Source organism: Phoca vitulina, unplaced genomic scaffold, assembly GCF_004348235.1.
Source record: "Phoca vitulina isolate PV1807 unplaced genomic scaffold, GSC_HSeal_1.0 scaffold16, whole genome shotgun sequence".
Taxonomy (NCBI): Eukaryota; Metazoa; Chordata; class Mammalia; order Carnivora; family Phocidae; genus Phoca; species Phoca vitulina.
This window is the reverse complement of record NW_022589719.1, coordinates 28,743,815-28,869,832: the sequence shown is the minus strand read 5'-3', so window position 1 is coordinate 28,869,832 and position 126,018 is coordinate 28,743,815. Positions and strand designations below refer to the sequence as shown.

The window sequence follows — 126,018 nt, the reverse complement described above, 5'->3', positions numbered from 1 at the left end:
GAGAGGGTAGCAGGCTTCTGAATCTTAGCTTCTCGGGCCAAACCTCAGAAGACACCCCCCATTTCCTCCCCTGCCCCCCCACCTTCAGCAAGAGTAGCACCCACGCCTGGTGAAGGGACACTCGCACTGAGGACTTTACGGTGTTACCTCATCTAACCCCGGCAGGTGTCCCACCGAGGACACACTACTGTGTGCATTTTGCAGAGGAGGACCCGGGCTCAGGCTCAGTGATGAGCAGTCCTGTCGGAGGGAGCGCTGTCCCGTAGAACTTTCCCTGGTGACCAGAATGTTCTCTGGGTGACTGGGAGATCCAGTAGGGCGCCCACTAGCCACACGTGGCTATCGAGCACCGGAAATGTGGCCGGTGAGGCTGAGGAACTGACTTTTCAATTTTATTTAATTTTCAGTAGCTCAAGCGCAAATAGCCATGTGCCGCTGCGGTATTGGACGGCCCAGGTCTGAGGCTTTCAAGGTAATTGGGGTCCAAGCCACATTCAGAGCCAGATCCCGGCTGACCTGGAAAGGCAGCCTCTCGGTTACTGTCTCCCTGTGTGGTAGTGTGCGGCCCACAGGTTCTACCTGCCGTCCTAGTGTGCCCAGGAGAAACCCACCATCCCCGTCCCTCTGTCTCCATCTTGGCAGCGCCTCCTCGTCTCTGTTTTGCTCAACGGCACTGCGTCTGTCCTCAGTGATGGCCTCTAGAACCTCCCAAATCACTCTTTTTTTTTTTTTTTTTAAGATTTTATTTATTTGAGAGAGAGAGAGCACGAGCTGAAGGGGAGGGGCAGAGAGAAAGGGAGAAGCAGACTCCCCGCTGAGCAGGGAGCCCGATGCGGGACTCGATCCCAGGACCCTGAGATCATGACCTGAGCCGAAGGCAGATGCTTAACCAGCTGAACCACCCAGGCGCCCCTCAAATCACTCTTTTTAAATGTCAATCAGATCATGTCATTCCTTTTCGAAAACCAGTAGTTTCCCATCGTGTTCAAAACAATATCTAATCCTCTTGTCCTGGTTTCTGAGGCCTTCTGTGATCTGCCCCTGCCCGTACCACTGACCTCAGCTCCTCCTTTTCTCTTCATTGCTCACGAAGTCACAGCCCCCAAGGCCTCCTTGCCCTCCCTCAAACATGCCAGGCGCCACATGTCTGCCACATGCGGTTCCATCTGTCTACAATGCTTGACCCCCGCGTGACTGGTTCCTTCTCACTCATCACCTCTCCAACCACCCTACCTGAAGCAAGTCCCCCTACCTGCCCTTCTTTCTCACCACATAAAAGATTTTTACTTAGTCTTTGTGATTATCCTTCTCGCTCTAGATTGGAAGCTCTGTGAGGGTAAGAGATTTTTCCGGCTTGGTCATTGCCGCAGCTTCAACACCAAGAACACTAGCTGGGACGCAGTACGTTCTCAGTAAATAGACATGGAATGGATGGACAATAGCATCTTCACACCGCAGAATCCTAGATCTCTGAAACTTTGGAAGCAGAGCATTCTGGAATCTGGGACCCAGCAAATCATCTCACTACAGAGTGGTGCTGCTCACAGCCGCTTGGGATCCTCCGATACAGCAAGTCAGAGCTGGAAAACTGATCCCACCCGGCCACTGTTTGACAGATGATGGAACTGGGACTGAGACCGCGAGGCCCGGAGGGGCGGGAGGACCACCGGCCGACCGAGATTGCAGCCCTGCCAGCCAAGAGCGTGCCACGCTGCCCACCAGTGGCCCCCCAGAGGAGCGTGGGGGGCGAGCCGGGCTGCTCAGTGGGCCTGGGGGTGAGAGCCGGCGAGGCTGCTCCCACCCAGGCAGCCCTCCCCTTCCTGAGCGGCCAGCTGTGGGGGAGGGGCGGCCGGTGCCTGAGCCCCAGATGTGGCCCAGTCAGCAGGCCCATGGTGGCCCACCGAGGAGGGTCAATGCCACGACAGTTCTGGGGCTGGGGGAGGGGGCGCCCAGGCCGGCGGGCGCCTCACAATGAGGTTCTGTCCCTCCGGGGGCTGCTCTCCGAGCCGTTGCTCCCAGATATATAGAATGGGATTTTGCTGGAGGCCCCAGCTGTGTGTGCTGCCGGTGCTCCCCCCGCAGGGGCCGGGCTGAGAAGGGGGGAGAGGGCCACACTGAGACGCCTATTCTTTTCCAGCTGATACACCCCAGAGGTTTTTTTCACCCTCCGCAGCCTCCCTTAAGACAATTGTTATTCTCTGCTCTGTCCCCTCCCCCACCCGGTCAGGCTGGCCGGCGGACAAAGTAGACACCCGCCTACGCCATGTGATTTTTTTTTAAATGAATTTATTTTAGGAGTTGCCCGGGACCAGCTGGAAAACTAGCTCCTTCCTAAGCCTCCACCTACCCACAGGTCTTTCCACCATATTCCACATGGTGCTGAAATGTCCACCGTCTGAGGGCCATCGTGATGAGCTAAGCATTGTCCTTGTATGGGTCATCAAAGGAGTGGGATGTGCATATTTTGTCCCCAACACCCCAACTCCTCAAGTTGGATCATTAAGCCTCGGGGGTGGCCTTGAACTTGGATGGGGTGGGATGGGGCTTCCGGTTCATCCTGTGGGAGCTGGCCTGCTAAGGGGGTTCTGGCCCTACCATCTGCCCTGATTCCCCTAGGCCACTGAGCAAAGGAGCAACTGGCCCGGGGCTTCCCATCTGTGGGCTGGAGGAGAGGAGTGGCTACCGTCCCAGACTCCGGGGCTCAGCCAGAAGCTGATGCTGCCACCCCTAAAGCCCATAATGAAGTTGGGGCCCAAGCCTGTCTGGGACAGGGCGATGACAGCGAGGGCTGGTGAGGGAGCCCAAGGGAACCCTGCATAACCAGGACTATGAGGGAGCCATCCACAGAGAGGGGCCCCATCTGTGCCCCGTCCCCACCAAGCCCTAATGAGTGAGCAACCGACATGTCATTCCTGGTCCTGCAGACACAGCTGTTCCTGTGGTCATCTCAGCCATCCCCCAGGGCCTGCCCTCGGGTCCTTGGAGGACTCATCTGTAAATCAGCCTATTATTCCCGCCTCTCTGAGCAGGTAGAATGTCAGGGAAGTGATCGATAAATCCTGCTTTCTTCTATTCCAGGACAGTTCCTGGTGCTCAGCTCTGGCCGGTGAGTGACAGCAGGGCCAGCGGGAGGCAGCGCTGGGGAGAGGGAGGAAGGGACTGAGGGTGACTGGAGGAACAGAGTACCGGGCTGGTGGCCAGGCCAGGAGAGGGTGGGGCTCATCAGCTAGCCAGAGGGCCAGGCCTCCCTGCTGCGGGACTGCCGACCCCCCATGGGCTCATACAGCCCTGGCACCTGCCCCCCTTTGCAGAGGAAGGGAGGAAGGCCCAAGGGGTGGTGAGTGGGAGCCCAGCGTCAGTGAGGCTGGGGGTGCGGGCTTCCCCGGACTGGGGTGAGAGGGGCAGGGGGAGCCCTGCAGAACGACCTCCCTCCCACCTCCCTCCCAGCTGAGGTGGACAGGGCCGTCCACAGGGCCTGCGTGGGGATGGGAGGCACAGCGCTGCTCCAGCCCTTCCCGGAACTGCCCCTCGTGAGAGCCCTTCCCCACACAGTCTGACTGTGTGACCTTGGGCAAGTCACAGCGCCTCTCTGGCCCCAGGTTTCTTCTGCTTCTGCTCCACTAATCGGACAGGACAGTTTGCAAACTCAGTGAGACTGAGTTTCTGAGGAAGAACCTCGGAAAACCATAAAATGAGGGTGGAGGCCAGAGTCCTCAGCTAGGAGGCCCGGATTCTGTTCTTACATCTGTCCCCACAGCCTGAGTCACCTTAAGCAGGTCTTTGCCCTCATGGAGCCTCTTCTGTTCAAAGAGGCTGGGGGTGAAGCCAGGCACTGGTCTGTCACCTTCCCCCAGACTCCAAGTAGGGTCCCTCCGGACTTGGGGGTGGTGAGAGGGTGGGCAGTGTGGGGAAGGGGAAGGTCAAGGTCAGGTCAAAGCTTGGCTGGCTCAGTGCCTGGGCCCACTCTGCAGGCACCCTGGGACTGGCTGGAGGAACAGCGCCACCTGCTGCGCGGGGAGGGGGCAGGCCGGGCCTGGGGCTCCAGGAGGCCCAACAAACTGCTGGCTCACCCAAGGCCTGCAGCCAGCCGCCTCCCAGGCCTCACGGTCCTGGAGCCTGCATGCGCTGGGGACCCTGGGGTGGCCTGGCTGGGCCTGGCCAGCTATTCTGCACCCTCCTAAAGAAGCACTCAGCAAAGGTTTCCAGTGGCCCTCACATTTCAGTGCTACCCTGCTGGAGGGTTTTAGTGGAGTCCTTCCCCCTCTGCTCTAGTTCTCAGTATTGGGTATTGGGAAGGAGTGGGAACTGTCAGACCAGCCTGGTACCCCACATGCTGGCTCTGTGGTCTTGGGCAGCTTACTTACCCTCTCTGCGCCCCAGACCCTTCAGGGAGGAGAAAAGCGGCTGACAAGTCCCGTCTTTCAAGGCCCTGAGGAGGTCATGAACGTGGATTCCACCCCCCCCCAACCCCGTACCTCTTTCACAGGGGCAGGGCTCAACAAGGGACTGCCCCCATTCGTGTGGGGCTCTGAGGGTCTTCTGGTCCCTCACTGTGACTCTTTAAGTGTGGTCCTAGATCAGGGCATCGACAGCAGCACGAGCCAGGCTCAGAGGACCCCCCGCACTGACCTCAGCCGCGGGGGGCCCCCCAGCCCATCACCCCCTGCTGGGAAGAGAGGTCACTCAAGGCAGTGTGCTTCTACATCCAGTTTATACACAGCTCTATACAATATACAGAAACCTTTATATACAGATATATTTATAGAATAAGCTATATTAATTTGTCTCTCCTTTTTACAGCAATATTAGTTTGGATCTTTCATACAGTAAGTACAAAAAGTCGTGGGCGAATGGCACGGACAGTGCATGAGTGTCTCTGGGGCCCAGCTGCTCGCTACCGATTGCATATGGGGGTCACCCGGGCCCCTGGGGGAACAGGCCAGCTCACGGCTGGGAGAGTTTGTGCTGCGGTCTGGGGGAGCGAGTGGGGGTGGGTCTGAGCCTAGCTGGGCTGAGGGGGGTGGCTCAGACCCCCCAAAGTGTGGTGTGGGGAGGAAGGGAGAGATGCGCAGCAGGCCCATTCCTTCAGGGATATGGGGGGCAGGGGCGGATTTGGGGCGGGCTGACCCTGGGGCATCCAGGGCTGAGTCCGAGCCTGCCCCAGCCCCAAGTCTGTAACCCTGCGCAGCTGCAGCCTTGGGGGTGGGGAGTCTGTCCCTGATGGCTCAGTCCTGGGCATGGGTGGGTACCACGCCCCCTTAGAGGTCCCAGGGCCCACCCTGGCAGAGGAAGAATTAAAAGGCCAGACACCAAGTCTCGCCCAGCAATTGGCTGAGGTGCTTGTTGGAACTTTACTCTGATTTACGATTTGTTTTTTTTAAACTCTAAGAGCCGCTGATTCCATCTTGCTTCTGCTGGGCCCAGGCTCTGCCAGCAGTGGGCCCCTCAGCAGGGGCATCCTGGAGTCTTGTTGGGGGGGGTGGGTGTCAGAGAGGGAGGGAGGCCCAGCTCCCCGCTCTCTGTCTCCATCTGTCAGGGTGGGCAGGGGTCCCAGAGCAGCATCCGGGCCAGTCCCTGCGTGGGCCGGAGGTCAGGACACAGGCCCCAGATACCAGTGATCATGAGATTGGCGGGGGATTTCTTGGTCAGGGGAGTCTAGCAGGCCCGGAGAGGCCGTGGAAGGGCCAGCATGGGGGGGTCTGCCTCCAAGACGAAGGCACAAGCGGGCGATCAGCGCCTGGGCACACACCAGTTTTCCAGACCCGGGGTCAGAGCAACAGGAAGGACACGGGGGATGGCGACATCTGAAACTGAGCTCGTCCTATGCGCCCCCGCTGCACAGGCCCCCATCCTAGTCTAGTTTCTCGGCGGGCTGGGAGGGGCAGCAAGCAGGCAGGGCAGGTCGGGTGGGGTGCGAGCCCCAGCAGCCCCTTCCTCAGGAGCGGCACACACTCATGCACATGCACAGACTCGCCCCACGCCAGCATGCACAACCTTCCCCAGCCAGCTTCCCCGGGGCGGGGGCGGAGGGGGCGTTCTCCGACTCCCCCTTGCTTCCCCAACCCAGCAGGGAAGGAACCCCTCAAGCGTGGGCTCTGGAGGCCTCCAGCTAAACGGGGAAGGCCCCAGAGCCCCTGGCCCTCCTGCTCCCCTTGTAGCCAGGTCCCACAATACACCACTCCTGGCTCCACTAACTGCCAACAGGACATTGAGGATGGGGGGTGGGAGGAAGAAAGCCCTGCTGCTAGGACAGAGCTCAGGCCAGTGAGGAGGGGGAGCTGAGAGGAGCGGAGGCGTGTTTGGTTTCAGATCCCAGGGCCTGAGGCTGCCTAGGCGTGGGGGCGAGGTGATATAAAGGGGTTACATGGGGCCCTCAAAGGAAGGGGGATTTGGGTGTCCTCCTTCTTCCCAGGGCACTGACCCTGCAGCCAGGGGTGGTCACACCTGTGACTTCTGCCCTTTGAGTGGCCAGGATCCCTGGGGGTAGAAGGCAAGCCGGGAAGTAATGGGCAGATGGGGCAGGCCAAGGTGCCTCGGACCGGTTGCCAGAGGGATCATCATGAGGGGCACCAAGCAGAGAAGGGGTAGTCTCGACCCCACTCTCCTCCAGGCCCCTCCAGGCCCCCTCCAGGCCCCGTGGCTGCCTTGGGCTCTGTGGAGATGGGCCCCCTCCCCTCCCTGCTCGGAACCCATGATAGGGCAGGGTGTGTGTGCGGGTGCTTGCAAGCCCAGGAAACATCCTGAGCCCAGCCCAGCAGCATCTGTAAACATACACAGCACTGCGGGCCATCTTGGTGTGGGGTCACCCCAGGGGGCTGGCCAGCAGGCACCAGATCTGGGGGGTGGCCAGGGCAGATGCCAGCCTGGACCACAGATGTGAGTATGTAGGGAGAGAGCTGCTCTCCATCTCGGCCCCGGGAGAGCAGCCGGAGGGCAGTGATGGGGAGTCGCCAGGCCCACGGCCCGTCCTGTGGAGCACAGTGAGGCTGAGAAGGCGGAGTGCTGCCCTGCCCACCTGACAGGCTGCCCCAGGCTCCTCCCTGCTCCACACTCCTCCCCCATCTAGAGGACCTGGATCCCGGCCCGCCCGGTGGCCCTAAGCTGAGGTAGGGCTGCGGACCCCCAGCTCAGCAGCAGTGCCCCATGCCTGAGGCTAAACTGGCCCCTGGGGGGGGCTCTCCTCAAAGCGGCCTGGCCCTGGGGGCAGCCACCAGGAGCCCGAGGGGCCACCTGCTCCCCCCTCCCCCCCCCCGCCCGGGCCTCAGCCGGCAGTCACTCCTGGGGTGCTAGCGCGCCGAGATGACCAGGTCGTCCTGCTTGGTGGGGCTGGCCCCGTGGCCGGTGGGGGTAGAAGTCCGGATCTTGTCCACTGCCAGGCACTCCTGGCTGCTGAGACCCGTGGGTGTCAGGTCCATGAGCTCGCCCGAGGAGCTGAGCGGGAAGGAGGGCGAGAGCGAGATGCCCGAGGAGGGGTCCGCTGAGCCGGCGAAGAGCCTCGGGGGCTTGGGCACCAGGTTGGGCTCAAACTGGGCGCGGAGCAGGATCTCTTGCTGGCTGGGGGACTTGGGGCCCTCGGCATAGTCGCTGGTGGGGCTCTCGGGCACCACCATGCAGTAGAGGTCCTGGAAGGAGCTGCTCTTACTGTCGAGGTTGAAGAGGCTGTCGATGAACTCTGCGAACTCCAGCACCTGAGGGCTGGGCGAGTCCCCCAGGCGCCCGTTGTGCAGGGCCAGCTCCCCCCCGGGGGCCGCCCCGCCTCCGCCGCCACCCTCCTCCTCGTCCTCGGTGGCCGCCGCACTGGGGGGCCGCTCGGGGGTGACACCCCCGCTGCCCAGGGCCGCCTCCAGGGGCTGCGTGTCCTGGGAGTGCTTGGACAGGCTGTCGGCCCCCAGCAGCTCGGTGCGCGAGCTCAGGGACGGGTTCTCCTCGGGGATGGCGGGGTCGATGTAGAAGAGGTGGCCCTCGTCCCGCTCCAGCACGGCGTGGAGGCTGGGCGAGCCGCGGATGCTGCGGAAGCCCGACGAGCGGCGGGAGTCGAAGCTGTACAGGGACTCAGTGTCGGACAGGCTCTCCATGGTGGCCAGGGGCGCCCGCCGGGCCTGCAGCTCGGCCGCCAACCGCTCCTGGGTGGACAGCAGCAGCAGCTCCACGGGGTCCGGGCGGGCCGCCGCCGCTGGCGTCAGCAGCCGCCCCTCCGAAAAGCCCTCCAGGCTCATCTCAGACTGGCACTTGCTCCTACAGAGGGCAGGGCAGGGGGGCGCGAGACTCAGGAGGGGCAGGGACACCGGGGTGGGGGGGACTCCCCCTCCTGGGCTGCAGGGAACTTGGGGAAGGGAGGAGGGAAGAGTTAATTTAGCGGTTGCTCAACAGTGTGGGGCAGGGAGGCTTATTTGAAAAAACAACTCACAAGAACCCAAGACAGAAGACAAAAGGGGCTGATGCTGTGGGTGGGGGCACTGAAGGCCTAAGGCCCTGCTGGGAGCCCTGGGGTGCCCAGAGCGCTGCCCCAGTCACTCATGAGGCAAGGGTGGGAGGGGAGAGCGGGGAGGGGGAGGGAGAAAGGGAGAGAGCACTGCCCAGAGCTGCCCCCACTGGTTCTCTCGCACCCTCAGGGCCAGTGCCCCTTCTGCATGGGGGGCGGCGGCGGCCGGGATCACACACTGGGGTTCCTCCCCTCTCTGCCATGGGTTAGACCCTCTGCTGGACGGACAGGAGAGAGGCGGGGGTGGGGGGGAGAGGGGGCCCAGCAGCTCCTCCGAGCAGACGTGGTCAATGCAGCGGCCACGGGAAATGCACAAATGGTGGGGAGAGGTGTCCAGGTGTCCCCACCAAGGGCCTGGAAGTGGCGACCACCCTTCGGAGCAGCCTCCTGGCCAAATCTGTGACCTGCCCCAGAAGGGTCCCAGAGAGGCAGGAAGATTCCCCCCGCCACCAAAGGAGCCACCCTTTCAGAGCCAACCCCTGTAAGAGTGTGTGTGAATACTGAGTGTATGCGGGACCGGGGGCAGGCACGCGAGGCCCTGTGACGTGTGCAGCGTGCACACCAGGTGTCTGCACGCGTCCGTGTGTCTGGGCACACGTGCATTCATACACTCACGTGCATGGGGGCCCATTCTTGCAGCCCTTCTGTGCGTGTGGCTCGGCCTCTGTCTTGTCCATCCTGTACGTGAGTATGTCTGTGTGGGGCTCTCCGTGCACCCAGAGCTACTGCTTGTGAGCACGTACGTGCATGCGCGTGTAAGCGGCACCACGAGTACACTTGTGTGCATGTATGTAAGCGCACGGTACCCATCTGTGTGGGCTAAACGGCTCTGAGTGAATCTATGTGCTTGTGGCCCCGGGTCCGTGCATCCCTACGTGACCACCATGCCACGTGGGCTTCGGTGATGGCAGGCTAGGGGGCCCGGGGAGCAGGCCAGGAGATCCTGGGCACAGGGGCAAGTTCAAGCCCTCTGCGCCGCTGTGCAGAGCTTCGTGAACACCCGGAGGCCCAGCGCGTGCACGGGATACGCACGCGCACAGGCATTCATGCTCGGAACGCACCTGTGGTGCCGCTCGCACCCCCTTCCCCCTCCCCGCGGCGGGATGGGGCTGCGCGGGCAGGACTCACCTGACGCTATTTCGGTGGTCCGCGGCGGGCAGCTCCAGGGCAAGGCCAGCGGGCACGGGTGGCCCCGTTGGCAGCGGCTGCTGTTGGAAGATGAGCTCGGGAGTCAGGTCCACCTCAGTGGGGCTCACCATGACCTTAGCAGCAGAGAGCAGGGCCGTCTTCCCCTTGTTGTAGTTCTCCAGCACCTGGGGACAGGTCGGGCAAGCTGGTGGCGGTGGTGGAGGGGTGACAATCACATGTGGGGGCGGGGCAGCAGGCCAAGCCTCTCAGGCCAGAGCCTCATGGGGTCGGCCGGGCCCCACTCCTGCCCCCCACCTCCAGCCCAGGTCCCTGCTCCACCAGGACGGCCTGGGACTGGCCCTGCAATCATGCCTTGCCCTGCAGATGGACCAAGCTGGTGTTCTCCTTCCCTATGGTCAGCCTTTCCGTGGCCAGGTGATGGCTGAGGGTGCCCCTGCTCGGCTGTGCATCTGTCACGGGCCAGGTCCCTGGGAGACTCCCAGACCCCTCCCCGCCATGGGGCCCACATAGCGATGTGGACAGCAGAGGTGTGGGGACCAAAAGGCGAGTTCTGGCTCACTTCTCTGAGCGTCCGCACCCTTGCCTGTCCTACGGGGACGGAGACCCGGCCAACAGGGCACTGCAGGGCTCTGATGAGGCGTCACTGCCCAGGCTGCCCCGGGGGCTCACCTTGTTGAGCCCCTCCATGACCACGTAGGGGAGGTGCTCATGCAGCATGGCCGGCGAGATGATCACTTCGTTGAAGGCCTTGTTGTCGCCCCAGATGGCAAAGTACGTGGGCTCCTCCTGCTCACAGCAGCTGGGGGGGCATAGGGGCCGGAGGGAAGCTGAGGGTGGGTGGCAGCCTGGCTCCGGCCCCCAGGGCCCTGGGCTCCCTGCTCCGGCCTCACCCGAAGCCCTTACCCTCCCCCTCCCCCGGCCAGGAACGTTGATGCCAAATGGGCCTAAGCCACAGTCCCTACATAGCCTACTACCTGCTCGTGGCCTGGGCAAGGCCCGGCTCACAAGCCTTTTGTCACTGGGACAGAGGGTTCAGGCCCCACCCTCTGAAAGAGCCCGAAGTGGGAGAAGTCTATGTACTGCGGGCCCACTCATCTCTCCCAGCCCCGCCCCACCCCTGCTCACAACTGCTGCCCACTAATTCCAGAGAGGATGCCACACAACTGAGGTGGGAGCTGGCCAGGGCCTCAGGGTGACCCCCCAGGGCATCCACTTTTAAATGCACCGTAAGTGGGCAGAGCTACCCTGGGGGACACCAGGGAAGGCCTGGCACTGGGAACAAAGGCTGGGACTGTCCAGAGAGGAGCCTGGGGTCCTGCTCTGGTCTTTTGTTCTACTTCCACGACCCGAGGATAGGGCAACCCTGCCATGAGTGTCCTGGGCAATCCTCTCCCCGCCTCTGCCCACAGTCCCAGGGGGCGGCTAAGCAAGGCCAGCCCCGTCCCCCACGCCCCTGGCCACTGCTGCCTCCCAGCTGACCCAGGGCCGCAGGCGGCACCTACCAGCACTGCTCTGCTGGGTGGTTGTGGACCACGTGGATGATGCGGCCGGGTGGGTAGAGAGGGGTGCTGGCAGACAGGGCGATGGTCAGGTCACTGGGGTGGGTCCAGAGCCGTGTGTTGGCGAGGGTGGCCACCTCGACCTCCTCAGGCAGCTCCGACTTGGGGATACATTTGGTGGCCCCCACGATAATTCGCCACTGTGCAGGGTCGGGGGGGGGAGATGGGGACAGAGCTGACCAGGGCTGGCTGGTGGGCAGCGGCAGGAGAGGCCTCAGAAGGGGGCTCAGGGGTGACAGGTGGGAGCTGGGATGGCCATGGGGCAGAGGGAAAAATAGTGCCCACCTGAAGAAGCAGTGGCTGAGGCATATGGTGGCCACAATGGCCAAAAAGATGCCAAGGACAGATGACATGACAGTGCTGAATTTCAGGGCTAAAAAGGGGCTGGAAGACCAGTCAACTCCTTATCTAGAGGATGGGGAAACAGCCCAGCAAAGGAAGGGACTTGTTCTGGGTCATGTCCCACATCAGAGACAGAGCAGACCCCGAAGTTCAGTCCAGCTGCGTCTACGAGGCCTGGCCACGTCTGGGTTGGCCCCCAGCCACCCACCTCCCGGGCCTGACGAGCGCGCAGGCCTGGGTCTGATAGGAGCAGTTCTGCCTCCCAGAACGGGGCTCCTGCAGGCAGACATGGCCCCCTAAGGCTTTGCTGCCCTGCCCACCCCTGCCACCTGGTGCCTGGCCCAGGGCCCTGCCTGCCAGAAGGTCATGGGCACCAAGGCTGGGAACAGTCCAAACTGGGCGGAGATGATGAGTGGGGTGGGGCCGGGGGTCAGAGAAGACATGCTGGTCCAGGTTGGCCCCTTCCTGCCTGCCTCGGGGTACCTGGCCACGGCACCCACGCCCGCCTGGCACGCTGAGGCCAGCTCGGCACAGGAAGAGCCCCCCGCGTGCTCGGAGACCTGATAAGGGATGAGGCAGGGCTGAGCCTCTCCTTAGCCCCAGCGGAGCATCAGAACAAACTGCACCCAGACCCCCTCCGGCGGTGGCATCAGGACTCATGGAGTCTGGGGAACCGCAGCGGGCTCGGCAGAGGCCTTCCTGTCACGAACTCGAAGCACTTCGAGTTTGAGCCTTGGGCCTGCTTTTTCCTGACTTTAGGCAGCTCTGGGTGACAGGGCTGGCACTCAGGAGCCCTTGGTCCCAGTCCTGACAGCTTGTGTGAGCAAAAGCAAGTCCCTTACCCACTCTGGGCCTCGGTTTCCCCCTCTGTACAAGGACAGGCCATAGGGGAGACAAGATGAGTGTGGAGGTACTGAGAGTTTGATGGCCCGGGGTTCCCGTGACATCAGCCACATCGAGCCTGGCCTCACATGGCTGGGCTCTCTTGTGCTTTGTGCAAGCCCAGCATGCCCAAGTGGGTTGAGGGGCGGGGGACTCACTTTGGGCTTGGTGCTTCGCTGTAGGACGTCTAGGAGCTGTCTGCGGAAGCCTTCCAGCTGGGAGAGGCCGATTCTGGGGAAGGAAGCAAGCCGGGTGTCAGCCTGGCCGGGCCAGGGACTGGGAGGGGTGTGGCGTGTGGGGGCAGAGGGGCAGGCCCACGGCAGCCACAGAAAGGAGAAGACCACGCCGTCGGTATCATGGAGTGGGATGGGTGGGCAGGGGTGAGTCCGCAGCTCAGGCAGGGTGGGGCCACCTGTCCTCTCGCTCTGGGGACTCTGGGGGCTCTGGGATTCCCTGGGGAGATGGGAATCTGAGGGAGAGGCCCCAAGGAGGCAGGAATGGCTGGCCAGGATGGTGGTGAGAGGGAGCGACTTGTGACTTGCAACTCGCCTGGGGACAAGATCTTTGCCCAGAACCACGGCCGTCACAAATTCCTTGGAGTACTCCATGGCGTCCTCGCTGCAAAGGAAGCCAGGGGTTGCTAAGGCAGGGGTGGTGAGGGGGCCCTGCTCCAGCATTCCTGGGGTTCGTGTTTTGGTTCAAGGCCCTCTGGGGAGCTCACAGGTGCCAGGCTGGGCTGCCTGCTCCTGGTCGCACCTTTCCTGCCCGTGAGGCTTTGCGGGGCGCAGATCCTGGGGTCTGCCTGGCATTTGACAGAGCACCCCTCCCTCCACTTACCAGGCCATTCCCAGGCCCCCATGTGACCAGAAGGCAGCCTGCCCAGGCCAGCTCCCAGGCCTTTAGCCCCCATCAACCCCAGGCAGCTCAGGCCCGGGCTGCTCACCTCAGCAGGCCTCCTGGTGGGGAGTAGGCAAAGCACTTGAGGGTGGGGTACTGGGGGCGCAGCAGGAAGGAGAGGATGGCCGCGGTGCCTGCACCCAGGGAGTGGCCCACCACAATCAGGCCGTAGTGTTTCGTTCCTCGGCCCTGAAAACCAGGAGAAGTCTGAGAGCCCTGCCCCACGGATTGTCTGGACTATAGCTGATACCGGGCAGGCAGAGGGGTCTTCCCCGAGTCCTGACACGGGGTCTGTGCTGCGTGGTCACTGGGGCAGCGGAAGAGCCAAGCTAGACTCGCACAGAGCAACTTCCTGGGGAGACTCTCCTAATAAACTCCTACTCACCTTTCAAAACCTTGTTCAGAGTACCTCCTTGGAGAAGCCCCTCCTGATTTTCCGGGAGAGGCTTACTCCCTCCTAGACGCTGTATCTATACGCATGGAAGACCTTTCTATATGGTGATTATACTCTACTGTAATAGTGTACATTCTACGGAGACTATCTTCTAGAATAATCATTGGTTCAGCTGCCCCTGTTTCTGTGCCCCAGCTACTAGACTGGGGTCTCCTGAGGCCAGGGACTGCTTGGCTTTGGGAAGGGTGGTTGGAGCACCTTGGGGGCTGCCTGCCCGGGGAGCAGGGGCTGGGTAGGATCCAGATTGCCCCAACCAGAGCAACACCCTTCCCATGGGCTCTGTAATTATTTTTCTTTGTGGCCTGCTCTGTATTTTGAAGCCCCTGACCAGAACCATCTTCGTGCCCCCAGTGCCTGGCATGGAGCAGGTGCTCATAACTGGGGGCGCTGGGCAGGGAGGCCCAAGAAATGCTGGTACGAGAGAGGAAGGGGTCAGAGGTGGGGGAGGGACTGAGCAAGTGAGGAGGGGACTGCGAGTCAGGCATCAAAGGGGAGTGTAGGAGCCTGGCTTGTGTGGTGGGGGGGGGGGCTCCACCATGCACGCACCCTGCCCCCAGGGCTGTTTTGGGGGAGGCAGAGCCGGCATGGCCAGGGCTCAGTGCCAGGGAAAATGCCTCACCAGGTCTCGCCCAAAGGCCTGGGACAGGACCATCTCCTGCTCCAGCTTCTTCTTGATGTACTCAGCAGAGAGGACCATTCCCTGGGCAAGGAGGGACAGAGGTGGGTGTCACGGGGAGGGAGGTCTTTTATCATTTTTTTTTTCTTTTAAAGATTATTTATTTTGAGAGAGAGAGAGAGCACGCAGGGAGCAGGGGCAGAAGGAAAGGGAGAGAGAGTCTTAAGCAGACTCTGTGCTGAGTGTGGAGCTGGACACAGGACTTGGTCTCACGACCAAGCTGAAACTAAGGATCACGACCAAGCTGAAACTAAGGATCAGACGCTTGGGGGCACCTGGGTGGCTCAGTCAGTTAAGCGTCTGCCCCTGGCTCAGGTCATGATCCCGGGGTCCTGGGATCGAGCCCCGCATCGGGCTCCCTACTCAGTGGGGAGTCTGCTTCTCCCTCTCCCTCTGCCCCTCCCCCTGCTCATGTGCGTGCTCTCTCTCTCTCTGAAATAAATAAAATCTTTAAAAAAGAGAAACAAAAAATATTTAAAAAAACCCAAAAGAATCGGACGCTTAACCGGCTGTAGCCTAGGCGCCCCGGGAGGGAGGTCTTTCAGAGACCAGCAAAACCATGACTGGAATCTCACCAATCCTGTCCCAACCATTTCCCCTTTGGCCCTCCTAACAACCTGGCTGTGGGGGCTGGTGGACACTTTCTCACATCATTTCCATTTCACAGATGACAAAACTGAGGCTCAGAAGAGTTGTGTGTCTCACGGAAACCAGTCTCTTCCCAGCTGCCTCTTCAGGCTCTTCTGGGGCAGGATCTGGGCCAGGCAGGACTGTGGGGGTCCCGATGGGTGGGCCACAGTGGATCTTCTAGATGAATCCATGCTCCTCTGACCCATCTCTCCCTGGGGGCCCAGCAAGCAGGGAGGACCCCCCACCCCGACAGCAGGACAGGTGTGTGTGCTGGCAAGGGAGGAGAGGAGGCAAGGGGCCTCGGGGGCCGGGAAGGAGCAGTACCTTGTGCCCCAGCCAGGTGCCGTGGTGCCCCTCCACGGGGAGGCGCTCGGCGTCACCGGTCAGGTCTGTCAGGGCATCCTTGTGGAGAGAGAGGACAGGTGAGGGCTGGGGTGAGGACAGGAAGGGGGAGGCGGGCACCCCTCAGGGGCCGTGAGGGGTGGGCTGGGAGCCACACGCGGCATACCTTGGGGGAAAGGGTTCCCCGGATACTGATCACCACCTTCTTCTTGTCGTGGTCCACTGCCACATAGAAGGGGGTCTCGTAGACCTAGGATAAGGGGGGCTCATGAGCCAAGTGGCCCTGGGACGGGGCCAGACTCGGGGAGTGACCTACACAGGTCTCCTGGCCAAGGAACCAGCTCCCTGGGTCCCCGCAAGGCTGCCGGGGCTCCCTGTAGGCTCCCCTCCAGCTCAGGCCACCTGAGAGCTGCTGTCCTGCCTGCGGAGTCTGCAGGGACCGCTGTCCCCTCCCCAGGGCCTCGCTGTTGAGTCCCCCGCCCCCTCCCCCACGGTGCAGGGTCGGGGACCACTCCCTAGCCCCAGGGGGGTGCAGGCCCGGCTGGGGGGAGGGGACGGGTCCCGCGGCCCACCGAGGACAAAGGCTGGGGGCTGGGGGGCGCTCACACGGGCCAGCGTGGCCCCTCACCGCGTCATGGCAGGAGGTGTACACGATGTCCACCGCGGTCATGTTCTCGTCCAGGAAGTGGCGCCGGATGGCGATGGCATTGCAGCCACAGCAGTTGTCCTCCTCGATGGTGACTCCTGGGGCAAAGCGGGGCCGCGCGGGGCACAGGCAGCACCTGGAGGGGGCGTCAGGGGCTCAGAGACCCCAGAGCACCTGTCCGTGCCAGCCTCTCTGGAGCCCCCACCCAGAGGTCCCACAGTCCTCGCCCTACTCGGCCTCCTGGCGGCAGGGGACCCGGTGGGCCTCTCCCTCTCCCCGCACCGCTCTCCCCGCCTCACCCCTCCATCGCTCCCCCCTCACCGGCGGCCTCCCTGGGCCCGTCCTCTGCCATAGCTGCGCCCTTCTCTTCTCCCTAGCTCCTCACCCGTCTCCGGCCTCTGAGCTACCAAGCCGCCTGACCTGCTCCGGGCCCCCAGATGCCCCCCTCCCACCTCCTCAGGCCCCAGGCCCCGCCGGCCCGCCCCCGTGTGCTCCCTGAGTCCCCCTGCTCATTGCCCAGGGCCGTCCTTGGAGCTGGCTTCACGTCCCCTCCCCACCTCATGTCCCACAGCCCATCGGTCGCTCGGCACATCGGCTCACCCTGCCTCCAACTTCGGAACGGACTCCAACCACTTTCCCTCGCGCCCACCCCTTCCACCATCACCTCTGCCTCGGAGCGTCACGGTGGCCTCCTGACGGGCCTCCCTCGTCTACTCTTGCCCTCGACGTTCTCCATTGGCAGCCAGAGAGACCCCCTAAGACCTAAGTCGAGCCATGTCGCTTCACTCGAAACCCGACAGCGATGCCCTTCCCGTCCAGTGTAAGAGCCAGAGTCCTTGCGAGGGTCACCGGCGCTGCCCCATCTGGCCCGGTTCCCTGGCTCGCGGCCTCCGACCTCCCTCGGGCCCTGCTGGCCCTCCTGCCCACCCTCGGATGCACTGGCCAGGCTGCCCAGCCGGACTCCTCACTTCCTTCGGGCCTCTGCTCGAATGTCTGTCATGGTGAGGTCCACCTTGGACAGCCCCTCTAGCCCAGCCAGCCCCCTGCCAGTGTTCCCCGGCCGGACATCACCCCCCTTTATTTCTCTCCCAAGCGTGCCTCTGGTCCTAGAGGCTCCGCGTCCTTGTCTGTGTGCTGTCTGCGTCTCTCCCCCGCAACGGCTCCCCAGGGCCGGGGCTGCTCGGCCCCGTGTGCAGCACGTGCCCAGCACCAGACACACAGAGGCGGCTCCCAAATGAACAGCTGAGCGTCTGAGGGGGGCACGCTGCTCGGGGTGCAGCGGCTCCTCAGGCCGCCAGAGGGAGCCAGCAGCCAACAGATGGGGCCCTGGAGCCGTGAGCCAGAACACCAGGCCCCTGGGGCTCCCTGTCTGGAGAGGACAGCTGAGATTTTGTGAAGAGTCCTGAATTTCGGGGATGCCGAGAGCTTTGTCCTCACCCAAGCAGCGCCTAAGGGACTGTTACCTACTTCAGGGTCCAGCCGAGTCTGGGAAGCCACGGGGCCTGCGGTGGGCGACCACCTCAAGGCACATGGGGGGAGCCCTCCCCCGACTGCAAGGCCAAGTGGGGGCCGGCCCGGGTCTGGGGGCCAGACTCCTGTTCCCAGGGAGCTGCCTCCTCTCTGCAGCCTCAGCCGGCATGTGGACACCACAGTGTGGCCTTCAGGGACAGACACCTGGGCTTTCTCCTCGCAGCCCCGAGAAGCTGACAAAGCATCCCTCCTGTCTGCACATCCCCCCGAGGGCCCAGCCTGCCAGCGACTCCCTGGCTTCTCAAATACCCCATGGGCAGGCGGGACAGGCACCAGGTGGCGATGTCCCCACCCTGCCAATGAGTAATGGAGCAGAGCCTGTCAGAGCCCAGGGCTCGAGGCTCCTGGTCTGGTGCTCATTTGGAGAAGTTTCTCAGCAGTGGCAGGGACTGCCAAGGACGCTGGAAGGAACGCCAGCTGTGGGAGGGGGCATGGGGTGCCGGGTCCACTCACTCGGTGAGTCACTGGGGATGGGAGAACAGGGTCCCAAGGGCCACCCAGCCTTCTGCAGAAAGGAAGGGCAGCGCAGGAGGGGTGTGGCTACCCCAAGGGCAGGGGTGTCACAGACAGAAGGTCAGCCTTTCCAGACGAGGGAGCCAGGGACCTGTCCTCCTTCTGTCTGGGCCAGGCTGAGGGTGCAGACACCAACGGGGAAGGGCCCCTCCTGGAGCTGTGCCCTTCTCTGGCCCAGTTGGGAAAGCAGAGTCCACTGGTGCCCAGGGGTGGCTTGTGAGCAGGTCTGGGGCAGGTGCTTGCCCAATCCCTGTGAAGAGGGTCAAAGTCTTTCACTAAAGGGCCTTCTTGACGCCCTTCCAGAGGCCTCCATGGACTGGGCCTCTACTAGGAAAGTCCCTTCTTTCAGAAAGGCAGAGCACAGGACAGGAGCAGGAGAAGAAAGACGTAGGCAGAGGGGAGCGAGGCAGAGAGGGGCGGGAGGAGAAGGGAGCCAGCAGGGTCCGATGCTGGGCAACCCTCATTCGATCCTCTCAAACCAACTCCAGGAGGTACGTATGGCCATCCCCACTTTACAGATAAGGAAACTGAGCCTTGCGGAGGTAGGCCGACTCGCCCATGGCTGCCAGCAACAACATCTGGATTCAAACCAAATACTGTGTGATTCCAGAGCCCATGCTCTTCCCCGCCTAAGGATAATGCAGACCTAGAGAGGCCGAAGCCCAGAGGCGGTGTGGAAGAGAAGCCACGCAGGCCACAGACCACGGAGGCGGGGGAGAGCCTCCCCCAGGCTGGCCCAGCCTCAGGACCGCTGCTCGCCCGCACACGCCGGCCGGCCGGAAGGACGGGACAGGGGTACTCACGAGCAGGACCGCGCCAGGCGGCAGAGGCCACAGGCTGGCTTCCGCATCAGGTACATGGGCCACCCATAGGCGGCCAGGGCGAAGAGCATGTAGTAACAGACCTCTTTGTAGCGGAGCATCTCTTGCTGGAAGAAAGCAGGGGGAGGTGGTCACCTCTCACCCTTCCAGCCTATAGCCTCTAGGCCCAAGGGCTCCCCTGGATGGAGGAGGGAGCGGCCCTCCTGGCCTCCCCAGGGACTGCAAGCCCACCGTGCTCCCGCCTTGGAGGAAGGACCGCTCCTCCAGATGATAATTCCATTTCCCTAATTATCTCCATGCAACCAGGGCACGAAGCCTCCTGGGGCCTGTCCTGATGCTCCAACCTCCGAATTAATGATTTGGGGACAGAAAACCACTCGGAGCACTGGATCGATTTCCTTGCCTGTTTTCCAGAGAAGGGAAGTGAGGGGGAGGCGTGAGTGGCCATCACCCGCCTCAGCAATCAGGCCTGGGAAGGGAAGTTTAATCCTCAGAGGCCCTGGGCCCTGCCCTCCAGCTGGGGGTGTCCGGGCCTTGAGCAGTAGGGCTGGCCCTGTAGACACTGGGTGACCTGACAAATCAGCAACACTCTCTCAGCCCGCAAGTTCTTTGTCTGCAAATATGGGGAGACTCCAGTTTGACTGGGCAAGTCACAGGCTCCCCATGGATGTCTGGAGCAGATTGGGATCTCTGCAGAGAAAGGCGCCAGTTTGAAACCCAGCGTCTGAGGCCGGTGGCTATTGTTATTATCAGCCCAATGGGCTGGAAGGAGACAGGAGACACAGGTGTCCCAGCAAAGCGGCTTCCAGTGTCCCGGGAGTGCCAGGCGCCAGAGGGCTCCTGCACTTAGGGGGAATTAGTCACCTTGTAAAAGTTAAAGAGGGTGATTAGTCATCTTCTGAAGTGAAATAGGTAGCACCTTAATAAGAGCCCAGAGGGGTGGAACCATCCCCGGGCCAGCTCTGTCTGCTCTTTAGGAATGAGCTGGAGAAGGTAATTATCCTCTCCGTGTGTCGGAGCTCGGCTCTGGCTGGAGGGCGGGGCGCTGGCAGGCTCTACCAAGTGGCAGGCAGGGACCCCAGCACCTCAAGGCTCTGCGGCCTGCCTCTGCCCCCCCCTCACATGGCGAGAGAGCCCGGGGCGACCCGGGTAAGCGAGGCCAGGCGGGGCACCTGCTGCGGGCGGGCCATTTTCAGAGGGGATACACGCAGCTACTTTGGGCAGTGGGGACAGACGGGGACTGGAGGCTTTTCTAGGGGATCTAGATACAAGGGAGGAATCCTTTCGAGTCGGTCCCGACTGCGGAACTGGACTCAGAATGGCTCATTTCCTCCCCACTAGAGCTCTGGGGGGAAGGTATGCCCAGCATCATTACCCACTCAGGAACGGGCTCAGAGGGGACGGAGGACTTGCTCAAGGTCACAGCGACAGTGGCAGAGCTGAAGCACCCCCAAATCAGTTTGCTCCTGAGGCCGCCAGCTGCAGTGTCGGCCCGGGCAGCCCAGGGCCCTTGTGGTGGTGCAGGGGCTCCCCTGGCCACAGGACCGGCCCCACCTTTACCTGTGAAACACTGGGGTTCTAGTACAGAGGCCTAGAAGAGGTTCCGTAAGCAGTACGGTACGTCGTGCTGCCTCTTAGGAGAACAGAGTAGCAGCCGTGTAAGCCACGCACGCCTGGGAAGCACTTTAGGATCTCAAGAGGCCAGGACCGAACATTCTGAGTGTGGTGAAGCCGATTCCAGGGTTTTGACCATGGGACCAGCGTGATGGGGGCAGTCCTCAGGAGGAGGGGGGTGTGAACTGAGGAGGGAGGCTACGTGGAGAGCTGCAGGGGGACCCACAGAGGAGGAGGTGCTGCCCATGCCGTCGGGGCAGTGGGCAGGTGGCCCGCTCAGGCCGCCCCAGCAGAGGGCGAGGGACCTGGGGCAGAGGGTCTGACTCACCGAGTTCTTGAGGTCGAGATACTTGGTGTTTCTGGTCACTGGCATCCCAGACAGGAAGGTCAAAATGTCATTGTTCGCCTGCAAAACCGGGGTGTGAAGGTGGCTGTCCCAGATCTGGGGGGCATGGCTGAGAAAGGGGGTCCAGCCCCCTAGGCTCTGACTCTGCCTGCTTCCCAAGGGCCTGAACGCCCAAACGAGGGTGTGGTTTCTAGCTCTTCCACGACCCAGCCAGTTTCCCCAAATCTGAGGTCTCCTCACATGTCCACTGCTCCCTTCCCACCAAAAGCATCAAACACCCCCCCGCTGCCCCAGGGACATTCCTGCCCAGGCTGAGGGTAACGCGCTTTGTAGGGGATGCTGGGAGGTCCCAGCTGGGATCGGGGTGTTGGGGGGGGTGGGATGGAGGCAAGTGCGAAGGGCCGAGGCGCTGAGCATCATTATTCACGAGGGCCACGTGGTTAGAAGCGGCTGGCCCAGCAGAGGGACGTCACTCAAGCCAGAGCCAGGAGGGGAGCTGGCACCAGGGGGTGACCGGAGGGACCCCGGGAGCAGGGCAGCGGGGGGAGGCCCGGAGGAGGGTGGTGCCCACCTCGTCCAGCACGGCGTTGCGCTTGGCCCGCTGCCGCTGCCGGAGCAGTACCAGGCCAGCAATGATGTCGGACGGCACGATGTCGAGGTCTCGGAAAAACTCGGCAAAGAGGTAGGCGATTTCTGAGTAGGCGTCCTGTGAGGTCCGGGGGTGGGCGGGAGGCGGGGCAGGGGAGCGGGAGAGAGGGTGAGAGACCAGGCGTGAATCCCCCGGGGCTGGGGCCCTGCTCCAGGCCCAGGGCCAGCTCGCCCACCCCCGCCTGGCCCTCTGCAGCCGTGACCCCGAGGGCCCTAGTCTGGGCTCTGGAACCTCGCAGACGTGGCCAGAGCTGTCTGCGACAGCCACCGAACCTTGTCCGGCCTCCACCTCCCGGCCCTCTTCTGTCCTCGGAGCTCCTACGGCACTCACCGTCACTGCCTACCACGCACAGATGCCAACGTGAGCCATTTCCCGTTCTTTCCCCAGCCACTAGGAATCAAGGCCTGCTCAGCCCGGCTTGTTTCTCCTCCGCCTTTCTCTCTAGCAGAGAAGCCCAAACTGAGCTCCTGACTGCTGCCTCCCCACACTGAGTTGCTTCCCACCTCCCAGCAGCTGTGACCTGGAAAGGCCTCCTAAGGGCCGAGCCTCCAGGGGGGGTGGGGGGGTGGCAGGCCCCCTCCCCCACCTGCCCACAGCTGCCGGCTCAGGGACCCTCACGATGTGCCTGGATAAGGGTGCGGACGCTGGGCCGGTGGCCCCTCTGGCTTCCCCGCAAGCCTGGTCCTCGGGCCAGCCCGAACCCAGGGCAGGAGGCAGGAGGTGCACAGCCAAAGGCAGCCCCGCCCGTCCCTGCGCTCGGCATCCTCCCCGCCTCAGTCCACGTGGGAGTCGGGAACCTCTTCCCTAACCTGTTGGGGGGTGCTGTGATGGGAGCAAACTCATGGCAAGTGGTTCTCGCTGGGTTTCACCCTTGAGTGCCCGGCATTTGTAAGAGAACAAAAATCGGGGGTTGCAAACTCAAAGGCCTATGAGGCCAAACGACGCTAGCTACTACTCGGCTCCGGCTGACTGCCCTGCGAGGGGCCCACACTGCCAGATCTAGAAATACGAACCTGTACACGAATGCCCTGCTTCTTCACGTTGACACTCAATTCAGATTTGAAGCCACCACAGCACAGAGGGATCAAAACGTGCTCTGGGCTGGACCTGATCCCCAGTGTTTGACGGGACGCAGATCCTGGGCCACCCCTCCCCGCAGCGCCCTAACATCAGCCCCAACTCTGCCATGTGCCCAGGAGGGCTGGGTGCGTCCCCCTCGACCCCCCAGAGAGGCCCATGGGGGTGATCCCCGCCCACCAGGGAACCTCCGGGGAGAGGGGGGCTTTCTTATACCTGATTACTCACTCTACAGCTCACCATGGGCTGCTGGAGGGAAGGAGCCACTCAGGCTTCCGGTGGCTTCCATGGAGGGCACTTGCTGTCTGGCTCAGGGAGGAGTGGTCTCCTGACCTCACTGGTTCTGCCACTAACTAGCTGTGGGACGCTGAGCAAGTCACACCACCTCTCTGGGCCTCAGCTGTCTGATCTGAAAAACGAGGGGCGGGGGGTGGGGGGACACTAGATGGTCTCTAAGGGCCCTGCTGGCATGGGGGGTCTGTCTCGAGGACCCCAGGGGCCCTGCCTCCCCCCCAGGGGCTGCCCTCCACTGAGCCGGCCTTGCTTCGGCAGCACCGGGCCCCTCAGGCTGCTCTTCCGAGCACCAGGCCCGGAGGCTGGCTGCGCGCGTCTGGGCTCGGCACCTGACAGCTGCGATGGATCTTCCAGAGGCCTTTGCAGCTGGTGACACGCCGCTTTTCTGTGCTTTCAGGTCACCCTGATTTTTTAGTGTCTCCTCTCCTAAACTACTCTAAGTTCCAAGGGGGTGGATGAAAGGTCTTGAAACCTTTCCGTCCCCTCGACAAAGCCAGGGATCGGCCATCTCACCTGCCGGAGGGAGTCGGTCGGTCAGTGGATAGCAGGTCCTCACCTTGCTCCTGCTCAAAACCCAGCGCCCTTCTGGCAGCCCTGCCCCATCGGCCGTGCCGAGGAGTGGCGGCCCCTCAGTGGCTGGCGGCCGGGTGTGCGCCGGAGGGAAGCGACGTCCCGGTACTTACTGACTGGGAGTCCTTCGTCCGAGTGCAGCACAGGAACACCTTGAGCCGGCGCGACCAGCTGGTGGCCTGACCCTCCTCCAAGCGATGCCTGCAAGGGGACAGAGTTGGTATGTGTGAGGTCAGGGGGCGGGACCAGATGCGAGGGGAACCAGATGTTCCCAGGATCCCACCAGAGGGCTCTCCAGCAGGGTGTCTAGGAGAGAACAGGCCTGGGCCTGGCCGGGGTCCCCTGGGGGGACCCTGCTGGCCTAAGATGGCCTACGGTTGGCCATGCTCCCAGCTTCTGGCAGACTGAACACCAGCATGCCCAGCGGGCTTCAGAGGTGGGAGCCCAAACTGGGGGCCGCTCTGTGGCTCAGGTGTCCAATGGCTCAAACTAAGAGCCCCGGGACACTGCAGCAGGGTGCTGGGCCTCTGAGCCAACTCACCGGAGCAGACCTGTAGGACAGACTTGCTTCCCCTTCGAAAGGATTTCAGATACCCAGCACTTTCTGTACTTGGGGGAAATTTAAGGGGCACGTGAGGCTCTGCATCTCCCAACTCCTTGGGTCTGTTACTTTAGAGGGGACAAGGGCCCCCGCCTTTCATCTGCATGGCTGGCGCCTGTCCATTCCCGCCCCCAGACCCAGCCCCAACGTGTCTAGCTGCTCTGATGGGGAGTCAGGGTATCCAGCAGTCCACACCCAAGGGCAGAGCCGATTATCCACAGAGGCCCTTCCAATGCTGGGTGCCCAGAATTCGGTGTGGTTTTTTGTTTGTTCTGTTTTTAAAGATTTTATTTATTTTTATTTGCGAGAGAGAGTGAGTGAGAGAGCACGTGAGCAGGGGCAGAGGGAGAGGAAGAGGGAGAAGCAGACTCCCCTGCTGAACAGGGAGCTCAATGTGGGACTTGATCCCAGGACCTTGAGATCATGACCTGAGCTGAAGGCAGACGCTTAACCAATTGAGCCACCCAGGTGCCCCGAAATCGGTGTGTTTTGAGCATAAATTTAAGAGACGCAACATTAAATATGTAAGCTTCCAGACTGAGCAAGAAGAGGCTGGTTTGCTTTCGTGACATGTGCCCTCCCCTCCCTCTGGTCCCTGCAGATGCTGATGCTTAGTGGTCAGTAGGGGAAGGCATGGGTGACCCCGAATGCTTGCAAGGCACTTAGTATCCATCAGGAGTGACAGGCCAGGCCCTCCTTCCTGAGCCCTCTGGCTTCGCTCTGCAGCGAAGCGCTGCTTCCTACAGCCCTAGTTCCATAAGGCAGTGGGCCACAAGGACAGGGAAGGCCACAGGGCTTTCCAGGACTAGAGGAGGAGTTAGGAGAGCGTAAGAAGGATACAAGGGAACTGCTGCTTCTGGAATCTACGAGCTCTAAGGGACTTGGGCAGCCTTACATCATAAAGCAACATCCCCCTGCCAGGGGCTTGATAGAGGGACAGCATGCTGGCAAGCCGGGATCCCAGAGCATCACATTCTTTAACCCTTTCTAATCTAATGGGCTTTTAAACATTCAAAGCATATTTCCTGCCGGGCCTCTGGCTGATCAAGCGCTGACTGTACGCTTTACTGCACTACCCCTTATGCCCACCAGGAGGCAGATGGAGCCAGGGAAAGGTTTGGCCTAATGCATCAGTTAGGCTGCAGAGACCAGCACAGGCAGATAGTGAAGCTGGACAGCAAGTACATGGACCCAGCACCCCTCTGGGAGTGCAGACGCCCCTGCAAAGATCCAAGGTCGAGGCTCCCAGGGAGCAGTGCTGGGAAGAACCCATCTCTCCACCCCTACCAGATTTCATCGGCAGGAGAGAGGGCCCGGGACTTAAACAGCTTCCTGACTTCCAGAGATGCTAAAACAACCTATCAGTGTGGCACGGGGGGGTCTGTGTGCGTCCCCAAACCTGGAAGTGGATGAAGGGCAGGCAGGCTTGAAAATGTCCTTGTTAGAAAAACTGATGGTTTCAGAGCTGAGGGAGGGCCAGTGGAGACGAGCCCGAGAGGTGGTCACATTAACCAAGCCGCAGCCTAGGCTGCCCTCCTGACCCCTGCAGAGAGCTGGAGAAGATGCAACAGGTCAGAGCCTGTGAGCTCTGAGGCCTCTCACTCACCCCCACAGGGCCCGAAACTGCAGGAAAACTTTCTAATTAAAACGACAGCCCCCAGCTGCAAAGGCGCTGGCTTCCCTGGGCCCCAAAGGCAATTACCCAGAGTCAGGGAGGGGAGATTTTTTCCCAGGGCCCCAGAAGCCTAGAAACCAGGTCAGGTGGGGGCGTATGCTCAGAATGAGCAAAATGGGACGGGTGGTGGTGGCTTGCTACGCCAGGAGGGAGAACAGGCTCCAGGGCCCTGGATCCAAGACCTGGTATTTTGGGCTGGGAGGTGGCCAGCCCAGGCGCGGGTGTGGCTCTGGCCGATCTGCCGAGCTGACGTGGAGGGCCGGAGAGGAGCTGAAAGCAGAGGCGCAGGAGGGTGGGGTGAGGAGAATTCCCACTGGGCCTGGGGGCCTGGGCAACCCGCTGGCCTGGCCGGGGGCTTCTGACTCCCCTGCCCCGGGGATGGAGTGCCAGGTCTGCTCCCTGTCAGCGTGACCTGCAGCAAGTGACCTGCCCTCTCCAGAACTTGGACTCCTCATCCGTAGAATGGGTCTCCTAAGGATACCAGGGTCGGCAAAAGGACTGAATGGGCTGATGGTGGGAAAGGGCTCATGGCAGGGCCTAAGTCATAGTAGAAGCTCCATGCCCCCCCCCCCGGAAGCCCCCACCCCCACCCCGCCCATCTTGTTCTTTCACTAAACAGGAATTCCTGTGACCCTGGATTCTCTCATTTTCTTTACCATGGCACAGCATTCCCCTTCCCTCATAACATCATGCAAAACTTACCTCCTCCAGGAAGCCTTCCTTGATTAACCTTCTCCAGCCCCCTTAATCCTAGAGGCAGCCCAGCCTAGTGGTTAAGAGCAAGGGCCCTAGGGGCGCCTGGGTAGCTCAGTCGGTTAGGCGCCTGCCTTCAGCTCAGGTCATGATCCCAGGGTCCTGGGGTCAAGCCCTGCATCGGGGAGTCTGCTTCTCCCTCTCCTCCCCACTTGTGCTCTCTGTTGCTATCTCTGTCTCTCTCTCTCAAATAAATAAATAAAATCTTGGGGCGCCTGTGTGGCTCAGTCGTTAAGCGTCTGCCTTCGGCTCAGGTCATGATCCCAGGGTCCTGGGATCGAGCCCCGCATCGGGCTCCCTGCTCAGTGAGAAGCCTGCTTCTCCCTCTCCCACTCCCCCTGCTTGTGTTCCCTCTCTTGCTGTGTCTCTCTCTGTCAAATAAATAAATAAAATCTTTAAAAATAAATAAATAAATAAATAAAATCTTTAAAAAAAAAAAAAGAGCAAGGGTCCTAAAGCCAGACCGCCTGGGCTGGAGCCGAGCCCCACCATATCCCAGCTGTGTCACTTGGGCAAGTCCCAGCTCTGTCTGTGTTGCAGGGATGATGCTAACAGCCTCCTCAAGCAGCCCCACGTGCTTGGCTTGGCTCGGGCGTGCGTCCTGCTGTGATGACCGCATGGTTAACAGCACTGAAGATGGTGCCAATGGTCACGATGGCCGCACTGACTGAGCACGTACCAAATGTGCGAGCAGAGCATCAACCGCTCTGCACTTGTTTTATTTAAATCTCACAGCTGCAGTCTGAGCAGTCACGATTCCCACCTTACAGACCAGGAAACTGAGGCCGGGGGAGGCTAAGACTGTCACCAATGCCCATGGCTCCCACAAGCTGATACGTGGTTCGGGAGGCACGGGGGCCAGCTCTGCCCACCTGCCCGCAAATCTCCTAGGGGGCTGCCCGCCCGCCTGGCCCACTCACCGGAGGTTGTAGGTCCGGAGGTTGCGCTGCCGCCTCTTGGTGGCTCTCAGCTTGACAAAGGTGCGGCCCGTGGGGTCGAAGACGCAGAGGACGGTGATGCAGACACTGAGGATGACCACCCAGTTGCAGACGACCATCCCTGCAGGGCAGCAGTGGGAAGCAAGAGGTGGAGGCGCTGGTGGGGACCTCCCTGGCTCACCTGCTCTGCAGAAAGGGGCCCTGGCGCCTCCCTATCATCATCCGCTTCTGGGGCCCAAGAGCAAGGCTCAGAAGCCCCTGACCCCAGCCTCTGGCCACCTGGTTGCCCCGTGCTGAGCCATGACCCCAAGGCCCAGCCTGGGTACAGAGCAGGCAGCTCTGGGGGTTTCCAGTGAGGAGCTGAGGGGACCTCCACTGTTGCCCACCCCTCCACAGCAGGTTCCCCTGAGGGCGGGTGGCCGAGCTCGGGAGGAAGCCCACAGCCTCAGCCACCATCCTGCCCGGAGTCCTCACAGCAACCGTCCCCTTTGGGAGGCGCCTGAGCTTCGTCCTCTCTGAACTGACCCCGTCCCGGCCACCACTGGGGCTGGCTGACATACCGAGGGTGACATTCTTGGCAGTGAGGTCATTGCAGGAGGTGTAGTACTGAGTGAGCCAGACGATACCCACGATGGCATAGATGAACTCGATCACCAGGATGGCTGCAAGGAGAGCAGGGGCCAGGCTGAAGGACGGCCACGGTCGGCCTGCCCGGGAAGGGCCCCGGAGCCTCCGCCTGGCCCCTCGGCAGCAGGGGCACCAGACCCCCGCCCGCCCCCCACCCCCGGCACAGGCCTCGTGGCAGGTAGGGCCCAGGGAGCGCGGCTGTCCCACCACCGCTCCGTCCTGCTCCGACGCACCCACCACCTGTTCTAGCTAAGTGTCCTCAGGCCCCCCGACACCTCCCCGAGAGGGTGAGCACAGGGGCGGATGATGAAGAGGCATTTCTCTTTTCTTTCAGGATTTTAGACTTATGTCCATGAACTCTGCTATCAGACGTATCTTAGGCAAGTTACCTAATCTCCCTGGGCCTCCGCTTCCTCATCTGTAAAATGGGGTGACAACGTCTGCGTTACAGGACTGCGGAGAATTAGATGAGAGAGGGTTCATCTCACGGAGACTGCTATTTCCCAGAAGGAGGCTCCAGCACTCGGGGCAGGAGGAGGGAGGGGCCCCCGCAGGCAGCAGCTGCTGCTCAGGCCAGGGGGCTGGGGGCACGGGGCAGCCTTAGAGGACCCAGCTCCAGAGGCAGTGCCCGAGGCAGCTGAGAGGCCGGGCTTTGGAGACAGACAACCTGGGTTCAAATCTCAGCTCTGACACACACACACACACACACACACACACACACACACACACACTAGCCATGTGACCCTGAGGGAGCTAATTAACCTCCCCGGGGAGGGGGGCCCCCAGATTCCTCATCTGTAAAGGGAGCCCAATAATGGCTCCTCCCTCAGCTAACAAGGGGAAGGGCTTAGCACAGCTCCTGGAAGCACGCGTAGGAAAGATGGGGAGGAGTGGTTGGAACCCGAGCCCAGAAAGAAGACACAGGCGGGCCCTCCAGGGAGCTGATCCGGACCCCTGAGGGGCTTCTGGGGGAGAGGGGCTCTCTTTGGGGGAGGATTTCAAAGTAGGAGAAGCTAGAGGTGCTTGGCCTAGAACAGGGGCCAACAAACTTCCCCTGTAAGGGCCAGAGTAAATATTTTAGACTTTGCGGGTCCTCTTCTCTGTCCTGACTACTCAGCTATGCCGCACTGTGCACGAGCAGCCAGAGACAGTGAGTACATCAGTGAATGAGTGTGGCTGGGTTCCAATAAAACTTTATTTACAAAAACAGACGGCAGGCTGGATGTGGCCCTGGGGCTGCAGTCTGCCCACCCCTGGTCTAGAACACAAGCCCAGTAAGTTTGCTGGTTCGCGGCTGGACCCTGGTGCTGGCCCAGGGCCTGGCCCATTGCATGTGCCCCACAAATGCTGGCCGACTCAGTGGTGGAGCACAAGGAGGAGGGTGGAGGTGGGGGTGGTCTGGAGCAGCCCCCACCCACGGCGGGTGGCCCTTACCCAGGCGCACGTAGAGCACGTACTGCATGGATTCGCGGGGCTCCGTGTAGAGGATGCCCCCGCGCATGCTCAGCCAGATGATGGCCATCTCAGCGATCATGCAGCTCAGCAGGATGCCTAGGTAGCCGCGGCCGTGGTCCACCAGGTTGAGGGAGCAGGCCTCGTTTGGGTTGTAGACCAGGCCGAAGAGCACCACAGACAGGATCACAAACCTGCAGAGACGCACACGTGAGAGGGGGCCGGGCAGTCTGGGCACCTCCCATGGACCCTGGCCAGCCGGGATTCGGCAGCTAGAGGGCTTCACTGCTTTGGGCTCAGGACCGCTGTCCACCTGGCAGCTAATGCCTCTGAGGACACGGGCGGCCGGGGACAGGGAAGCGAGAGCAGGGAGCCCAGCTGCTGGCCGTGGGTGGGGAGCGGTGGCAGCCCTGCCCGGTGATGGCGCTGGGTCCAGTGGTGGCCAGGCAGGGTCTCTGGGCTCCACGTGGGCATCTCCCTAAGCGGTGGGTGCTCCAGACACCAACTGCTAGGAGCTGGGAGCATGACAGGGTCGGGAGGGACGGCCAGAAAGCCTTCTTCCAGGCCTGTGGCACGGCCCTAAGACTCACCAGGTGGTGTGCAGGAGGAAGAGGAAGATGGCTGGCAGGACGAGGTCATCACTGCCCACAGACCAGCGCCGCCGGAAAACCACAATCCCGGGCATGGCTGGCAGCTCTGCAGAGGCTCAGCGGGCCTGGTGCTCACCTCCTGAAAGGCAGCAGAGGATGCTGTGGGCTGCCTGGGCTGCTGCGGCATCCGGGGCCACCACACTCCTGGCCAGGTGTGCAGAGCACACCAGCATCTCTCCCAGGCCCCACGGCCCGGGTACTTTCAGGCCACTGGAAATGCTGATCCATGCCTGGGCAGGACCCACCTCCAACCCTATCCACCCTCCGCAGCCAGAGACGGGCTGCAGCCTTACCCCTAAGGATTCTCTTGTCCCCAAGACTGGCACCAGCCCTTTGGAATCGGCTCTCCCTAGGGTTACTGCAATAGTAACTGATCACTTCCCTTAAAGACCTGGGCTCACCCCTGCCTCCCCCTACATGGGATGAGGGGAGCCCCAGCTTTCCTGCTGCCTTTTCTTGAGGAGACCTGGCCCAGTGCATGTAGTCCTTGGGGGTGGGGTGAGGGCTTCCCAGACCAAGCACGAGCCTGTTCCTCAGCACAAACCAAACAAGACAGGTAGAAGGCTGAAGACCTTGGGGAGGGGGGGAAGGGCATGCATGGATCTAGCAAGTATGGAGGCAGGAGAGCACCCAGCACATAGCAGGTGCTCAGTAAAGATGTGCTGAATGAGGTCTTCAGTTTCTTGCTTTGCTGGACCCCCAGGAGTATGCTCTATGCCTCGATTTCACACTCATCACAGTGCCCAACCACAGCTATGCCTCTTGGTAGGGAGGGACAGAGCTGGGATCCGGGGTCAGGGGCGTGACTGGGGCCCCCCAGCCCCTCTGCTGGAAGGGCAGTGAGTGAGTCCTGCAGGGCATCCCATCCTCCTGGCAGCCACAGCTCCCATGCCCACCCTGAGCCATGCAGCCTCTGTTGCCCGGTTCAAAACTCTCTGAAGCTGAATTCAGATCAGCCACAGGCAAGCTCAAGGAGAAGGGCCCAGGAATCCAGGGCCCCCACGCCCTAGAGCCCTAGGAGCAAGGGGAGCGCTGCGGGCCAGGAGGCTCCCCACACGGCAGGGGGGGGGTTGGTCTGGGAGATACTGGTGAGGGGCTCCAGGGTAGCCCTGCGCTGAACTGTGCAGAGGAACCCCTGCTGTGGGGGTGGGTGCCCTGCTGCTGGGCAACTGCCCCCAGGCTCAGAGGCTTACATGGCACCTGGTCCAGAGGCGGGCGGCAAGTCCTCCTCTCCCCGGTGACGGCTCCGGGGAAAGCAAGTGTCCTCGGAGACCAGCATCACTCGGGAAGCAAGTGACCAAGTATCCCCCGGCCGGTGGGCACGGCGCTCAGGTTGGACGAGGGACCATGGGGCCGGGTGGCCAGCCGGCATGTCCAGGCCGGCCCGTCTCGGTGCCTCTCTCTCTGGTGCAGCCACTTCAGCAGCCAGGCTGCTCCCTGCGAGCTGGAGGCCTGGCGGGCTAGCCTGGCGGGGTCGTGCCTACTCCTCCCCCCCTCAGGAAGTGATGTCATCCCACTCTCTCCAAGGAGGAGTCAGAGCGCGGATTGTGGGAAGTGGGGAGAAGGATGAAGAGCGCGGGAGCCGCGTGGAGGGGTGGCCGGGCGGGGGCGGGGGTCTGGGGCTCCAGCAGGGTGCGCGTCCCCGACCAGCGGCTGACGGCCCGGGACGGGAGGGGACGGGAGGGGCTGGGACACTGTGGGTTGGGAGCCAGGCTGGGGCAGGACAGAGCTGCCAAGAGTGGTGTTTCAGCCCCCGTTTCTCTACGGCCCCTCCCTGTCTCCAGGTGGCTCACCTTAAAAATACTGGGCTCAGGGGGCCTCCTCACACTAACGGGATGACTGAGAGGTCAGGCTGGGGCGGGGGGGCGGTGCCAGCAGGTGCGGCAGCTCCCAATCCCCTCTAAGCACAATCCGAGGGACCCCCGCGGGGGCGGCTGAAGGGGAGTGCCGTCCCAGAGGGGCTGGAGGGGTGAGGGTCCCGCCCAGAACACCTTGTTCTCAGGTGCGCCCCGCGGAAGGCCCTCTCCCCAATCACCTCGAGGGGCACCCGCCTCTCATCCCCACCCTTCACTTCTGGGAGTCTAGACTGGCTAACGCTCCTTCAGCTCACACGAGCCATTCACCTCACACCTGCAAACGCGCACACACAGCCCCGCCTGTGCACACGGCCCTGCCCTCCCCGCTCTCTGGTGGGAAGTGGGGAGAGCCTGGCTCCCGGCCGTGCGGACGTAGCCCGAGATGTGTCAAGACGCCGCAGAGATACGGCCAGTGGCGGCCTCTGCCCAGGCTCAGGGGGCGACCAGCCTGAGGCCAGCAGCCATGCTCAGGGCCAGTGCCCACCTAGATCACGTGGCAGGGCTCCTTCGGGCTGACCGCACTGGGTGCCCTGGTACAGGCCTGGGCACCACACCGTGCTCCTCCAGCCTGTCCCTGCGGCCAGCTCACCACTGCAGAATCCTGGGCACAGGGCTGGGTGCCCGGGCTGCCTGGCTTCAAAGCTGGGCCCCACCACCCACTGGTCGTGTGACTCACTAGCTGTGCCTCAGTTTCCTCATCTGTAAAATGTCGCTCGACCCCACCTGCTAAAGTTCTGGTGAAGACCGCAGGGGAGAACGTCTGCAGAGGCCCCAGACGTGCTGGATAATGCCAGGGACGGGCCCAGCGAGCGGGTGAGGCAGAGGACGAGCTTGAGAGCCCCGGTGGACCAGCCGCCCCTCCCCCGCCTGGGCTAGTGGATACTCCAGCTGGTCAACGACAGGTCACGGGGGTGTGGGATGGGAGTGACAGGGCCCGTGCTGCTGGGAGAGGCTGGGCCACTCCATTCCATGCGGACTCATCAATCTCAGGGCTGCTATTTTTAAGGGCCTGAAAGGCACCCTTTCTCTGAGACCCCAGCCCTTCACAATGGGGGCCTGTTCCCCTGCTGGGATGTGATTTCATCCGGAGGAAATGTCTCAGGAGGGGGAGGGCAGAGGCTCCTTCCTGGTCTGGAGCTGCCACAAAGCACCTCCTCTGGCTCTCCTCCCTTGGGGCACAGGGTCGACGCCCTCCAACAACGGCATTTGTAGGACACACAGCCTCCCCTCCTTAGCCCAGACCGGTGGCACCTCCGGGGCAGGAGTGGGGCCCCCTCCAGCAGGGGAGAACAGAGGCACTGCTGGGGGCCCCCCATGTCCCCTGGTTGGGCCCCCAGCTCAGGCAGGTCTGAATGGGGTGCCAAGAACCTCCTCACGTGGATAGTTTGACTTGAGTGGCCCTTGGGGGTCCCTTTCTGCCCCCATCCACAAAACCCCGTTTCCCTGCTGCTGATTCAGGCCCCCAAGTTAAGTATTAACCATTTTGGGAGTTCCTTTCTAAAGATACAAAACTCTTTTTAAAAAATGCGCATGCTATCTCCTATTTTAAAAACCTTCGGTGGCTCCCCATGCCGGCAGGATAAAGTCCAAGCCCCCTCAGGCAGTGGCTAAGGATCTTCGTCTCTGGCTGGCAGGCTGTGCAACCCTGTGCGGGTGCCTTGCCCTCTCTGAGTCCTGTGCCAGAAAGATACTCTCCAACCCCTGGGGATTCAGGACGTAGTCAGCTCCAGGCACAGGACCTGCCTTCAGCCAGCCAGTTCCTTCCGGCTGGGGAGGCACTCCATCCCCTTCTCACACTGCCCCCACCTTTCTTTCCCAACTCCCCCCAAAACTTGTTGTCTCCCTAAAAACACCTCACTGGACGATTCCATGCTTTGCTTACTCCAGGTCCTCTGCCAGGCAAAATCCTACTCATCTTTCCAGGCCAGCCAGAAGTCATGGCTTCTTTGAAACCGTCCCTGACAGCACCCACCCCCCAACCCCACTCTTCTCAGGCAGAGCAGGCTGCTCCCTTACGGGATCCCCAGACCTCTCATCCCAGTGTAGCCCTGGGCACAGCATCTTACAGCCAACTTGCCAATTCCTGGCTGCCTAGCCCCACCCCAGCTCAATCAGAGTCCCTAAGGGCCTGGGTCTTGCAGCATTGTCCATCCGTGCCCCTGGGGTGTGAACACATCAAACCAGCCCCTCTCCTCCTGAGCAGCCTCAGAGCCCCAAACCACCACTCCAGCCCCCCGAAGCTGCTGCAACATTTCCCCTCCAGCCACAAGGACCAGAGACATGGCTCCTTTCCCTCTTTGCGCACATCCTTGGCTTTTTGGGAAATGTCCCACCCCAGTGCCTCCCCTGACCACTGAGGGAGAACCATCTTCCCCCTCCTCTGGCTCTCTTGACAGTCTGGGGCTTTAGTTTCTTGGTCTGCAAATCGGGGATAACCCCACCCCTCAGAGGGCTGTAGCAGGAACTGGCTGGGACACTGTCACCAAGGCCTGCCCAGGCCCCAGTAGACGCCAAGGGTCTATTCGTGGGGCTGTCGTAATCGAGCTCCTGGGGGGCTCTCTGGGGACTTGTAGGCAGGGTGATCTGTGACTGGGTTCTGGGGTCTGGGCAGGTGCTGCTGATGCCCGTGGCTGGCTCCAGCTGGGAGGAAATGGCTGGACCGAACAGGTTATAAGCCCAGACAGGCTAACCTGCCCTCACCATGGGCCTTGGGGGGTGGCTGGCTAAAGCACCCCAGGCTGGGCCTCATCCTCTGATCCTAAGGTCCTCTTGGGGGTGGCCCTGGCAGCAGGTTTGGGGGAGAAGGGCCCTTTCACAGTGGGTGCCAACCAGCAGGGTGCCGAGAGCCCCCAGGTGAGGGAGGAGGAGGGCATGGCTGTCGTGTCTATCCTCCAGATGCCCCAGAGCTGGTGGGAGATGGGAGCGGGGCCCGGTCCCTGGAGCCGGGCTGAGCCCAGCCCCCACAGGAAACAGGATGACATGCTGTGGGAGGCCCATTGAAGGCCACCTCCAGCTTCCAGGTCAGCCCATGAGATCTCCCACCTGGCCTGAGCTGGCCCCAGGCCTCCAGGACAGGCTGAAGGTTGAGCTGGAAGAAAGGGATAACCATCAGGTCCAGGCTATGGGTCCTGCCATCAGGTGAGCACCCCCTGTGCCCCAAGTTCTGGACTAATTACCTTCCACCCTCATGGCAGGCATGCTCTAAAAGCAGACCGTGCCCAAGCACTGGCTCTGTACTGACTGGCTGTGTGACCTTGGACAAGTTACTGACCTCTCTGTGCCTCAGCTCATTTCTAAAATGGGCTAAGAACAGTACCTACCTCAGAACTGTCACAGGGTTAGATGAGCCATACGCTGAGGACAGCGGCTGTCACACGGGAGGTGGCCAGCCAACGCACCCCCCGCAGCACTACTCCCGAAGGAGGCCCTGCAGCTCAGAGGACCCCCCGCCCCGACTCCCCACGAGAGAGCACTCTCTCACGCTCCTGACACGTGACCCTCTTGGAAGCTGGCCGGTCCACATGAGATCCGTCCCCAAGAAGCCATCAACCACATGTTCCGTCTCAAACAGAGTCATCCGTGGCTGGCCCTCCACCTCCCATGGCAGGGTCCCCACTACGGCTGGCAACAGGGCCGGGCCTAGCCACATCTAGAGCTGCCAGTCCCGGACCAAGAGCAGCGTCCCCAGGCCAGAGTCTCACTGCCCCTCCAAACCTCAGTTTCCTCTTCTGGACAGCAAGGAGCCTGGGCTACCAATAGGAGGCTTGTGGTTTTGTACTTAGATTAGTATTTACGCGCTTTCACAACAAATGGCTGTGTGTGCCTTATAGGAACCAGAAACAATGAAGAGGGGGAGTATGAATTTAAGAACGAACACACTTCAGCACAAAAACTAAGGAAATTAAAATAGAAGGGGGGGGGAATCGGTTGCACACGTGTAAGAAGACATAAAGGCTCTCATAGGAACCATGTGTAAAACTATTATTAGACTCCGTGCTTCCCGGTGGCCAAAGTGAAAAAGGAAACTGGGTAGTCTGTAAGGTCTCTTTGAGCTCTGCAGGTTGTTTTGATCCTCGGTTCCCTGAGGGGAGGGCCCAGGACTCCCTCCCTACCCCACAATGAATGGGATGCCCCATTTGGAAGGGCTTTGAGATGGGAAGGTGTGCCAAACAAGGTGAGAGGGACAGATGCCTGCTGCCTGCTAGCTTGGTCGGATTCAGATTGTTCCCGTGTTGGATGCTGGAGCTCATCTAGTCTCAGTGCGGAAGGGCGTCTGACCTGGGGGGATGACTGCAGTGCGGCTGGGCCCCGGGGAGCCTGCAGGGTGACTGGTGGCCCCCAGAAACTCCATCCTAGCTGGAACGGGCTTACCAATGGGCCACCCCCTTGCCAAACTGTGCTGGCAGATGGTTCTTGCCGTCTTTAGCAGTGTCCAGAGCATGGGCTTCGGTGGTGGGCAGACCCCAACCCCACCACCTTTGCAGCTCCATGGCTAGTTAGAGAGCTAGGTTAACCTCCCTGCTCACTCACGTGGCGTCCACAAGAGCACCTGCAGAGGGAGGGGATCAACACAGAGTAACCTGGTTCTGATTTCCTGAAACTGCAGGGCGGTCCCAGGGTGTCAGGCTGATGGGGAGGAGACAGCCCACCTGTAAGGTGGGGGACCCAGTCGTTTCGCTTCCTCTAGCATTTGTCAGTTGCCTACCACGTCTTGGGCCTGGTCTAAGCCCTTGGCACACATGACTCAGTCCTCAGAACAACTCTGGGAGGCGGGTACTGCTACTACCTGTATTTTACAGATGAGGAGAAGTGACTTGCCCAGGGTCACACAGCCTAATTCCAGAGCCCACGTCTTAACCGTGACACGCTGCCTCTGAGGAGCAGGCCTTGATCAAATGCCTGCTCTGAACGCAGAAGTTGGCTTCAAAACTCCCTCCCAGCGTGAGGGGCAGGGCCCTGGAAACCATAAAGAAGTCTCCGGGTCTCCGTGTGGCTGCAGACTCATGGTCGCACCGCCACGTGGGAGAGAGTGGGGATCGGCCTATTGTGCAGAAGAGGAAGACTGAGCCCAGGAGGGCCCCACGGCCTGTCTGCAGGCGAGCAGGCTGCGGGGCCAGGAGAGAGCACAGAGCGAACGCTGTAAATGTGGTCTCATTCCAGCCTCATCAGGCTGTTACCCCAGCTTCACAGATGAAGAAACCACGGCTCAGGGAGGTGCAGCATTTGCCCAAAGATCCCACGACAAGGAGCTGGGATTTCAAGCAGTCTCCTTGAGTTACTTGCAAGGAAAAAAAGAATCTCTGCCTCCTTCCGTCCGACTCCTTATTCCCACACACAGACACCGAGACCCACACATGTTCCTTCCACCCCGAATGCCCCTTCTCCTTCCCAGGTCTGTGGCCCCACACGGAGGCTGGGCTCTGGAAGGCACGGGAAGGGGGAGGGAGCCGAAGGAGGTGGCAGAGAGAAAGCACGCGTGGGCTGGGGGCCGCGTGCGCCACCAGCCTGGGCCCGGGTGTGTGCTACCCAAGTTAGGGGCTCAAAAGCTGTTGCTTTTCACGCCTCAGCTGTGCCCGAGCAGAAGGCAGAGCCAAGCCTGCCCAGGGCTGGGGCTGGGTTTCAGCACGAGATGGGTCCTGGGACTAACACAGCATGCCTGGTGCGGCGGGGAGCAGGAGGGGCACGCCACTGCCTCTGTCCCCTCTGTCCCCAGAGCACCTTCCCTTCCCTCCGGACCAGGCCAGCCTTGACGGGGAGACGCCTCCTCTGCCCCTCACTGCAGCCCTGGGGGGTGGGTATGGCTGTTCTCTCGTCACCTGAGGGGAGACTGAGGCTCAGGAGGTTAAATAATCTAATGAGTGAGGGGCCAAGTCAGGCTTTGAGGCCACGTCTCCCTGCTTGCTGATCAGAGCCCTTCCCACAGAGAAGCAATCGGGGGCCGGGCACAGAGTTCAGAGAAGAGAATGAAAACAAGGAGCCCCAACTGCTGGGGGCCTTGACTGCTAGCCCAGAAGTAGCCCCAACAATTACTTTAACACCTGGTTTGTTTGGGTTTTTTTTTTTAAAGATTTATTTATTTATTTGCGAGAGCGTGCCAGTGTGGGTGGGGGCGGGAGCAGAGAGAGAGAGTCGGCAGCAGACTCCCCGCTGAGCAAGGAGCCTCAGGTCATGACCTGAGCCGAAACTGAGAGTCGGACGCTTAAATGACTGAGTCACCCAGGCGCCCCAACACCTGTTTATTTTAAAAAACCTTAGATGGCACTTAGTACCCGCCAGGTACTTCAGCAAGGAGCTCACAAATACTGCCTCCTTTAATGTAGTCTTTTTAACAACCCTAACAAACCTAGTGCTGGTCTTAGCCCATTTTAAGGATGAGGGAACTCAGGCCCAGAGAAGTTAAGCAACTTGCCCAAGGTCAGTTAGGAAGTGGCAGAGCCAGGCCGGAAGCCACAGGCTGTGCTCCCAGGCCTCTTGAGAAGCCCTCCTCAGGGCTCCGTTTATCACAGAGGCTCCAGCTTCTCATTCTGACGCTAATTATTTTCCACTCCTCCACAACAAACAGGATTTGCCATCTGCCACGGCCCTGTCACTGACACCAGCCAGCTCCCCGGGAATCAACTTGGGTCTCCTGCTAGTTGCTCTGGGAGGGCAACTGGCTGCTGAGGAATGAGGAGGCAGGGCCCGGGCCCTCCCCTGCTCCTCCCTCCCGGAGGTTAACGCCAGGGCCCAAAGGACCTGTTTCCGATAGTGAAAGGGGTCCCCCAGGTTCTGGCCAGGCCAGGTTTTGTTTCTGAATTCTTCCTCAGGCTGTTTATTTTCCTGAAATTAGGAAAGGGCCCTTGTCCCACACTCATTCTTGTGCCTGGGGCGAAGGTACCCTGGAGTGGCCCGGGGAGGCGGGCGCTCTGGCCTTCTGATGGTGCTGCTTGGCTGTCTCCAAGCCCCAGGCCAGTTCCTCCTGCCTGTCTGTGGGGGGGGCGAGGGGCAGGCTGGCAGGCTTCGGCCAGCCCCAGGGCTTGTCTCCATCCAGGGGGAGCCCCTTCCCTACGGCCCCTGTGGCCCTCCCACATGCTCTAACATATGTGCCTTTCCCCAGCTCTCCCCTGGAACCCCCCCCTCCCTCCAGTGCACCGACCTGGAGGGTGGCAGCCAACCAGTGAGCCCATGGCTGCCTTCCCTCCAGCCCCGGAGTGAATCTTGATTCCATCCTTTCTAGTTGTCTGTGACCCTCACTTCTCCGAGCCTCAGACTCCTCATCTGCACAATGGGATAGTGAAGGTACCTGCTTCAAAGGGACTCACGAGGAGTAAGTGAAATAATACATACAAAGCACTCCGCTCATAGAAAGTACTAGCTGCCGTTACTGATCTTTATTAATCATGTCTCCTGAGAGCTTAGACCTTTTCCTCCCCGCAGCGAGCCCCTACCCCCGGAGGCGTGGCAGGGGTGCTAATTTCTCTGCCCTCTAAGACAACCCTCCTGAACAGAAAGGCCCAGCTCTCTATCCCTGACTACCACGCCTGCCCTCACCCTTGCCAACCTACGTGATGCCTGACCGACCTCTCCTGGGAGCCCCACCTGCTCATGCTGAGGCTCCACTGGCCCTTCCTCCTTTACCCCATAAGGAGCCGGTGAGGTGGGAATCACCATCCCGCGGGGCCGCGGGTCAGCGTGTACCACAGAGCTCCATCCAAGGCCATGTTTGTGCTCTTGCTAGAATTCCCTGCGTCTGTCTGTGTCTGTAGCCTCAGGACGTCCCACTGCTCAAACTCCGGACACCCCAAGGGGCAGAGGCCCACTATTCATGCCCATCTGCCCTCCAGCATCCTATTCACCCGCCCCCCTGCTGCTCCCTGTCCAGCCTCCCGCAGGGCCTGTGTGAAAGCCCCTTGCTGGGAGCTCCCCACCCTCCCCACGGCCCCCTCTGCCAGGCAGTTCAGTGCAACGCCCTGGTCTGGCTTCTCAGAGCTTCCTGGAGAAGAGATTCCCTGTCCCGGGGGCTGGCAACACCTCCGAGAGGAATTAGCACCTTCCACTTCATTAGAGGTCCCCTAGTGAGGCTGTTAACAAGAATGCTAAGTGGGCCACACCCAGCCTGACACCTCGCCCCACGCCCAGCATACCCTGTGCCGGCGTGGTCCTGCTGCGCGCCTCGGGCTGTGGGCTGGGTTTCGGGGTCTGGCCCGCCCTGGGGAAAATGCCTCCCAGGGTCTGCATGGGCCCCGGATCCATGGAGGGGCCACCTCCGTGGGTGGCGTGGCCATCTAGGACACGGGCCAGCCGCCTGGGCGATTGGGTTTCACTTCTACCATTCCCTGGGCATCAAGGAAGCAGGCAGGCATCGAGTGACAACGTAACCCTAGCTCCTTCCCAAGGGGGGAGATCTGCAGAGTTCCCGTATGTAACAGCAAGAGCCAACATCCTCTGCCCCACAGAACATGGATGGAGGGAGCATGGGGGGCTTTCAACTGCACACAGGCCTGGGCCCGGGCCCCACCCCTATGTGGGCCTCCTCTTGTGTCCAATGAAGGGAAGTCAATACTCTTCAAAGTGGGCTTCTGGAAACCTTCAGGGACCCCCAGATAAGGGGAAGTGGCCAGAGCAGGCAGGGCTGGGGCTTCCCGGGGCTTGCATGCTATGTCAGTCAGAGTTGATGTTAGTTGCTTTACATATGGGGGTTCCTTGTAACATTTTACTGGAACGAAACAGTCTCAGTGCTTAAAAACATTTGGGAGGCACTGGACAGGATGACCTCTCAGGTCCACTCTGGCCTTGACTTTTTGAATTCTACCTGGTTTTGGGGTAGAACTGCCAAGGAGAGGGCCTTGGGGCTCCAGGCAGGACCCCAAACTAGTTCTACAGTCACAGAGTCTGCCTGGCCTGAGCCCCAAGGGCAAGAAGGGGTCACAGGAAACACTGCGGCAGGGGCTCCGACGGGGGCCTGTAGCTGACTCGGCTCCCCTTCAGACACCCCTCCCCTGCAACCACTCCCTCCCACCTCCCGGGGCACTACAGAGCCGGAGCCAAGCCCCAGCTACCCCGCGGCCTCCAGGAAGGGGTAGGGGCTCAGAAGGTCCTCTGCTCCTGGATGGAGGGCAGGGCTAGCCCTGCTTTTGTCTTCTGCTCACTCAGACGTCCACTGAGCTGCGACCTTCAGAGCGCAGCGCAGGGACCATTCCCAGGACAAATCAACTACAGAACCCTGCGCTTCCTCCTTTGTAAGCCGGGATGGTGATGACAGTGCCTCCCTCGTGGGGCTGCTGTGAGGACAAAGTGAGTTCAAAGCTGTAAAGTGCTGAGAGCAGGGACCGCGCAGGGGAGGTGCTCGCCAGCATTAGCTACATGTACACACAGTTTACGGCTTTAATTAAATCAACCCCCTCCTCAAAAGCATATTATGGCTCTGAAATGCCCTTTAAATAAGATTAAAGCTGCCAACCACTGTCTGTAAAGCTCTCCACCAACTGCCCCCCCTTCCGTCCCTGCCCATCGGACTAGCCCATTTCCTGCTCCTGACTATGTCTCTCATCCGCTCAGAACTGAGCAAGCCCAGGGGTTTCCTCCTCTCCAGATGGCCCACTCACTTCAGGGGCCCCTCCCTAGTGACGCTCAGGGCCTGTCCCCGGTTGGCCGTAAGCCCTTGTCCTGCCTGATCAGCCTACGACGGGCCAGGGGAGCCAGGGCCCACGTTCCTGCGGGCTCCTGGCCTGCCTGCTGCACCTTCTCCTGCTTGTGGGTGCTCCCAGGGAGAAATCTCGGCTCCCCCTGCCTCTCTTCCAGCCTGGGGGGATGGGCCTGGAGGCTGTGGGCAGTCTGGAAATGGGGTAAGCCTGGGAGAGGAGCCCAGGCATCCACTCTGGGGGTAACCGCATCAGGCAGCTGACAAATGTCAGCCTTCTTCTGTCTGCTCACGCCGGGGCAGGACCAAAGGACCCGCTTTGTATCTGGGTAGGGAAAGGCTCCAAGAGCGCGGGGCCTGGCCAGCTTGCCCTCGGACTCCAGGGCTTGGCGTCACTTTCCTTCCCAGAGGACTCACCCTCAGGGCCTGGGCCCTGACCCTGCCACACTGTCCCTTCCGTGGCCTCTGTCTCCCTGCCTGCTCCCTGGGTGTGGCAGGAGGTGGAGCTAGGTAGGGCTGCATGCCCAGCCCAGTGCTGGTGACCACAGGCTGCGACTGCCACCCTTCTAGCCCACTTAACAAGGACACAGCAGGGAGGTAACAGGCATTTGGTAGGGCCTCTTCCCAGTCACCGTGGGGCAGGTGTCCATGGCCCCATCAACTGCCTGCTACAGGAGGAATGAGGCAGGCCTTTCACAGACCCCTGCTGGCCCCAGGAAGGTCAGCAAAGCTGCTGGGGACTCCAAGGATGAACCTTTCAACAGAGAGCTGATGGCACCAGGAGACAGCAGCAGGCCCAGGCACTGAGTGCTAACAGGATGCCCACCCGGGACCAGGGAGACAGACAAGGTCCTGGCCAGACAGGCAGAGGCCGAGGCTCCTGCCAGGCAGAAAGTGGCACCTCCTCTCCTCCAGGGCTTGGGGAGGCAGAGTGACGATGCCTGCTCTCACAGCAGGCCCAGCCCTTCACCGCTCGTCCCAGAAAGGCTCCGGAGTGCGGGGTGGCGGTGAGCTAGGGGACCTGGCGGGGGGTGGCCTGCGTCACAGTTCCTGCTGACTTCCCCGCCCTTGGTGGCTACTGGCTGCTATAAATACCACTCCTGCCTCTGGATGTTGCAGGAGGTGACCTAGAATCGTGGGCTCTGGGGCCTCCTGGGCGCCTCCTCCCTGCCGGTGTTAGACCGAGCCTGTCTGACTAGAACATCCTGGCAGCCTGGGAGCCCACCGACACCAAGCGGGGCCCTGGCCGGGAACGGGAAAGCCCCAACACCGAGGGGGACAGCTATGGCTTCCAGCCCCAAGCCTCCTAAGACCAGCATTTCTACCATTTTATGGCAAGTGTTGAGGACACCAGGTCCCTGCAGAACAAAGGCTTGGCCAGCCTGCAAAGGAGATGCCGTGCCCAAGGCTCCCAGCTGGGCCCCGACACCACCCACCTCTGGCCTCAAGCTCAGGGGAGAAGGTTCCCAAACCACCTGATCCTGGGCCCCCTCCCCCACTTCCTTGGGCCCACTGTGATGCCAAGATTCTACCTGGTTTCCCAACTTCTCGTCACCCTGGAAGCCTCCCGGAGTGGCCCTGATAGTGCTCTACCAGAACGTGTGGCCCTTGTTCATTCTTCCAGCCGCTAGCATGCTTCTGAGAGGGCCCTTTTCCCCATGATAGACCCCTGACAGGCCCAGGCCCCAAGCCCCCCGCTTGCCCAGCCCAGGAGCACAAGACAGGAGGTGGCCCCGGGCCCAGCAGCTATGAGGACCCCCAACCCTCCCACAGGGCCAGGGTTTGGTTCCAGGCTCCCTGGCTTGGGGCAGGGGAGGATGTGAAAGGAAGAAAGACTAGGAAGAGCTCCAGGGGTGGGCTCCAGGTGGTGCAAATACAGGCGACATCTAGTTAAAATGAAATGCGTGCCTGCGGCCATTCTCCATCCATCCAGCAAGTCATCAGAGTACCTGCCACACACCAGGGGCTGATGTGGGGCCAGCCTTCTCAGAGCCCACAGGCCAGAAAAAAATAAAGACCTGAAGCTAATCTTCACATATGGCCAGGGAAAATTCCATGACGCGTGCTCCGAGGGGGCGACCCGTCAGAGCCTGAGTGAGGAGGTGAGGACCGGCTGCCTTAAGAACTGGGAGCAGTCTGTAGGACAAGCCAGAGGAAAGAGGCCACAAGGGGAGGGCAACACAGAGGACGCCCCTCAGCAGGAAGGCCCATGAAGGAGGAGGAGGAAGGACCGAGCAGAGACCAGATGAACGGGATAGAAGCAAGAAGGAGGCCCGAGGTGGAAAGGCCAGTGGGCCCAGGGGGTCTGCGCTTCATCCGGAGAACAGTGGGCAACCATGGGCCACAGCAGGCGTGAGGCTGGAGAGAAGTGGGGGCCCACACTGAGCTTCAGCAGGCAGTGGTGACAGATGGGACGGGCAGTAAGGGAGAGGGTGCTGTCCAGGACACCCCAGCCAGATGGTCTGTGTAACTGGACAAACACCAAGTGATCCTGACCCCGGAGGCCATCATACTCCAGGAGCCTCTCTCTCCCTGCAGACAGGGAAGGATGGATGGCGCTCTGGTTTCCCCTGACCCTGGAGGAGCACCATTCGAACCCAGGCCTGGGGCAGCCTGCCCCACCCCAACATCTACGTCCTCTCCTGGACTTCCAGTTCAGTCTGGTCCAGCCCTCAGGTGGGTGGCAGGCCCCGGTGTCCGGCCAGCCCACACCTGCTCAAGGGGAGTCACTAGGCTCTTCTCTCACTGCTCAGGGTGCCGGTGTTGAGCTTGAGGTTGGAGGTGTTTCCCCTGAATATTCAACTCCTTACTCTTCCTGCCACCAAGCTCTGACCACAAATATGACCACGGGGAGGGGCCTTAACCCAGGCAGGGGACATCTCAGAGCCGATGCCAACCCCACATAAGAGGGGAAACAGAGGCTCAGAGAGAGGATGTCTGTCTGCTGGTCAACCCCCCACCACCATTTCCAGTCTTCCCACTTAGAAAATGAAGACAGGGATTCTTCTGCTGGCCTGCCTGCCCTCACCTCCTCCCAGGCCGCCCTTGCAGATCACCCCCCAATGCTCGGGCCTACTCTCTGTCCCTCATGCAGCCAAGTGTGCCCTGTCTCAACATCCAGGCCCTCAGGCCTCCCCTCACCTGGACATGCCCCCCGGCCCCTGCCATCTCTGCCATCTCTGTCCCACCACTCAGTTCCTAGCTCAAACCTCGCTCCTCTGACCTGCCTGCCCTATCTCAGCTGTGCCCATCCCTGTCCCTCTCCATCACCTCTCTGTCCCTCCTGCATTTTGCTCTGGGCACTCGCCAGCATCTAGCACTCTCGGCCTTATTGTCTGTCAGCCTCGTTACTACCTGCCTTCCCCCCCCCGCCACTAGGGTGCAGCTCCTGGGGCAGGGGCCCTGCAGGAGGCAGGAACCCACCGAGTCCCTGCTGCTGCAGGAGGAGGAGCTGGGCCAGAGCACAGGCTGAGGGAGCCTGTGCAGAGCCCAGCCCAGAACCCAGGGCTCCTGCCTTCCAGCCCCGGGGCCCTCTGCACAGCATCCACTGGCCCCGTCGGCTGGATCCAAGAACTGCCCTCCTCCAGCAGCAGGTGCACCCAGGCCTTCCCGCCCCTGATGACCACGCCACGGGTGAGGCAGGGGGAGGCGGCATCTTCGTTTCACGGATGCAGAAAACTGGCAGGAAGGGGGTGCTGGGTGACTTGCCTGAGGGGGCACAGAGAGAGCGACAGAGCAATGCCCAAGCCCTGCCGTCTGAGGGGCTCCTCTGCACCTCCACGCCCCGCTCTCCCTGCCCGCCCGCGGGAGGGCAACAAGCACGCGGCAGGGAGGAAGGGAACACCTCCATGGGTGCTCCCTCTCCCAGCAACAGGGTTCCCCGTGGAACCCTCGTGGCCTATAGCCCAGATCCAGCCTGCTTGGGTGTCAGCAAGAAGAAAAGGGGGGATCTGGCTTCCCCTCTTAGAGCCTCAGCATCTTCATCCGAAAACAAGGTGAGTGACCGGATCATTTCCAATTTCCCTAGGACTCGCCTGTTTAGTCCCCTGAATGCTCAATTTCCGAGGCTCTTCAGTCTCCGGTTCCGGAATGCAATCCCTCAGAAGGCTCAGAGCGCCCTGGGAGGGAGAATGGGCCAGAACAGCCACACTACAGCCCAGCGGTTTACAGGCACCAGCCTGTGAGGTCAGCCAGAACGAAGTTCAAAACCTAACCAGTCGCTGACTTGCCCATGACCGTGACCGAGTGACCACAGGAAGTCTCTCCACCTGGGTTCCTCTCCAGATGACGCGGATGAGAATGGGGCTGCCTCCCGGGCCACCTGGGCAGCAGATGGCTTGGTAAAGGGCCTGCCCTGCAGGTCCTCATTCTGCCTCCCTCCCCGTGACCCTCATCTGCTCTCTGCCAACTTCCCAGGAGTGTGAGAGCAAACAGGAAGTAGCGGGGGCTTCTTGGAAGGAAAACTCTATAAAAAGCCTGGGCAACGGGATGACTTCCCTTGAAGACAGAGCCCTGGGCCTCTACATCCCTGCCCCCGTGGGCCTAACGCCAGGTTCTCTCCTCCTGGCTCACGCAGGCACAACCCTGGAGGGACCAGAGGCAGGGGCAGCGCAGACGGGGAGGGGGCTGGTTTCCTGACGCGCGCAGCCCCCTGTGCCGGCTCTTCCACGGCCCTCTACACAGAACCTCCTTTCACCTCTTCTGGGCCTCGGGAGGATGCATGAGATCACGTCTGGGAAGTGCTCAGAGCTCCCCAGAGAGAAAAGAACAGAGGGATCCAAGGTGGGATTAATTATGTATCAATGTGCTCATTTATTAGCAGTTCGATTTACTGCAGGGGCCAGAGTGGGACATGCGTGGAGCCTGGTGTCCGAGAATCCAGGCCTGGTCCTGGGCCCAGCCATGAATACATGTGGGTACGTCGCAGCCCCTTGGACCCCAGTTCCTGTAAAAGGGGGATAAATAACATCTGAGCGACGTGGGGTAGAGTACGACACAGACAGGTGTTCCCTTCCCCGCGAAAGGGGTCACCAGGTACCAGACCCACAGTGTTGCCGTGAGGAGCGACAGTGGGGTACGGGGCACGATACACGTCGGGGTCATTACTGCTGATGCACGAGTGGCAGGTGGGGTACAAGGACTGTCCATCCTGGGGCGGGCACCCATCCCTGACCTGCTGGAGGGAAGCCTGGGCAGGGCCTGGCGGCCACAGTGACCTGAACAAGTTACAGCGGACCAACGCTGCCTTCCTCTGCATCTGTCATCCTCCCCAGCTAAGAGGTGGTGGTGGAGGGAACTGGGCTCCCCACAGCCAGGAGCCAGACGCACTCGGCCAGCTCCCCAAGGGCCAGGATGGGAGTGACCAGGCAACCTCCAGCAAGCTGTGCCCACCTGGGAAGGCTGTCCCTAAGCCTTCTCTCGGCCGCCCTCTGTTTACAGAGCTCTTTGCCCATGGAGGGGGCCACGCAGCCTCTTGGTGACAGCCTGCTTGTCCTCACAGCTTGTCTGACAGGTACCAAGTGGCGGGGAGACCACGGGCCGGAGCAGTGGGTTTGCTAAAGGCCACAGTGCAAAGCAGGCTGGACACCCCATGGCATGCCGAGGTTCCTCACCCTCGCAGGACCAGAGCCACTTGGTAGGCTGACCAGAGGCAGGACTGCCAGGAGGGAGGTGCTGGCTCCCCCCCAGCTAATGCAGGCAGGCCTCTCCCTGGGGTCCCAGCTGCAGTGAAGAAAGGGCCTCTTCCCTGGGATGCCGGATCCAGCCTGCCTCTGTCTACCTAATCTATTCCCGTCAGCCGCGAGGAGCAGGCCCGTGGCCTCAAGGAGGCAGCAGCACATCCCCTGGTCAGCGACTGCCCGTGTAGCAGAGAGCTCAATCGGACCGGAGAGAGGGCGCTGGAAGCCTGCTGTCAGGAGGCCAGGCAGAGGGGCAGGCCCAGGGCCCAAGAAGAAATCGTCAGGTTTCTGGGGCTGATTCATCTGAAAAGGGGAGAAGGGCAGGGCAGGGATTGGCTGAGTCCAGGCAAGCTCCCCCCTGGCAGGCGGGGGGCCCCCCCGAGCAGCAGCAGCTCCGGGAAGGAAGGGGGCAAATGCGCCTGAGCAGGATGCTCCTGGCTCGGGCCCGTGCTCCTGCCCAGTCACACAAAAGTCCCATTGATGCCGCCCCTCGCCCCCACACTCTGAGGCCAGTGCCCCACATAAGGGCTCTGGGGACCTCTTCTGCTCCTTGCCGCCTGTCCAGCTGCCGCGGCCACCACCGCCCTGGCACGCCAGGCATGCGAGGCCCGGCACTGCCGAGTCACATGCTCCGCGCGGGCGACGCCAGGCCCTGCTGGGCTGGCCCTTACGGGCAGTGCGGACCTCCTTGGTCATGCAGAAAAGCTGGAAGCCCAGAAGCGGCGGACCACCTGCCTGCCACCCTTGCCCAGCCTCACCCCACCCCACCCCATCTTCCTGGAGGGCAAATCCTTGGGCAAACAGTGAGCCAGGTGTGAGTGACACAGCAAACGCAGGGCTGGGAAAAGCAAACACTGCAGGCCACTCCTCTGCTGGGCCTGCTGCCCTACAGGATGGCACTCGGCTGCTCACGGTGGCCTTGCCCGCAGCTGCTGCTGAGGCCCCTGGGAGGAACCTGAGCGTGAGGAGAGGGGGAGGCGGCGGCAGGGGCGAATGGGCAGGGCACAAGTCCTCAGGGAGCCGGCCTTATCATGTTTGGGTGCCAACCCCCCAGGCACCGTGAGCCTTCTCTAGGGGACAGGGTACATCATCCAGAAGGAGGTGTGCTGAGGAGGGTCAGGCTGACCTGGGCCTGGAGCCTCTGCTTGGCCACGTCCTGGCTGGGGGACTCTGAACAAGTCATGTCCCTGGCTGGGGCATTTAGCAGTGCCCATTTGAGTGGCCCTTGGGAAGGTTAAATGGGACGAGGTCTGTATGGGAAACACTTCGAGCACAGTTTGGCATAGATGAGGGTCTCAATAAATGGATGCTGTGCCCAGTGTCACACGGACGTAGAGTAGAGCCGGGGCAGGTCACAGAACATGGGGCGGCACTCCGGAAGCCTGGGCACCTCACCCTCCAAGGGCATACTCACTCAGCTACTCCGTGACCCCCTGGCCTCAGTCTCCAGGGTAGATTTCTCCAGGGGAGGATGCTCCAGCAGCAGAGGGTTGCTCCTGTGGGCCCCAACTCAGTGCAGCCACGAGCCAGGTCCCAGAATCCCTGCAGCTGAGCCAGGCCTGTGCCACCCCTGTTTCCTACACAGGGCTTGTGGTCAGGGGAGCGAGGTTTCCCCTTGCAGATACCCCCTAGTGATGAACGGCGCATGCTGATGAGGCAGCCTGCCCTTCATCTGCTCTGCTTTTTGCCACAGCCAAGCATTCTGCGGGGTCAGAGCACTTCATGCCTCTGTGCCTTTGCACAGAATGCCTTTTCTAATCCTGCTCGCCTGGGAACTCCTCAGCCTTTCAGGGCTTAGCCCAAATACCACAGCCTCTGTGAAGCCTCCAGAAGCCTGCGAACTCCGAAGCAGACCAGATCGGTGTCCCTCCACCCCTCCCCTGAGTACCCTGGCTCCTCACCATGCTGGGAGCTCCCGGAGGGCAGGGCTGCACCCTCTGCCTGCATCCTCGGCACCCAGCTCAGGGCCTGGTGCTTTGCAGCTGCCCCAGAAATGTCAGACCAGGGGGCACCTGGGTGGCTCAGTCGGTTAAGCAACTGCCTTCGGCTCAGGTCATAATCCCAGAGACCCAGGACCGAGTCTCACATCGGGCTCCCCGCTCAGTGGGGAGTCTGCTTCTCCCTCTGACTCTCTCTCCTGTCATGTTCTCTCTCAGTCTCTCTCTCTCTCAAATAAATAATCTTTAAAGAAAACAAAAAAAAAGAAAGAAAGAAAAGAATGTCAGACCAGGCCCTGGGCCTGCTCCCTCGTTCCTCTGAGATCCTGTGGCTGCGGATCCCTGGCTGCGGCAAGAGACTAAGCACGTGAGAACCAGGGCAAGACCGAGCTTCCCTGACAAACAGATGGGGGCTGGAGATCTCCTCTCCTTTGGAGACTTGATCTGAGCACCTAGCCTCACCCACAGTCACAGGTGGCTTTGCGGCCTTGCAGGCTGCCTCCCCAACTTGGAAAGCAGACACAAAGTTAACAGGAGGGGTGAGCAAAGGGACGGGAAATGCAACTGTCACTGCAGGGAGAAAGGGAGTTGCGGCTGCCATCTGCTGTGAACAAGATGTTTGGGGACATGCACTCCTCAGTTCTGAGGTCTCCCCGCCAACTCAGGGAGGGTGAGCCGCCCCTCTGCAGATGGGAGCCGGTGGCTTAGCCAAGCCCAAGAGGTGCCAGGGACCCCTCCTGCCCACCCGGAGCCCCCGGCTGCCCCCCTCTGACCTCTCGTTACTCACTCACCTGACCATGGGGCCAGGAAGCCAGCCCAGGACACAAGCCATGCTGCCTCTTCCAGGGAGCCCCCCTGCAGGCTTTAGGGAGCCAACGCCACAATAATGGTGAGAATAAGGGTACGATTCCAGCCCAACTATCTGCTGAAGGAACTCTGGGCCGTCATCTGACTTGTCCCATCATCCTGGAGAGGAGGGAGGAGGAGACAGAGAGTCCAAGGGGGGGATCACTGTCATGCTCCTCAGTTTAAGTGCCTGGCCATCTAGATGCCAGGACAAAGTTCTGGGGCCCTCCCTTGTTCTCTAATGCTGGGGGCTCAGTAAATGACAGGAGAACATCTGGGTATGAAGGAACCTTCTGGGCCCCTGAGTCACATACAATCATTTTAGGAAGGAAGGTAAGGGCCAAGGATGCAGATCCCCTGCCCTAGGCAACGCTGAGGTCAGCCGTGGGCCAGGAGCAGAACCTGGAACTCTGCCCCGCTGCCCAGTTCCCAGGCCCTTGGCAGGCTCCCAGGCAGGGCTGTCCTCTGTCCTTCAAAGAGCGCTGCCCTCAGAGGGCTGGCCCTGCCTTAAGGGCCACGGCGGTTCAGGCCAGGCCTCCCCCGCACCTTGCCTGTCCACGCTGCCTGCTCAGGCCACTGCCAGTCAGACTCACTGTTGCCCCGCCCCCTTGGCTGTGCCCCCCGCCCTGTCACTCAGGAGGCTGGGCCCACAGGCCACATTCCTTCCCTGGGCCACCCTGCCCTATGCCTGCTCGTGGAGGGACTAGTGTGGCCAAAGGGGCCAGGCATGCTTGCAGGGGTTTAAGTGGCCTGTTCATCAGACACACTGGGGCTGCCCCGTGGCACCTGGCCCACAGAAATGGCTCCACTTCTCACCAGGCCAGGCAGTGGGTAGGGGACTGAGACGTCTGTCCGCTGAGACTGAGCTGGGCCAGGGGCCCAAATGTCACCCTGTGAACCTCGGCCGCAGCAGCCTGGCCCCTGGGGAGCTGCCAGGCCCCCGCTATTCCAGCCTGCAGACGTCAGGGGGTGACTCTTCCTCCCATCAACAAGGGGAAGGCAGAGACTCTGGGGCAATCGTTCCGAACTGCACATCCCATCCCACCACCCCCTCCAGCCTGCCCTACGCTGCTCTGCTGCCACCACCCACAGGCTTGCTCGCGAGGCGCACACCCCACATTTCCGTCGGCACGGCCCGCCCCCAGCCCCCCACACCGTGGCTGTGACACTCCACCCCGCTGCCAGTTCTCAGCTGAGGGCGGCACCGGCAGCTGTGGCCGAGGAGGGCCCCGAGATGTGCTCCAGGGCGTCTGTGGGCCTGGAAATCTCACGCAGACTTATGTGAATTCCTCTGGGGTAGGGGGACAGCCTGCAGGTTTTTTTCCCTTTCTCCAAGGGTCCTTGGCCCCTGGCTGGGTCACTGTGCTGGCCCCACTTCCTGCCTCCCCCCCCCCCCCCCCCCCCCCCCCCGGGGCCTGTCTGTGCAGTGCCTGGGGAACAAGGGAATCAATGGCTTCTCTATTCTCTGGAGGGAAGGCATTTCACCCTTGGGGCGGGGGGAGACTCGCAGGGAGGCAGGGAGTAGCCCTGCTGGTGCTCAGGTCCCTAGATGCCTCCTCACCAGTCCTCCTGGGTTGGGAAGTCTGGTTGCTGTGCTTGATGGAGGGCTTAGGGTCTCCCGCCCCATGGGGGGCCCGCCCACAGCCAGCCCCCGGGACCTGCTCCCCTACTCCCGGGACTCCCCCCGTGCGAGTCGCTGCAGCGACTCAGACACCTTCACAAGTAACTCCTGCCTAGGCTGCGGCACAGCCAGGCCGGGGCTGAGTCAGCCAGGGAAATCCCAGCCCGGCGCCCGCCGCTGGGTGACAGTTCCGCTGACACCTACGGAGTGGGGCACCCAGCCCCTCCCGGCAGAGGGCGAGAGGAACACCCGGGCTCCCCCACCCCCATTTCCTGTTCCCTGAGAGGGGAGCCTGGCAGTGGCGGCAGGGAAGAGTCGCAGTGCCAAGGAGCCCTGCCATAAGGCGCTGGTCCTACGGGCTCTTCAGGCCTCCAGTCCCTTATCCTCGGCGTGGCAGTACGGGAGGAGGTGGGGGCCTGGCCTCCACGAGCCCTGGTAGCTCCTGCCTGGGACTCGTCCCCCCAGCCACTGGGTATCCTGCTGCCAGGGCCTCAGCACCCCCGGGCCTCACTGGGCCAGGGTCACGGACACCCCCACCTCATGCCTGCGAGGCCCTGGCCTCCGCGACTCCTGCCCGGGCACGCCAACCACATGCAGCCCTGCATCTCAAGGAGGACAGGGTCGAGAGGGCAATGAGGAGAACAGGCCAGGAGAGGACCAGCCTGAGAGCCTGAAAGGGGAAGGCCAGAAAGGACAGGCACAAAGGCTGCTCCCAGCAGGACATCCTGTCCCTCAAGAAACCGGGCCAGGTCCCCACAAACCAGCCAGACCGGTTGGTGTTAGCGGCCACTTCATTGCTGCGGGCTGAGCGCGCAGGGGAGGGGGTCTGCGAGATCCCGCCTGCGGCAGCTGCAGACTCTGTCTGTCCTGTGGCAGATTCTGGCCAGTGCCTCACTGTCCACGCCATTACCCCATTACCCCATTACCCCATTCCCTTCTAGCCTGACTCCTGGCCAAGGCATAGGAGAGGAGAGTGAGGGGAGAGTGATGTTCTGAGCATGCCCCCCGCCACACACTGCCTCAGTAGGCTCCGAGACCAGGGCAGGAGACCAGACCCGGGGCCTGGGGAGTGCCAGATGGGGCTTCAGATCCACTCAATGGGACCTTAAGAAGGAACTTCTGGGAGCCACCTGGGTGGTTCAGTCGGTCGGGCATCTGACTCTTGGTTTCGGCTCCGTCATGATCTCGGGGTCGTGGGATGGAGCCCCACTTTGGGCTTTGTGCTCAGCACAGGTCTGCTTGTCCCTCTCCCTCTGCTCCTCCCCCCACTACGCGCATGCTCTTTCTCTCTCAAATAAATAATCTAAAAAAAAAAAAAAAGAAGGAACTTCTGGGGATCAGAACATGGAGGTGGCAAGCCCTATCCCCGAGGAGCTCACAGTGCAGAAGGAAACCCACACGTAGGCGAGAGGCCATGAAGCTCTGATGCTGAGGACCCCACAGTGGGGACACCTATCAGCCCACGGTGGACAGAGAAGGCTTCCCAGAGGCACGGGAGGCTGAACAGATCACCGCCACGAAGAAAAAGGCAGGAAAGTAAGGCTCGCTTGTTCTCTCCTGCCCCATAGAAAGCCTCCCAGAACCCCAGAGGCAAATGCACCTTATTCCTGGGCCAGACCCCAGCCAGCACAGAGCCCTGCCTCCCTCACCTCTGCCCTTGCAGGGCTGTGTGCCGAGCACCACCATTAGCTCCCAACTCCTGCCCCTGGGTTGCTGGCAAAACTGATTTCTACAGGCTCCCTGGGCCAGGGAGGGTGCAAAGGGCAGGCACACCCTTGGCGTTACCTGGACAGGAGCCCCTCCACAGCTGGGGAAATGAAGCTCAAGTTCAGGTTGCCCCCGCCTCCCCACCCCCACCCCTTTGCTCCTCCCACCCTGGCTGGGCTTCCCCTCTCCATGATTCCTCCTGAAGCCCGGGCCTCTTGCACTTGCTGGGCAGGGAAGCCGGTGGTGGGAGAGTCCCAGAAACCCATCCATTTCTTTGAAAGAAGACTGAAAAGATGTGGCCACACAAATCCCATGGGTTTACTTAAATGTCTTTAAAACAAATGGCTTGAATGGATTTCTCCCACCCTCCCTCCTCCCTGAGCCACTCACTGGAAAACAGCTGAAAGGGCCAGAGACTTCGGGCAGCTGGGGCCTGACGGAAGCGGGGTCTCGGCCGCCAAGCCACCCAGGGGGACCGGGATAAAGGCAGCTCTGGCCAGGAGAGCTGGACCGCAGACACCTGACCCACAGACGGCACACAGGCTGCCCGGGGCTCACGGGGGACCAGTAGCGGATTCGGGACTGTCCGGTGTCCTCTGGCTCTGGGGCCTACTCTCTTTCCCAGCACTACGGGTCCCCTCCCTCCCGCCGCCCTTGCCTGGAGGCCCAGCCCTGAGCAGCTGCTTCTGCACACACTCTCCCGGGGCCGCTGGGACGGACAGGTGGGGTCTTCTTGGACAGCACAACTCGCTTAGAAAACCAGGCAAGGGGGCAGGAGTGGGAAGGTACGTGACTCCCCGCAAGTTGGAGCTGGAAGGGCCTGGGGGGAAGCAGAGCTCAAGCCTCTGCGAATCTTAGAGACGAAAACCCTAAGCCCAGAGAAGCATGCTGACGTGCCCAAGGTCAGCACAGCTATGCGTCTTGTCCAGTCCCTGGCTGCATCCAAACCTCCGTTCAACCATGACTTCCCAAACACATCCTATGTGCCAGACTCTGGAACAGAGGTTTAGGTGCCTGCCTAGGTGGCCCCCTGATGAAAAGTGAACTCTGCCAGAGGCTTGCAGGATGGGGGGGGGTGCTCCCACCCCTCCAATCTCCCCTCCTGGCTCCTCTTACATGAAATGTTCTCCGCCCCTGCCAGGGAAGATTCAAAGCAAAGAGGAAGTAAAAAAAGGTGGGAAAAACAGTGTGAAGGACTGGGCAGGGGAAGAGGGGATGAGGTCACAGCCTGGAGGTGAGGGGGACCGTGGTGAAGGTCACCCCAGCAGGTAGGTCAAGTGGAAGGAGCACTGTCTTGGGAGTCTCAGCCTTTCACTGAGAAAGGTGACCCAAGGACCCTGGGCCACCCATGCTTATCTGTGTCTACTTTTTTCTTATTATCAAATACATGTTCTCTATAGAACACAGAAATAAAAAATAGAAGGAGAGAAACAGAAGTCACCATGATCCTCCTAGGAAAATGATTAACTATTAACATCCGTCTAGTCTTTCCTCTGTCCAAATATGGGATCATTCTGTACCTACCGCTTTTTTCCACTGAGTAGAGAAGGTGAGCATTTCTCCTCACTAAACACTGTTCTGGCCCAATCTTCCCTCATCGTTGTAGAGTAGACCATGTCCTGGCGTACGCGAGTTCATTCGCCCAATTCCCCACAGGTGGTTGCTCCCCTCTGCTCACTGTGAGAAAACGCCACAGCTGGGCCCAAGGCAGAGCAGCTGCAGCCCCCCAGGAGGGACAGGCTCCTGGCCCCCACCTAGCGCTCCTTTCCCACACCCCACCACCAGCAGAGGCAAAGCCTCCTGCACAAGGTGGGGAGGGGTGGGGGGTGGGGGCCCTGCTCTTCTCCACAGTGAGTCCCAGTGACTCTCAGCTGGAATGGTAGTGAGGAGATGGATAAATGCAGATTCCCAGGCTCCACCCAGAAATTCTGAATCCACTGGTCTGGGGTAGGGCCTAGGGACCTATATTTGGAGCAAGCCCCACCATGGCCATCCCTGGGAGATTCTGAGGCTCGGGTTAACCAGCCTGCACTCAGAGAAGCCCTGCTCTAGAGGCTGAGGCCCAGCAGTACCTCCCTGACTGCAGTGAACACAAGGAGCACCTCGGAGCTGGTTAAACCATGGGTCCCCAGGCTCCACCCCCAGAGATTCTGAGCCAGGGTTGGGGGGGGCACAGATTCTGTGTCGCTAACCTGTTCCCAGGTGCTGCTGCTGGCCCACGGGCCACACTCAGGAGCGCTGAACTAAAGCCAAGAGGGCAGCAGGTGCAGGCGACGGGCACTTCGCCTGGGCGGATAATCCCAGCTAGCTCTCACGAAGCACTTCTATGGATCAAACACCATGTCCTGGCCACTCAAGGTGTGGTCCGTGAGCCACATCACTAGGAGCAGATCTGGGACCCCAGCCAGCCTCCGCAGGGATCTGCATTTGCAAACTCCCTAGGTGATCCGTGTGCCCATTAAAGGCAGCACCATGCTGAGTCGTTAACAAGGAGCATCCCACATCATCCTCCTGACACGCCTCAGAAGTAGGTCAACGAGTCCCCTGATTTTACAGGTGCAGCTGAGAGGTTACATGACTTGGTTAAGGTCTCACAGGTACCACGAGCCGGAGCTGCAGCAGGAAGGAGGTGGCCCAGCTTCAGAGCCTGAGCTCCTAACCCCACACCCCAACACTCCCGGGGACTCCCCGGCTGAAAACCCACCACCCAGGTGGGCTCGAGCTCTCCACTTTGTAGAGGGGACCTGGGAGACTGGGAAACGGTGAGCCCAGGGCCCAGGCCATGAGCCGTGCCCGAGTTACAGTCCCTCCCGGGCCCTGGCTCACTCAGTCTGCGGCACAGAGCCTGAGCACAGCGCCTGGGTGGGGGTCCCGCCTCCAAAGCTCACAGGCTCTGCAGACACAGTCGGGGGGCAGGAAATGGGAAGTGGGGCGGAGGAACCAGGAACTCGGTTTGGTCTGAGGACGTTCTTTTTTCACAGCCAGGCTCAGTTCTGTGTGCCTTTTGAAAGGAAGTAGAGAATAGCTGTGCTCAGCCCAACGAGGCTGGCCTCTTTCAACCTTCCAGTTGCTGCCATTTCCAATTACAACTTCAGAGGGCTCCTCTAATTTATACATCCCAGGATGCACTGCTCCAGCTGCTTTATGATGGGAGTTCGTTACACCATTAGGTTAAACTTTTATAAAGTACTGAGCAGGTGGTGGGCTGGGTGCCTGGCTTAGTTACCGCTGCCGGAAGCCTGCTGAATAGGGTTCACCTGGCGAAGGGAGGTGGCCAGGCTCTCGAAAGGGGCCAAGAAGTGGAGAAGGCGGCTCCAGAGAACAGGGGCCCTCCATGAGCCCGTTAATCGAACCGTACGGGAGAGCAAGGCGGCAGCATGGAGAACAATCTGCAAGGGCTCAGCGTTACTGGCAGGGGGCATGCAGGGTGAGAGGAACAATCCTGTGTGCGCTTGAAAGCCGCCTGCCGAGGCCAGAGAGGTGCGGGGTCTGAGGAGGAAGGTGGCTGAAAGCCACCGACGGCCTACATGTGGGGAATGACAGGGCCTCCTGGCAGTGGGGGAGGCCGCTCTCCCAGCAATAGGGTGGCCAAAAGGAGCCTTCCTTTTGTAGGAGCCCGCTCTTCCCATGGCTCAGAGGGTCCCTAAACCCGATGCAAGGTGGGAGAGCAAGAAGGAACACCCCGAGAACAGGGCCCAGACAGGTGAGGGTCTGGGTCCCAATCTGCCAGCAGCAAATTTATGGCCTTTAGCGGGTCCCTTCAATTCTCTAAGGAAGCTGAGGTCTTGGACCTGCCCCTCTGCTGTGAAATACGAGGGCGTCCTTCCGAGGGGTGGGTGGGCACTGCCCGTTGTCACTGTTCTTTGCATTCAATGAACTACTACACGTAAAGCACTCATTACCGCGCCTGGCAGAGAGGACTGGCCGGGAAGCGCGTGCTCACGTTGCTGTTGTTACATCTGTCCTGTTATAGGTCAGTCCCCAACCTGGGAACTCCCTGAGGACGACATGAGAACTTTTATCATTCTCAGCTCCAGGCACAAACTTAACATGCAGCAGGTGCTTGACAAATGTCCCGGAAAGAACCGGGTTCTGTCCAGACAGAGGGGGAAAACAATTCTCCACAGCCTGGCCCCCGTCCCAGGGAAGGAGGTGGAGGAAGACCAAGTTCTTTTCAAAGGTATGAAACTGAAGCAACCTCTTGAGACAAATTCCTTGACTTCCCAGAAGGAAAGAGACTCCAGATGTGGCTGGTTTTCTGGCTCCAGGAAGCGGGGGTTGTCTCCGGCCTTCTCCTTCTGCGTGTCCTTAGAACCCAAGAGGATTTGCTGTGACTGGAACCTCCAGCCTCGGTTGGGGCTCTGGGGCCCCCACACTGTGGGCTCACCATGGGTGCCCGCCCCCTCCCCTTGGCAGCAGGGGCCTCCTTCTGCAGCCCCTGGAGTGGCTGTCCTCCCGGCAGGCTCCCAGGGCTGGAGGTGGGCGTTGTGGGAATCTGGATTTGTCAAGGTTGCCAGTGTTCTTGGCTGAGGGGCCAAGTCGTGACCCCCACCCTCAGGATGCACAATCTGACCCCCAGGCCAGCTTCCCACAGCCGAGTGCAACTGCAGGGGCTGAGAGGCCACCACTCTGCACAAGAGGGTCGGAGGGTCTCTGAGGAAAGACACTGGCTTTCCCCAGAGGCCTCGGGACAGGAAAAGATATACCAAGAAAAGCAGCCAGAAAGAAGAGATGGGAAGGGGAAGGAAACGAACCAGGAGAGGAACCAAAGGAAAGGGGAAGGGCGGGGAAATGGGGGCCAGCCTAAAAGAGGGTTGAGGCAGGAATAGGGTAAGATGCCAGAGGGAAGGTGGGACACTGCCAGGCCCTGGGAAGTGGCCCAGAAGTGGGAGGGGAGAGGAAGAAGCCCCAGGGGCCGGCCTGCATCTCAGGAGCCGTGCTAGGGTTGCCTGGCTGCAGAGGAGAAAGGGAGCAGCCTCAGCAAAGGGAGGGTCCTCTCGGCTGAGCGCCCACCTGGGTTGACCGAGAAGAGCCGAAATAATCATGGTAATTAATAACGGCAGGTAACATTTATTGAGTACATATGATGTTCTTGGCACCGGGCAGAACTTCCAAAGTGGTATCTCACTGGATCCCGGCAGCAACCTCATGTGCCATATTCCATTAGAGCCCCCATTTTCGACATGAAGAAACTGAGGCTCAGAGGTCCAGTGACCTGCCCGAGCAGTAGTGGACTCAAATAAAGCTCCATCTTTATGCTAAAGTCCATGCTTGCAGGCCTATGCTATGCTAAATTGATATATATATATAGAGAGAGAGAGAGAGAGAGAACAAATCAGAGGTGGATAATCAAAGGAATCGAAGGGTGGCGTGGTCTCGGAGACCAGTGGTCCTGAGCGGTGAGACGGGCAGGTGTGGACTGGGAGACCACCCCCCCGCGGGGTGCCTGGGACGGGCCGGGACAGCCCTCCTCCGCCGCCAGATTCTGCGGCCGGCCCGAAGCTGCAGGGGACCGGCCGTGCCAGGGCAGCGTGGGCCCTGGGATGAGGTGGGAGTTGGCTGAAGGGCGAGCCCGGCGACGGGAGTCCGAAACGGGAAGCGCAGCAGAACGTCCCCCAACAGCAGTCCGAACACAGACTCCCAACAGCAATGCCAGGCCTGCCTCACCCCGACCCACTGTCTCAGACCTCTGCCCGCCTCTCCGGGCCCCGGGGGCCCCTGGCAGCCCGCGCCGTGTTCCCCAGGCTGACGAGAAAGCAGCGGACGCCTAGCCAACGCCCCGGGAACCCTGCCATCGGGAGGCGGCCAGCCTCACGGCTTTCCGGAACAGACGCCGGGCTCACCTCTTCACCGGGCTTTCCGCATATTTTGAGGGGTGAGGGGGGGGTCCAGGAGCTGCTTGGCAAGCTATCCTCCTTCCTCACTAAACCTAGCCTGAGCCGACCTAGTCAGGCTGCCCAGGTGAGAGGGTAGTGGGGCCCAGAGCCACCAGGAGGGCCCCGTGCCCTTGCACACAACCCAAGCACCCAGTGCGTGAGGGACCACCTCCAGGGACCCAGGGACTACTCAGCCAACTGGGACACCAGACTGCAGCCTGGCCCCCACTGGAGGGACCTCCTGCCCAGCTCTTGGCCACGCAGGGTCCTCGAGTAAGTCCCTGCCAGCTGGCAAGCCACAGAGTGCATCAGCCCATCCAGGGTGGCTCAGAAGGTGGGTACAGATCCCCTGGCCTGGGTTTCTGCGTCCAGCCTTAAGCATTCCTGGCCTTCCTGACAGCTCTTAGAACTCACGCACAAGCAATCTAACCCCTAATCAGTACAGCGTCTTTCCTATGCCTCATCACCTCTGACCATGGGCACAGCCGGCGAGGGAGAGAATAAATACCACTGTTGCTGATATACAAACAGGGCAACTGAGGCTCAGAGAGGCTGCTGACTCATCTGAAGTTGCCCAGCTGGGTCAGGAGCAGAATCCAGGCCCAGTACCCTCCACATGCCTTGCTGTCTCCCTAAAATCACCCATCCCACTTGAGTGCGCACTCCCGATTCCCAAAGCAAAGGAGGGGGCCCCTCCATGCAGGCCAACACTTCAGGCCAGACGTGAGAAGGAGGATGTGGCCACTGGATAAACATACAGACGTTTGATAAAGAGGCCCAAGGAGATGGATGGAGAGAGAGGGAGTGCAGGGAGAGAATCAGTGAGCGCCCTGGATCTCAAGGCTGCCGGGGTCTAAATCCTGGTTCTGCCATCTATTAGCTGAGTGCCCAGAGCACATTTCTAAACCTCATCTACAGAATGGGTTAACATCACCTGCTCCTTGGGGTGGTCATGAAGATTAAATGAGCTAATGCATGAAAAGTGCTTAGCACGGCGCCTGGCATCTTTGCTCAGGAAGTGCTATCTGGCCCTTATTGTTAGTCTTCAATGAGGCCATGGATTAGGGAGAGGGACATATGGGGGGGGGGCGGGCTGGGGCTACGGGCCCTAATGTTAGCTAGGCCAGAGCTGGAGTTCAGGGGAGCAGAAGAAAGGCTTGATTGGGGAACGACCCGTGTGGGGCCCAAAGGAGAGGCAGGGTTTGGAGAGGGGAGGTGAGGGTCCTGGGCTCACACCTGGCTCCCCTTCTACCTGCCATGTGTCCTCCCTGAGCCTCCTGTAAGCCCGGGGGTCGGAGAGATGAAGGAGTGAGCAAGGATGCACCGTGTCGGATTAGTTCCCCCACGCTCACAAAAGGGAAACCGGTATTATTACTGTTACGTTGTGGCTGAGCAAAGCCTCCCGGAGACAGAAGCCCTGGGGTCTGCTCGGACCCCCAAACTTGAGAGTCGGACAAAAGCCGAGTGCAGGGCTCTGTCCCCAGCGGCGAGGGGGGTGAGGGCCAGAGAAGCAGCCCCACAGCACTCACCCCACCCTGTATATAATGAAGGCACATCAATAATAAATGAACCTCAAGTAAGTCTAGGAACATCAATCATAAATTAATTAAATGGCTCCAGGAGAGGCAACGACAAGAGGCTTTTTTGGGATGGATTAGAAGCGTCCCCAGCCCCCCGCCCGGCAGGCTCCGTGGCCAGGAGCATCTCCTGGTACTGGAACTGGTGGCCCCTAAAATACAGGTGAAGACAAGCTCTGTTCTCCTCCCACCTGCCCCCCAGCTCAGAGAACTCTCAAACGCTGCAAGGGTTTTGATGAAACTTCCCAGAATAGTAACCTTCTGGGCTGAACTCAGGCAGGCAAAATTTCAAGGGGTAATCTGGTGAGAAAATGATCAAACGCCTGGAAATAAATGCCAGGAACGCTGGAACCCCCTCGATGGGTCCTCAGGGATGAGAGCAGCCTTGCAGGCAGAACAACCAGCCTCACGGGGGTCCCTGAGAGCCTCTCCTCAGACTCCCAGGAGGGAACAGACAGGAATCAAGACAACAGAAAGTTCTGATCCTGGGCCTGGCCTCCTGGCCCTTCCCCGGGCCCACCCCTTACTGACCAAACGGACAGATCTTTTGGCTTCTACCTCCCCTCCATACAGGCAGGCTGGTCCTTCCCCCTTCCTCCCCAGGGCCCTCCGTACCTGGGAACTGCCCTAGCGCCCGCCGGCCTCCCTACTCCCGGCACCTGCTGCCAGATGCCTATGGAGGTGACGCCCATGGAGATGCCTGCCACTACCCTCTTGCTCAAAACCTTCAGTGGCTGCCCGTGTTTCCCACAGATCCAACCCTGCTGTCACGCTCCCGGGGACCCAGCTCCAAGTCACTTTGTGAACCCTCGCTTTCGCTGCTTCCATTCCATGTGCCCTGCGCTCAAGCCGGACCACAACCCGCCAGCACCTCACGTTCCCGGCCACATCCCCCATTGCTGCCACTTCCTCTACCATCACCTGGATGGCCCAGATTAAAGGCCATCACCACCCAAGTCTCTGCTGACCTCCCTCGTTCAAGTTGCTCAACCTCCTTTGGCCTATAGTGGCCCGTCTCCTGGAACTGTGGCACAGACCTTTACGTCCATCGCGTAGCTTCTCGATAGACTTCGAATACCTGGAGGGCAGAGTCTATACCTTATAGGCTCGTATGCCCAATTCATCTCCATGGCCTCACCGAGACCAAACCCCTGCAGGTGCTCAAGAAAGGACTTCTGAGGGGCGCCTGGGTGGCTCAGTCGTTAGGCGTCTGCCTTCGGCTCAGGTTATGGTCCCAGGGTCCTGGGATCGAGCCCCACATCGGGCTCCCTGCTCAGCGGGAAGCCTGCTTCTCCCTCTCCCTCTCCCACTCCCCCTGATTGTGTTCCCTCTCTCGCTGTGTCTCTATCAAATAAATAAATAAAATCTTTAAAAAAAAAAAAAAAAAAAGAAAGGACTTCTGATGAATTCCAAGTGGAAACCGTCCCTAGGGGTCAAGACATTATTCCTGTGTAGGATTCTGTTGACAGATAAGCAAGATTCTATCCAAGCCAAGGGTTGGGTGGAGCTAACTTCTCCTTATCAAGAAAAAGGTCATGACCTATTACATCTTCCTTGGTACTAACATAATGCAGATCATGATGTAACTGCTTTTCTGTAGAAAACATTCTGACTATAAGAGCAAAAATACCTGTGTGTGTGTGTGTGTGTGTGTTCTTGCTTTCATCACGATCTTTCCACTCGCCAGACATTATTAGGTCGTGGAATTCTTACAACCACCCTGGTTGGAGGTTTTACTGTCCCCATCTTACAGATGATGAAACTGAGGTATAGAGAGGTACCAGGATTCAAATCCGGGTCTGTCTGACCACAGAGCCCCAAGTCTTAATGCCCGTGGCTACCATGCTACCTTCTGTCATCCGAGTGGACTATGTCCAGCTGACTTCCAGGAGGGCTTGAGGAGGAGCACGGAAGCAGGCATGAGTGAGCACATATGGGTGTTGGAGAGCCACACCTCCATCCTGGGCTTCCTTCTAAGGAATACCGAGAAAGCAGAAAGGCTCCTTCCGTAGGAATCACAACCAGAGACATGGGCCCCCCCCAGCTGGAAGGCGCCCACCCCCCGCCCCGCTCCCACTGTTCTCTCCTGCTCCGTGGAACCCAGCAACGCCCCGCTCCTCACACCCACTGACACCAGGCCAGCCAGACACAGGAGCCCACAAGTTCCCACACCGCCCCCTCAGCCCTCACTTCCCACGGAAAGCTCCGGGCACACGCGGCTACACACACGTGCAATCAATCCCTGGACGGCCCTGCCTCGGAAACAGCCCCACCCCTGCTCATCTCAACCACCGGTGTGGGGAGGGCTTGGGCGGTCCTGCCAAACACCCTCACCTGTGGCCACAGCACTCCCCTGCACCTCATCTCCTGGACTGCTCCCTCCGCGGCCAAGGTCGGGGAGGGGGGGTGGTCCGGGCGGTCTCCTGGGTCTTCCTCACCTACACGCACACTCCCCAGTCCACCGCAGAGAGATCCAGCCCAGCCAAAGTCAGAGAGGAGAAAAGAAAATCCAGCCTTGCCCGCTGGGGAGGTAACCACATCCTGCAATGTCCCGGGCTCCGCGGTTCTAAAAGATTTATCTTCCCCTGACCACATGCTCATTGATGTTTCCCCCAGCGCTACTTGCTCGGTCCACTAGCGCGTAATGTAAAGCGATTCCAGTGAGAAGCTGAACTCCGGTGGAGCGCTGGGCCAACAGGTGATTAAACCCTGAGGTCCCCCTCTGGTCCCTGGCAGGAGGGCTGGGGGAGGAGTGGCTTCCAGCGACAGGCTCTGCCTTCAGCAGTGGCCGGCTGGCCTGGCACTCTCAGCTCTGGTCCAGAATCCTCTGCCCAGAGATGCCCGATTCCCTGGCACCCCCGAGGCAGGGCAACCGGGCACCATGATTTATGAGGCAGCTGAGGAACGAAGGTTGCCAGGAACTGACTTAAGCAACTTTTGGAGAAACATGAACAACTTTTGGAGAAACATGAGGACCAGAGTTGAAAACATCTCTCTCGGCCCTTGATGTCCACTCCTATGGGACTAGCCCCCTGCCCCAGCTGGAGTCTGCTCAAAAGCAGCATCTGTGCCTAAGGACCAGGGGTGGTGACCTGGCTGGGCTCCCTGCTGGCTCAAACCCTGAAGCCTCGGAAGAAAGCTCAGCTCTGCTTTTGGGGAACGGAGGCCAACTCCTCCTCGTCTCCTATCTGCCCTGCCTGCCACCCAGCCCTGCTGTGCAGAGTCCCAGCATCCCAAGCAGATGGCAGGGGCGGCTGCAAAGGGCTCCCAAAGCCCAAGACCATAAGGCTGAGCCACAAATCAGAACAAACGGGCCGAGGTGTGGAGGGTGAGCTGAGGGGACGTGAATGCTCAACATTCACAACGGGGAGGCTCCAGGCTGCCTCTTAACGGGCTTCCACTGCGGAGAGCTCTCCAAGCAGGAGCTGAAGTGTGGGCAACTCCCAGGGAGGCAGAGAAGGGCGCTGCCGGGAGCGTGTGGGACAGGCCTCGGACCCCTCCCACCAACCTGGGAAGGAATGGTCCCGGAAGCCCTTGCCGGGGCCCAGGCAGCAGCCACTGCGCCAGGGTGAGTCCCATGGCATGGAAAAGTCAGCTCGCCACCCTGGGTCTGGCGGAGCTGTGTCCTTCTTCTACCCACGAGGCTTGACACTGCGGCCTGGACGTGGGGCAAAACCCTTCTGCCTCGGGGAGCAAGCCGGTAGAATGGGTTGCTGGCTAAAACAGACCCTCACACGGAGTGCTGGAGAAGTTGGCCTGAGCTCATGGGGTCTATAATTCAGCCTGTTGTCAGGAACTAGGCCCCTGGAGGCAGAAAGCAAAGCAATTTGCAGCCACCCTCACCTTCCCCACGTGGGAAGGCCCTTCGGACAGAAGCGGGGCCCTGTGGGGTGAGACGTCCTGGGGAATCTGTGCCACACCCATCCGCCCTCGAGGACCCCTTGGAGGGTGCCCATCGCCCCTTCTCCTTGCCCCCAGGTCCGCTGGCACCCCCCACTGCCCCCAGACCTCCTGTCACGCAGCCCCAACCTCTCTGGCAGGACCACCCAGCCCGGCGTCCACTCTGGTGGCTCTGACCCACTTTGCTTTCCTCAGGCCACAGCCCCAAAAACGCTGATGCGACTGCTCCCCACCCCCATCCTCAGAACCCGGAGCCAAAGGAAATTCTCAAGAGAAAACACACACCCTTCCAAGTCTCCCCGCCACACAGGCCCCCCAGATCCGTCAGCCACACACACCTCCCAACCCTGTGCGACCATGAGGCGTGTCTGCAGGGCAAGCGAGGGCTTCCTCGCGCTCAGGCCGTTCCTGCAGGACGACACAGTTGCTCCGGCCACGCGCTCGGGACCGTCCTCGGGAGACCTGGGGCCTGGTTCCAGCTCAGCAGCTGACTCACAGTGTCAACAGATCCCACTTTTCCCCCCACCAGGAGCCTTGACACTCAGGGCCTCTAATTCCCTGTGACAGGCTCTCGACCTTCCGGCTGCCTTCTCCCCAGCACATTCCAGGCCTCCACTTCCATGGCCTCCCACCCTGGTCTCTCCACCTGATGAGAATCTCTGACCTTTGTACAGCCTTTCACTGTTTACAGAGCGTTTGTTTCCATGTGCACCATCTCCTTTCCTGCTCTGTGACCACTTGGTGACATGGATCTGAGAGGTAGTCACCTGCCCAAGGTCACACAGCTAAGACTGGAGTGTAAGTCTTCTGGCTCCCTGTGCACCGGGACGACACGCCAGCTTTAAGGGATCTCAGTGGCATCTCCAAGCACCCACCTTTTGGCAAACGAGATGCCATCCACCACCCTAGTCTCCCATACCCTCCACATCGTTCTTCTGGACTCCTACTAAAGGCCTTCCCCAGGCCCAGCCCAAGTTCACCGCCTTTATTCTTCTACCCCGTTTCCACTGCCCCCAGAGATCCCCAAAGTCCTAAAGATGCCCCCCACATCCGAAGACTTCCCTGGAACTCTAAATTGCCCCTCTGCGAGGTAGACACCACGCGGCGCAGAGTGAGACCCTCAGCCAATGCTTCCCAAAAGACTGGTGGGAGCAGACGCAATCCTGGCACACTCCCAGTGGCTGCAGATTCATCTTTCAAGTAACCCCCCCCCACACAATGATCCTCTGGACTCAAAAGCTCCCAAGCATCAAAGAAGAGAAGCAACTCCCAGCTACCCTGGAGTGAAGCATCAACCCAAAGTGAAGACAGAGCCCAGAGAGTACAGACAGACGGTGCCCCACCTCTCCCAGTGCTCTGACACGGGTCACCTCTCAGTCCTGCACATTTCTCGTGACACATGTTCAAGTATAGTGATCGCAGCTGAGAACCATTCCCCTCTTCCTCCTTCTCCAAAGCTGGATGAATACATGAGCCCAGGACAATGCTAGTACCTGGTCAGGTTTCCATCTGGGTCACCGTTGGGTTCCTCGTGGTAGAAGCATCTCCTGGCATCGCTCTTTCACGTCCATTAATAAAGGACACCAACCTTCTCCCAGCCTTTCTCCTTCCTCAGTCCCGGTGTACCCAAGAGGCATTAAAAGTGGGCCCTGGTGACAGAGGCCATGCCCCTCATCATCACCAGAGTGGCAGGATGGACATTTACCCTTCCCATCCACCACGGTCTGGGAGCCACGGAGTCTCCCCTCCCGGGGCCAAGCAGCCTCCCGCACCACGCTGTGCCAAGGCCATTTCTCGCAGTCACACCAGAAAGTCCTGTCATGCTGAGGACACCGATTCTTCAAGTCCAGGTGCCATCATTCCAGACCATGTCAGGCCAGAACCATCCAACACCCTAGCACCCATGCCAGGAGCACCGCCACGCGCCTACGAACTGGCCACTGACACCCCGAGCCAGTCCTAGCGTGGTGCCCACCACCTACCTGCACAGAGGGCTGCACCCGCCTCCCACCTGGGCGGCCACCACCACACCAGGGTGGGGGTGAGTCTTCTGACACCCGTGCCAAGGAAACCACGCTGCCTGTGCCAGCCCCACGCTGCCCACGCCCGTGCCACGGGTGTCACCATCCCCACGCCGGTGCCAGGAGCTCCACGGATCTCACACCTGCCACCGGCGCTCGTGGCAGCCGCACCGCTGCCAGCGGACCCGTCGGGCCGGCCACCGCGCGCCCTGGACACTGCCCAGCCCGTCGCGCCGCTCGCACCGCGCCCGCGCCCGGGGCCCGGCCCGCCGCGCCCGCGGCCCCCCTTACCTCCCGCCCTCCGCAGGGCTCGGCCCGCCGCCGCCGCGACCGCCACCTCCATCCTGGGCTCCCCAAGGCCCCGATTCACTAACGCCGCTTCCGCAGGGCGCCGGCGCCGGCGCGAAGGCCGCCTCCGCCCCCCGGGGGACGCTGCGTCCTTTACGTAAACCCCACTCCGCCGCCAGCGGTGACCATGGCGACGGTCGTGGGGCGGCAGCGCCCCCTGGTGTCAGGGAGGGGAGCGGCGCTGAGGCCGGGGCCAGCCGAGCCTCGGCAGGCGCGGGCCCGCAGCGTGGGGTCGGTGGGCGCCCGGCTCCGGCAGCCGCCGGGGCTCCGAAGGCGGCCGGGAGAGGCAGGACCCGCCGTGCGGCACGCGGGGAAGGGAGCGCCTGGGTCCACCTCCTTCAGGCCCCGCGTGACCGGGCTTAGCGTGGGAGAGGTAAAAAAGCAAGTAGGATCACTGGAGAACTGGTTCATTTAGGGGGAGGAAAGAGAGAGATGGGTTCCACCTCCTCGGGGTGACTGAGTGGTCCGTGAGGGGTCGGAGCACTCCATCACTTGTGTCCTGGCCCCGTTCCCCATCCCCCCAGTGCCCAGCATCGTGCCTGACATCCAGAGGGGCCCTTGGTCAATTGTAAATTCCTGGTAATTGAAGAAAATCTCCCCTCCTATTTGGCTTCACACACAGACACACACATACATACACACACACACACACACACACACACACACACGCCCATTCATTCAAGCTGTAAATCACTTAACACACCTTCCCTGAGAGCTGCTCTTGAGCTGGGAGCACTACTGTCCCCAAGCATTGTGCTAATAAGGGTGGGGAGTGGGGAGAGCGAGTGGGCACAGAGAGAAGCAGAAGCCAGGCCCTGCCCTCAGGGAGCTCAGGGTGTTTGTGGGTGGGACCTAAGCAGGGAGGGCTCCTTACAAGGGGCACTTATAAGGAAGCCCCAGGGGAGGGAGTTGGGTCTGGAGGACTGGATGACCCAGTTGGGTCTCAAAAGTCCAGCAGAAGTTCTTCAGAGGCAAAAAGGGGAGTAGCGTGCTTCTGCAGGGGAAAGGCCTCTAAAGTGTTTCCTGGGCCCTGTTGTCATCCCAGGAAAACAGGGTGATTGGCGCTGGCTCGGTGCAAACGGGAACCACAGTAGAGCAGAAGAAGCTGTGTGCCCGATGTTTATAGCAGCAATGTCCACAACAGCCAAACTATGGAAAGAGCCAAGATGTCCATCAACAGATGAATGGATAAAGAAGATGTGGTATATATATACAATGGAGTATTATGCAGCCATCAAAAGGAATAAGATCTTGCCATTTGCAACGACGTGGATGGAACTGGAGGGTATTATGCTGAGCGAAATAAGTCAAACAGAGAAAGACATGTATCATATGACCTCACTGATATGAGGAATTCTTAATCTCAGGAAACAAACTGAGGGTTGCTGGAGTGGGGGGTGGGGTGGGAGGGATGGGGTGACTGGGTGATGGACACTGGGGAGGGTATGTGTTCTGGTAAGCGCTGTGAATTGTGCAAGACTGTTGAATCTCAGATCTGTACCTCTGAAAAACAAACTGAGGGTTCTAGAGGGGAGGGGGGTGGGAGGATGGGTTAGCCTGGTGATGGGTATTGAGGAGGGCACGTTCTGCATGGAGCACTGGGTGTTATGCACAAACAATGGATCATGGAACACTATATCTAAAACTAATGATGTAATGTATGGGGATTAACATAACAATAAAAAAATTTAAAAAAAAAAAAAAAAAAAAGAAGAAGCTGTGTGTAAGGGGGTCTGACGTGGAGCATCAGCCTGAAAATTACCTGGCCACTCGGATTTGAAGTGAGACTGAGTTCAGAGCAGACTGCCTCTCTGCTGAAGCAGGTGGAAGCTACTACTTCTAGAAGGAATTCTGTGTTACTTGTGTTATTTTGAAGGCAAACTCCAGCTTAGGTTAAAAAAACAAAGAAAATGGGGTGGGTGGGGAAACAAATAGTGGGGTGGGGTGCCTGAGAGGATTCAAGGAAATGTTGCACCCTCCTAGCCTGAAGGAAGGGGATGATCAGGGAGGCCTTAAGGACTGACTCTAGCACTAACAGTTTACGGACCTTTACCAGATCCTTGTAATTAATCAGAATCAAAACTGCCAAATCTAATGTCTCTTGGTTCCAAGTTCTAGATTCCCAGAAGAAGGAATCTTATTGGTCCAGCTTGGCCCATGGTCGATCGTAGTAACTATATTCCACCCCTTAGCTGCCCTGTGCACACAAATTCGCATGTGTACATACACACACACACACACACACACACTCACACACACCGTCCTTCCATTCATCCAAACGAGTATCAATATTCCATGGTCAGGCCCCTCCAGACTTGATGTCATGTCATGGTTAATATCCAAGTCCAAGATTTTCAAGGTGCTCTCCATTTCTCCTCAAGTGAGTCCATCTGGGCATCTAACAACTGAATTAAAGGGCACATTTCACCACCACCAACATGTCTTTTAAATTTTCCTGATTGAAGTGTATCATTGACACCATCGTAAGTGTTTCAGAAATGCAGAATCTCAGGCCCAGGACTCTCAGCAGGTTAAGATCCCCAGGCGATTTGTGTGCATATTAAAGTTTGATATAAATATAACTTTGACTTAATTGTTGTTATAAAAATTGGGGGGAAGGAAAAGGAAAGATATGAAAAATATTTTTTCATTGCAGTCATTCCTATTGAAAAAGAAAAGGAGGGAGGGGTTAATGATTTCATCCTCAGCAACTCCAGTGGCCAGCAAGAAAACACAAGCAGGGGCTGAACTCTTTATTTTCGCAACAGTTGCAAACTCCTGAAAGGTGTTTATGACTTCTGTCCTCTGACTGCTTATTTCACGTTCCACGGGCCTCCAGCCTGCGTCTCCTCTGGTCAGGATTCTTCGCCTGGTGGACTGACCTGTCTTCATCCTTGTGGGCCTGAGCCATTGGTGATCCCAGCTGTAAAGCATCACAACTTGCTTCCATCTGCATTTACCATCGGGCAGGATGATGTAGGAGGTACTCCTTGGGGACCCTCAGTTCCACCCATTCACCCTCTCCGTGTGTGTGTGTGTGTGTGTGTGTGTGTGTGTGTGTGTGATGAAGATCCCCAAATGGCCAGGTGGCGGTCTCAATTTCCAATTCAATGGAGCCATGATTGTGCCTCCTGGTGGAACTGTTCCTTCCTTCAGTTTAAAGACAATCAAAACCCAGAACAGGAAGCAGACGGAAGACATTCTGATGATGGCGAGAGTCACCACCATCATTTCCACCCCCACTTCTGAGACCTTTTGGAAGAAGCATAACGGAATAGGTGTCTGGTTCAGAGCACGTATTCTCCAGGGGCCTGGTCCGGTCCAGCTACCAGGCCGAACTTTCTCTGCTCCAATGCCCTGCTTCCTTTCCCAGGAGTGCCTTCAGGCCCAATTCTGAGAGTTTGGCCAGGTGTCTTTGGAGACAGCCACCAGCGCTGTGAGCAGACTGAAACCCTGGGGGCGGGGGGCGGGGGGAGGACAACAGTGAGGCTCCCAGAAGGGGCCGTAAGCCACAGACTGGTCCTGGTCCAGCTGCCGGGCTGTTTTCTCTCAGTTCAGTGCCAAATTCCCACTCTGGCCTCAGTTTCCCTCTGGGTCCCAGTGGGGATAATAACATGGCTTCTCATCCCGGGGGGTGCTGTGCAGATTAACTAATTAATGAGTGTGACATCGTCTGCTTCCACAAAGGGGCTGATTAAATGCTGAGCGTTGTTATTAGAGCCTCGGAGGATGGGTGACAGGCAGCGTCGACTGGAGACCGATCTGCTCCCTTCGCCTTCTTCCCACCCCCTTCCTCCGTCTGCCCTGTGCTCTGCAAGCTGAACATTTTGCAAGACAAAAACCAAGATGATTTTTGGCACTCCAAAGACAGTGTATGACTTTTGCACATTTCCCCTGTACTGGAATGTGTCATGGCTGAGCTCCATAGCGTAACCTGTCTCCGAAAGCTGGCACAGTTGTGCCGTGCCCCAGACTCTCAGCTCCCAGCAGCTGCAGAAGGGGATGGCGTGGCCAGTGACTGCATCGGGGCAGAGCTGCCTGCAGAAGGACAACTGCAGAATTCTGAGCTGGGCACCAAGCCCCCGACTGCACTGCCCCATGGCGCAGGGGACTCAGTGACCACCTTTCCTCGCAGCCTGAGGGAGGGAGGGCCAACACAGCACACGGGCTGAAGGTTGGGGGGACTCAAAGCATGCAGGGTTTTAAAGTATAGAGTATCTGCTCATGGTTGTGGAAGATCCAATGACTCTATTTCAGCTTGGATGCAGGGTATAGGATAACTGGATGAAATCACAGCTCGGGGGCATGGTGACTTTAGCTCTAGCTTGCTCCCAGGTGCAAAAGTCCAGAGAGGCCCCTGAGTGTAGTCGTGAATGTGACTGTCCCCGTAGCTGTTGTGAGATGCTGAGTCCCCTTCCCTGAGGGCTGTCGGGTACTGGCTCCCACCCTGAGTCCCAGTACCTGTGTTGCGGTGGGAAGGAATCACTCGGTCCCATCACCAGGTAAATAAGCCTGCATCTGACAACCAAGGGGAATATTGTTTACCCAAATAGCACAAACTCAGCCTGCCTGGGGAGGTGAGAGAAAAGCTCTCAGGAGGCTGAGCTGTCAGACTCCCACAGGGAGAGAAATGAGCCAGTTGTGAGGACTGGGGAATGCATGTGAATTGGGGTTTAGGGCACCTGGAGCCAGCTTTGGATTATCCAGGGCACCTACTGGCAGGATTTCAGCCCTTGTTCCCTCTGAAAACTGCTGCCCTCCCTGCCTTCTTGTTTCTCCTGCTAGGAGATACAGGAATGGGTCATGGGGGCAAATAGCCTGGAAGTGGGGGCTGGACCACCCGGCATTAAAAGGCCAGACACTACTGGGATGTGTTGAGGTCCTGTGCAAGAAGCAAGTTGAGAAGAAGGAGAAAGAGAAGGAGGAGGAGGAGGGGGAGAGGGAGGAGGAGAAGAAGGAGGAGGAGGAGGAGAAAAGTTGTTTCTGCCCCACAGAGAGGAGCCTACAAGTCTGTACCTTTTACCTGAGCAAGCACAATTTGCAGAGCCTCAACAAATCCATATGGTGATGGGGTGATCATGGGGTGGAGATGCTGAAGGAGGTGATGGTGAAGATGGTTTGGGTGGCGGTGATGATAGGAGGAGGACTGCTAGCTTCCACGGGGGAAGTACTGGGGAGCTTTTCTATTCCCACCTCATCCTCCATCCACCTGGGTATCACCAGCATTTTGACTGTAATGCCCAGAGGATTGGAGGATCCTCGCATCTCATTAAACCAGCCTATTTGTAAGTGTCTGCTCCCTGATGGGTATTGTAGTAACTAATTTTTCTCCTGGGGAACTACGGGAGTGTAAACACAGATATCTCAGGGGAAAGCTTGCGTGCTTACTGACTAGTGCAACTCATCTGCACTTTCTGGACATAAATAACAAGAGAAGAGAGTCTGTCCTCTTGAGGAAGTTCATCCATACACCCATTCACTCGGCCACTCATTCCCCCACCTGCCTCTTCGCCCATCCATCTTGCCACCCACCTATTCATCCACTCACCCACCCTTCTACCCAGTCTGTCCATTACCCACCCACCTACCCATCCATCCATCCATCTACCCACCTACTCCTCTATCCACCCACCCAATCCATCTACTCATCCATCCATCCATCCATCCACTCATCCACACATCTGTCCATCAACTCTTTCATACATCCTCCCATCCATCAGATTATGTCATGTCATTTCTTAAAATCTTGCTGTGGTTTCCTATTGCTCTTAAAATACAGACCCCATTTTTTTTCAGTATACAGTAAAATGTACAGCTTGCGGAAGATACAGAACATTTCCAATTCCTGGTGCAATCAGTACCCACCCGCACTGCCCAGAAGTAATCACTATTCGGACTTCTACGTCATAGACTGGTTTTGTCTGTTCCTGAACTTCTTACAAATGGAATCATTTTTTTAAAGACCTATTTATTTACATGAGAGAAAGTGCGGGGGGAGGGACAGAGGGATAGAGAATTTCAAGCAGACTCCAAGCTGAGTGCAGAGCCGGAAGCGGGGCTTGATCTCACTAACCTGAGATCACAACCCAAGCCAAAACCAAGAGTCCCGGACGCTCAACCAACTGCATCACCCAGGCGCCCCCCTACAAATGGAATCATACACAGATGGTCCCCAACTTACCATGGTTCAATTTAAGATTATTCAACTTTACAATGGTGCAAAAGCAATACACATTCAGTAGAAACCATACTTCAAGTTTTGAATTTTGATCTTTTCCCAAGCTAGCGACGTGCAGTGTGATCCTCTCTTGCGATGCTGGGCACTATTCAATAAATTACATGAGGAAGGCAACACTTTATTATAAAATAGGCTTTGCGTGAGATGATTTTGCCCAACCGGGAGATAACGTAAATGTTCTGAGCACAGTTAAGGGAAGCAAGGCTAAACTAGGATGTTCAGTAGGCTAGGTATATGAAATGCATCTTCGACTTAACGATATTTTCAATTATGATGGGTTTATTGGGGCATAACCCCACTGTAAGTCAAGGAAGATCGGTAGCATGTACTCTTTTATGTCTGGCTTCTTTTGCTCAACATTAAGTCTGTGAGATTAATCCATGTTATTGTATATCAGTAGCTCATTCTTTTTTTATTACTGTGTAGTATTTCATTGGGTGAATGAATATACGATGATTTGTTTGTCTCTTCAGCTATTGATGGATATGTGGTCTCTTCTGGTTTGGGGTTCTAATGAATAAGGCTGCGATGAATATTCTTGTACAAGTCTTTTGGTGGACTTCATGCTTATTTCTCTTGGATAGTGTGATGGGTTGAATTATTGGCCCTCCAGTGATGTCACATCCTAATCCCCAGAGACTGTGAATGTGTTACATTACACGGCAAAGGGAGAATTAAGGCTGCAGATCGAATTAGGTTTGCTAATCAGCTGACCTTGAGATGGAGAGATTATCCTGGATTATCTGGGTGGGCCTCCTGTAATTACAAGGGTGTCCTTGTAAGTAGAAAAGGGAAGCCCAATGAGCAAACCAGCGAGAGAAAGACTCAAACAGCCATTGCTGGTTTTGAAGATGAACCAAAGAATGAGCTGGGAAAGGCAAGGAAATGGATCATCCCCTACAGCCTCCAGAATGAACGCAGCCCTGCCAACACCTTGATTTTAGCCCAGCGAGACCCATTTTGGACTTCGGACCTTCAGAACTATAAGATAATAGATTTGTTTTTGTTTTAAGCCACCAATTTTGTGGCGATGTGTTGTGGCAGCAATAGGAAATTCATACAGGCGGATGGGTAGGTGTGGAATTGCTAGGTCCTAGGATGGGCTAACGTCTCAAATTCCTCTCACGGTCCCCAACCCCCAGCATGTCTGGTCCTGCCAGCAGGTGCACCCCCATCTCAAGCCACTCTCTGCTCTGTCCTCCACTCTCCGGCCACATGAGCCACACCAGCCACACTGTTCCCCAGATGTCTCTCTGTGCGTGCCATTCCCACTGCTGCATGCACCCCCTCCCTGACTCTTTAGATACCAGAGCCCAGGATATGTCCTCAAGGAGGGAGATCAGTTTCCTTAACTGATGTGTTCTTTTTCTCCAGGGCCCTGTCAAGGTCTGCCATGGCATGTTCCTTTAAGTAATCGAGTCTTGCCCCCTCCCCGCCCAGCCAAAGCTCCGTGTGGGCAGACTCTGGGTCACTGCGGTGTCCACAGCACGTCGTCCAGTGCCTGGCGCACAACAGGCCCACAGCACCGACCTGCTCAATGTTGGATGAAGGCTTTCTGTTTGAGAGGCAGGGGGAGTAGACTCAAGGAGGAAGTCAGAGAGGAGGAGCAGGGAAGAGGGAAGAAGACAGGAGGAGAGAGAAAAGATGAGACCGAGAGAAAGAAGCATACACCCGGAGACCACCAGCCCACGTTCTGCCCTCTGCTGCAGTCTCGGTTCACCAGGATCCCCAGGGCAAGAAGACTCTTAAAAAACTTTTCATGTGCATCAGACCCCCAGGAGGGAAATGATCTCTTAGTGAGAAAGGCCCTGTATTCCTTAACAGACAGCTCGATGCCTTCCCAGGGACCTGTGACTCATGCTTACTGCCTTGGAAAGAGTTGGTCTGGCCCCCGAGGCAGGAGGGATTTTTAAGTGGGTGAGGTGACCAAGACTCGGAAACAGACAGTGAGTTGCCCAAGCCTCCCCCTCCCGCACATGTTAGAATCAGAGCTGAGACCCAAAACAGGGCTCTCTGAAACAGGTCAGTGGTGGGGTGGGGAGGGGTTGCCAGATTTAGCAAATAAAAAAACCAGATGCCCAATTACATTGGAATTTCAGGTGAACAACAAATAATTTTTTTAAAAGATTGTATTTATTTATTTGACACAGAGAGAGAGAGAGAGAGAGAGAGAGAGAGAGATTGATCACAAGCGGAGGGGGGCGGGCGCAGAGGGAGAGGGAGAAGCAGGCTTCCCGCTGAGCAAGGAGCCCGACGCGGGGCTCGATCCCAGGACTGGGATCATGACCTGAGCCAAAGGCAGACACTTAACGGACTGAGCCACCCAGGCACCCCTACAACAAATAATATTTTTAAGACAAGTATGTCCCAAATATTGCACGGACATATACAGAATTAATGCCATTTATCTGAAATTCAAATTAACTGGGCATCCTATATTTTATCTGGCAATCCGAGGTGGGGGTCAGGGTTAGGGTGGGGCTGCGGGTGAGGTGGGGATTAATCTCTGCTTCACCACCAAGCAGGCCTTTCTGGGCACCAGTGTCCCCATGCTGTTCAGATCACACAGACTGCTGGTCCCCTGGATGCCCCCTGACCTCTTGGCCTCCTTGAATCGCCTTCCGTGGCCTCTGAGCAGACTCCAGCCTTCTGCCAGGTCACTGGTCCTCAGCTTAGCTCATTAGACGCATCTGTCCAGGCTGCCCCCCATGACAGTTACGGCAGAATCTCCGGGGGTAAGACTCAACATCAGGAGTTTGTAAAGCTCTCTGGGCGATCCCAGCATGCAGTGGAGTTTGAGAACCACGGTGCTAGCAGGACCCACGTTTGTTCTGCTCTTGGCCTCCCAGAAGAGCCCTCGGGACCTCTCCGGTCTCCACTGCTCCCTTTTGCAAGCTGCTCTGTGCCAGGCTCTTCTGCCTTCATTCCTCTCAGCCCTTTCTGGTCGATTGTGAAGAGCTTCCATTTCAGAGAAAGATGGTTTCTGTCTCTCCCCAGGCTCATCAGGAAAGCAGGGGTAGGAGCCCCCCATTTGGGATCCCTGTGCCCCTGACAGGCCGCTCACAGGCAATGGGGTCTAGAGCACTCGGGGGAGCGATTTGGGGTCCCAGAATAAAGGCCAGACAGAGAGCAGGGTGTTCTTTGAGCTGATTTCTTTGTTCTTGGAGCCCGCTTCTTGAGGTGGGGTTGGATCTATTGGCTATGGGTCTCTGTAGCCCCCCATGTCTCTCCCCCCATGGCACACAGTGTGCTTGTGATTACTTATCAGTGTCCATCTTCCCCACTAGACCCAACCCAAGGAGGGTAGGGGACCCGTCTGTCTTCTGTGTCCCCACAACTTGGCTGCTGGCTAGACCAGAGTCTCAGTTTATACTGGGGTAATTGGTGGATGAACCCTTAGCAATCATGAACTCCAACCCCACGCTTGTGGGGAACGGAAAAGGTAGGGGATCCGCCCCGGCTGCACAGCATGATGGAGGCTATTAGGACTCAAGGCCCTGATTTCTATTCCAGGGCTCCGTCCACTTGGTATCACTAGCCGACCCCCCCCCCACTCCCCACCAACTCCCCATCCCTCCTGCCCCACCCCCCTCAGCCTGCTTTGAGCCATCAGCTTCTCCTCCATTCAGGATTACTGTTCCCCCACTCCACTCCCACACATGCACTCTCTCTCTTCCTGAGGCTTTCCTTTCTGGGAAGGGTCAAGCTGACCCTGGCAGTGGGTGGGGAGACAGGCAAAGGCGAGAGGAGAGCTGTAGTCTGTGGGAGATCCCGGAAGTCCCTCTAGCAGAAGCCTCTTCTACCAGACAGACTTCTGGATGAAGAAGCCCCGCAGGGTGTGGGGTGAGCGGGGACTTCTATTTTGATAGGCCTGCAAGAGTGGACTTTGCCCCCTCTCCTGCCTCTTCTGAGAAAGTACTTCTGGGCTACCAAGCTCCCAGAACCTGCTTCTCCCAGGCCAGGCCTGAAGCGGGGAGGGCAGCAAACAGGCCTTGGCGCCAAGTAAAGCCGGCTTTAAAGTCCACCCCCCGCCCCCACTTTTCTGGCTGTGAGACCCTCTTTGAGGCTCAAGTTGCCTAGTCAGGAAAATGGGTCTAATCGTATTGCCTTGGTGGGGCGGTGATAAGGATTCCAGGCATGGCACGCTGGGCACATAGTAGGTGCTCAGCCAAGGGGCTTTTCCCTTTGCCCTGGGCTTTCAGTGACAAACTCGAGCATAGTTAGCAGAAGCTCCAGGCTGATCCCGAGATCGGACCGACTGACGTCACACATCCCCTCCTGAGGTGTGAGTCAGAAGGTGACTTTTTGGTAAATTTATGACAGACAGCGGCTTCCTAATGGGCTCCAAAGTCTCTTTCAGAGACCTCCCTGCCTTTTGAAGTCGGTGTCCAGGGGGTGAGCAAGCTCTTGCTCCATAGGACACTGGTACAGGTTTGCCATGGGTCCCCTAGGAGAGCAGGTATCAGAGGGGACAGAACCAGCCAGGCTGCAACCTGTGGGGCCGATCGAGGAAACCACAGGGCTGGCCTTGGATTGCAGACACCCTCTCTTTCGTAGTTTTTAAGACAATTTTTTAAGGGACACCTGGGTGGCTCAGTCGGTTAAAGCATCCAACTCTTGATTTCAGCTCAGGTCATGATCTCAGGGTCGTGAGATTGAGCCCTGCTTGGGGCTGGGCATGAAGTCTGCTTAAGATTCTCTTTCTCCCTCCTCCTCTGCCCCTCCCCCCTTTCTCTCTCTTTCTCCCTCTCTAAAAAATAATTATTTGTGTCTAGCCGACACACAATGTTACATTCGTTTCAGGTGTGCAGCATAGTGATTTGACAAGTTTATACATTATGCTGCGCTCACCGCAAGTGTATCTACCATCTGTCACCATCCGAGGCTATTACAATATCACTGTGCTGTGCCTTCTATTCCCGTCACTTATTCTTTCCATAACTGCAAGCCTGGATCTCCCACTCCCCCTCACCCATTTTGCCCATCCCCCACCCCTTCTTAGCCGTTAAAAAAACATCGTGTGTGTCTGCTAAAATGTACATAACATAAAATTAGCCATCTTAACCATTTTTAAGTGTACACTTCTGTGGCATTAAGTACATTCACATTGCTGTGCAACCATTTCAAGAACTTTTTCGTCATCCCTTCCTGAAACCTTATAACCATTAAACAAGAAGTCTCCATTCCCCCCTTCCTCCAGCCCCCCATGACCACCACTCTGCCTTCTGTCTCTACGAATTTGACTACTCTAGGGAACCTCCTATCAGTAGAATCATACAATATTTGTCCTTTTGTGAGTTGGCTCATTTCACTTAGAATAATGTCTTCAAGGTCATCCCTATTTTTTTAAGTTATTTTTTTTCTTTTTTTTCCTAATGGGGGGGCAGGGGAAGAGGGAGAGAGAAAATCTTAAGCAAGCTCCACACCCAGCAAGGAGCCCGACACAGGGCTCAATCTCACAACTCTGAGATCATGACCTGAGCCCAAACGAAGAGTTGGGTGCTTCACCAACTGAGCCCCCCAGGCGGCCCAAGGTCATTCTTATTGTAGCAGGTGTCAGAACTGCATCTTGGGGCACCTGGCTGGCTCAGTTGGTAGAGCATGCAGCTCTTTGATCTAGGGTTCTTGAGTTTGAGTCCCACATCGGGTGTAGAGATTGCTTAAATACATAAACCCCCCCCCCCAAAAAAAGAATTGAATCTCTTTTTAAGGCTGAGTAATATTCCATTGTATATAGAAGCCACATTTCATCCATCAATGGACAATTACGTTGTTTCTACCTTTTGGCAATAATAACAAGAATGATATAACATGGGTGTACAAATATCTGGTCAAGTCCCTGCTTGCAGTTCTTTGGGGTATGTCTTTATGGTAAAAGAGAAACTGAGGCATGTTAAAAATTTTAAGAGTTTGAGCAAAAATTGATTTGAATCAGGCAGCATCCAATCTAGCAGATAGAAAGGAGCCTGAGGAGCTGTCCAAAATGAAAGACTTTGGGAGCACCTTGGTGACTTAGTGTGTTAAGCATCTATCTTCAGCTCAGGTCGTGATTCCAGGGTCCTGGGATCAGCCCCGCATTGGGCTCTCTGCTCAGCAGGGAGCCTGCTTCTCCCTCTCCCTCTGCTGCTCCCCCTGCTTGTGCTCTCTCTCTCTCTGTCAAATAAATAAATAAAATCTTAAAAAAAAATGAAAGACTTTTATAGGCAGAAGGGAGTGAGAACAAGGGAAAGTGGGTTAGTTACTGCTAAGTTACTTTCCTTTAGGGGATGGCAGGGGTTTATCTGGCAGATTATTAATGAGTGCTGGCCAGGTGATTCCTTTTTTTTTTTTTTCAGTTTAATTTAAGTTAGTGAACATACAGTGCAGCACCGGTTTCAGGAGCAGAATCCAATGATTCATTGCCCATCAGGTGATTCCTGATTGACTGGCTTAAGATTTTATTTCTGGGAGAGCCAAAAGCATCATGAAGTAAAGCCTCGGTTTGGTAGTTGAGGCTTAGCATAAGCTATTCCATTTTGGGCCTGTTGTCTTGCTTTTAATACTCAGAAGTGGCATTGCAGAATCCTGTGATAATTTCTTTTTTCTTTTTTTTTTAAAGATTTTATTTATTTATTTGACAGAGAGAGAGAGAAGAAGCAGGGGGAGCTGCAGAAGGAGAGGGAGAAGCAGACTCCCCGCCAAGCAGAAAGCCCAACCAAGGGCTCGGTCCCAGGACCCTGGGATCATGACCTGAGCTGAAGGCAGACGCTTAACCAACTGAGCCACCCAGGTGCCCCTCGTGTTCAATTTTTTTGAGGAACTGCCATACTGTTTTCCATAGTGGCTGCCCATTTCACCTTCCCACCAGTAATACACTTCCAGTTTCTCCACATCCACGCCAACACTTGTTGTTTTCCATTTGTCTGTTTTTTATAACGGCCACCCTAATGGGTGTAAAATGACATCTCACTGTGATTTTGATCTGCATTTCCCTGATGATGAGTGATGTTGAGCATCTTTTCATGTGCTTATTGGCCATCTTTAAGGTGGTTTTTGTTTTGTTTTGCTTTGTTTTTACTTTTTCATTGAGATAAAAGTTACATACTAGTCTTAAGTCTGGACAACTTGATTAATTCATTAATCAACTCGGTGACCATTGTCTATATCCAAATTTAGAACATTCTAACATCCTGGAGGAGTCCTTGATGCCCCCTCCCAGTCAGTACTACCTGAAGAAAACCACCATTCTGACCTTCTGTCACCACAGATAAGGTTACCTGTTCTAGAACTTCAAAGAAATAGAAACATAGCGTATATTTATTTTTGTGATTGGCTTCTTTCATTCATTGTTCTCTGTGAGATGCATCCATATCATTTCAGGTAGCAGGGGCTTATTCTTTCTCATTGCTGTGTAATATTCCATGGCATAAATATGCCAAATCTATGAGGATTAATCAGATGAAATTGCTAATCTCCAACCTTTTTGTCTACTAAAAAAAGGCCATTTCATAATGCTCACCCTAATATGGATTCATTATATAGTTGATGGATATTTGCTGTTATGAACATTTGTGTATATGTCTTGGTGAACATATGCATGCATCTATTGCTGTTGAGTATGTTCCTAGGGATAAATTGCTGGGTCATAGGACATATGTTTGTTAGGTTTGGTCAATTCTTCCAGTTTTACAAAGTGATTTTACCAATTTCCACTCTCATTCATGGAGTATGAGAGTTCCAGTTGCTTCACATTCTTGCCAACATTTGGTATGGTCACTCCTTTCAGTTTTAGCTAATTTTCCAGCCACCTTTTGAGGAATGGGTCTCCAATGTGTTCTCTTCCCCATCCACTGCAGTGGGTCCCTTGGTCAGAGCTGATTTCCCTGGCCTGGCCTCCAGTCTGAAGGCCACTGTATGGGCTGGACAGGTCAGCTAAGCCCCTGGTGGGAGTTGGTCTAAGCTCCACCCCACTGAGCTGTTCCATAGTGAGTGTGTGGTGTTGTGATTCCTAAGAAATATATATTCAGTCATTCAGATGACCAGAATATGTTTCTCATAGATATTTGGTCTTCCTCCATGGTTCCTGGCTCACGGATCTCAAAACCTTTGGAATTTCCTGAGCAAAAGAGCCTTGGGAGCATCTTTTGTTATAATATTTGGCCTCTTGTCCTCAGTTCCTGAAATCCCTTCAGAGACATAAAGGTGAAATGGATGTCTTGTTATTCATAACAAGCCTCTTTCCACCATACCTGTGTTTATGTTAATGAGGTGACTTTCAGAAAGCACCTGAGGGTGGGGAAGGGTTGCCAGGGGAGCCAACCATACCCACATCCTAATTTCCAGGCTGGTGGTCAAATCAATCACCAATAACCAATGAGTTCACCAATCATGCCTATGTAAAGAAGCCTCCATAAAAACCCAAAAGCAGAGTTTGAAGAGCTTCAAGGTTGGGGAACCAGAATACTTCCATGTGCCATGATACTGGGCCCCAAATTCCACGAGGACAGAACTTGCCCTATGCGTCACTTCATCTGACTGTTGATTTGTATCTTGCATATCCTTTGTAGTGAACTGGTCATCTAGTGAGTATATGGGTTTCTGGAGTTCTGTGAGCCACTCTAGCAAATTAGTGGAACCCAAGGAGGGGGTTATGGGAACCTCTGATATATAGCTAGTTGGTCAGAAGCACAGGGAACACCCTGGACTTGCAATTGGCACCTAAAGTGGAGCACAGTCTTATGGGACTGAGCCCTTCACCTGTGGAATCTGATGCTCCCTCCAGGTAGACCGTGTTAGAATTGAGTTGAACTCTTGAACACGCCGCTGGTGTAGGAGAATTCCTAGCTGGTGTGGGGAATGCCCCTCACCCTTCCCCCACACATTGGAATTGGGCCCGGGAACAAAAGTCATGTGGCATCAGGACCACCCAGTCAAAGCCTGTCTTCCGGGCATATGCCAGCAGGGAGGAGGTGACGTATCATGCATCGGGACTGTCGCGGTGACCCAGAGCCTCCCCAGGGGTGTGCTCTGGGGCCTGGGGGATTGAGTTCCCACCCGTACCTTCAGCCAGCAGTGTCCGTACGTTTCCCAAGCATGGCAGCTGGAAAGCGTTTTCACATATGTAATGTTTTTCAAATGCATGTGGATGCCATTGTGTTAATAACGTTCAAATTCACTAAAAATGTTTCTGAATTCACAGTGGTCTTTTGTGTTATATTTTCTCAGCCAATGAATACATAAAAATACAGTTATTAGCAAATGGGGTGGGAATTGGTAAAATGGCGGACATGTTAGTGTGTAGAAAACAAAAGTGTTCACATGGGCCCTGGGTGTAAGCTTGTGCTGCCGTTTTGGGCTTCTCAAAATGGGGTGGGGAGGGTGTGATGATGGAACACGGTTCTTTCACCTCCCTGGAGTCAGCCCTGCCTGAAAGACCCAGCTGAATGGCTTGCATTCCTCTTTTTTGTCCTGGGGGAAATCTAGCATCCTTCTCCGTGTCTCTGAGAATCTCTGAGGGATGCTTGTGATCAGTCTCCTGTTACCTTTTCGTCCAGCTTTCTGCTCCCCTCCCCCAGATCTGCACCTGCGGATTCCGTTTCCCTCCCTGGTGCTTCACCAGGACACAGCCCAGGCCCTTGCTGACGGGGTGATTGAGCAGGACCACAAGACTGCCAGGGTTCAAGGTCCAGCTCTGCCATCCACAGGCTGGCTGACCTTGGGCAAGGTATTCTCTCTCTCTGGCTTGGGTTTTCTCATTATAAAACAGGAACAAGGGGCGCCTGGGTGGCTGAGTCGTTAAGTGTCTGCCTTCGGCTCAGGTCATGATCCCAGGGTCCTGGGATCGAGCCCCGCATCGGGTTCCCTGCTCCTCGGGAAGCCTGCTTCTCCCTCTCCCACTCCCCCTGCTTGTGTTCCCTCTTTCGCTTTCTCTCTGTCAAAAAATAAATAAATTCTTAAAAAAAAAAAAAAAAACAGGGAAAACAGCCCCTCTCTGAGCTGACTGAAGGTCACAGGAGTTGATGTGGGTAAAGAACCCAGTGCCTGGCAGTTAGGACGCATGAGCCCTCATTTTTTTTTTTAAAGATTTTATTGGGGCGCCTGGGTGGCTCAGTTGGTTAAGCAACTGCCTTCGGCTCAGGTCATGATCCCGGAGTCCTGGGATCGAGTCCCACATCGGGCTCCTGGCTTAGCGGGGAGCCTGCTTCTCCCTCTGACCCTCTCCCCTCTCATGCTGTTTCTCTGTCTCTCTCTCTTTCTCTCAAATAAATAAATAAATAAAATCTTTAAAAAAAAAAAAGATTTTATTTATTTATTTATTTAAGAGAGAGAGAGAGAGAGAAGGGGAGGGAAAGAGAATCTCAAGCAGACTCCACACTGAGTGCAAAGCCCGACACAGGGCTCGCTTGATCCCATGACCCTGAGATCACGACCTGAGCCGAAAACCAAAAAGCAAGCTGAAACCAATGCTCAACCCACTGAGCCACCCAGGTGCCCCAACCCTCATTTTTACTTATTTCCCACCAAGCACTACTGTGTGGAACTGATTTTATGGGAGGTTTAGGGTGGGGAGGGGATTACAGCATCAGAACAACTTACAACTGAACCACAGTTCTTGCCCCGTTTATCATGTCCATCCCCATCACAGAAAAGTTCTCCCCAGTCAGCTGTGTCCTCTGGCCCTGGGTTGATGCCATTTCTTGGGCCCTGCTCACCAGCTCCTTCTCTGGACCTTCCTCCCAGTTCCACAGCCTCCCACCCCCCTCTCAGCCACCTGGAGAAGATACAAAGTTGATTTTGCAGAGCATCTACATTTTGGTCTCAATTACTGTCAATATCTAAGATAATGATGCTCAATGAGGCCAAAACAACCCCCTTAGGAGGAGTCTGGGAAATCTGTAAGGGTATTTCCTTTGTCATAGTGTGTGTGTGTGTGTGTGTGTGTGTGTGTGTGTGTAACCTATTTATATAAAAACACGAAATAATTTTTGCATGCTTTTAATATACACAGAATTTTCCAGGAAGGCGACTATTACGTACATGGAGAGCGAAGATTGTCCTTTGTTTTGTTCGGAATTTTGCCAAGACCTGTTGCCCATTTCACATCAGCAGTGACAACACCGCTCGAGGTGTCTGAGTCCACTGGAACCACCTGGGTCCGTCTGCCTCTTTGGCTGTGGTGTTCCCAGTGGCCCCACTTCTAGGAGCAAGTGTGTGGCCACGTCAGCCTGTCTCCTGACGCAGTCAGCTTGCGCATTTTCATCCCAAAATTATTTTATTATAAATTACTCTCCTTTTATTTCTCCTTCATATTATGGTTAGGCTATTACATTGATTTTTTTTTAAAGCATCTGTGATTATTTATGAATTTCATTTCAGCTTGGTGAGTGGCACCTTACAAAATATTTGCCATCCGAAGGGGGCTTGGGTCTGACGGGGTTGAGAACCACCGCCCAAGGGCCCCCCTCGGCATAATTTAAGAAACCCACTTCTGAGCCCCTGCCAACCAGGAGTGATTTGTTCCTGAGATGAAGTTCTCAGTTCCCCTGAATGGGAAGGCTGTTGCCATTTATTCTTTTAAAAATGGCTCTTTTTCCTTTTCTCTGTGAATGTTCAGAGTTAACAATCCCACTGCTGGTCTCCCTGCTCCTGGATCTGTCCTCAGGGAGCGGCCCTAAGAGATGTTCCAAATATACGAAGGTGACACTGTTACAGCTCCGCTTAAAACCCTTCCGTGGCCCAGGGTGCTCTGTGGCTCAAGTTGGAGCCCCCCGTGAGCTGTGCGCAAGGCACAACCCCATCTCCGCTCCCCCTCCCCTCCCATTGGGCCACCAGCCTCTGCCTCTGCCCGTCTACTCTCCTCTGTATGGATGGATGCCCAGTCCCCACCATCCACTTCTGGCTCTACCCAGGGACTTCCTAGTCTTCTCCTCTTCGGTAGAGACTCAATCTTGAGGTTCCATCTCTAGACGACGTTTCTAAAGGATCGGCTTCCTCCAGGCCCTAGAGGTGAGCTGGGGGGCTCGGGGGCCACAGCGGGAGAGCAGCATGTTGGGTTTAGAGAATCCAGTAAAGGACGCTCCAAGTTTGGAACCAGCTGAGAGAGACAGACACACAACAGCCAGACAGATAAAGATCAAAATATTTCCCTACGGCTATGACTTCAGATTCATGGCCAAGGGGCTTCCTACCATCTCATCTTTGAACACGACACTCCCTCACCGAAACCACCCAGTCCCTGGCCCAAAGTGGGGATGCAGGAGGCTCCTGACTGCCCAGCAGGAGCAGACCATCAGTAAGGGCTTCCAAAAGAGCTCCTCCCAGCCTGGGCCATCTGATAAGTCACTTCCCTGCAAGGGAGGAGGAGGGAGAGGGGCCAGAAGGTTACTGTGATTCAGTGGACACTCCTCCACAAGGAGACATGATGAGAGGGAAGGAGGCTATGGCCCCAGACGTCAGTGCTCAGGTCATGTGGATGGTGTCACAGATGAGGCGGGAGCTGGGAGACATGGCTGAGGCCAGAGGAAACCGGCAGAGTTAGGGACTGAGCAGAGAGCTTCTCTCTCTTTTTTTTTTTTTTTTTAGATTTTATTTATTTTTTGACAGAGAGAAAGCGAGAGAGGGAACACAAGAAGGGGGAGTGGGAGAGGGAGAAGCAGGCTTCCCGAGGAGCAGGGAGCCTGATGCGGGGCTCAATCCCAGGACCCCGGGACCATGACCTGAGCTGAAGGCAGACACTTAACGACTGAGCCACCCAGGCGCCATGAGAACTTCTCTAACTTAAAATAACTTTTGAAAATCACCAAAGCGGTGTCTGTATATCGTAGGAAGTTGGAGCACACCGATTAGCAAACTTCGGAAAACACATCCCCTTTATTCCGACCATCCGGGCTGTTATCACTTACCACGCCTTGTTGTCTGTCCTCCCAGATCTTTTTATGCATATATAACTTTTTTTTTTTTTTAATCAAAATGAGATCGGGGCACCTGGGTGTCTCAGATGGTTAAGCGTCTGCCTTCAGCTCAGGTCATGATCTCAGGGTCCTGGGATCAGGCCCCACGTCGGGCTACCGGCTCCGCGGGAAGTCTGCTTCTCCTTCTCCCTCTGCCTCTACTCCTGCTTGTGTTCTCTCTCTCTCTCTCTCTCTCAAATGAATAAATAAAATCTTAACAAAACAAAACAAACAAACAAAAAACGAGATCATAGTGTCCCTGTTGCTTTGCAATCAGCTTTTTGGTTCTTTCAGTTAGCAATCTCGACCCCTCCCTGCCAAGACACTTTATTTATCTGTGCACAGCTATATTCAAATGCCCTCATTGTCCGCTAACTGTCCTTTAGGCTGACTCGTGCGAGCCAGGGTGCAGTCAGGACCCTCTGGTCGGATGCCCTCTGGGCTCCTTTGGTCTGGCAGATCCTTTTCTTATGACAAAGACATGGGAAGATAGGACCACTTATCTTGCAAAATGTGCCACCTTCAGGATTTGTCTCCTTGTTTCCCCTCTTGTTAGGTGCGTTCCTTCTTCTCCTGCACTTCCAGTAAAATTGCTGGACTCAGGTGATGAGGCATTTGGGTGAGGACAGATCGTGGGTGATGCTGGCCCTTCACGGTGTGTCACACAGAAGCCACAGGACATGCGTGAGCTGAGATGGGGTGACGATTTCTTACGGGGCTGGACTAGAGTGCTTCCCCGATTGAAGAACCCTTTGAGCTCCTTGCTCTCGTTTCAGACATGGAAACTGAGTCCTGGAGCACTGGCCCTGGCAGTGAGGGCTGAGATGAAGTTGTGCTTTGCACATGGTTCACGGCGGGGGGGGCGGGGCTCTGCGGGCCAGGCAGAGGGGCTCCGACTTGAGCCACAGGGCACCCGGGGCCACAGAAGGGTTTTAAGTCAAGATGTAACACTGTCACCCTCATATATTTGGAACAGAGGGTCTTCTTCCTCTAGGGACCTCCTTGGGAGCTTCTGCACGGCTCTGAGATATAGGAATTATGATTCCATTTCAAAGAAACTGGGGGTCTGTGGGGCTAAGTGGCCAGAGTGGGGACCTGATCCCTGCCTCCGGGTCCTTTCTCTTTCCCTAGGCCTGGCCACGGGACTCTGCCTGCCCTTCTCCAGCAGGAGAGGCCTGGGCCTATCTGGCCCTGGAGCCCTCTGGGCCCAGCCTGTGGGTCAAGCCCAGGGCACGCTGCTGCCCCAAGGAGGTTTGGCACCTGTCCTTGCCTTTTGGACTGACAGGCCTTCACTCTGGGCTGGGAGGCGGGGGGACACAGAGATCTGGACCCCGGAATGTGCCGGCTCAGCTGGGCTCAGGTTTCCCTCTGGGGAGGAGGGGGCCTTTGTGCAGATGGCAGAGGACAGAGGCGAGGCTCTGGGGCTCTGAAGGCAGTCCTGGCTTTGCTGTCCTGCTGCTCCCTGGCCCTCCTCCCTGCAAGATCCTGCTTTGACTCCGGAGTAAACTGAGTCTCAGAGGGTTTGGAATGTAGCTGGCCCTGGTACACACAGCTGGATGTGGCAGAGAATGCAGGGCCCTGCCTCCCAACCCAGGGCGGCTGCCATTGTACCCCACTCCCCACAAACCATCCCAGTGGAGGTGCCCACTCACCAGCCAGTCCCCAGCCCAGTTAAAAGCCCGGTGAAGTAAAGAGAGCACTGGATAAGGAGTCGTAGTCACGGTCCAACCTGCTTTCCACCTTCCCGTGCTGTTCGTTCATTCATCAGCATTTATTATTGCCTGATGTGCACCAAGCTCGCACAAAATGCGGGGGATATGGAAACCAAAAAAATGTTTTGGAATCAGATGGAATTGTTTTCATACCTTGGCTCAGTGACTCACACACTGTTTAACCTTGGACAAGTCAGCTGACCTCTCTTAACCTCAGTTCCTTATCCACAAAACAACGATAAATCTCTCTGGTTGCTTTGTTGAGAGAATGAAAAGTATGGAGAGTGCTTAATAATCAGACCTCACACTTACATGGTGTTTACTACTCCGTGCCAGGCACGCTCGATGCATTTCCCACAAGCTAATTTGCTGAATCTGTGTGACAGAGGTAGGTAGTATTATTGTCACCCTCATTTTACAGAGGAGGTACCCCAGACCCAGAGAAGTTTAGTGATCTGTTCAAGGTCACGCAGCGCATAAGTGGTGGAGCTGGGTTTCAAACCAGTGGGCAGTCTGGCTCCAAATTAACCTGTGCTTGTAATCACTGCGCTTCCAATAAGGCCTGGTCGCAACCGTCATAAACACTAGATGCTATCACTGGGTCCCAGGAGGGGAACATTCTTGATTTAGACACTCCCCACCATTGTGCTGAGCCCCTAATGTCCTCTGAAGCCAAAAGAGCTTGGGGCTGGTATGTCTGCCCACAGCGCAGTCTGCAAAGGCGTGGTAGGCAATGCAGACTGTTGCATAACAAAACACCCCAGAACTCAGGGGCTTAAAAAGACAACCGCGTATTCTCCCACTCATGGGTCTGCAGCTTGGCTGGGCTCGGCTCAGTGGCTCAGCTGCAGGCAGCAGGTCCGGCTCAGCCCAGATGCATGGCTCATCCTGGGGCCCAGACTGAAGGGGCAGCAGCATCCGGGACATGTTCTTCCAGTGCCTTTGGCAGAAGTGCAAAGGGGCCAACTCATCCATAAAAGCACATTTCAAGCCTCTGCTCAGCTCATAATCCACTGGTCAAAGCAAGTCACATGATCAAGCTCAATGTCAAGAGCAGAGAGTGCATCCAGCCACCATGAGGCCACGGTAAAGGGCTAATGCATAATGCAACTACAGGACGATGAAGAGCTGGGGTCAAAAACACAGCGTCCCACACTGGGAAGGGTCCAGAACTAGGTGAGCTGGCCTGTGGCCGGACATCGGGTTGGGAATGTCTCAGAAGCAGAGAGGGGCCTGGGCCAATTCTGGCTTTGGAAGCTCCCAGCTTGAATAAAAAACCAAAGACAGGCTAACAAGGCTTACAATAATCGTGGCATATTTTAGATGTTTACATTGAACAAATTAATGCTTTTAGCACACACACAAATTGCCAAGCAATATAATTATGCTATTCACAAGAAAATTATAGGACTTATTAAAATTATTAATTGCTGGTACACTGCGGGCAGCAGGCAGGGTCCAGCCATGGGCGCAGGTGGGAAGTTTCCTGGTTCAGTCAGGCCAGCTCTCTGTCATTGGACAGATGAATCCCTTGGGAGACAATGCCGAAAGCCTGACCCCGAGGCCCTTACCATGCATCAGAAATACCCGAGAAGCTTTTGTAAAATGCTGATCCTCGGGTCCTACCCACAAAGTTTCTGACTTAACAGGACTGGGGTAGTGTCTGGGCACCAGGTAATTTTTCCAAAAACCCCCCTGGGTGATTATGATGTGCAGCCCCAGGGTTGAGAACCGCCGGGTTATGGGATGGACAGGTCTAAGCCAATTTCTGCTAATGAGATGGGAGGTGAGGCTCGCTTGCAGCTTTTGGAAAAAACTCTTATTCTTGAGACAGAACGCTGGGAAGCTTAGTCTTTCTTCTGCTGGACACAGACAAAGAAACATACCTGCCCCACTGCTATGGTGGCTATATCTCAGCCACGAGGAGGCCAGCATGAGCACAAAGAGGATACAGGGGAAGTTGGAGACACAGCCAGAGCCTTGATCTCACCATACCTGAAGCCTACAAACCTTTAGTTGTATGGGCCAATAAAATCTCCTCTTGCTTAAGTGAGTTTAAGTCAGGTTCGTGTCCCTTGGGCCTACAGGCTGCAAATAAAGAAAACACTTCCATGCAAGACTATCGTGAAGACCAAGAGAGAGGCTGCATGCCAAAGAGTGCTCAGCATGGAGCTTTACATGTGTGGGTGCTCCATAAATGTTAGCTACGGTGAATCCCCCCTGCAGAGGGGCCGCAGAGAATGCGATGCCCCAGGAGAGGAAGTCCAAGGGTATGCGCTTTGCTGCATCTAGGCCTGGGGCCTGCACACGGCTGGTATGTGATAAACGTCTACCCAATGGGATGGAAACTTGAGGCTTTCATTTCCCTTTCTGTAATGCCCTGGTCTCGGCCAGATGCAAGGGAAGGGAGTAATCTGATTATCTGATTAAAGGAATATGGCCCCACGTACCAGCAACACAACGGCTTAAGCCGCTGGGGCAGATCTGTGGGAGTAAGAGGCTTACCACCCCAAGGGTGAGCTAATCAGGTTGGCAAGGGAGCAATTAACTAAGCAAATGTGTATCAAATGCATACCTACTCTGTGCCAGCACTGGGCCAAGCCGAGGCAGCTGAGGAAGCCCCAGGCTCTTGGTCCCCAGTAGAAAGCTTGAGGGGTCCTCCAGGAGGGGAGGAAAACCCCTGCCCTTAGAACTTTGTCATCTTCTGCATACCTGGGCCAATACAACGGAGGTGACGCCCCAGAGACGGTGTGAGCCTTCACCCCTGAGCTGAAGCACCAGACAGACAGACAGACTGATGGTGCAGCCCCAACGGGGTTGTCCCCAACACCCGAGTTCACCACAATCCCCCAAGCCCTCTCCTCCCCAAGCCATCCCCATGCCCCAGGGGGGTGGGGGGAGCAGGGACTGGAAGCCACCATCTTGTGTGTGGTATTTTTAAAAATTATCATTTTTTTGACCAGGCAATACAATCTTTTTTTTTTTCCTGTGGTTCAATCTTTTTTTTTTTTTTAAGATTTTATTTATTTATTTGAGAGAGAGAGAGAAAGAGTGAGTGAGAGCGAGAGCACAAGCAGGGGGAGGAGTAGAGGGAGAGGGAGAAGCAGACTCTCCGCCGAGCAGGGAGCCCGAAGTGGGACTCGATCCCGGGACCCTGGGATCATGACCTGAGCGGAAGGCAGAGGCTTAACGACTGAGCCACCCAGGCGTCCCCAGGCAATACAAGCTTATGGTTCAAAAATGAAAACAATCTTGGGGCGCCTGGGTGGCTCAGTTGGTTAAGCGACTGCCTTCGGCTCAGGTCATGATCCTGGAGTCCTGGGATCGAGTCCCGCATCGGGCTCCCTGCTCAGCGGGGAGTCTGCTTCTCCCTCTGACCCTCCTCCCTCTCATGCTCTCTGTCTCTCATTCTCTCTCAAAAAAAAAAAAAAAAAATGAAAACAATCTAAAAAGTCAGAAGCTGGGAAGTCTGGTTCCCACCCCTGTCCTGGTCACCCCATTTTCCTGTCTCTACCGGCGGCCACTTCTTCAGTTTCTTGGCTGTCTCTCCTGCGGTGGTCACAGGGCCAGATGTAGTCTGTTCTGTACTGGACTGGATGTGCAATATTTTGATTATTGCTCCACTGTCCAGCACCTCTTGGATAAAGTACAAGCAGATACAAAGTATTTTTTCTCCCTTCCCTTCTTTCTGACATGGAAATAACATTATGAATACACTGTTCTGGATCATGCCCTTTTCATTAAAAATATTTCAGTGCTCTTTCCCTAGCAGTATAGAATGCTTCCTTGCTTTTCTTTCTTTTTTTTTTTTACAGTTGTGTATTATTCCTTCCAGAGTTTATTTAACCAAATCCCTATAAAATGCATGTTTAGGTGGTTTCCGCTCTTTTGCTGTCATCAGCAATGCTGCAGTGAGTAACCTCATACTCACTCGACCTATAGGGTAAAATGTAGACTCAGGATTGCTGAGTCAACGGACAAAGGCATCTGCAGTTTTGAGAAATACTGCAAAATTGCCCTCCACTGGGGGTACCCCAGGATGAGCCCTGCCAGCGAAGCATGCAAGTTGTTTATTTTTTCAAAGTGAGCCAAATAAAACATTTCTCTTCCCAAGAACAAAAACACGCTCCTTGTAGAAAGCTGGGAAAATACAATCATGAAGCAGAAAATAAAAATTATACCTACTGCAAATGGGCAGAGAGCTTCCCTATTTGCAGTTGGGCATCTTACCTTCGAGTCTTGATTCGTACTTCGCATACTCTGCCATAACCTGATTCCTCCCCGAGCCAATATTTTGTGAATGGTTTCTTGCTTTGGTTAACATTTTTCCTACCCTCGGAGAGGTGGTAGAACAGAGACATTAAGCACGTGGATCCTGCTTCAAATCTCAGCACCACCACCTTCTAGCTGCAGGACATTGAATAAACTCCTTAGCTGTTCCCTGCTTCTGTGTCCTCCTTTAAAATGGGAATCCTGGGGTGCCTGGGTGGCTCAGTCGTTAAGCGTCTGCCTTCAGCTCAGGTCATGATCCCAGGGTCCTGGGATCTAGCCCCACATCGGGCTCCCAGCTCAGCAGAGAATCTGCTTCTCCCTCTCCCTCTGCCTCTGCCTCTCCCCTTGCTTGTACTCCCTCTGTCTCTCTGTCACTCTCTCTCTCAAATAAATAAATAAATAAATCTTTCAAAAAAAATTAAATTAAACGGGAATCCTCAGAGCATCTACCTCACCGGAGTGCTCTGAGGGTTGAGTTAGCACATGTGACATGCGCACATGGGGCTTGACATTGGAAGCATAATAAAAGTTGGCTGATGGGGCGCCTGGGTGGCTCAGTCAGTTGGGCATCTGCCTTTGGCTCAGGCCATGATCCCAGGGTCCTGGGATCAAGTCCCGCAAGGAGCTCACTTCTTCCTCTGCCTGCCGCTCCCCCTGCTTGTGCTCTCACTCTCTCTCTCTCTGACAAATAAATAAATAAAATCTTAAAAAAAAAAAAGTTGGCTGGGAGTGCGTCATTTTTGACTCCATGGTATTCCCTTGGATTGACATGACAGTTTATTCAACAAATTCTTTATTGTCAGACATTGAAGTTATCTCTGTCCACTGTTCGGCCACGCTTTGATGATGCAGCTTTGGGGATCCAGCTTTGCCCAGGTCCCTGCTGATCTTCACTGAAAGACGTGGGGGGACAGGGGTGCTCAAGGGTGTCCACTGTGCCCCTGGGAGGTCTTCAGGGTTGATTTTCACAACCCTTCTCCGCTGGATTTCCTCCATGCAGGCTCCAGAGGCAGTGTCCGGACTCCCTGGTACCTCTCTTGGCCCCACCACCTGGGTAAATCAAGCCACCTCTCTTGGCCAAGAGAGTGTGAGAACCTTAAAACTGTCTGTTAATTGAGGAATGGATTTTCAAATGTGGTACATCCACACAAGAGAATATTATTTGTCAATATGGGACATGCTACAACATGGATGAACCTTGAAAATATGGTGTAGGGCACCTGGCTGGATTAGGCAGAAAAACATGCGACTCTTGATCTCAGGGTCATGAGTTGGAGCCCCATGTTGGGTATAGAGATTACTTAAAAAAACGTTTAAAAAGAAAGAAAGTATGATAAATGAAAGAAGCTGGACACAAAAGTCCACATATGATTGTATGATTCCATTTACGTGAACTGTCCAGAACAGGGCAAATCTGTAGGGTCAGAAAGTAGATCAGTGATTTCGAGAGGCTGGACGGAGGGATAATGAGGAGTGGCTGCTAGCGGGTGTAGGGTTGCTTTTTAGGGTGATTTAAATGTAGCAGGGGGTGGTTGCACAACCGTGTGAATACACTATAGCCCACCAAACCGTACACTTTAAAGGGGCAAGTCTTATCTAATAAATAAGGAATGAAAGGTAATTGAGAAGACCTGGGCCCAGGGGGAGGGAGGGAAGCTCCACAGGCTTCACACCTAGTGGAATATAGTCTAATCGCTATACCTGGGCCTGGAAGGTCCTCCTCCACCCTTGATGCACATGAGAACGACCTGGGAAGTTTAAAAAAATCCCAGTGCCTGGGATATACTCAGAGCAAGTGAACCCAGCGAATCTGCCACACAGCAGGGGCTGGGAACCAGCCAGCGCCCACAATAAACACAGCAAAACATCTGGCCCGACCAAGGAGAGCTCTGAAGCCCGCCCACAGAGGTGAGTAAATTTGCTTGGCAAGTCACGGGCAGCCTCTAGGCAGATAGACTGCCTTATTGCACCAGAGCGAGGGCTCTGGAGCCAGGTAGATCAGGTTCAAATCCCCACTGCGCCTACTCACCTGAACCTCCCTGAGCATCAGCTTCCTTATCCACGGGCTGGAGATCAGTGAGATGCCGCATGCAAAGGGCTTCTTCCAGTACCTGGCACATCGTGAGCGCTGTTTCAAGCAAGTATCTAGCAGTTTGCAATGTGCTTTGAGAGGAGCAAAGGAGTGTGACCCCTGGCTCAGTGCATCTGCCCTTTTCTACTTTTAATATCATGATCATTTTTAAACTCTTGCTTATTCCAGGGGCTCTGTGGGACGCCACTCCCACGAGGCAGATGTGGAGAGCAAGACACAGGGGCTGGGGTGTCTTGCCAGAAGGCTCCTCACTCATTCCTGAGTTCTTTGTGACTGTACGTGGGGGTGGGAGTAGGGTAGCCCAGCCTCTGCAACTCTGGTGGTGGTGGGCTCCTCTGGGGTGCGAATCACTTCCTCTCTGCCACCGCAGCACCGAGCATGAGCCCTGTCACTTAGCAGGAGCTCAAGAAACGTTTGCTGGGCCGCAGAGAGAAGTCCCAGGTGCGTAGAGCAGCCCGCCACTTGGTGGGAGGCTTCACAAAGAGAGGTGCAATCCCCCAGGAGGCCACTAGAGGTCCCCACGCTCCGCCAAATGGCTCCAGGGCCCCTCCACGGGCTCCGCTGCTCAGGGCTCGCAGTGGCAACTTGGGGGGGGGGCGCCCCCCCACCCCACCCCCCAGCCCCGGCTGGATGGTGACAGGCCAGAATGCCCTGGCCTAGCCTGCGGATGCCACCGGCTCCGCCCTGGGGTCCGGCCACAGACCGCAGTGAGGACCCGCTTCTGAAACTGTCAGGCACTCTGTCGGTGTTGGGGGAGGAGGGGGCGGGTGCGAGGGTCGAACACCTACTATGTGCTAACTCTTTGTGCGGGCCTTCTTTTCTGGAATCCTCACAGCTCCAAGCTGTGAAGCAGACGCTGTTTCCTCTGTTTTATTAAAGAGGAAACCAGCTCCAACAGGGCCATGCAACAGGGCCGTTGGCGGGGCTGGGGTTCCCGCCTTGGGACGGCTTCTAGAGAGGCCGCTGGGCCCCCCCCCCCCGCACCCACCGGCGCGCTCACACACAGTCACACCACCCACACACACTGGCACGTGCACGCACGCACGCCCGGCCCCCACCCGGAATCGCAGAGCCCCTCCTCCCTCGGCTGCAAAGCACCGGGGCCCTGAGGCTGGAGCTGCGAGGACTTATTACAACCTCCGTTGTTCTAATCTCACCATCGCTGTATTCTTAATTGTCTTCCCTCTGAATACACTTTGTAGCAAGGGCTTGTCTTCTTGGTTCCTGTGAAAACGCTGCTTCTCCTTAAATGAAGGTTCCGTTATGATTTTTTCCCCCGTTATTACAAAAGCAATTTGTACAAAAGCATATGCAGAAAACACAGAGAAGCCAAGAGAACAGAAACTCCCTCACGTCCACCTCCAGGGACAGCGCAGGCTGACCTATGGGCCGATGTCCTTCCTTAGCCCACCCTTCTCCCACCACAGCACCTGCAATCCGCTGCTGTGTCTGAGCCAGTTCTGAGAGCCGGGACTCCTCGGCTGGGGGTCCGAGGTGGGGTCTTTCTCCCGTCCTGCCACTGGGTCCTGTGCTTCCTTGGGCAGAGCCTTCTCGTCCTGGGGGAGCGCACATGGAGATGATCTCGAAGGGCCCTGACACGCAAGGATTCTCGGGCTGTTGGGAAGGGTTCAAAGCCCAGGGCCGACTCAAGTGCTTCTGTCATGCAGGACAAGCGAATCTGGGGCTGGGCTACCGAGAGGGGGCTGTCAGGAGCTCCCCGCCACAAGGAGGCTTCCTGGAATAATGTGGAGACCAGGGGAGGCTGGAGTGGAGAAACCTCCACCCAGCTCCAGCGCTGAGCGGGCGGGCAGCCTTCCCCAGGGCAGACCGCTGTGCGGCTCTAAGGACCCCCGTGTCCAGTGCCCCAGTCAGGGCCAGCTCCCCAGTGCAAGAGGGCAGTCACACAGGGCCGCATGCTTGGTTCACTGCTCTGCTGTCTTCCAATTCTTAATAATTGCTTTAAAAGCCCCCCCCCCCATTTTTATTTTGCACTGGGCTCTGCAGATTACATAGCCAGCCCTGCTCCTGATAATAATACCTACTAGTGACACTGCGCTTACTGCATGCCAGGCCCTCCATGCTTTTCCTATTTATAATTTGTCTGTCCCCTCACTGCAGCCAGGTGCAAATTGCCTCGTAGACTTGGGCAGCCCCCATGATGATGTGTACTGGGTGCTTGGCACCTAATATATGCTCTTGAGGCTCTCCGCCATGCCCGAGATGCTCTTACCGTCCACAGTTCATAAATGAGGAGCTGAGGCCCAGAGAGGTCAAGCAGCTCACCCCGTGAGGGGTCAGGCTGCTCTCCGAATCACGCTGTAGCCCCCACACATCCTGCCTGCTTATGGGGAGCCAGCTCGAAGCCGTTGCCCCTCCTGCCTGGCCAGCCAGGGGTGGCCCCAGGAGCTCCACGGCCCCCCCACCCCCCGCCGGCCTCCGCCCCGGCCTCCGCCCCGCCTGTGCTGGGTGCCCGGTGGCGCCCGGGTGGCTGAGCTGTCCATTTCCATGCCCGCCGCCTCCGGATCCCCCAACAGCTGCTGTGCTCTGCACCTCTGGGGCCCAGGTGTGCGATCTGCACCCCCGCTTGGGCGCCGAGCCGTGCGGCTGGGAAGTGTCACTTTCCATTTCTCCCCACGGCCCTGAGCTCCCCACACATTCTGGGCTGTGGCTGCGGACGCCCACGGTCGGTGTCGTCACCACTAGGAGGACAGCCCAGGTGGAGGGGCCTGATGCCAGGGGTGAGCACAGGCAGCTGGAAATGGGGCGGACAGACCCAGCGCTCGGGAGAGTCACACGGCTCCGCTTCGGAGTCTCAGCTCCCACGTCTGTAAGATGGGGTACAGAAAGCAGGCTCACCGGTTAGGAATTGAGGACCTGGCGGATACAGTCTTGAGTTCAAGTCCCTGGTCCAGCACTTAGCAGATAAGACCTCAGACAGGTCGCAAAACTGAATTTCAGTGTCTCCCCTTTATAAAAGGACAGCAAGGACAGAGACACCTCTGTTAAGCCCTCAGAACTGACAGGCTGATTTAAATGCAGATCCCGACGCTAGCACTTAGTTAAGGGCAGTGCACAAATCACTTTACCTTCCTGAGCCTCCGTTAGCTCACCTGCCGAATGTGAAACATCCCTGAGACGTCCTCACGGGGTTCCTGGGAGGACCCAGCCTTTCCCCAGTACCTTCTGCTTCGTAAGTGCTCAGGAAGCCATCATCTAAGTACGCCCTCTCCGGGTCATCGTGAGGACCAGATGGGGTCGCTGGCATGTCGCGAGAGCGGGTGCCCTACTGGAAGAGTCTGGGTCAGGCCAAGTGCAGGGCCATCCTCCCCCAGCCAGGCTGCAAAGGACACAGTGGTTTTCCCAGGCAGAGGCCGAAGGCCTAGGAGTTTGCGGCTAAGGCTTGGGAGAGCTGACCATGAGGCAGGTGACTGAGGGCCAGGGGCTAAGCCAGCGGGGGCTGCCCTGGGGCAGATGGCCTTTGACAGGCGTGTAGGGACAGACAGCCTCATTCAAAGGTGACCGGCAGTGGGGTGGCAGAGACAAAACCAAGCCCACTTCAGTCTGGGTCACCTCCCTAGCCTGTCAACTACCCCTCCTTGGGTGGGGGGGGCCTCTGGGGTCAAGTCTCCTTCCCCCAGCCCCCAGCAGACCTCACTCTGTAAACCCTAAACTGGGCTTCCCAAACTTTATTGTACACACAAAGCCCTGAGGAGCTCCATTCTAATTCAACAGCTGAGAGGGGTCTGGGAGTCCAGATTTCTCACCAGCTCTCAAGGATGCTGATGCTGCTGGGTTGGGACCAGACTGGAGTAGCCAGGATCCAAAACATTATATAAACGTAGGGCATAAAAAGTAATAATCATTTGGGGTATTGACATATTAGCTGGTCTGACTTCCATTGACTACAAGGGCCTATTTGGAAGAAAATTCTCCCCGAGGTCATAGGGAACACCTACTCAAGGTCAGAGGTCCTAGGATCTGATTTTTGTTGCTAAGAGCAGAGTGACAGAAAGTGGGCACCTTCCAGCTTGAGTAACATGGACAGTGGTTTCCAAACTCCTGGCCGCACACCAGGTGCATCAGAACTACTAGAGGAGTCTAAAAAATACAGATCCTGGGGAAAAAAAGAAATACAGATTCTGAGTCACAAGAAGACAAATACTGGTTAATTCCACTTATATAATTTCACCCATCTAAAGAGGTGACATTCATAGAACCAGGAAGGAGAATGGAGGTTGCCAGGAGCTGGGGGGCCTGGAAGGGAGCTGCTTAACGGGTGTAAAGCTTCAGATTTGCAAGATGGAAAGAGTTCTGGATATCGGCTTTGCAACAAGGCGAATGCTCTTAACACTACTGAACTGTATGCTTAAAAATGGTTAAGATTTTTTATGGTTTTTTCTTACTACTATAAAAAAAATACAGGGGGCGCCTGGGTGGCTCGGTCGTTAAGCATCTGCCTTCAGCTCAGGTCATGGTCCCAGGGTCCTGGGATCGAGCCCCGCATCGGGCTCCCTGCTTGGCAGGAAGCCTGCTTCTCCCTCTCCTGCTCCCCCTGCTTGTGTTCCCTCTCTCACTGCCTCTCTCTCTGTCAAATAAATAAATAAAACTTTAATTAAAAAAAAAAATACAGATTCTGGCCCTGACCCCTGAGACCCTATTTAGGTGTATCTGGGGTAGAGCTTAGGAATTTATTTATTTATTTTTTTAAATTTCCCCCAAGGGATCCAGTGCACAGCCAGGCTTGGGGAACACTGGTTGTGGGGAGGTGTACCCTGAATATCTGACTCTGCCCACCTCCCCACCTGCCCGCCCCTCCCACGCTCCCTCTCCCTGACTCCTGCTGCCACGAAGCTGCCCCGGGGACCTTTCTCAATCACAAATCCCATCCTTGCCCAGCTCGGTTAAAAGTGTTGCGAGGCTTCCTGGTGCCCTTGGTACACAGCAGAAAAAGCACAAGCTTCTCAGCGGGGTCAGGGAGTCAGGTGCGTTGCCAGAACATTGCATCAGGAAGCTTTCAGAGCGAAAGCAGAGGTCCATGCAAGGGCCCCCGGAGCACCAGGAGGCAGAGACTAATTTTGTCTCGGGGAGGGGGCACAGTAGGAGGGGGCAGGCCAGGGACAGGTGGGTAAAGGCAAGGAGGGCATTGCCCCAGAGAGGGGAGGGGAGGGGAGAGGAGAGCTGGGAGATCGGAGCTGGCAGCCAGAGAGGTGGGTGAGGGGTTAGCAGGGAGAAAGTAAAGCCCCATTGAGTGGGGGTACCAGTGGGAGGTGGGGGCGAGGGCCTCCTGGAGCCATCCGATCCCCAACGTGGCTGTCCAGGCTTTGGCTCAGGTTACCAGCTTCAGGCCCAGTGAGCTGGCTGGTGATGGGGATTCGGACAAGGTGATCTGGCCAGGAGGGGGCACAGCTCCCTTTGCTTGGAACCCCCATGGCTTCCCCCACTCCCCATTCACACGGCTAGCTCTCAGCCCATTCCCCAAGGGCCGGCCTGCCCCTTAGACCCTGCTCCTTTCCTCTTGCTTGAGTGTGTTTGTCGCTGTGTGTCTGTGTGAGTCTCATCCTGGTCATGTGGCCACACAGTCCCTGTCTTTGCCTTGGGTCTGTGTATTTGAGGAAGTTTCTTAGAAGCTGGGTGTGTCACAGCAGGTGTGGGTTTATGAGTGTGGCCCCCTCAGATTCTAGCAAAGCCCTGGGGCCTTCCCGGGATATAAGACGGGCTTCTGGGGCGGCATCGAGAGGGACCCGGCGCAAGGGAGCTGGGAGAGCTCCAGCCGAGCTGGGTATGCAACCGCACCTGGCTGGCCCGATGCCCCGCCCGTCGGTCGCTCTGTGTCCCAGACTCGCCCCCAACACCACCCGAGAGGAACTGGAATTCGGGAATGGCTGGTATCCAGGGCCCCTCTCACTCCATGACAGATCAACTAGACGGGTCGTCTGGGTCTGGAGCTCTGGGCTCCGCTTTTGCATCCCCCTTCTGCCCTGGGGAGGTCTCCTTCCTCTACCTCCCACAACACACACACACACACACACACACACACACACACACACACACACCCCCTGACCTGGCACCGCAGCAAGATCCCAGCACCAGGGCTGTGGGGGCTGGCTGAGCAGGTCCTCCTTGCTTCCTAGCAGAGGACCCGAGGGGCCCCAGCTGGAGGGACATCACAGCCACCTCCGAGCTCACGCAAGCCTTCTGTCTTTGGGGAAAGAGATGGGAGCAGAGATATCCCTGCAAGTGCTAGAAAAGAACTCACTGTTGGCAGGCAGGTTAATTGGATGCGGTCGTAAGCTAGTTCCTGGGACAGGTGTGTTAATAGTGCTAAAACATCTGAAAACGCCCAGAGCCACCGAGAGGAATTACTAGGCCCGGGGAGTCCAAGGTCACGTTGAACAGCACCCTGGAGTGGAAGGACCACTGGGCCAGGAGGCTGAGCCCCTGGCTCCTCACCCTGGCTCAGCTACCAGCTCACTGCAGGCCTTGAGCAAGATCCAGCCTCTCCGGACCTTGGAAAACATTACAGGGTGCAAAGCGGGGTTGCCTGGCGACCCGACAGGAGCCTCACTGTGGTCCTGTGTGGTGGTGGTGTGATCATCATCTGTTTTGTGGATGAGGAAACTGGGGTTCCCTGATGGGGGGTGGCTTTTGCCACAGCCGGCAGTGATGGGTGGGTACTGGACCCCAACTCCAAGCTGAGAGCCATACTTAAGGGGCTGGACCAGAGACCCTCAATTGCCCTCCGCCAAGGTAGACATTTTCTTGGTGTCCACTAGGAGGCGCCCTAGACTGTTTCTCCTCCTCGGCACCAAGTACCTAGATTCCAGGCAGGCCATGTAGTTCTCCCCCACTTCACTAGCGGTTTCTAAGCTAGGTGGAGCTGGAGGCCGGCTCCTGGGGAAAGGTCCGAAGGCACACTAGTCCTCCCTCTCCCTTCTAATCCACACCCATGGAGGAAGGAGTCTCTTGCCCTGATCTTCCCAGGGTGAGGGAGGGAAGAGAGGGGTCTCAAACCCACAGGGAGGTGAGGGCCCATTGGTCCCTTGGGAGCCCCATGTGCCAAACTGGAATCAGAGGCTCAGAGAGGGTTAGTAACTTGCCAGAGGTCACACAGCCTGGCCTGTCTGATTCTAAATGCTGGGTCCCAGTCCTGGTTCAGGTGAGGCTCAGGGCAGGTACGCTGGACTCAGCCTGTCATGTGGCCCATAGCAAGGAGGAAGATCCTGGTCAGCTGGGGCTGTGAGCCTCAGTGGTGACAAAGAGGCTGAGTCTTCCATGGAGTGCCTCTCCAGCCACTCAAAGGTCAAGGGCTCTGCCCAGGAGGTCAGGGCCAGGTATGGGGGCTTATGAAAGGGCAGGGGGAGGCACCCTGCTGGCAGCCGGGACATATCCTGGCATTGGCGTCACTGTCTTCATCTGAAAGTGGGTGTGTAGGTGGGGGGTGAGGGCAGAAGGGGTCACTCTGACTCAGAATTCAGATTCGTCAGTGTTTTGGAGGAATGGGGGCGGAGCCACTGGGGAACCAGGGTGGGGAGAGGCCTTTAAGGATAAGGATGGGAAGCCTGAGATCTGGGGATGGGGATGAGCGATGGCTTGGACAGGCTGAAGGATCCAGTGTGAGTTGGTGTCGAGCTGACTAAGAGGAGGGGCTGGGCCGGCTGAGGGGAGGCGACAGTGGGCAGTGACGTGGGCCCTGGGGCTGTAGGGCTCTTCTCTCCCTGCTTGGCTTCCTGGAAGGTTGATGCCTCTCCACCATCCATGGCAGGCGGCCTGGACCTGCCAGGGAAGCAGGAGGGAAGCTGAGTGTTCACAGAGAGCACCCCTTTGACTCCCCCAAAGTTACAGCCAGCCCTGCCTTTTCACCCAGGCAAGCCCTTTCTGGCTAGGACCCGCCCCAGCACAGAGACATCTAACCCCACCTGCATTACTCAGGTCCGTACACAGTGACAGAGGCGGGGTCAGGCCCAGGGCTGGGCTTGGGCTTTGGAGTCAGAGATGCGCACACCTAGGCCCCAGGGCACAGGGCAACAGCCCTCAGTCAACAATGGTGAGGTTGCTCCGGGCATGAATGAAGGGACCTCAGGCCAGAGGAGTTGTCCTGAAAAATCCCAGCCCTTCCCCCAGGCAGGTCACAGAACATGCTCTCCCAGCCTGGGGCCCTTCCCTCCCTCCCAGCAATGTGTCCAGGGGCACCTGACTTGAACGGGCTATAAATAGAGGGATGACGGAAGGCTCCGGAAGCCCAAGGGAGGGTTGGAGAAAGGGATTCTGGTTCTCCTGAGAAGGGCTCGGTGAGGTTGCCCTGATAAGGTAACATTTCTGTGGTGAATCTTTGGGGTTGAACAGGAGTCCCCTGGCAGAGGAGGTCCGGAAGGGGGCAGAGGGCAGAGGGCACAATCTGGTGAAGCAAGAAATGGAGCAGGCAGGTAGCTCAGAGTGGTTGGGCAAAGGCTGCATGCCATCGTGGCAGGTGAGGAACCCAATGGCCAAGGGCCTTGAAACGCCGGAATAAGGGCTCTGGGTGTTGCTCTCAGCGTGGTTCTGGTTTTGTGATGGGGAGCTAAGAGTAACAGTAACAAGTCAAGGGCAGTCCCAGGCTATCTGAGGCACAGGGACAGAAAGTACATGGCCATTCACGCTTTACACCTCTTCTTCCTTTCTGCTGGCTGGAATATGTATGTGATTGCTGGAGCTGGAGCAGCCATCTTGGATCATAAGGTATCGAGCAACCAAGAAGTGATCTGGGTTCTGATATTTGTGGAGCTGCCACATCAGTCTTGGACTCGATTCTGCCAAATGTTGCTTACTTGGGAGAAAAAATAACTTCTATATTGTTTGATGCACTATTTCTTTGGGCTTTTCTATCTCCTTCAGCTGAATATAAGCTGAATATAACAACATCACAGGTCAGCAGTGAACCTCAAGAGCCCTTATACCCCATTGTTCCGCCACTGAAATCCATAAACAAAAATAAGAAAGGAAAACCCCAGGGGTATTTACACCTTTTCAGCCGTAACAACAGGCATGCTACAATTCCACCACAGGTATCATCCCCTGCTCATTGGACCCTTTTCAGAGTCTTCCTTCCCTGCAGTTTCAGTAGGATGTTTAGAGATGTGCTGGAAGAAAGAAAGAAAGAAAGAGGAAAGAAAGAAAGAACGAAAGAAAGAAGAAAGAAAGAAGAAAATGTGCTTTTTGTTGCAGATAACATGTAACATCAACATCGTGAGAGAGCTTGGCTTCGTCTGCCAGGCCCCCCCATCCAGACATGCCTGGTTTTCTGGGTGCCATGACTCAGGGCCCCCATCTCCCGAGACCCATGGGCTCACAGAGGCACCAGAGATATGAGCCACTCGCTGCTTGAGGAGTAGATAGTGTTCATGAGACAAACTTTAGTTAACGCCCTTGGCCTTCCCGGGTGGGTTGTTCCCCCATACATAAGGTCGTGTGGTATAATACTACTACTAATAAAGTTGCCATTTAAGGAAGACCCTACAGTGTTCACCTCTGGGAGAGGACTGGACAAACGCCCCTCTCTGCTCCTTGGCTGAGATGGAGACAGAGGAGAATATAGCCGGTGGCGAAGGATTTAATGGAGCCCTTTATGGGAACAAGCCTCTCCTTGCGTAAATGAGGGAGCAATCCTTCAAGGCCTGGGCACTGCTCTGCATGGTCATGCCACTTACTGGATCCAGGGTGGGAGCGGTGTCAAGAAAGGGGGGCAGCTAGGAAAACATTTCCCTCCTCCTTACCGGGCTCAGCTCAGGCCGTTCTGTCTCTGTTTGTTTGCCTTCAGCAGAAGCCTCCCAGAGCTAGTTGGCCAGGCCACTCCTGCAGAGGGAGGACTAGGGCGGGGGGCAGCTGGGGCGTCTGCCAGGATCATCCTGGGCTGCCCCAGAGGCCAGGGGCCCCCCTCCTGCCCACACTGAGGTGGGCTGCTTCAGCCACCCCTGCTTTTCCTGGGAAGGCCCTCCTGGTGGTGGCGTACAAAGTTTCCCAGCTTGGGGGGAGAGGGGAAGGGGGGTCTACCCCAAGTGCGGCAGAAGGAGGCAGGGGGCTGAGGTTCAGAGTGCGGAGGAATGCTGGGAGCCTGCCGCCTGGGTTTGATCCCAGCTCTGGGGGTCACCTGAGAACTTAACCTCTCTGAGCCTGGGTTTCCTCATCCGGACGAGGGAACTCACAATACTTTCCTCTTAGGGCTGCCATGCGCATGAAATGACTTAGCACAAGTCAAGTTTTAGGACGATTGCCTGGTGCATAAAAGGGGCTGGAAGAATATTAGTTGCTGGTTGTATTATTATTATTATTATTACTACTGGGGGAGGTATTACAAGGGAGAAACCCCAAGTCAAGGAGCCGCCTCAGTGAGGGGAACTTCCAGTGAAGAATCGAAACTTCGAGGCGCTACCTCAGAAACGCCATCTCCAACACACACCTTAGGGGCCTCCTTTGTAAAGCTGTCTAATGACTCCAGCCCATCAGGGAAGGCAGAGGAGTGTCATGGTTTCCAGCACCGACTCTGCGGCCAGACTGCCTGGGTCGGAATCCAAGTTCTGTCCTTCCAGAACATTCCTTAACCCCTCTGTGCCCAGGTTTCCTCACTCGTGGCATGGGGTGATGAAAGGGCCTTAGCAGTGAGGTAATGAGAGCTGGTGAGGCCTGATGACAGCCTGGCACTGAAGATGTGGGGAGACCATATCGGTGCAGGGGAGGGGGGACGGCTGCCCCCTGCCACCCTCAACCGGTGCCTCTGAGGGATTGTCTGCAAGATCCAGCGTGGCCAAGAAGTGGGGACAGTGTGTGTGTGTGTGTGTGTGTGTGAGAGAGAGAGAGAGAGAGAGAGAGAGCTGTAGCCGAGGAAGCTGCCTAAGCAGAGGGGCCATACCTGAGTGACTCTGCCTCAGGCCAAACGGGAGATTCAGGCTCTGTCCAGCTGTGACACTGGGCTGAAGGCCACGAGAGGCACAGGACTGGGACACACTCCCATCTCATTCTCTCTCCACCCCTAGGAGACCCGCATTTACTGCCCCATTCTGCAGATGAGAAACTGAGGCCCAGAGACCCAGAAATGAGGGTATGGATCCCAGGCTTGACTGACCCTGACTCCAGCCCTGACCAGGACTGCCTGGCCTCCTGGCTCTGGGGTAAAGCCCCTGTCACCCATCTCTGGGTGACATTTTCCCACACCTGACACCCTCTCCAGGTCCAACCTTCTGCCCCAACTCAATTTCTCTTCCCACCTGCTGGTCCCCCCTTTGTCTCTTTACCCCAAAGACCAGAGACTTGTAGTTCCTACCGACTCTGTCCTGCAATTTCAATGATTCAGGGAAGCAACAAGCAAGCCCTCCTCTTCTAGAATTTGTCCTGAAGCCTGGGAGTGGGTCATGGTCTGCAGCAGACACACTCTGCCCCTAGAGAACAAGGAGGGACCTGCATTAGAGCCAGCCAGGAGGGCTTCCTGGAAGGGGTGGGCCTTGGGACAAACTTTGAAGAGGTGAGGTCCCTCTGCCAAAGCAACGCACGGAAGGGCATAGCTGCTGAAGGATCCGGCGGCGGCAGGCCTGGATTCGAATCCCAGCCCTGGAGTCAACTAGCTGGGTTTGCCCTAGGGCCCGTTAACTAACTCCTCTCTGCCTCAGTGCCCTCCTCTGAAGCAGAGGCGGGCCGAGTCACCGGCGAGGGAGGAGGGCGAGGCCAGAGGTGTGGGTGGCCCCTCAACATGTCAAGCGACTTCCATACCAACAGTGGCTGAGTCTGTTGGGCGCTCGCTTGATGCTCCGTGCTTTTACTCGTTTCATCCCATTTCGATTTCCTGACCACCTTACTTGGGAGATCCTATGACTGTCCCCATTTTTCAGATGAGCAAACACGCCCAGAGAGGTCGGCTGACTTGTCCAGTGCTGGCAGGTGATAGAGTGAAAACTGAGAAGCCCAGGGTTATCTGACTTCACAGCCTGTGTCCCTAACATTCTGGCCACTTTCTCTGACCCCCACCACCCCCTCCAAGCTTCCCCCGTCGTTACAAAGGGCAGGGGGGTCGGCAAGAAGCATTCTCCATCATGCCTTGCAGCTCCAACTGGCAGCTGCAGAAGGAAGAGTCCCTCCTGGCGTCTAGCGTCCCCCCCAGGCCTCTCGGAGATGTCCCTGACCCCCCCCCAGGGCAGTAAGGAGCAGGTGCTGGGGGAGAAGCCCTGTCCTGGGACACATTTTCCTGCCTCTGCTGAGGGTAGGGGGTTGGTGGGGGAAGGAGCTGGGTCCCCAGCGCCCAGGCTCCGCTGGCTAAATTTAGGCACTGGGATATAGAAGGAACAAAGGTAATTAAGGGGTGTTGTATCACTTTCCAACTGCTTCTCACGTCCTCTGGGCTGTCACACGCCACTCGGGAAGGAGGGAGGAAGCGTGGGTGACACAGAGGGGAGGAGTGGGTGGACACTCAGGGCTGGAGGAGGAGGGGGAGCCCACAGCCTTCACCCCAGACTCGAGAGCTCAAGGAGCAGTGTCTGCCTGGGCCTGAATACTGCCCTGTTGCCCTGGGACCCTGGGAGGCAATTTTCAGCCAAACATCCCAAGGGCTTGCTCCAGTGAATATCATCCGGAAATGAAAAGTCCTGCCCTAAAAGTAGTGACACCCCACATCATGGGAAGTGCTCTGCTCGGGGCAACCCGCCACGTATTCATTGTGGACAGTATGCCATAGGCTTTGCATGGATGTTCTCAGCAAGTTGTTCCAAGAATTCTCTAAGGAAGGCATCATCATGCCCATTTTAGAGAGGAGGAACCTGAGCAGTTAACAGCTCAGGTCTGCACAGCTGAGGCATGGCAGGGTCTGGGCGGGAACCGGGCAGCCCGGCTCCCAAGCCCATGTCCCCAGCCATGCACCATAGCTGACTCGGTGCACCATGGCCAGTCATCACTCTGCGACCGAAGAAAGATTACCAAGAAGGCTTTGCTGAAGAGCTGAAAAGAGAAGGCATCCTAGGCGACAGGAACAGACTTTGCAAAGACTGAAGTGTGAAGTCTGCCCACCTCAAAGTGCACAGGCTGGTGCAGAAGCAAGCCTTCTGCTTTGGGGTCGTCCTGATTGTTGCCATATCCCCATACCTATTAAAACCAGACCTGAATCACCCAATTAAAAAGTGGGCATGGATGTGAATAAGCACTTCTCCCAAGAAGATATGCAAATGGCCAAGAAGCACATGAAAGATGCTCAGCATCATTAGTCATCAGGGAAATGCAAATCAAAACTGCCATGAGCTACCACTTCACACCCACAAGGATGGTTATAATCAAACAGACAGACAATAGCAAGTGCTGACAAGGATGTGAAGAAATCAGACCCCTCGTGCAGTGCTGGTGGGAATGCAAAATGGGGCAGCCGCTTCGCAAAAACATTTTGACAGCTCCTCAGAAAGTTAAACATGGAGTCACCATATATATGGCCCAGCAATGCCACTCCTAGGTATGTGACCAGGCGAACTGAAAACATATGTACACAAAAAATTTATACACAAATGTTCACAGCAGCACGATTCCTAAGAGCCAAAAAGTGCAAACAATCTAAAAGCCCGTCAGCTGATGAAGGGGTAAACAAGAGGTGGTCTATCCATAGCATGGAATATTGTTCAGCTTTGGAAAGGATGCCGTCCTGACACCTGCTACAACATGGAAGAACCTTGAAGACATGATGGCAAATGAAATGAGCCAGACACAAAAGCTGCACATTGTATGACTCCGTTTATATGAAGTACCCAGAATCGGCAAGTTTATAGAAACAGAAAGTAGACTAGTGATTTCCAGGGGCTGGGGAGAGGGGAGGGTGGGAAGTGGCAGCTAATGGGTGCAGAGTTTCATGGTGGTGGGGGTGATGTGAATGTTCTGGAATTAGGTGGTGGTAGTGGATGTATAACTTTATAAATACACTAAAACCCACTGAGTTGTCCACTTTAAAAGGGTGAGCTTTTGGGGTGCCTGGGTGGCTTAGTCGTTAAGCGTCTGCCTTCAGCTCAGGTCATGATCCTGGGGTCCTGGGATCGAGCCCCGCATTGGGCTCCCTGCTCAGTGGAGAGCTTGCTTCTCCCTCTCCCACTCCCCCTGCTTGTGTTCCCTCTCTCGCTGTGTCTCTCTCTGTCAAATAAATAAATAAAATCTTTAAAAAAATAAAGAAAAAGCGTGAGCTTTTTTTTTTTTAAAGATTTTATTTATTTGAGAGCGAGAGAGAGAGCACAAATAGGGGGAATAGCAGAGGGAGAGGGAGAAGCAGGCTCTGGAGCCCGATGTGGGACTCGATCCTAGGACCCTGGGATCATGACCTGAGCCGAAGGCAGATGCTTAACCGACTAAGCCAGCCAGGCGCCCCTAAAAGGGTGAGCTTTATGGTATATGAACTATCGATCAATAAAGCTGTTATTTAAAAAGACAGATCTGCCTCTAATATTTGCAGGAGCACAAATGGAGACCCACATACCATATGCTTAAATATTTAAAAATCAAGCAAACAAGTTGTGGAATAAAATATGTTCCTGTCTCTTACCTTGACAAATATACCTCCACAGTGAGGTTGAGAAGTCTGTGTAAAGCTCTGGTTTTTATATGCTCAAAAGCCGGTGTGTTTGGGTGTTCTGTTGATGGACCGGCTGTGTTTGGACAAGCAGTAAAATAAAGATACACATAATTCATAAATTATTATGGTTTTGTTCCATAAAAATATTCATGCCTTCATTTCACCGAAATTACTAATTTGTGTTCCAGTAACAGGCATAATCTAAAAAGACTAAAGAAATAAAATATAGTTTTCATCCAAAAGATAAATTACAGTAAATGTAAAATTTTAAAAATATTTTTCAAAAGGATGTTTTTCTAAAATACTCAAAATTAGGGGCGCCTGGGTGGCTCAGTCAGTTAGGCGTGTGCCTTCGGCTCAGGTCATGCTCCCTGGGCCCTGGGATAGAGTCTCGCATCGGGCTCCCTGCTCAGCGGGGAGTCTGCTTCTCGCTCTCCCTCTGCACCTCCCCTTGCTCGTGCTCTCTCAAATAAATAAATAAAATCTTCAAAAAAAAAAGTCAAAATTATTGTTTGAAATGAAGAGACAAAATACAATTACAATTAATATGACATTTGGCAATTTCTTTTTTTTTTTATTTTTTAAAAGATTTTATTTATTTGACACAGAGAGAGAGAGAGAACAGCAGGGGGAGCGGCAGGCAGGGGGAGAGGGAGAAGCAGGCTCCCCGCTGAGCAGGGAGCCTGATGTGGGGCTCGATCCCAGGACCCTGAGATCACGACCTGAGCCAAAGGCAGATGCTTAACCGACTGAGCCACCCAGGCGCCCCTAATATGACATTTTAAATTGAATCTAAATTTTTATTAATTCTTTTGAAAATTTAATTAAATGTTAGTAAACATTTTGGAAAAAATAACATCATTTGCAACTCTAGTGTTCAAAGCCCATCTAGTGGGTAATGTAAAAGATCAGCACCACACTCCATGCACGTTATATTCAAATTTATATACACAAACTTAAGAGTAATACGAGTTATTTAGACATTGCAGGATAAATGTTCCTCAGTCACCAGGGGCATCATTGTGGATGTTGCATTAATTCCCAAGAATTGCTGGAACCCAGAGTTAGTACCTGAAGAAAGGCAAGAAAACAGACCCTCGCCTGACCGGAACCCCTTGTCGGAGGGTAGGACTTGGGGAAATTGCAGACCTCCCCTGGGTCGCCCATCCCAGTGGGGTAATTCTCAGGAATGTTCCCTGGGGTGGCAGCCATTTTGCACAGCCCTTTAAGCTCTAGCCTCAGAGACTCAGAACAGTGAAGCCAGGAGAGACCGGAGGGATGCTCCAAATGCAAACCCAGTGCCCATCCCCTTCTGGAGTGAGCAAAGGGATCTGTGTGGCCCTGGTCCAGCCTTCCATGACCCCCACTCCTCCATGAAACACCACGAGGCTTCCCAAGCCCCAGGGACCCGCCCCTTTCTCCTCCTGTGGCTTTGGCTCTCACCTTTCCCTGGCCTTCCTTCTCTGGGACAGGTGCCCCTCCGGGCACTCTCTCACCTCTCTGCGCTTACCTAGAGTCTAAGCTCACAGAGGGCAGGCACCTCCGGTTCCGTCCCTGTCCCAGAACAGGGCCTCAGCCAAGCTGCCTGAGCAAGGGGGTGCCACCGTGTGAGGGGTCAGGAGAAGGGCTTGGCCTGGCTTCCTCCACAGCCTTTTCCTCTGTGCTTGGTGTCTTCGAGGATCAAGTGGGGCCCTCCCAGAGGAGTCAGAGGAACAGTCGGGGCCAGGGGTGGCCCTTCACAGTCCCCTCACGATCTGGATCGCCAAGGCTAGAGGACCTGGGGACAGACTTCATTGCCCTCTAACTTCCTCCCTCCAAGGTCCCCTCTGTCAGCCCCCCTTAACTTCCAGCTGTCCACCCAGACCTCAGCTCCCCAAGCTCAGCACAGTTACACATGACAGCTGAGATTCAGGGAGCCACGGGCCACACTGTCTAGGAAGGCCACTGTCCCTCCCTCAACTGTTCTTTGGCCCAAAGACAAAATGATCAAGCTGGTTCTCTAGACCTGAGGGTGTGAAGTGAGGGGAACAGAAGGTGTGTATCGGAGCCCACATACCTGGGCCAAACTCTAGCCTCATGACCGACCAGCTGTGTGACCCCTTCTGAGCCTCAGTTTTCCTCAGGTGTAAAATGGGGACAGTTCAGATTCCACTTCAGAGTGTTGCTGGGAGGGTTAAATGAGATAACACTTCAGATAGAGTAAGGTAGAGCAAGTCCTCGATACATGGGGTAATAATACTGACAGGAATGATAAGACAGTTATTATCATTATTATTAACTTGTAAAAACTTGATCCTTACTATTTAGTCAGTCGGTCGGCAGGTATGTAATAGTGCCCCTGAGCAAGGCTCCAAATATCCTAAAGTGGCCTACAGCAATGGAGACATCCCCCAGACAGATACTAATCTGCATCTGAGAAACGCCTTTGGTCACAAGTCAAAGAAAACCTGAAACCAGTGGCTTAAACATGTTAGGGTATCCTCTTCTCACATAACAAGGAATCTACAGGTGAGCTGCCTGGGCTGGTTTGCTGGCCTGATGATGTCTTCCACCATCCTTAGATGTTGGCTTTCAACCTTATGGTGCCATAATGGCTGCCACACCTCCAGGCATCACGTCTAGGTTCCTGACAAGAAAGAAGGAAGTTGGAGTAAAAAAGAACACTATCAGCCCGGTCTGCTCCTTATTTAAAAAAATAAAAAACTCTCCTGAAACTCCACACAGTCAACTTCTACTTATGCCTCACTGGTCAGCAATTGGAAGCTGGGAAATTGGGGAGCATGATTAGCTGGGACTAGCCCTGATCCATCCAAGGAGATGGGGGACAAGGCAACCCCAAACAAAGTTGAGTGTGGTTAGCAAAGCAGGGATGGGCACTCAGCCATTTTTGCCAGAGTCGCACGATGGAGGGGCTTTGGAGCTCATCCTTTCCCATTTGTATATTAGGGCATATTGTATATATCATGCTGTTTACCAGGGTTTTTTTAATGTTTTTTTCAAAGATTTTATTTATCTGACAGAGAGAGAGAGCACAAGCAGGGCGAGTGGGAGAGGGAGAAGCAGGCTCCCTGCTTGGCAGGGAGCCTGATGCGGGGCTCGATCCCAGGACCCCGGGATCATGACCTGAGACGAAGGCAGACGCTTAACCGACTGAGTCACCCCAGCGCCCCGTGTTTATCAGGTTTAGAGAGGGGAATTGACTTGCCCAAGGTCACATAGCACAAAAGGGCTTCTAAGGCCACAGGCAGAACTTTCTCCACTGCCTCTGTAACATGATAGGACTTCTTGATTGACAAGCCCCCTTTAGAGGGACTCAGGAGCTAGGGACTCCCGAGGCTCCAGCACCCAGAATTCTTCAGGAGGAAGGGCGACATTGACCATAGTGGGAGGTGAACGAGGCCTTCCCTGCTGTCACCAACTCCCAGGGGCAGAGCTGGCTCTTCAGAGTGGCTAGCTGGCAGGCGGCTAATCACCCTTGTCACCCACTCTCTTCTGGGAAAGACAGCCATATAATCTGCACATCAGCTGCAGAGAGGCCCCTGTTCTCTATCCCCCACCCCGGCTAAGGCTGACACTTGGCAGGGGAGGGTGTCAGGACAGCCGGTGAGGGAAGGGTGATGGGGGACAGCTGGTAGGCAAATGGACAAGTGGGAGAAGACAGTGGGGACCAGAGGCAGAGCAAGGATGCCAGGTGCCACAGCACTGCCAGGATGGGTAAACTGAGGCAAGACAAAGTTAGGCTCCTGCTTCGGGGATAGAGTGAGCTAACCTGTAGGACTTCTCTTGATGATGGGTCTCCAGGCTCCCTGGGAGGCCCCGATGGGGCACAGCTAACTCCAGGTCGGGGATGGAGGGAGAGCAGGGGATGCTTCAAGTTGGAGGAAGCCAAGAAGGGAGAGAAAGCCCTCCCAAGCAGAGGGGACAGCGCAAGCAAAGGCATAGGGAGCTGCCGGCTTGTCAGGGTCAGTTTTCCTGCAACGTCCAGTGAGGGGTAGGGGGGAGGGGTGCCCAGTGAGGAGCGGTGGGGAACCCAGTGAGGGGTGGTGGGGGGCTCAGTGAGGGGCGGAAGGGGTCAGGTGAGGGGCAGTGGGGGGCCCAGTGAGGGGCAGTGAGGGGTCCAGTGAGGGGCGGTGGGGGGCCCAGTGAGGGGCGGTGGGGTATCCAGTGAGGCACAGTGGGGGATCCAGTGAGGCGCAGTGGGGGATCCAGTGAGGGGCAGTGGGGAGCCCAGTGAGGGGCAGTGGGAGCCCAGTGAGGCACAGTGGGGGGTCCAGTGAGGGGCGGTGGGGAGCCCAGTGAGGGGCGGTGGGGGATCCAGTGAGGCACAGTGGGGGGCCCAGTGAGGGGCGGTGGGAGCCCAGGGTGCAGGGGAGGACCGTTATGCAGGGCCTGCCATGAGCCCCTCCAGCAACCATGGGGTCCTCTTCCCATTCCCACTTTACAGGTGAAGGGGCCGAGGCTCAGAAGTCCAAGTGCTAGCGAGCAGTAGAGCCGGATTCGGATTCTCGCCCGGGTCAGCCTCCCACCCCAGTCGGTGCCCTGAGCCCCTGCGAGGACCTGCCTCCTGCAGCTGGAAGGGTGGGTGAGGAGCCAAGTGCGGAGCCTGGACTTTGAAACACCGGAAACACTGAAGGGCCAACTGACAAGAGGAGAGTGACCTGGTCCCATTTGTATTTAAAGGCTCCTTAGTTCTCTTTCTAGATAGTCCCCCACCCCCCATCCTTTATTTTCCTGTTGGCTTCCTTCATCCCGGCACAGAGTAGCGGCTAAGCCTGTGGGATCCAGAGCCGAACTGGCCGGTTCAATTTCCCTCCGTGCCATATTCCTGCTGCGTGACCTCGGGCAGGTTGCTCAACCTTCCTGTCTCCGTTTCCTCGTCTGTGAGACAGACATCATGGGAGCTACTTCACAGACTCGGTGTGGGGATGAAAAGAGGTATATAAAAAGTCTTGTAACAGTGCCAGGCAGCTAGCAAACACTTAATAAAGGTCAGCTACTATTTCCAGAGTGCCATGTCTTGTGACTACATATTCATTTGTTAACTTGCTTCACCGGGCTTGTCTCCCCTTGCTGCACTGTAAGCTCTGGGCGCCCAGGACCACATCACTTGCTGTACCCACTCCTGCCATCACAAAGGGTGCCCTGCAACAAAGCAGGATGGTCTACAGCTCCGGACATCAGGAGTCTGAAATCAAGGGGTCAGCAGGGCGTGCTCCCTCCGAAACCTGGAGGGGAGAATCCCCCCTTGCCTCTCAGTTGCCAGCAATCCTCAGTGTCTCCTAAATCCTTCTCTCTAATCCCTGCCTCTGTTGTCACATGGCTGTCTCTTGCATCTGTCTTCACATGGCCATCCTCCCTCTAATAAGGATACCAGTCATATTGGATTAAGGGCCACCCTACTTTTGAATGACCACATCTTTTTTTTTTTTTTAAAGATTTTATTTATTTATTTGACAGACAGAGACACAGCGAGAGAGGGAACACAAGCAGGGGGAGTGGGAGAGGGAGAAGCAGGCTTCCCGCGGAGCAGGGAGCCCGATGCGGGGCTCGATCCCAGGACTCTGGGATCATGACCTGAGCCGAAGGCAGACGCTTAACGACTGAGCCACCCAGGCGCCCCTTGAATGACCACATCTTAACTTGATGACATCTGCAATGACCTTATTTCCAAATCAGTTCATACTCCGAGGCACTGGGGGTTACGACTTCAACATACCCTCTGGGAGACGCTATTCAACCCCTAACGTTCATCAAATCATCCCCAGCATCTGGCCCAAGAGATATCCGTGGGCTGGACACTAAAAATTCGTAAGTGGGGTCTTCTGATTGTGAGTCGCCAGGGGCGTGATTCAGTGTCCCCATCTCTGTGCTCCTGGGACCCAGGGCAGAACCTGCTCTCTGGAGAGTCTGTAGATGGATTGTAATTTAGATGCATCTTAGGGAATTTGCCCAGCCAGCTGGCTGCCCAAGCCACCTGTGACAAGAGTCCTCTGGGACCTGGAGGGGGTAGGGCTGGGCTGAGGAGGGGTTTCTGCCCCTCAAGGGGCAGGCCTGACTGCTGAGTCCGGAAAAGCTGACAGCATGCTCAGCATTGCTGTCACTCCGCAGAGATGGGGCGCTCCCTGGGGAGACGTCACAGGCAGCTGGGGGCGACTGATATCTCAATGTCACTGCTAATCTGGGGGCTTGGCTGCCCGTGCGTCAGGCAATGACTCGCACTGGGGGGTGGAGAGGATCCTGGCTGGGGGTGAGGGACAGCTGATGCTGAGTCAGGGGACTGTGGGCTCCCCTGTCTGGTGAAGAGGGGAGGGCAAGCTGGTCTCTGCAGGACCCACCTCCAGGGCCCCCTCCCCAAAGGCCCCTGGCGCCGGCCCCCCTCCCCCTCCTGCTGTTCTAAAAGGCTCCAGCATCTAATGGCCAGCCAGGCTCAGCCTGGCCGACTAGAAGGGGAAGAAGGACCCAGGCAGCAACTGTAAAGGTCAGTGGCCCTTGGGGCCAGGAACATTCATGATGCAAATGTGGAATTTACATTCCCAGAGCGCCTGCTGGCCAACCTGCCTGCCTGTCTGGATGCCAGCCAGCAGCGTGGGCAGCATGGGCACAGCCGAGTCCCGGGCCCTCTCCGGAAGGGTAGCTCTGTGACTCCCCACTGCCGAGGGCACGTCCCCAAGGAGGGCCCTGAGGTGTGCCGGGGGGAAGGGGCCTCCGGGGGGACCGGGCAGTGCTGCTCTGGCTGGCTGGCTGGGTGGGGCCCACCCTGCTGGACCCGGGCTACCTGCTTGGGATTTCCATCATCGTGGCTGAAAGATCCCGGGGGCCAGACATGGGAAGAACAGCTGGACACCAACCAGTCCTCTTTCCCTTTTATGTGACTTCACCCAGGGCCAGTGCCATTCAGTGCGACTTTACGGATCTTCCCATGCACCCGGGGTGAGGGAGAGGCAAGGCAGAAGCACGCAGGCCGGCCATGGGCCAGTGGCTTCCCTTTCAACCTCCTAACAACTGCTGTCCCAGGAGAAGAAACCGGGGCTCGGAGAAGAAAAGTCCCCCGACAAGACCATGCGCCCAAAGCATGGCGGGGCCGGGACTCAAACCCTTGTCTCCAGCATCCCCTCCATTGCAGGGAGCAGGACTCAAATCTTCACTCAGCCTCACTGTTCCTGGCCACCTCCCCTCGAACTGCTTAGCCCAGCAGACTTGGAAAGATGTCCTCCACACCTTTGCACTAGGCATCGAGAGTCTATGTGTGTGTGTGTGTGTGTGTTCGCACACGCATGCATGCACACGTTCACTGTGCTGTGCATGGTCGTGTGCAGGGGCCCCGGGCTCAGGACCAGATTTCCGCCTGGCCTGCTGAGTGGCCTCGAGACCTTCCCCTAGCCTCTCTGGGCCTCAGACTCATCAGTGACCAAGGGTGTGGGTCTTTCTAAGTCGGAGCCCCTCCTGCTCCTGTGTGTGTCGGGACCCCCCGGGGCCGAGGCAATCTTCATCCCCTCTGGGCTCTTCCAGCTCCCACCTGCCCCCGGCAACCCAGTGCGGAGCTTGACACCCCGTGGGTGCTTGACACAGCTCATCCCTGCCTGAGTGACAAACCTGCCATTGGGAGTCCCTGAGGACACCGTCCACAGCCTCCTCAGAAGGCTTCCCGGGGCAGAAGGCTTCTCGGGGCTCAGTCTTCATTTGCAAATTTATTCTCTCTCTCCCCCACCCGCGCACACACACCCAGCCCCCCCAAACACACACACACACACACACACACTCACACGCGTGCGCGCATGCGCCCCGTGGCCCCGGGGAGCCCGTTTCCTCTGTCCATCACGTCAGCTACGGAGGAGCAGAGCCTTTAATCCTATTGACATTCAGTTAATGAGTTTCTGCCGCTGTTGACAGAAGCTCCTGCCCCACCCTCGCCGGACAGGCTGGGATCCAAGTTCAGAGGGGTCAGCCCTTCGGAGCCTGGGGGGAGGGGAGCAGGGGAAAGGCCTTCGGAGGGGAAGCCGGGAAGTCTCCTGCAGGGTGGTGTCAGGGGGAGCAGCTCCTGCTGGCAGCTGGAGTCTCCTCAGCCTTCTCCCGGGAAGAGCCGCACATCCGGGAGCACTTGACAGTTTGTAGGAGGCCGAGGCCCAGGGCCACACGGTGCTGAGGCGGACCCCGGAGTCCGGGCCTGGCAGGGGAGAACGCAGAGACGCTCACCGAGTGACAGGGCTCTGGGCGGCACAGACTCAGAGAGCAGAGGGGCCAAGGCCTGCGGGGCCCAGCACCCAAGCTAGACAGGCCGCTGGGGCTGCGGGTTGCCTGGGGAGGGTAGTAGGTATGGAGCCTCCGGAAAGGGAGAGGCCTGGGGGAGCAGCCTCCGGAAGCTGCTGCCAGGGAACAAGCCTCCATGAGTGCCAAGGGCGCCGGTGTTGGCTCTGCCCTCTGGGGATGCCGAGCTGCCTGGCGCTTGGGACCAGGGGAGCCCACCTCCTGCTGAGCCTCGATCCTGGGAGGGCAGGGCTGGGGCTCTGAGAGTCCTTCTCAGGGCAGGCCCCACCCCCAGGCAGGGCTGTGGGACCAAGCCCGCTCCATCACCCACTCCTGGGAAGCAACAGTCCTGGGTGGGCCCAGAGCCCCGATGGGGTGGAGGAGGGGGTCGTGCCCAGGCCCGGGGAATCTTCAGCAGCCCTTCACTGAAAGGCAGCATGGAATGAGGAAGGAGCATGGGCTCCAGGCCGACAATCTGGGTTCAAAATCTCTGCTCTGCCTCTTCAAGGCTGTGGGACCTTAGGAAAGTACCTAACCCCTCTGGGCCTCAGTTTTCTCCTGTATTAAATGGGACCCCTGCCCTCTGCTTCCAATGGTTCCTTGTGAAAAGTGAGTATAATGTCACATGTCACGGGCTTGGCATGGTGCCTTCCTGCTCAGTAAACAGCCACCCATATAATGGCTGTTTTAAAATTTCTAACCACACCGATATACCATTATTCAAAGATCAGACCGGCGAAGCTTGCAAAGTTTGATAAAACACTGCGCCGGCAAAGCTACGAGAGAACAGGCAAAGGCAGACCCGGCTGGTGGGAGTGTAGCCACCCGAAGAGGACCATGTGACCCTCTCCACCCCTTTCCTGCTGCTCGTGCACACGTGGACACGTCCAACCCAACCGTTCTACCGTTCTACTCCTGGGATCCTCTTCACAGGCTTGCTAGCAAGCGCGTATAGGAAGTAGCCTGCACACAGGGTTATTTATTACAGCATTTAATGTAATTGCCAAAGACCGGAAACAAGGTAAATGCGCTCCAGTCGGAGTTGGTTAAATAACTCCGGGTCCCTCCATACAATGAAGTAATATGCCGCCATAAAATAAGAATGAGGAACATAAAACAATAACCAAGATATATTTTTAAGGGAAGACAGCCAGGTAGAGAGCAGGATGTGGATGCATTTTCAAAGGCTAACAAATGAGGGGCGCCCAGGTGGCTCAGTCGGTTGAGTGTCGGACTCTTGATCTCAACTCGGGTCGTGATCTCAGGGTCTTGAGATCAAGCCCCACATCAGGCTCCATGCTCAGCACGGAGTCTGCTTGAGATTCTCTCCCTCTGCCCCCCATTGCCCGTGCTCTCTCTCTCTGAAAATAAATAAATAAATCTTTTTAAAAAATAAATAAAAGGCTAACAAATGAGAACAGGTATGAAGGTGATGGTTCATCTACTGAAATCTCTGGAGTAGCTCACAAGACTGGCGCCAGTGCTCCTGTCTAGAGAGGGGAATGGGTGGCCAGGGCCCAGTGGAGGAATGACTTTTCACATTTTGAATGTGAAATTTCAAATGTGAATTTTCGCATTTGAATTTTAAACTTTGAATCATGTGAATGCATTATCCATCCAAAATATAAATGTGGGGGCGCCTGGGTGGCTCAGACGGTTAAGCATCTGACTTCAGCTCAGGTCATGATCCCAGCGTCCTGGGATGGAGTCCCACATCGGGCTCCCTGCTCAGCGGCGAGCCTGCTTCTCCCTCTGCCTCTGTTCCTCCCCCTCACTCATGGGTGCACGCACACTCTCTCTCTCTCTCAAATAAATAAATAAATAAATAAATAAAATCTTTTAAAAATACATAAATGTAAATTATTTTTTAAGTTTATATTTGTAAATTATTTTTTAAATATCCATTTTTTCATGAGACCCTCCTGGTTGAGACTGAGCTTCAGATGAGCATTTAGTTTTGTGTGGCAGGGTGGGGAATGGTGACGAGGGACCCTCAGAAGCTGGGCCCAGTGGTCTGCGCAGTGAGGTGGGACCCCTAAGAGATGGATGGGAGGACCGGCCTGGGACCTCAAGTCCACCCCAAACGCAGGAGAAGGTTGGGACCGAGGAGTTGCATCAGCTCCATCCACCATAACCCCAGTGCTGGGGTGAAGTCCCAGAGGACAAGTCTGCCTTTCATTGCCTTGGCCCCCGTTCAGCTGAGACCGGCGTGGACTAGGTGTATAGAGGGGGCAGTGGCTGGGTGTGAACAGGGGCAGGAGTGTCCTGGGGTTGAGGTCACCACTGCCCCTCTTACGAGGAAAGACTGAACATTTATAACATTTATATCCTCCCAATAGCCACTGTCAAGTGCCCCCCCCCCCCCCCCCCGCCCACCCGCCCCTGTCGCCCCCCCCCCCCCCCCCCCCGGGGATTCGGCTCTGCTGGCCCCCAAGTGCCCCCCCCCGGGGATTCTGGCTCTGCTGGCCCCCAAAGTGTTCAGCATCCCACCAGGGAAGGTCTTCCCACTCACTGAGCACCTGCTGTGTACCTGTGCCAGGTGCTTTCTTTCACGATGGCACAAGCTGGGGGCAGCCAGGACCACTGTCTCACCCGCCCAAACTCCCTGGGGGAGGTGCCATCCTGGCACCTGCCTCCTGGCAAGTAGGCACCCGGGGCTGGCTGTCTCCAGCCTCCCTGGCTGGACCCCCTGGCCCCTCCCAGGATCTAGTGAGCCCTGATGCAGAGCACCTGTGCCCCCGGGGCGGGTGGCATCACGGACACCCATGCAGGGCGGGCAGCGGGAACTCCCTGGATTCTGACTCCTCGCCGTGGAGGAAGGAGGGTGCTGCCCACCCCTTCCCGGAGCCGGAGATGGTTGGTGCTGGGGTCCCAGAGATGGGGGGCCGGAGCTGTGCCAGGACTGGCCACCGGGGGCTGCCTGGTGTACAGCAACTTTTTCCTGGGCCTTGTTATTAGTGATGGGACCAGAGCAGAGAGGCACTGAGGGTGGGTGTCTTCCTAGGGACAAGGCCCTCCGGCGATGGCTTTCCCTGCATTGCCCACACCAGGCGCGGTCTTTGCTGGACTTCACAAATGGAGCAGGGGCTTCCCAACATCTGTCACAACAGGTGGTGATGGACCTACTGTGTGCCGGGATCTTCCTGTACGTGATGGCGAAACATGAGAAGCGAGGATAAATTTTCCCGCTTATTCCTTTTGCAGAAACTGAGGCTCAGAGAGATAGTGACTTGTCCTGAGGTCACACACCTGCCCCCAGAGCCCTGCTCTCTTTTCTGCCCCCCCCCACTGCCTCCTCCCGCTGTCCGCTGCAGGTGCCTGTACGTCCTGGTCAGCTTGGGCACACAGGCTAGGTGGCAGCCAAGCAGTAGAACCTACGGGAAGGAGCATTGCAAGAAGAGGGCACAGCCCATGCAAAGGCACGGAGGTGGGACCGTTCTGAAAGTGGCCAGCAAGTGTGAGACGTGAGCCGAGTCTCCACAGCGTGGAGGATGAGTCGAGCATGAGGAATGGAGGGAGGCTGGAGGCTAGCCAGGAAGGATGGGGTTCAAATGCCAGCGCAGTAGCCTACGTGGTGAGCACCGCGGCGCCACGAGAGCTTTCTCCCTGGGGGACAGGCGTGATGAGAAGTGTCTTTCCAGAGCTGATTTCCCCGGGAGACGAGCAGGGTGACAGTCAGAGAGGTTCTGGGCCAGTGGCAAGCAGAACGTGGTGGTTGAAAGAGAGGGTTCTGGAGTAAGGAGACGGGACAGAAGCCCAGCTGTACTGCTGACAAGCTGTGTGACCTTGAGACAGTTACTTAACACCCCTGGGCCTAAATCATCTCGTCTAAACATGGGGCTGACAATAATACACCTCATAGGGCTGTCGTGAAGACAAAGCCAATTGAAACACGTCCTGCACTTAGAGCAGTGCCTGTTCGGACATCGTAAGCACTAAGTCTCAGCACCGTCACCCTGGTACTCAGTCCTAAGCTATAGGACATGTTGGTTCTGTGTTCCTGCTGAGGGAGGAAGCTGATGGGAAGACATGAAGCCCAGTGGGAAAGGGGAACTGTCCTCGTTGCGGACTAGGGTGTCCCTGGCCCAGAACTAGGTGACCCTCCACGTGTTCAGACCCCTGGTAGGTGGCCAGACGGGCAAGGACGGGCCCTGGTGGCTGGGTCCCTGCCACACCCTGTCCTGGCCCCGGTTCCAGGGGGAGGTGGACAGGGGGATTTTATACCAGTTTCCCTGGGCAGGGATGATTGGGCCCCCTTATCCAGCCTCCAAGTCAGGCTCCAGGGTCCCCCCTGCCAAGCCCAGGAGAAGGGGGGTGGGGTGACATCTCGGAAGTGCGAGGTGGGCATGCCCGGGAGGCCCTAATGAGGCATGTGAAGGCCACCGAAGCGAAGCTGCTGGGAAGGTGAGGTCGCCGGGAGGGCAGGAGCAAGGCGGGACTGGCATGACAGCGGGGACAGGGACGGCCGCGTGAGAGCAGCCCTGGCCAGCGGTTGCTCTGGTGAGAGAGGGCACGCCGAGTCATTCGGCTATAATGACTCTAATCCGCTCATTACCACTGCTGGGCTGAGGGGTGACTCAGGCCTGCGCTGCCAAGGGTCCCTGCTTTTCTTACCCCCACCCTGCAGCCTCCCCTGCCGCCCCCCCGCCGCCGCGGCTCACATCTATGCAACAGCTGGGCTCCAGGACACACACTTCTTGGCAGGCCCGGCACCATCTGCTTCCCCTGGGGGAGCCGGGCACCACAGAGGGTGTGTCCAGGGTGGCTGGGCCCCCTAGAAGGACAGGGTGGAGCGAAGACACAACTGGCCTGGTATTAGGGGACTCTGAGCCTCACTGCTCTCCACAAATGAGGCAGGGGTCCAGGCTGGGGCCTCAGGAGGCCTGGGGTCTCTCCCTGGCCCCGATGGATGCTGTATGACTTGTTTCCCTGACACTTGGGCCTCAGTGTTTCCATCTGCATGATGGAATGGTTGTCTGGCTCCCTCCCTGCTTCTCCAGCCAACCAGACCTAGAGCATGAAGGTTTTTCTCTCCTGAGGCCTGTGTGTGTATTGGGATGGGAGTGGGGGAATCCATCAGAGGACCATTAAACTGCTGACTTCTTTGGGGTGTGGATGGGGTACAGTGGAGAGGGATGAGGGGCAGAGGCACCCCCGCCCAACCCCAGGCTCCCTATGAATTTTGGGGTCTTCCATCTCCTCTCTCCTACTCTTGCCTGGATTGTGGGACTTTTTCTCTATGGGGCTGCCCCTTCCTAGAACTGGGGGCAGCTGTCAGGATCCTCGGGAATAATAAGAGCAGCCAAAGCTTATGAAGCTGTCAGCATGCACCTTCTGAAGGCTTCATTACCAGCTGGCCTCACGGGTGGGTGGTTCTCCTCGTCCCCAGCCCACAGGTGAGGGACCTGAGGCACAAAAGGTTAGGTAAGACCACATGGCTAGCAAGTGTGAACCACAGTGTGTGTGACTCTGGAGCCTTCCTACAGAGCCACGGAGCCACTCGTGCCCCGGCGTAGGATCTGGAACCCCAGCGTCTTTCTTCTCTCCCAGAGGGGGACGGCCACACCCCCTACCCCTTTCCCCAGGCGGAGCCAGAGGCTGGGGAGGAGGGCTCGAGACCCAGCCTGGCCTGCCTTCTCTGAGCACCTCCATTAGTGGGTATGGCGCTCCAAGGGCTCTGCCAGACAGAGCCCTGCCCGGCTCTCCAGGGCACGCGCTCCAAGGGAAAGCCCACGTGTGTGCAGATCAGGGCCACCTCATTCCCTGCTCCTGGCACACCCGACTCCCTTATTCCATCAGCAAACACTGGGTCTGGAGAGACAGTCTAATTGGCTGACTACTCCGGGTTCCCCTCCTTGCCTAAACAGACAGCCCTGTTTGTCCTGCCTGCCCAGCCACCGGGACCTCACTGTCGCCCAGAGCCCTGCCCCGTCAGTAACTCGCCCACGCATGCTCCCACAGAATCGCTGTCAGACCTGGAGAGGCCCATGGGAAACGTTTAGGAGAATCCCCAACCACGAGCCCAAGCAACCCCACCTCTACTTTCTCAGACGAAACCATCAGAGAGGGGTGGGCGTGGCCCGCGGTCTAGGAGCAGGAGGGCAGGGCCCGCAGGGACGTTTCCCTGCTGTCTGAGCCCGGCCTCTGTGTCTTCGCATGTGCTGTTCCTTTCGCTGGGAAGGGCCTTCCTCCAGTAAAGTCTCAGCCCACTGAATGCATGACAACCTCATCTGCACCCCCATAGAACCTCGTGGCTGCCTCCATTATAACCCCTAACACCTGCTACCCGGGTATATCTATATCAACCTGTAAGCTCCTAAAGGCCAAGATGGGGCCTGACGCATCTCAGGTCCCCCAGCTCCCAGCCCAGAGGGAGGCCTGGATCGAGGGTTGGCAACAAAAGAATCAGTGGCTGTGAGCCAGAACAGATCTTCTCAACCCTGGCCCAGCCGTCTTTGGCCCCTCAACTCCCCAGGCCTGCTCCCTTGGGCCAGGACTATTCTGGAAGGTCTTTGGCCCCCCTGCCCTTGTTCCAGGATCTCAGTGAGCTTTTAAGACCCTGGTCTCCCTTGCTTCCCCATGCCTGGGCCCAGCCTGGGCAGAGCCTTCCCCCGGCTGTTTGTGCGTGAGTCACTGGGCCGACTGTAAACAACCCGAACAAGCATCGGCTGTACCACCCAGGCCCTGGCACTCAGCCTAGCCGCGCTGGGGGGGTGGTCTAAAAGAAGACATGGCTAGCTCCCACGCACCCACTATGGAAAGGAGAAGGTGGAATAGAAACAGGGGAGGCTTCCAGATTTGCATATCAACACGTGCATATCAGTCTGCAATGCAGCCCCAAGGAGGGGACTAAACAGACCCTGGAGGATGGGGGGCCGTTATTAATCAGGAGGGGGCCCTCCGTGGGGAAGTCGGGTGCCTGCTGGGAGTTTCAAAGCCCCCGATATTTACTGAGCACCTGCTATGCTGCAGGCATTCCTGCACCTTCTGGGGTACCTCAGTGAACGAAACAAAGACCCCAAGCTGTGGAAAAGAGGGAGAGTAAGGGAGGCTGTGGGGCGGTTGCCTTATTCATCATTTGTAGGATATTGTAGAAGGATGGAATCTTGCACCGGTTTCCAGCCACTTGACAGATGGGGAAACTGAGGTCCAGGAGGGCTGAGGATGTGCCTGAGATTGAACAGGTAGAAGCAGGCCCCGAGGCCAGCACGCGGGCTCAGAGGTGAGATGCCCTGTGCGGCATCATTTCCATGGCCCTGTGAGGGCTGGTGCTGGATAAGGGCAGGACCCCTCTCCTCTGCCCCTGGGGCGGGATACCAGGGCACTCAGCAGCAGCAGAGGCTCACGGGTAAAACCAGCTCCGAAGTCAATCAGTGGTGGGTCCCCACGGCCAACCTCCCGTCTCCCCATCTATAAATGGGCAGCTCTGACTCCGTGCTCCCGGAGGGCCTCTCCGGGACCTAAAAAGATGCTTGACTTCCCTAGATGCAGCCAGCTGGGACCACCAGGATGGGCTGGCATCTGAAACTCTCTCACCTACACCGCAGAGCTCTAGGAAGGCAGGATGACTCCGTTTCCCTCCGCTTCAAAAGCTTTGGCCACTGCAGGGTCAGACCGCGAGCGCTGACATTTCAGAGGCTCACGCTCTGCTAAGTGAACATTAGACACAGATTATTTCGCCTCTGAAATCTGTGCCTGCCTCCTACATGCTGTTTGATAAGCTTTTATTGTTACCTCCCTCTGGCACTGCGTCTCTGGGGCCCGGGGCAGCTTGTTTGCCCAGAGCCGGGAGGCTGCCAGGTGGGGGGTGTGGGGCAGCGGATGGCCCAGAGCCCTGGCGGGGAGCCGCTGTCTGGCTGTGTTACCTTGAGCATGACGCTTGCCTGGAAATGGCTCTCCATAACACCGTGACCCGAATCCCCTGTCCAGTGACCCCTTCACCGGTCCTCTCCTGGGTGCAGTCCCAGGTTTGGGACAAAGCAACCTATTTTGGGGTCACTAAGCCAGCACCCCCAAGCTGTCACCATTGATCCAAACTATCTGTCATCTAGGCCCCTCGTACCTTTTCCCAGAGCTTCCTAGGATCCTTTCTCCCATGCTACCCCTCCCTCCCTTCTCTGAGTTCTCAGCATCCCCTGTGCATCATCGCTCTGGACAGTGTCCTGGACCATTGTGCATGGGGGTGCTCCACAGGGCTAGGGCTGGTTTTTCTTCACCACTGGGCCCCTTCACAGGCCTGGGACCTAGTTGATCTCTATAGATGTTCATTCAATCATTCAGTCATTCAACAAACAGCTCTTGGAGTAAACTGTGTACCCTGTTCCATGCTGGGTAGTGGGATCCAGATGTTAGAGGCTAATAAGGCACAGCCTTGCTCTCAAAGAGCTGCCAGTCTAAGGAGAAGAAACACAACTACATAGCAGCTGATTAGTGTCCTGGGTGGGGAAGCCCAGGGAGCAGTGGAGCACACATCAGGGCTACTTGACCCTGGGGAAACCAGGGAGAGCTTCCTGGAGGAGGCAACATATAATTATGACTTGGAGGGTGCGAAGGAGTTAATCAGGTGGAGGAAAGAGTTCTAGGAAGAGGGGACAGCCCGGGCAGAGGTCTGAAGTATAGAGGAAGCATGGCGAATTCTGGGAACTCTCAACAGTTGGGCTACACTCGGCTCTTCCCTATTGCCTAGCTCATTCCCCCCTCTCTACCAGAAGGAGGGGAGATCATTCCCTCCCATTGGGTAAGCTTTCCAAACCCCTATCCCTGCCTGAAGAGGACAGAGGACTCCCAGGAGGCTGCCCACTTGACCCCATGCCCCCTGA

At 57.1% G+C, this 126,018-nt stretch overlaps 1 protein-coding gene across 6 annotated transcripts; it reads right to left on the bottom strand.

Annotated features, from left to right (window-relative positions):
- Nucleotides 1-4,694: 4,694 nt before the first annotated feature.
- Nucleotides 4,695-67,212, bottom strand: DAGLA (diacylglycerol lipase alpha). 6 transcript variants are annotated; one of them, XM_032414271.1, is made up of 21 exons: nt 67,099-67,212; nt 50,051-50,225; nt 30,110-30,248; nt 29,502-29,713; nt 28,001-28,102; nt 27,423-27,561; nt 23,587-23,674; nt 21,455-21,589; nt 20,866-20,943; nt 18,906-19,030; nt 16,042-16,195; nt 15,580-15,663; nt 15,396-15,473; nt 14,385-14,465; nt 13,358-13,500; nt 12,964-13,032; nt 12,573-12,645; nt 11,134-11,330; nt 10,301-10,430; nt 9,611-9,795; nt 4,695-8,235 (listed from the first exon to the last, which is right to left on the bottom strand). In XM_032414271.1, exons 3-21 carry the CDS (start codon nt 30,202-30,204, stop codon nt 7,287-7,289), a joined length of 3,117 nt encoding a protein of 1,038 aa, XP_032270162.1. In that variant the 5' UTR covers nt 30,205-30,248; nt 50,051-50,225; nt 67,099-67,212; the 3' UTR covers nt 4,695-7,286. The 6 variants fall into 6 exon arrangements, with proteins under 6 accessions (XP_032270162.1, XP_032270160.1, XP_032270161.1 ...); XM_032414269.1 differs by lacking the exon at nt 50,051-50,225 and having other exon boundaries at nt 67,099-67,210; XM_032414270.1 differs by lacking the exons at nt 50,051-50,225; nt 67,099-67,212 and adding an exon at nt 31,363-31,645.
- Nucleotides 67,213-126,018: the final 58,806 nt, after the last annotated feature.

Coding starts and splice junctions, on each gene's coding strand:
- DAGLA (XM_032414271.1), bottom strand. CDS start 30,204: ATGCCCGGGATTGTGGTTTTCCGGCGGCGCTGGTCTGTGGGCAGTGAT. Junction 15,474..15,579: donor GGGGAACCCTTTCCCCCAAG/GTATGCCGCGTG, acceptor TCTCTCCACAAG/GATGCCCTGACAGACCTGAC. Junction 11,331..12,572: donor AGCGAAGCACCAAGCCCAAA/GTGAGTCCCCCG, acceptor GACCCTGCACAG/TGGCGAATTATCGTGGGGGC.